The sequence below is a fragment of the Pseudoliparis swirei genome, chromosome 19 (assembly GCF_029220125.1).
Source record: "Pseudoliparis swirei isolate HS2019 ecotype Mariana Trench chromosome 19, NWPU_hadal_v1, whole genome shotgun sequence".
Lineage (NCBI taxonomy): Eukaryota > Metazoa > Chordata > Actinopteri > Perciformes > Liparidae > Pseudoliparis > Pseudoliparis swirei.
Window position 1 is genome coordinate 23,190,486 of NC_079406.1, and position 128,314 is coordinate 23,318,799.

The 128,314-nt window shown below is 41.4% G+C and overlaps 3 protein-coding genes and 1 long non-coding RNA gene across 6 annotated transcripts; all 4 read right to left on the bottom strand.

Moving 5' to 3' along the window:
• Positions 1 to 12,642: 12,642 nt before the first annotated feature.
• On the bottom strand, positions 12,643 to 18,612 carry LOC130209855 (eukaryotic translation initiation factor 4E-1A). 2 transcript variants are annotated; one of them, XM_056439748.1, is made up of 7 exons: positions 18,557 to 18,612; positions 16,504 to 16,607; positions 16,225 to 16,320; positions 15,643 to 15,706; positions 14,200 to 14,313; positions 13,763 to 13,902; positions 12,643 to 13,439 (listed from the first exon to the last, which is right to left on the bottom strand). In XM_056439748.1, exons 3-7 carry the CDS (start codon positions 16,260 to 16,262, stop codon positions 13,325 to 13,327), a joined length of 471 nt encoding a protein of 156 aa, XP_056295723.1. In that variant the 5' UTR covers positions 16,263 to 16,320; positions 16,504 to 16,607; positions 18,557 to 18,612; the 3' UTR covers positions 12,643 to 13,324. The 2 variants fall into 2 exon arrangements, with proteins under 2 accessions (XP_056295723.1, XP_056295722.1); XM_056439747.1 differs by lacking the exon at positions 18,557 to 18,612 and adding an exon at positions 17,617 to 17,705.
• Positions 18,613 to 19,259: 647 nt separating this feature from the next.
• On the bottom strand, positions 19,260 to 23,588 carry LOC130209851 (alcohol dehydrogenase class-3). The gene is made up of 9 exons (XM_056439739.1): positions 23,520 to 23,588; positions 22,884 to 22,985; positions 22,534 to 22,675; positions 22,344 to 22,431; positions 21,843 to 22,062; positions 20,812 to 21,072; positions 20,559 to 20,694; positions 19,895 to 20,033; positions 19,260 to 19,490 (listed from the first exon to the last, which is right to left on the bottom strand). The coding sequence occupies exons 1-9, from the start codon at positions 23,535 to 23,537 to the stop codon at positions 19,466 to 19,468; spliced, it is 1,131 nt and encodes a 376-aa protein (XP_056295714.1). The 5' UTR covers positions 23,538 to 23,588; the 3' UTR covers positions 19,260 to 19,465.
• A 542-nt stretch (positions 23,589 to 24,130) lies between these two features.
• Positions 24,131 to 26,713, bottom strand: gar1 (GAR1 homolog, ribonucleoprotein). 2 transcript variants are annotated; one of them, XM_056439746.1, is made up of 7 exons: positions 26,652 to 26,713; positions 26,190 to 26,405; positions 25,434 to 25,588; positions 25,246 to 25,305; positions 25,038 to 25,137; positions 24,713 to 24,859; positions 24,131 to 24,631 (listed from the first exon to the last, which is right to left on the bottom strand). In XM_056439746.1, exons 2-7 carry the CDS (start codon positions 26,389 to 26,391, stop codon positions 24,621 to 24,623), a joined length of 675 nt encoding a protein of 224 aa, XP_056295721.1. In that variant the 5' UTR covers positions 26,392 to 26,405; positions 26,652 to 26,713; the 3' UTR covers positions 24,131 to 24,620. The 2 variants fall into 2 exon arrangements, with proteins under 2 accessions (XP_056295721.1, XP_056295720.1); XM_056439745.1 differs by having other exon boundaries at positions 26,190 to 26,682.
• Positions 26,714 to 67,037: 40,324 nt separating this feature from the next.
• LOC130209858 (uncharacterized) lies at positions 67,038 to 70,873 on the bottom strand. The gene is made up of 2 exons (XR_008834719.1): positions 70,627 to 70,873; positions 67,038 to 67,472 (listed from the first exon to the last, which is right to left on the bottom strand). It is a non-coding gene; the product is annotated as an uncharacterized LOC130209858 (long non-coding RNA).
• Positions 70,874 to 128,314: the final 57,441 nt, after the last annotated feature.

Genomic DNA, 128,314 nt, shown 5'->3' on the forward strand with positions numbered 1-128,314 from the left:
TCCACCAAACATGATATATTTGGTTGTTAAATTAATCCTTTAGCTAAAGATAAAGAAGGGCCATGTACATGTTTCCCTATGTCACTGAAAAGCCCACGTGTCTTATCAACACGTAATGTTGTAATATAAAACATTTCTGTTCAACTGCTGGTTGTCAAATCTTCCAGAGGTTGAAGATACTTTAATCAGATTGTTTCTTCGTACAGGTGCCTTTTCCATTGCTTGCATTGCACAACAGATGAAGAAAATGTCGTCAATTCCAAGAGGTAAGCTGAATTTTCTGTTTTTGCACTGTGTTGATATATTGACGAATATTTAAATTGTTATTGTAGTTTAATATAAAACTAAGCCGATGTCGAAACAAACTTATGTTTTTCAGGTATGCAGTTGCCTGCAGAAATTAAGAAAGCCGGTTATAAAGTTGAATCCAAAGACACAGCAGCTGTATCTGCAACAGCACATGCTGGACAGAAGTCAGATGGTATCCTCAAACCTCAAAAGAAAACGTGCCCAAGTAAAACATGTTTTACATCACCTTTTCAGGCAGGCCTATGCCTGACCTGTTCCCCTCTTGGTTGCTCTGCTGCAGACTGTTCTGCTTTTTAACTGTTCTGCTTTTTAATTGTGTCCATTTTTAAATATGTTGTCGTCGACCTTGAGTGCCTTGAAAGGCGCCTTATAAAATGAATGTATTATTATTATTATGTGCAAATCAACACTACACTGTGGTTGCTTCACAGCGATTCAATTAATTAATTTTGTATTTCTTTTGTTTTGCAGGAAAGCTGTTGCTCCCAAAGTACACAAAGGGTAAGTCTTGCCTCATGTTGCATATCCTGAACATGCAGTGAGCACCGGCATAATTATTTACAATGTTATATTGCACCTGTTAGGATCTCCACCAGGTATGGGCAACAGGCAGATCTTAAGGGGCAAAATCAGCATCTGATGGCTACCAATGAGAGCTGCAGAAAAACCTCAGGCAGGTGCAAGAAACGGTTTAATTAAGTACTTGGATGATTAAAACAAAACTAAATGTATGTATTTTATACATTTCATTTTGCTGCAATTGACCAGCATTTGTTTTCTTGTTACTTTGCAGCAAAGAGTAGCTACGTTGGAGCTGCAGGTCAGTGAACTTAAAACGGTTCAGAAAAACCTGAAGTACTGTCACATACTCTGAGTCGCAGCTAATATAGACCCAGGTAAATATGCATTATTTTAAAAATGTGTTTTCTTTGCTTAATTGCTGTCGCTGCTTGATAGAAAACAATGTAATATCTATTCCTAGTTCTAGGAGAACGAGTTGGAGAAGCTGCACAACAAAAGAAGATAAATGGAAAGGGGTTATGGTGTGTATATTTTATTTCAGTTAACTGGATGTTATAAGTACAGTCATGTTTTGTTTTATAACACTCACACAGAACTACAAACATGCACTTGACTTGTATAGCACACAATTAAAGTGAGAAATTATATAACCCGATTAAAAAGAAATAATTCACATTTCTACGATTCTTGTATCCTACACATAAGGGGTAACAGCCTTTTGGCTATCATAGGCAACGCCATCTATTAAATACAACTTTCATTGTCTCTATTTCAGAGTGTCTCCACAGACCTGCTGAATGAATTAAAAATGTGTTTGGAGACACTGCATCACAGCAACATGTCCGGTTAGAGGTGAGTTAAACTCACACTTTGCCCTTTGTTGTAAACTATTTAAATGATGATCGCAGTGTTTTTAAATTATCCTCAGTTTACACTTTCATAGGAAATCAAACAACGATGACAGGATTCTCAAAAGCGAGGAACATATGATGCAAGAAAGAGAGAACTTCTCCTGCAGGTGGCTGAAATGGAAAATGCTCTCAAGGAAGCAGAAGCTCTCTTGCTGTAAAAGTTCTAATGTCCCAATTACAAATTAGTTAAGTAGTTAAAGTATTGATCCATATTGTATGTTTTAATGTTTGTGTGACTGAAACTTAATAAAATATTCTTTATCTAATTCTTATCAAATTTTCATATTTAAAATGGTCAAATGATGCTTCAGAAACATTATTTGTACTTTTCTGTGAATAAATAAAGACATTTGATCAGTTGCGGTTTAGTCTTGAACATGTCATTTTAATAATCATGTTTTTCTATTGTAAATCTGTCTACTCGTTTTATAATTAACGACATGAAACATACAGCCTTTTCAGATCCTCAATGAATGAACATTTGAAAACCAAAGTCTGCGCCTAAGAAAAGAAACAATGTAATATTAAAGTAACTTCCCGATGCACTAGTGTATGTCAGAACTGACTGACTTATTATTTAACCAGTACACTTCTTAATACTACTCGCTGACTGCAAGCTGATCAGCGCCCCACTTTAATCCCACGTATGTCTTGTCGGGGTTTGAAGTTGACGTAGGGCTTCTCACTGCTTTGAACGGTGCCGATGCTGGCTGCGCTTCCATTACCACTGGTTGGCTCTCTCGAGTGACTGGTTTTACAGTAGTAGATTAACAGGAAGAAACCTGCCAGGCAAAGAAAAAGATGCTCACTAATATGGACAAGTTGAGCCTTATGGAACGTATTTTTAGTTTAATTTACGCTCATTGCTCATGTAGGTGGGTTTTTACCTTCGGTCATCCAATCTTAAACAGATTTACTTTTCTTATAATACAACAATGTTGTAATAACCACTTAAACACAGTAACTGCGGTTAGCTTTCAAAAAGCAATGAAATAGTTTTTGTGTGTGCATTGAACAACTATTGTGGAGCAACATTATCATTCATGCGTCTGCTTCTGGAATTGATGCTAATGAGAGCTGGAAGAGACCAACACGGTTACGTTGCAGGCTATAAAGTCGTGCTTTGAGAACTGCAGATGCGGTGGATGATTGACAATACAAGCAACACATTCCCATGCATTCATTTTATTCGTTCCTCGACTAAAGCCATATATATATAAATATAAATTACAGCAGTTTTATCTAGCGAGTTAAGTAATACAAAAACACCTACAGTGCATCCAGAAAGTATTCACAGCGCTTCTTTTTCCACATTTTGTTACGTTAGCCTTAATCCAAAATGGATTAAATTCATTATTTTCCTCAACATTCTACACACAACAACCCATAATGACAAAGTGAAAACTGTTTTTTGCAAATTTTTGCAAATCTGTTAAAAATAAAGAACGAAAACATAACATGTACATAAATATTCACAGCCTTTGCCATGACACTCAGAATTGACTTTGCAACCTTAAGAGAAGGCGGGCGCACGTTCGCGTCGCCTCTGTCGACTCCAGGCGTCAGCTGCGGTTCACGCTTCCATCCGTCACGACATCACGGTCATCAAATCCCAGGCACGTGCACAGATAGAGACCGAGTGGTGCTCAAGCACCAGCCCTTTGCCCTGGATGAAAAAAGTGCCCTTTTGACAGGATTCAGATACGGTGGGTGTTCGTTCTTATGTGAAATGTGAATACAGACTCATATCAAAAATCAATGTTAATGCATTTGTAGTCTGTTGCTTTGAGATTCAGGCACAAAGCACACATATGTGCTTTCTTCTCACAATAGAAATGTTTACTCACTCATTCTTGGCAGGATCCAGAGGCTCCATCAACTGTGAACAAATGACAACTTGAGCTTGATACAGCAAACCAGATTATGCAGTACATGATTACATTATATTATAATGACTTTAAAAAAAGGTCTAGCTTAGGTCTAGTTAGTTTAGGTGCTCGTTAAAAGTTCGACACAACTTAAACATACTAACATGTAAGACACAACATCAACGCCGACCGTTAAGGATGCATTAGGTTTCTGGCTTGTCAACAGTCATTTTAACAAAACGAGCCTCAAGAATTAAAAAACGTCGCGCCCTCTGCGGTCATATCCGGTTTTATTCCGTTATTTCCGGTGTGGCAAAAACGACTTTTCTTTATTATCTGTCGTTGGAGGATTTTTATTTCTAGATTAATTATAGCTAAGCGTTATGTTTATCATTATGTTATTGTTGTTTAATTAACATTTCTGCACTAACCGAAATAAGCAGCGAAAGACAAAAAAATAAAACATAAAATAGTCCACTGCGCATGCGTGGAGGCGGCTACATTCAAAACTGAAGACGTTAGCATCGTGGCTCGTTGACGTTAGCTTCATTTCACAGATTTGCACATCGACCCAGCTACAAATAACCGTTTTCACGTTAAGAAGTAATAACACAACACTATCCGTCGTAAAGCCGAGGAAATAGCTCTAAACAACTACAACTAAAGTTGTTTTAGTTTGTGTCGTGAGGAAATTCATGTCCACCTGACGTCACGCATTTGCTATTACGCGGAATTTCAATCACAATAAACTTAACAGAATATTGTTGGATTTAAAAGGGAGAATTCACTTCCTGCTAGCGTTGCACATCACGTATTACTGTAACGTTAGTTCTTCGGATAATTAATCAATTATTTTGCAAATAAATAAAGCATTTAACGTTAACTGCTGTTGAATAACGTGTGTATTTAATGTTATGCCGTAACGTCAATTGTTCACCCACCTCTTAGCTAGTAAATCTTTACTTCTTCAACCAGACACAACGCACCAGGTATAGGGGGGAGAGCGGGGTAATGTGAGACACCCCCTGTATCTAGGCAAAGGAACCCATTTGTGGTAATGTGAGATTTATGTTTTCAAGCCCCTCCCATTCCCCCCTTGCCATGAAAAAGAAGTGGTGCTGGTGCTGTGTTAAGTATGTTTTTTCACAAAAATCAGTTTTTTGCATGTAAAAGTAAATTTTCCTGCTGTGAACTAAATCAACTTTTGTGTCAAAACAAATTGATTTCGGTAGAAAACCATATATCATCCATGTCGATGAACTTCTAACATATACAACCATGTGATTGATGCGAGCTGAAGATTAGCCTGAATGGCTAAGATATGTTGTTTTTTCTAAAATAGTGGCTGTGGGGTAAAGTGAGACAAATGTTATGGGGTAAAGTGAGACAGTTTACCCCAAGTTAAGTTTAGTCTTAAACATATTTGAGTGAAATATGACATGAATTATGTTGTATTTGTAATATCATAAACATTGTAGAAAAGCCATCATGCCAAGAAACTACACCAGGAAGACAACATGGGGCCAACCACCCCTTGCAGAGATGGAGAGTGCAGCCGCTGAGGTCATGCAAGGATATACACTACCGTTCAAAAGTTTGGGGTCACTTAGAAATGTCTTTATTTTTCAAAGAAAAGCACTGTTATTTCAATAAAGATAACATTAATCAAAAATACACACTATACATTGTTAATGTGGTAAATGACTATTCTAGGTGGAACGTCTGGTTTCTAATGAAATATCTCCAGGTGTATAGAGGCCCATTTCCATCAACTATCACTCCAGTGTTCTGATGGTACATTGTGTTATCGCCTTAGAAGACTAATGTCTGATTAGAAAACCCTTGTGCAATTATGTTAGCACAGCTGAAAACAGTTATGCTGGTGATATAAGCTATACAACTGGCCTTCCTTTGAGCTTGAAGTTTGAAGAACAAAATTAATACTTCAAATATGAATCATTATTTCTAACCTTGTCAATGTCTTGACTATATGTTCTATGAAATGTTCAATTCATTTATAAATAAAAGTGAGTTTTCATGGAAGACACGAAATTGTCTGGATGACCCCAAACTTTTGAACGGTAGTGTAAGTCCTTAAGAAAAGCTGGAAGGGATAGAAATATTGACAAGACAACCCTCAAAAGATTCATAAAGAAAAATAGAAAGGGGAAGTAAAATCAGTATCCTGGGGTGCAGTAGCTGAGGCAAAGAGAATATTTACAGATGAGATGGAGGAGGAGCAAACACTTGAAACAACTAGCTGACCAGTTCCATGGCCTTGCTCCAGTTGATTGCCGTGAACTGGCATATGAGTTCTAATCTAACTGGTTCTATCTGTCATTTGATTGTTAATTAAAACATTTTGCATTATATTTTGTTGTAGCTATAGGATTTTGTTCGGAGTTACTTTCAAGTGTTTAAATAAATGTGCTTAATTGATCTTAAGCTCCATGATTCTATTACTAGTCTGATATTAGTTTTGGAATGTGTAGTTGTCAATCTAGCTGTCAGGATTGTAACTATTACAACATGTGTTGTGATGGTAGTTTTAAAATGGAAAAAGTAAGTGGATCACTTTACCCCCTTGACTTCTCAGGTCTGTCTCACTTTACCCCTAAGCTGGGGTAAAGTGAGACACAAGACCACTTTTTTTGAAACAATCATATTTTCACTGCCCTTTGTCCAAAAGACATTCTGATAACGTACATTGCTAGGTAACATCCTGAATTAATGGGAAATGTGTACGTTTTACTGATATATAATTAAAGCTCGCCTAGAGGGGAGCAAATGTAAAAAGTGTATCACATTACCCCGCTCTCCCTACTTATCCACCAAACATGATATATTTGGTTGTTAAATTAATCCTTTAGCTAAAGATAAAGAAGGGCCATGTACATGTTTCCCTATGTCACTGAAAAGCCCACGTGTCTTATCAACACGTAATGTTGTAATATAAAACATTTCTGTTCAACTGCTGGTTGTCAAATCTTCCAGAGGTTGAAGATACTTTAATCAGATTGTTTCTTCGTACAGGTGCCTTTTCCATTGCTTGCATTGCACAACAGATGAAGAAAATGTCGTCAATTCCAAGAGGTAAGCTGAATTTTCTGTTTTTGCACTGTGTTGATATATTGACGAATATTTAAATTGTTATTGTAGTTTAATATAAAACTAAGCCGATGTCGAAACAAACTTATGTTTTTCAGGTATGCAGTTGCCTGCAGAAATTAAGAAAGCCGGTTATAAAGTTGAATCCAAAGACACAGCAGCTGTATCTGCAACAGCACATGCTGGACAGAAGTCAGATGGTATCCTCAAACCTCAAAAAGAAAACGTGCCCAAGTAAAACATGTTTTACATCACCTTTTCAGGCAGGCCTATGCCTGACCTGTTCCCCTCTTGGTTGCTCTGCTGCAGACTGTTCTGCTTTTTAACTGTTCTGCTTTTTAATTGTGTCCATTTTTAAATATGTTGTACGTCGACCTTGAGTGCCTTGAAAGGCGCCTTATAAAATGAATGTATTATTATTATTATGTGCAAATCAACACTACACTGTGGTTGCTTCACAGCGATTCAATTCATTAATTTTGTATTTCTTTTGTTTTGCAGGAAAGCTGTTGCTCCCAAAGTACACAAAGGGTAAGTCTTGCCTCATGTTGCATATCCTGAACATGCAGTGAGCACCGGCATAATTATTTACAATGTTATATTGCACCTGTTAGGATCTCCACCAGGTATGGGCAACAGGCAGATCTTAAGGGGCAAAATCAGCATCTGATGGCTACCAATGAGGAGCTGCAGAAAAACCTCAGACGCAGGTGCAAGAAACGGTTTTAATTAAGTACTTGGATGATTAAAACAAAACTAAATGTATGTATTTTATACATTTCATTTTGCTGCAATTGACCAGCATTTGTTTTCTTGTTACTTTGCAGCAAAGAGTAGCTACGTTGGAGCTGCAGGTCAGTGAACTTAAAACGGTTCAGAAAAACCTGAAGTACTGTCACATACTCTGAGTCGCAGCTAATATAGACCCAGGTAAATATGCATTATTTTAAAAATGTGTTTTTCTTTGCTTAATTGCTGTCGCTGCTTGATAGAAAACAATGTAATATCTATTCCTAGTTCTAGGAGAACGAGTTGGAGAAGCTGCACAACAAAAAGAAGATAAATGGAAAGGGGTTATGGTGTGTATATTTTATTTCAGTTAACTGGATGTTATAAGTACAGTCATGTTTTGTTTTATAACACTCACACAGAACTACAAACATGCACTTGACTTGTATAGCACACAATTAAAGTGAGAAATTATATAACCCGATTAAAAAGAAATAATTCACATTTCTACGATTCTTGTATCCTACACATAAGGGGTAACAGCCTTTTGGCTATCATAGGCAACGCCATCTATTAAATACAACTTTCATTGTCTCTATTTCAGAGTGTCTCCACAGACCTGCTGAATGAATTAAAAATGTGTTTGGAGACACTGCATCACAGCAACATGTCCGGTTAGAGGTGAGTTAAACTCACACTTTGCCCTTTGTTGTAAACTATTTAAATGATGATCGCAGTGTTTTTTAAATTATCCTCAGTTTACACTTTCATAGGAAATCCAAACAACGATGACAGGATTCTCAAAAGCGAGGGAACATATGATGCAAGAAAGAGAGAACTTCTCCCTGCAGGTGGCTGAAATGGAAAATGCTCTCAAGGAAGCAGAAGCTCTCTTGCTGTAAAAGTTCTAATGTCCCAATTACAAATTAGTTAAGTAGTTAAAGTATTGATCCATATTGTATGTTTTAATGTTTGTGTGACTGAAACTTAATAAAATATTCTTTATCTAATTCTTATCAAATTTTCATATTTAAAATGGTCAAATGATGCTTCAGAAACATTATTTGTACTTTTCTGTGAATAAATAAAGACATTTGATCAGTTGCGGTTTAGTCTTGAACATGTCATTTTAATAATCATGTTTTTCTATTGTAAATCTGTCTACTCGTTTTATAATTAACGACATGAAACATACAGCCTTTTCAGATCCTCAATGAATGAACATTTGAAAACCAAAGTCTGCGCCTAAGAAAAGAAACAATGTAATATTAAAGTAACTTCCCGATGCACTAGTGTATGTCAGAACTGACTGACTTATTATTTAACCAGTACACTTCTTAATACTACTCGCTGACTGCAAGCTGATCAGCGCCCCACTTTAATCCCACGTATGTCTTGTCGGGGTTTGAAGTTGACGTAGGGGTTCTCACTGCTTTGAACGGTGCCGATGCTGGCTGCGCTTCCATTACCACTGGTTGGCTCTCTCGAGTTACTGGTTTTACAGTAGTAGATGAACAGGAAGAAACCTGCCAGGCAAAGAAAAAGATGCTCACTAATATGGACAAGTTGAGCCTTATGGAATGTATTTTTAGTTTAATTTACACTCATTGCTCATGTAGGTGGGTTTTTACCTTCGGTCATCCAATCTTAAACAGATTTACTTTTCTTATAATACAACAATGTTGTAATAACCACTTAAACACAGTAACTGCGGTTAGCTTTCAAAAAGCAATGAAATAGTTTTTGTGTGTGCATTGAACAACTATTGTGGAGCAACATTATCATTCATGCGTCTGCTTCTGGAATTGATGCTAATGAGAGCTGGAAGAGACCAACACGGTTACGTTGCAGGCTATAAAGTCGTGCTTTGAGAACTGCAGATGCGGTGGATGATTGACAATACAAGCAACACATTCCCATGCATTCATTTTGTTACGTTCCTCGACTAAAGCCATATATATATAAATATAAATTACAGCAGTTTTATCTAGCGAGTTAAGTAATACAAAAACACCTACAGTGCATCCAGAAAGTATTCACAGCGCTTCACTTTTTCCACATTTTGTTACGTTACAGCCTTAATCCAAAATGGATTAAATTCATTATTTTCCTCAACATCCTACACACAACAACCCATAATGACAAAGTGAAAACTGTTTTTTGCAAATTTTTGCAAATCTGTTAAAAATAAAGAACGAAAACATAACATGTACATAAATATTCACAGCCTTTGCCATGACACTCAGAATTGACTTTTGCAACCTTAAGAGAAGGCGGGCGCACGTTCGCGTCGCCTCTGTCGACTCCAGGCGTCAGCTGCGGTTCACGCTTCCATCCGTCACGACATCACGGTCATCAAATCCCAGGCACGTGCACAGATAGAGACCGAGTGGTGCTCAAGCACCAGCCCCTTTGCCCTGGATGAAAAAAGTGCCCTTTTTGATCGAGACACATTTTTTAAATGCATCCGTATTTAAGAATAAAAGTTACTCTCTCTGTCATAAACTCACCCCAAATGTGATTTGCTATCCGACGGGGCATTTATTTGAGTTCTTGTGAGAATTTAACCCCGACATGCTCCGCGGCACTCACGAGCCCCCCCCCCCCTCCCGCCGCCGCGCCCCTCCCTCCTCCTCCTCCACTTCCTTGCTGCTTATGCTTCAACTCTGTCAGAATTATTTTTTTGGCAATGGGTGCCCTTTTTTTAGGTTTGAGCACCTGCCCCCCAAAATGTCTGTGCACGTGCCTGTCAAATCCACAAAACCTCGGCTGTCAGCTGTTCGCACTAAAAGGTGCCAATCAGTGGAAGAAGGGAACAGGGAAGGAGGGTAAAGACGTTTGCATAAATCAATACGTAATGGCGCCGCCAACAGGTGATCGTGATCGGTCTGCATCATCGTCTTCTTCAGGGCTTTCAAGTGGCAGGCACGTGGCGAAGAAAAGACAGGCTGGTGGAATAAGAACCGGATAATGAAATAATAGTAATCAGATGTGCGTCTGTTTTTACAACTCCTTGGTGCACTCACTGAGATTATGTGCTTGCACGAGGAAGAAAAAAAGAGGATTAAATTATCCGTTAGAAGACGTTATTACATTATCAGTTAATTACATTAACATATTTGATCACATTTTGTTCTTGTCCACGGACTATAAAACGGACAGATAATTGCTTTATGCAACACACACACACACACACACTTTCATTCAATAAATGGACAAATAATCTCAGTGACGTGTGCCAGGAGGGCCTCTGACAACATCTGAGGCCTGAAGGATTGGCCGTAAATTCATTTACTTCATCTTTTGTGTTCTGTGCTGCGCGGAGGGGAATAAAACAGACGAGTGGAAATAAATCCACGTCATGTTTTAGTGCTCCTTAAACAGCCTCACGACTGTTGGCCTGGTCTCACAGTTGGTTTGCTAACAAATATGTGAACAAATGACCAAACACATTTTTTTCTAACAAATGTTCAATACTAATTAGTGTTTATACACACAGAACTAATTATGAAAACAAGATTAGACATGAAGAGTTGGTTCGTGCGGACTTCGAGGAAACAAGTGGCATTGTGTGCACATACAAAATGTGTTTGTACAACGTTTATTGCTGAAGAAACGAAAGGAAATACAAAGTTTGGCAACGATGAGAAGCTTTTTCTCCAAAGTTCAAGCTGAGATGAGTCAGACTTTATGCTGTTGATCCAATACTGTAGCTATTTCATTAATATTAAGCCTGAAACATGAACATGTATTTGCCTCTGGCACATATCAGCCATCTGGGGGGAGAGTGAAAACAGCAGTGGAAGCATCTCGGGAGTGTAGACTTTAGATAAAAATAGCATCTAGCATTTTATTATCTTTGATGTTTCCATCTACAAAATGTCCAACGGCAAGAAAGAGTTGCGCCACGCGAGGTAAAACCCCCTTAACCTTCCAGCCGCTCGCCGTCTCTAGTGTGAAAATGTGCCTCGATTGATCGAGTCAATTACAACGAGGCTGGTTTCACAGGGTTGTGTTGCTTCTGCTCTCAAGTAAGCAGTCGATGGATTTCACAGATTACTTCAGGCCCAGATTAGTTCAACTGCAATTTGGAAGGCCTAATAAAGGGGAAGAGCATCTTAGACATCACTGTAGGTACACACATCCTTTCATCCGCCTCCAGGAAAACTACAAACACACACACACACACACAGTGTGGGGGCAACAAGGAGACAGTAGAACGTGTGCGATGATCGCAGTTTTAAAAACAGATAATTAATGGTATATGTATATATATTAGGGCTGTCAGCATTAACGCGTTAATCTATGCGATTAATTTGGCCGCGATTAACTCACTAAAATATTTTAACGCAATTAACGCAACTTTGTTTACTTCCGGTGTGCGTTGAAGTTGTTGCATTCCTCTGAGTGTCAAACCACGGCAGTGCGGTTTGACACTGTTTCCGTTTTTAAAACAATTATTTCTCCGCGAAAATACGGAGCAGAAATAAATTTAAACTCCTGGATTAATAAATCGCGATTAATGAATATCAAAACGTGCGATTAATTAGTTCATTTTTTAAAATCGATGGACAGCCCTAATATATACTTACATACACACGAGCAGCCATTAGCATCCGCTCACCGCCTCCGTGAAGCTGCGAGGTGAGGTCAAAGGTTACACGTCTCACGTATTCAGCCATCAATGAGATTCTTCTCTGCTCGTAATACCCTGAAGCGTTCTTTTAAATACGTATCCCAGTGATTTATTAGATCAACTTGCGATTCTTTTCATCAGTCTAATTCTACGTATAAAGAAAATGAAATATATTTTCAGATTAGTCGCAAATTTGCTTCTCAGGATTTTTGCTTCTAAAATGCCAGATGGATTCTTCCCAAGCAGACAATGGGCATGGCACTACGAGTTATTAATCAAACGGAATCAAAACACTGTGTTGAGAACCCACTCAACATCTTATTTACATCACTCCCACGCACATTTACTGCAGAGAAATGTGGCTTGACGTTGCCTTAAATGCCTCGAAATAATTACACGAAATAAACTCAGTCTTACAACAGTAAATCAACAGAACGCGTACTCAAAATACAAGTAAATTTAACTAAAATGTTGTAAACTAATATGGCTTTTGCATTTAGATGAAAGAGGAAATGGACAAACAATGTTTTTGGGAATATTCTCATTGAAGACACTGGAATACAAAATGTGTAATTTTTAATAACGATCATCGTTTTTCGGGCACGTGAACCCACAATTCCAGAGAAAATCGTAACTTCAAAATATTTAGACCCTTTAAAAATAAATTCTCTGCTTTTTGTAAACATCGTTTTTTTACTCCTCACGTACCACAATCTGCTTAACGAGAAAATAACCACTTCAAACAAAGTCCTATCAATTTTTCAAAATTAAAAACGGCACTAAGATGTTTAAGCTTTAGAGTCTGCTGGAAACAAACATATTCCTTCAATTTGTGACAACGCCGTTTATTTCAGGAACAGAGGGTTAAAGTATCGTTAAAAGTCCCACAAGGCATACATTCAGTGTCACTGAGCAGCAAAACACAACAAAGAGCTTCAGGTTATACCAACTTACAAAATGGTTTACTTGGTTTTTTTGCCTTTAATGTTAAGAAAAGTATTGACAGAGGATAAATCAAATAAATTATTCACTAATGTGCAGCTGCATTTGAAAATTAAATCTGGGCAACGAAACGTCCTCTACGGCCCACCGCCACAAAAAGAAGAGTAAAGTCCTCAGAGGATGGAGAGTGCTCCAGTTGAACTGCACTCCAAACAAAAGCTGAGCCAGCAGAAGGTTGTCGCCTCGCCCTCCAGTGGAGGAGCGGTCGGCGTCGGGGCCGACGACTCGGCCCGCGGTCCTCAGGTCACAAACTTGTTCTTGGTGTTGGAGCCGCTCTTCGTGGCCGTGTCTGCGTGCGACTGGTACCCGATGATCACTTTTGGCGGAACGCCTAATCTCTCTTTATATATGCTCCTGAAGAAGAACAAAAAAAAGGCAAAAAGAAACACATTACATTTCGGCAAATACTTACAGAAAAACATTTGCCTCTTTAACGTGCATATCCGTCGCTAAGGTTATCGGCATCACGGCGTCCTGCTGATGCAAAGTTAGCTGGAGGCCGTACCACACATCATGATACAGGTAGGTACTCCGTCCAGGTGACGAGGGACAGAAAGAGGGCTAACATACAATTGGGCCAGACTTGTGGATATTTTCGTTACTATGACTAAATGCGTTGTTGTTCTTTTTGACATCCTAAAGATTTGTCATAAACGAGTGGTGCATCTTCAGGTCACCCGATGTGCGTTATGGCGTCCTTGTTTTCGTAGTCCGTGGTCCACACGGCTATTTTGTCTCCTTTGGCTCGGACGTTGATGACGGCGCCGCACACGTCGTCGCCGTGGCTGTCAAACGCCTCGCCCACGAGACACATGAGCTGGAGGGACACACAGACGCCTGGTTATCGGGCAGCAGTCACAAACCGACGGGCCGTTCCACCGCCGACATTTAGACTCTTCACAGAAGGAGAAGCGCAGGTGTGAGCAACAACAACGGCTCTGGTCACGTGTCCACGATGTGCACAATGACCTGCAACCAGAGCCGCAAAATGGAATTAATATCGTTTACACCTGTGCTTTTCCTGCTGTGATGCGACTAAATGTCTCCCCTGAAAAAGGCCAAAAGAAATGACATAATATAGTTGTCCCGGTTACATTAACCGGACGGAGCGTACCGTCTCCAGCCAGAAGCGATCCAGGTCTGCCCGACGCTGCTGCTTCGACAGAGTGATGAGCCAGCGGCCACCGCGGCGGTTGCGTCCATCCTCCCACATGGGCTCAATCCCATCCTTCAGCCACAGGAAAGGTCAAAGCTCGCAACACTAGGCACCCCCACGTATCCATAACGAACAACGGCTTTGATCCACCACGGTTCCCTTCAGGTCAGGGTCAGTACACATCGCGTCTCCACGAAGCAGACCGTTAAGGGTCATTGTTGTTGCTCTCTGGATTATTTACTAAACTTCAATTTCATGCACGCTGACCCAAAGGAGGAACATTAAAATATGCTTTGCTTATTTATCTAAAAGCAAGAAGTGAAAAAAAATTCCAATTATTGTCCGTTTGGAGAAATGATTTCCACAAAAGAACAAACATGCATTAATAAAAAAACTGTTCATTATGGAGAAAAAAAATGCACCCGATAAAGTTATTCACTTACAGCGTTTGTTAATTTGAGTGGACACACTTTTACCAGACAAGCAGCAACCTTTCAATCCGCCGTTTGTAACCGTCTATCATTTATGACCGATGAGATCGGGTTTCAGTCTTGACCGACGCGAATAACTCTTTCCTCATGAGCTCTTTTGTGGTCATCAGAGAAGATGAAGTGCAGTCCGACTTGCTGCCATTAACTGGGATAAACGGTGTTGTGATGCCCAATGGGCAGATGCATCACTCGTGATGGAGGGCCAAAGTCAGCACGACTCTCATAAATGAATCGCTCATCAGGTCACGTGACTTCATGTTCGATACGCTTGGTTCCTTTGTGATGGATAGCGTGTGCTCCGACCACAACAACATTACGTTTTCATTTCTGCTCTTACCTTCAGACAGTCTAAAGTCATTATCCTTTATTTTGTTTTCGTCATCTAAAGTGGCTATTGACCACAATTCAAATATATGATTGTATTTATACTTCAATATAGAAACATAATGGCATTAGGAGTTCTAATGATGCATTTATAAGCTGCTCAGATGGCGTTGTCATTGACGTTGACCCAATACTCCGAGTAGTGCTTGAACGCCTCACAATGCAACCTCTGCCGACGCGACCAGCGCTCCGCTCCGGAGAGGCCACGCGCTGCCGGCAGCAGGCCAGTCACCGGTGACTCAGAGCAGCATGCGAATGAATAACATAAGAAGCGTGTGATTAAGTTAGCTGGTCCAAATGTTTTGAGGTTGTTCGACGCCTTATTTTGGACACATTACAAGCTTTGGGTCTTCTTTGCCCGTGCAGAAGAACTTCCACATCAACCACATGTGCAGCTTTAAAACTTTCGATCAGCTGCCGGTCATTCGACGACAGAAACATGGATATCTATCGACAGCGGAAGGGTTGATGGACCGATTTGAATGGATAGGTCAAATATCAAAAAGGATGCAATAAGCTTGCTTACCTTAAACAGCGAATAGTCGCAGCCAGACATCAAGTTACTCGATAGCTGAATGTGATTGTATAATCTGGAAAGGAGGAGGAGGGGAGGGGGGTTAAGTTCAACAGTAAACTTTTGGCAACCTGGCTGAAAAACTTTGTGAAATATTAATTCAGTTCACGCGATACGAACAACCGATCATTGATCCCGTTTTACACGAGATGGACCGGCAGGAACTAAATGAGTTGTATGCCTCCGCCAACCAGTCAAGTTGAAGTTTGCATCCACGTCTTTCCAAAATGTCATCACTTCATTAGATGTTGAATTTTAATATGAATTTGAGAGTTAAGGCCAAAAAACATGTTTTATGATTTCACAGTAACCTCGATCTTTCGCTCCCATCAAATTTGAATTAATTCCCTCCAGGCGTTCATGAGATATCCCGTTCAAGAGAAAAAATATATGACATTGTGCCTCCATCCAGAAGGTGAAGCCCTCACATTAAAATGTCCCCAAACCCAATTTTCCCCAAAGTGGTGAAACCAATTTTATTATGAATGGGTCTGACGGCTTTAGTGCAGTCACACACAGCAACGGTTGACTTACGCCCAGAAGTCTTCCACAGTGTCAAACTTTGAGATCATGCGGAGGTTGGCCTGCCATGTTTTGCTTTTGTCGTTCTTGAAAAACCAAAGAGCCCACCTGCAAATTAAAGAGTTAGCACGAATCAGCTGAATGGGTTGCCCTCAATAGCAGCGTTGCTCATTGACGACTCGTTTCACTGGAGGAAATTCACACATTTCCTGATTAAACTGTTGCACTTAACATGAGATACTTGTGAGTCTGTGAAAATAAAGGAAAAGAGGAGAAAAGAGGTCGTCTTACTTGTTTTGTAGTGGGTGCTTGATGTGAGATTCAGGACTCAAAACCTTTGGAATTATTGTTTCACAGTTTTCCTTTTCAGGATTAGCAGGAACTGAAGTTGACAACTAAGAAAAGAAGAAAAAGTACAAAGATGCAGAAGAAAGTAAAAACAACAGTACGACAAAGGAGACGTTAGCAGATAGGGAGAACACTCGGGACACAACACCTGTGTCCTGAGTGTCCATGCAATATTTTGTATTTCCTCCCTTTTTCATAGCTCATCTTTTACCTCTTGACTTCTGTAATGCTTCCGTGTATTTTTATTTGGCACGACTAAATTCTTCTTTAGAAAATAAAAATGTGACGTTTTAAACGCTGTCCATGAGAAGAATGATAAAGCCTCATGCATGATGTTGGTTTTGGCCACAAATTAAGCGTATACATTTACAATTGTAGTTACCCACTACACCAAATACAATCAAGCAGCTATGCTCAGTCCTAGGTTCACTATATCCGGGTACACTACCTCAAAATTGACTTCTACTTTTTGAGTGGAAGACATCTTTACACAAAGAAGCAATCATTGCAAGTTCAGTTTCAAGTTGTATGCAATACTTTCCAGTAAAATGCCAAATTTATAGCCGTAATTCGGCAAAACGTAATTCTTGGTCGGGTATTACTTTGCCCTTAATGCCACGTGGCTGGTTGTCGAAGTTCCCATCAAACAGTTCGCCGACAGACGTTACCGTTCGCAGCGCGTGCGTCCACTCATTCATTCATCAGAGCTCGCGCCCAGGGTACCGACCGAGTTAACCGTCGACACGGTGTTTCAACCGGGCGCCGTTCCCCCTCGTTGACGCTAAAGCGAGCAGCTGTCGTATCATTAACGTTAACGTCGCGAATCGAGCAACTGGCGTAATTTAATCTGCTGCCTAGTTTAACGGTGTTTGGCTCGCGAGTTGCGTTAGCGTTACCTGTCAAAGGTAACCGGAAGTTTTAAAGAATTTAACGTTACCGCGTGACGTTCTCAGCCCCCTCGTTTTAACAGTAATAGTGCAGAAAAAGCTCAGCTTCTGGAATTGAAGCCCGAAATGAGTGAAGTAAACCAGAGCTACAAGTGTGTGGCGCACTCACCACCAGAGCGCTCGCCATCTTCTGGAAGTCTCATAAAAATATTTTGGCGTGTGTTAAAATACCTGATTGGACCATCTGGTACTCTGAATGACGCATGCGCAATAAGAAGGCACACAGGGGTCCAATCCCAATGTCCCCCCAAGACCTTCAAACCCTGAACCCTGAGGGATAAACTGACGTCACCTGGTAAATGATTGAGCGTGAGGCTGTAAGAGCCTGAACTTGTGTAAATATGAATGAGACAGCACTTAACCATGACTACAAAGACAAATAATGTGTACAATTGTGGGTATTTATTTTATACTCTTTATATTCCCTGATTTGAACGACTTCCAGCTCTTTCAAGTCATTTCAAATAATCTATTTACTCGTTTGTCAAAACAGCTTCAATGAAATGTTCGATGAATAATCTGGATACAAATATATATAATTTCTTGCATTCCTCTGTTTTTATGTTCCATCTTAAATCCTTAATGTTGTGTAAATGTAATTTATCGGGCTGAACACCCACGTGTTGTCCTCTTTGTTTACCTTTTTTTGTATGTCTCATTCTTCCATTGGTATATGCGTGTTTAATTTAACATTGCTATGCATTGTGGGTAATTCCCTTTGGCGAAGTGAAGTTATATGGATAGATCCAATTAAAAAAATTATTATAATGAAAATGTGTACAAGTGATGAACTCCAAGCAATATTGTAGATACATGTGGTCTCACAGCCACATTCCTGATGGTGACGTCAATGCGCTGCTTGTTGTCCGTGTAACCCAGAGAAAAGTCTGAAAGATCTGCTAAGTACACACAAACAACCCCTCACACAGCAAAAGTCTCTTCTATATGGTAAAACTACAAGGCACATGAAATTACATAGTGAAAAGTGATATATTTTGGCAAAAAGTATTCATATTTCTGTAACTGCGTGTCTCGAATTGCACATATACCGTGGTCTGTACGTTGGAGGCCAGCTAGGAGTGCAGGCAGCAGAAAGTAATATTTGTATACGAAAGCTGGATGATTACTATGCTGCATTTTGGTGTTGTATTGCAAAATACATCAAATAAATCCAAAGTCCATTTTAAGTCTGTATACCACCCGTGCTTATAGGCGGAGTATATTATTGTGTCCATAAAAAGTAAACATATATTCAACAATGTGCAGGCTTAGTGGACATGTGGACTGATAAACCACCTGATGGTGATTCACATTCATGAGGTGCGCACATGAGGCAACAACAAGCTTTTACTCAGGATGAAGCGTGTGATCCCATCAGGCCGTGGTATGCTTTCTCAGACTATGATGTACATTAAAGTACGATTTAGTCCTTTTTTAAGGGATTTATTCTAAACAGCTTCACTGGAATATTTGGTTTTCTTTTATATTGCATTTTGTAGAACATATTCATACTGATCATCATATTGTATACTATTTTAATGTGATAGTGTCTGGCAAGAGTTTTTTGGCTAAACTCTCTTATTTAAGGGAATAAGGCACAAATGTGGTACCGGACACTTTAATTAAATGCTGTTTTCATGCTATGAAGTGAGGAACGTGGGCTGAAAGAGACTCATTGTCGACTGAGAGGAGCAACCACATGCCTTTATGTATAAATGTTAAATTCTCTTATAAAACATCACACCAGTCAGCTAATGAGCCACAAAAGGAAAAGCAGTTTAATTCAAATTTCAATTGTTTTTTAAGTGACACTTTTTTTCATTCTGCTGTTAATGAAAACGATGTTCTAATACTGAAAGTGATGTCATCAAAACAAGTGCAGAGAAATATATCAAGTGCTTCAACTATGAAAGGAGATTGTGAAAAGGCCGGATGTGAAGGTCGAGGTGTTGGGCACTTCAGAAGGTCAGAACGGTGCGGATACTGCAATGAGACAACAAAAACAACACAATTTACAAAACAGAAGAAAACTAGAACGGGCACTCAGTAGAGCGCATACCTTCGCATATCACAAGATTGGGCATTGAATTATGAACATTTTGGCTTTACTTTGCATGCCAATTGGATAAAAATGTACCTTTTAAAATGTTGACCTTTTTATGACCTTGACCTTTGACCCGATCGATCCCAAAATCTAATCAAATGGTCCCCGGATAATAACCAATCATCCCACCAAATTTCATGCGATTCGGTTTAATACTTTCTGACTTATGCGAATAACACGCACGCACGCATACAAATACACGGCCAAAACATTACCTTTTGCATTTTCAATGCGACGGTAACTAGATAATTATTCACTGACGACATAAATGAATCATTCTCACCTTTTTCCAGCATGCATGAGGTCAAATCCCTCATTGATCTGGTCAAAGGGCAGGGTGTGGGTCACAAACTCATCCACCTTCAGCTTCTTGTTCATGTAGTCCTCCACCAGTTTGGGAACGCTCTCCACACTCTTCCACCCTGGGGGTGAATATCACAATCGGTTAAATTACTCACATTTTTCATAAAGAGGAACATGAACTAAATTGAACTCATGTTTTGCCAAAAGGCCTTGGGCAAGGCACTTATTCCCCAAAGTGAAAACGATAGAAACAGCTGCTTAAACTTAACTTGGTAGAACAAACAAACAGAAATATCAGAGATGAGAACTTCAATTATATTACACGATGAAGGTTAAATAACAATACATGCCTTTTGCAGCTGTTCCATAACCACCTCAAGGCTAATTAAATACCACTAAAAACACAAAATGTTTTCATTAGAAAGCAATTCACCATTTTCTGGTCCAATTCTCAAATGGTAGGTTAAGCTCAAGTTCAAACCCTGCTTAAAAACTTGTCATAACCTTTTGCCTAATAAAGTGGATGCTGAAGAATGTCTTATAGTAGAGACTTGCATCAGGCTTTGACCTTACAGAAAGCTGGAACTGCAGCCAGAGCACATTACGCCCATTATAACGAGTCATTATGCAACGCAGTCAGTCACCTCCGAAGGCTGTGCCCTTCCACACTCGGCCCGTCACCAGCTGGAAAGGTCTCGTGGAGATCTCCTGTCCGGCTCCGGCTACGCCGATGATGATGCTTTCGCCCCATCCTTTATGGCAAGACTCCAGAGCAGCTCTCTGAAATAATTGCCAAATTAGGAAAACTGTTTCACGTGTTGCGAGCGAGATGACGGGTTTACAAAGTGGATTCAAATTATTCTTCTTCGTCACATGCGTGTGTATGAAGTGTCTCACCATGATTTGCACATTTCCGATGCACTCAAACGAATAGTCCACGCCCCCGTCTGTCATCTCCACCAGAACCTCCTGGATGGGCTTGCTGTGGTCCTTTGGGTTCACGAACTCAGTGGCTCCAAACTCCTTCGCTTTCTCAAACTTCTCGGCGTTGATGTCCACGCCAATGATCCTGGTTGCCCCGGCAACCTTGCAGCCCATGATGACAGCCAAGCCGACAGCTCCGAGGCCAAATATCGCGCATGTGGAACCGGGCTCAACCTGAGTGTGCATGAGCGAGAACACAATGTGAGAAAGTACCGCTGAATAATTTTGCATATCACAAATGTATGATGAGGGAACTTTAAAAGCCGTTTCAGGCGCCGTGGTCGTGTTAAATTTAATTATACAGATATCAGAGATGCATTTTATGGTGCACTACAATGGAATGTCTCCCTTTAAAAAAAAGATCTGATTCAAGTATCATATCACATCACATCATATATGTAAAGATAGCAATACATGTTTTGTTTAATTTATAATCATTTGTATATATTTTTTTAAAGAAAAGACATTTTCGGGGTGAAACTAATGTCACAGCGAAAAAGATGAATAAAAACTAAAAAACACCCGTGGCAACAATTCCTTTTCACATCAGATCTGCATGATTAATAAGGGTGACCCATTTCAGATTGAAGCTGACAAACAATGACAAAGTAGTCATCTCGCTTCGTTGTGTCCTTTGGGGCGACACTTGGTGACAAACTCATTCAGCTTAACGAGCTTTAAATCATCTCACTTTAGAATCAAACTGCTCTTAAGAGTGAGCGGGATAGGGTTACATCACAGACTGTGTTATTGGTTTCTGTTATTGTTGTAGTTCTATGCATGGATGCCATCTTTTTTTATTTCCGCTTCTGCACTTTGTGATTTGTAAAAATGAATATATTTCTATTTCAAAAGTGAGACCATTAACAGCGCTCATGGTTTTAAAATCAGGCGGAGTTGAATTTGTAATCGACCAGCTCTGGGCTGCAGCCGGTGACACCCACCTTGGCGGTGTTCAGAGCAGCACCGTAGCCTGTGGAAATGCCGCATCCGAGCAGGCACACTCTATCCAGCGGAGCCTTCTCGTTCACCTTGGCCAGAGAGATGTCGGCCACCACGGTGTACTCCGAGAAGGTGCTGGTCCCCATGAAGTGAAACACTTGCTTCCCCTTGCAAGTGAAGCGTGAGGTGTTGTCAGGGAGCAGGCCTCGGCCCTGTGTTACTCTGCGAGGGTGAAAAACACAGGGGAGAATATTTATTTTCATGCATGTACGATGAAACTCAATAGCTCTGTACTTCAAATGCAGGGCAGGTGGAGGCTCAAACTAATGATGACCGAGCTTTGATTTGGTTGCCCTGGGGTGGGGCACCTGGGGCTGTGAGTTAAACCATTGAGGTTGAAATTTCTACCTAAGAAATATATATATATATATATTTATAGTCGTTTTACCCATTCAGTTTGATCATTAAAGCCGGATAGTCTTTTCCAGGTCTGACAGCATTACCTAATTTTCTGGCACAGGTTGGTCTTGGGATTCTTGCAGAATTTGCATTCACCACACTGTGGCACATACAGCGGGACGACGGTGTCACCTAGGTCAAAGAGAAGTGGGACTAATTATGACGTACCGAAACATCAAATAAAAAGCTACTTATTCACAACTAATTTAAACATCATGTTTGGCAGCTCCATACCGGTCTTGAATTTGGTGACGCCCTCACCAACGCTCTCAACGGTTCCAGCGCCCTCGTGGCCCAAGATGACAGGGAAAAGTCCCTCGGGGTCACTCCCACTCAGGGTGTAGGCGTCCGTGTGACACACCCCCGTGGCGAAGAGCTGAGAGGAAGGGTGTCATTTAATCATCTTAATTACCGTACGTCATTCCTCAAATATCAAATCCAAACATGTCTATCTCAAAACGTAGGCGGGGCCATGCGTGATTCTTCCAGTGTTATTCCTGCCTCTTAGAATTTAATAAAAATAACACAGAAGACCGACACAATCTCAATAGCATTCATGACAGATATACAATGGTTTGGTTTACCTTGATGCGAACTTCATGGGCTTTGGGTGGAGCTACCTCCACCTCCTCAATGGAAAGAGGCTTCCCAGCCTCCCAGGCAACAGCTGCCTTGCACTTAATGACCTGAATGCAAAAAAACAGTATGTTGTTTCTAAATAAAAAAAATAAAAAAAACAAGAATTCCAAAAAGTAATGAAAACTGCATTTGTGGGTTGACAGAGTGATTGAGTGAGTGTGTGTGTGTGTGTGACTAACTGGTGAGGTTCAGCTGCACAATGCACTTTGCCTCTAAAGGGGGGGGGGGGGGGGGCGTTCTGCTGTAACACCATGAACCCAATAAAGCTTTTTTTCAGTTACTTCAGATTTTTGATATGTTTAATAAAGAGAGAGAGAGGTGGCCACGATTTGCAAACAATAAGTTTCCTGGTTTCCTCAACTCGTCCGATTTGAACGTCGCTCTCAGGACTGCAGCAAGTTGCAGCACGCCAATTGCGAATGGCCAAAAGAGCCTCGTTTAGTCGTGAAAGAGGGATTCTTTGCACTTGTTCATTCCCCGCGCGCTGATTGAGAGAACGTTGCTTCTGTGTTCATGCGTCGTTTTAAGTTGAAATGTTAGTAAGTTAAAATGTGCAATGCGCAAGTGGGAAATGTACTTACTTTTCCAGCTGTCTCCATGTTTCCTTCTTCTGCGCGAGGAAGGGCGGTGCGCTGCCGTAAAGGAGTTCACTTCCGGACCAATGAGCAACGAGGACATGTGGTGGCGGCACGACGCATGCGCGGAACAGAGAACACGTTTCACACAGGGTTTGAAAATATGACATGATCTGCCTCTCAGAGCCTTATCCGTTCACATCTGAAAGTTATGTATGAGGCTAAGTTTATAAATAAGAGTTAAACTGAACTCCAAACTCAGGTAAACAAAACGTCACCTACCTCAATTAAATTTATGAACATGCTAATCCTTTATTGAATCTCATGTTATATTAGGCACAATATGTCACATAATTCATTGAACATATATACACACACACCTTTGCATGTTGAACCATGATTAACTTTAACCCTTCAAGTGACGTATGCAAGACCATAAGTGTCAGTGTGTTATTGTTTACAGAATAGATAAACTTCAAATGAATCACAAAACACATTTGAGCGGACAAGGACTTTAGAATATTCCAACTGCACTGTTTTACTTCTCTCCCTTTTCCTCACCCTGGGATGCCACTCGTCTACAACAAAGACCTGATAATATTAAACAAAGACACAGGTACAAAGCACCTTTTAATCAAGGCCAAAAAAGTGTGACAACGTTTTGCTGAGGACTTTACAAACATGGCGTATTAAATTGTTTACAATCAACAGGAGACAATGAACTCCTACATCGGAGGAAATGAATCGATGGAATTTTGTGAATGTAACTATTTGTCAAAGTACAAACTGTCAGGGCCAAACATTTGAATAAAATCAGGATATTGATATGCCTGTTCACAAAGGAACCCGATGACTCTCCCAGGCTGAAAGGTCCCCGTTATGTTACACACAAGCATACGCATGGACCTTTTAAATAAGAATCACCCATCACATAGTCAGACGTGGTACAAAAATAAAAAACGAGGGAAAATCCAGTCACGTTCTTCAATTAGAGGCAATGTCTATAATCCGAGTCCAACAGGCCAGGCACCATCACAGAGCGCAGTCGCTCTGCTTGTGTGGCACAAGATGAGGATGAGACCGTCACAGCAGACCACCACCATCACATTATCTCGAGCCTACAAGTAAAGAAAAAAAGAAAGAACAAAGTACTTCTACAATAACATGTATATTTGAAGAACATTGCAAAAAGGACAAACCTCTGAATCCACGTCCTCCTCCATCTCCCCTCCCTCCTCTGAAGCCCCCACCCCGGCTGCCGCCTCTAAATCCTCCACCTCGCCCACCACCAAATCCTCCACCCCGTCCACCCCCGAATCCTCCACCACGGCCACCTCGAAAACCACCTATGAAAAAAAGACAGAATTAATCAAACCACTCGTATGAGCTGTGCATTTAGGCACAAACACTTTAAATTCTTAAAACTGACTGAAAATGTTAGCACAAGTGGCCGAGATGGAATTTATTTATCGTAGGCTACACATTTATCAACAGGATTAATGAGACAGGGTCTGGTTCACCCACCGCCTCTTCCTCCTCGGCCTCCTCTTGGTGGACCCTTCTCTCCCGGCGGCCTGGGGAGGAATCTGTGCAGCGGGAGGAGCTTCATTGGATCGATATAAAACTAAAAAGGACAAGTTGTAAATCACATGGAATGTAATACACGGGGGCATCAAGCTTATCCAAAGCATGAAAACACACTTCAAAATGTAAAAAAACAACATTTTTATACCTTCTGCATTTTCTTAAATGAAGACGCCTTCATGTTATCAGAAAGTTTGATTGAAAAATACTGCAAAGATGGGTTAAGGAATCAACGGGACTTTGAGCAACAACGACATTCGTTCCACAGAGGTTGAAGTTTACTTTGTACACCACGGGTTTTTCCACAGACTGAAATAACGACAGAGGAAAGGATACAAATTCCCGGATCTGGCCGAAGATCTCGTCCACCTTCCCGATTTGCTCCTTGTTTTCCAAGTACACGGGGGCGTTGAAGTAGGGGACTTTGTTTTCCTCCGTCGTACACTTGACCACGATGTCATCTTCACACGGATGCACAAACTCTCCCAGTCCTGAGTGGAAACGACAGCGGACGGTGAGTTGGGCGTACGATGTTCAAATGCGCTCCGCTTGCAACTTGGCACATAAAGCACAGTTCGTGAATGCTGCTGGGACATTAAAAACAGATGCAATGAATTATTGAAGAAAGAAATGGCAACAAATCATGAAAGGAGTTAGGAAAATATCTTTTCCCAGACAGGTTTCAAACCATGTAACCCGTGAGGCCATTTGTCTGTATTATAGACTACCAAATAAGGTTTAAAAAAAACCAAAAGTGCAGCGTGAGCTTATTTCTAGGCCCTACCAACATTTGATAAATTAACAGTGTTCAGAAAAACTTAGGCCTAGTCATGCATAGTGTTTGGACGTTGGCATGAAGAGTTTGAAAAGGTTCTCAGTGTTTCCCCTTCCATTATAACAGGGCTGCGGCCCGCCACCCTGTACACCTCGGGGAAACACTGGTTCTCAAATTGGTACTTTTCTGTTTTTATCAGCACTCGTCGCACAGGGGACGTTCCAGTCCTCCATGGCTCAGTGCGCAGTGCTGCGGGTTGATCCTGGAACTGGGCCCCAAAACACGACGTACAAGCAGCGCTGGTTTGACCATCTTACCCACGACATGTTCTGGAGGACCGTAGTCTTGCTGCCGGTTGAATCCACCTCCTCTGCCGCCTCCGAATCCTCCACCTCCTCGGCCTCCTCCGTATCCTCCACCGCCTCCTCTGCCTCCTCCATACCCGCCTCCTCCACCTCGGCTAAATCCTCCACCGCCTCCTCCTCTGCCTCCTCGTCCACCTCCACCTCTGAAAGACATTCTTCTGCGAAAACCTGTGCGAGAAAGAGAAGTCAAAAACAAAGCAAAGAAGGCAGACAAACACGTGAACTCGTGGTTGTTTGAACGGAGCAATGGGCGACACATCGCTTAGCTAACATGCTAGCTTAATGTATTCATTAAAACTACACAATCCTGCCGCATTCCCATCCACAAACCAACCCGTTATGTATTTACTTCCAAAATATAAACGTAGAAAAGTCTATAACTTAATTTACACGCAGATAAAGCCTATTGCTCACAAAGTCGATCGGCAAGCTGCAGCTATTCCCGAGGACAGACTTCCATGCGATGACAACACGTGTGACCAAGCGCTGCCGTAAAGGCGTTCACCAGTATCGGAAAGTGTCGTAAAGTCCAGCCCCTTGCGGCTGTTCGCGTCATATTTAAAGGAGCAGACGCTCATCCGGTCACGACGTTATTTTGTGAGACACGGTAATGCGTGCATGTGTAAACACTTCAATGATGTTATTGTTTGTGTGTAATTGCAGGAAAATTAATGAGTACACATCACTCAACGATACCACGGATCAAGTAAGGAACTTTATATATATATATATATATATATATATATATATATGATATGATATGATATATACCTTCATTCGTCCCACAGTGGGGAAATTTCAAAAATCACAGCAGCGGTGCACATCAGAGCATCAATACAAATAATTATAAAACACAAAACTAAATACTAAAAACTAAAAACTAAATACTAATACTAATACTAAATATACAGGGGGAAAACAAAGTAAAGTGCTGAGTAGAGTAAAGTAAAGTGCTGAATAAAGTGCTGAGTTTGCCAGGATCTCCAGCGATCTACTGCAGTTTGTTGTGCAGCCTGACAGCATATATATATATATATATATATATATATATATATATATACAGGACTGTCTCAGAAAATTAGAATATTGTGATGAAGTTCTTTATTTTCTGTAATGCAATTAAAAAAACAAAAATGTCATGCATTCTGGATTCATTACAAATCAACTGAAATATTGCAAGCCTTTTATTCTTTTAATATTGCTGATTATGGCTTACAGTTTAAGAAAACTCAAATATCCTATCTCTAAATATTAGAATATCATGAAAAAGTATACTAGTAGGGTATTAAACAAATCACTTGAATTGTCTAATTAACTCGAAACACCTGCAAGGGTTTCCTGAGCCTTGACAAACACTCAGCTGTTATAAATCTTTTTTTTTACTTGGTCTGAGGAAATATTAAAATTTTATGAGATAGGATTTTAGAGTTTTCTTAAGCTGTAAACCATAATCAGCAATATTAAAAGAATAAAAGGCTTGCAATATTTCAGTTTATTTGTAATGAATCCAGAATGCATGACATTTTTGTTTTTTTAATTGCATTACAGAAAATAAAGAACTTTATCACAATATTCTAATTTTCTGAGACAGTCCTGTATATATACCTTTTTTTAGAGGTAAAATATAATACGATTGTTGATGTTGATGTTGTTGTTGCTGCTTGAGGTCTTGTGTATTCCGAAAACTAGTTTGATGTTTAACCCATTCTGTACCTCTAAACACACACACACACACACACACACACACACACACACACACACACACACACACACACACACACACACACACACTCAGTGTCACCTACAACCTGCCCACAACCAAGCAAGTTCACATGACGAGTTTATTATATTCTCCCTCAGGTGATCAAATGCAAGACAGCCGTTGCATGGGAGCCGAAGAAGCGTCTGTCCGTTGAGGATGTGGAAGTGGCCCGACTGAAGGCCCATGAAGTCCCCATCAAGGTCAGCTGATCGTCCCGAGTTTGTCTGGAATTCAAGAAAATACGAATATACTATTGGTTGTAAACCGACGTACACCCCAAACATTCCAGTGGTTACAGTCGTTTATTTTTCAGTGGCAATCACTTGAAGTTGATGGTGTTAAACTGTATGACCAGAACTAATGGGAACAATGTTCCCACATACACAAATTAACCAAGATTAATACTTGTATCACTCACATGGATGTGACTTGCATGTCTGAACTCTAAAACAAATCAGTGCAGGAAGAACTGGTGATCATTACACGGTTCACACATGGTTCAACACTATTGCGTTTTCATGCTGTTTAACTGCTCAGTGTTTCCAATTCCGTCCCAATCTGTGGCTTCCAGGGCGATTACACAAGTGGGTGTCATGGCTGATGGCACGAGCTGGTTATCTTACAAGGGCCAGCAGGTGTACCAGTGCCTTGGCGTCGGTTCTTTCTCCCGGTACACGGTACTTTCCGATATCTCGCTTGTGTGTCTACTCGGCTGTGGCGTCTCCACCGGTTACGGTGCTGCTGTTAACGCATGCAAAGTAAGAGGATAAAGATCTGCCAGATACTTGATACTCAAATTCATAACTCTGATGTGGAAGCTGCTGTTCATTGGAACAAGAGGTACGCAACACATTCATAAATATGTATTTACACAACAGCTTTTTTTTATTTTTTATTGTTGAACCCATTATAAACACACTTTTTTACTATCTGAAGGAAACCATCGTGGTTGTTGGAGGACATTTTTAACAAATGGGAAACATGAGTGTATTTCGTGAGTTAGAAAAAAATAATTATATATTCTACTCATTCAGTTTTTTCTCGATACATATTTTTTCGCCTATTGATTTAGACAAATACACATTTTGTGGAAGAGACTCAATGTGTAGAAATGATGTGTAAAACAGAACATCTGGGAAGGGAGCGAACCTTTTTGGAATATTTTAAGATTGCTTAATATCAACGAATGTGTGAACTCTTAACTGAGAACAAAATAAAAGTGGGCACACAATTAAAATAATGACAGAGCGTTTTTGTGTTCCGGATGCAAATTAATTAATTTCAAATACTCCAGCTAATTTTTCAAAATGTAAGCAAGGTTAGTGCAAAGTGAAGTTCAGATTTCTTTCCCAAATCAGGCGTGAAATAATCAAGCCAATGATGCTTAACAATCTTATAAAAATCTGAATAAAATGGGCCACAACGAGGTAAAATTGGAGAAAAATAGTTTGTATAATTATGTCGAGAACAATAAAGGCAAAATATAAACCATATAAAAGTTATCTTTGAATGTGAAGAAGTGATCTCATCAGACATCGAACAGCTTTTGGTTTGTCCGACTCCCAACATCCAGTTTGAAAAAAGGTTCCTCGTGTGCCGTGTTTGCGCTGGGAGCTGTCGAGCTGGCCTCCGTCACGGGCCGCCGGGCTGCTGAGGCCGAAAGGATCATCGCGGTCGATGTCAACCCCCGACAAGTTTGAGAAAAAGCCCAAATGTTCCAAGCCACTGGCTGTGTCAACCCCCAAAGATCAGAGCAGGCCCATCCAGGAGGTTCTGCTGGAGGTGACGGACGGCGGGCTGGACTACGCTCTGGAGTGTGTCGGGAGTCCGGATGTTATGGAGGGTGTTCTGTTCAGAAACGCTGAGCGCTCGAGTCGGTCCAGTAGGAATCCTCTGGTCTGTGCGGTGTCATTGTGAAGCAGTCGGAGCACACTGGCATCATAAGAGGTCATGCACAGACTAAATATGGCACAATTGCACTTTTTTTTAACACAATTTGCAATTGTGCAAATGTCAAATTGGATTTAGAAAATGTAGTAAATACATTTTTAAAAGGAGTATGAATTATGACCACCCACGTGTTGTCTTGGCCTGCTGCGCTGGAGTCCACAACCGAGGGCTGGGGCACTTCCGGTTGTCATTGGTGCGTGGACGGAGACGATGAAATGATCCCGATGGGACGCAGCTTGAAGCCGGGGACATATTTTGGAGGTGAACTTATAAAGACTAAATTTTTATTGTAAATAGTGTGTACTTGTTGCCCTTGCACATTCCTGCTGAGCATGCCACTTTCATTTCACTGCACACCCTGTGTGTGTATGTGACAAATAAAACATCTTGAATCTTGAATCTTGTTAGTTCATGCAACAACAAAAAAGAAGAGATGTGTGCTCATTATTGCTAAGAATATTGATGGTTAAAAGACGGCCAAAGAGCTTAAAGTGACCAGATAAAAAGGTTAATGTTGTCCGCTTTTGCTCGGTGAATGACTCCAGAATGAATCGGTCATCTTAATTTTTTCGACATTGTTTGCAGCTGGAGTTTGGATGAAAGTCTCACACAATCAAAAAGGTGATGGTGTCTTTCTTGAGTCACGAACAACAGGCACACAACGACCAATCACTGAGAAGTAGCATGTTGCGTGGCTGCATTGCATCCCGTTAGCTAACGGGATGAAATGCAGCCACGCAACATGCTGCATTCTAAGTAAGGCAAGAGGCCTCGGTTTATAATATTCATATCTCGCACTTTGCAATGCCCAGCATGGAAACCATACGCTCACATCGGATCAAAAGTAACACGTCTGCACCCGTTATCTTGACATAGGAAACACAGGAAATCACAAAGTGAAAATGAGGCACACTTCTGATAGGCAGCGAACATCTAACATATCTAACACCATTGGAGTATTCTAATGATGTTTTTCTAATGAAGAATCGTGAACAAATTATGAGGAAAATCCTGTCTTCTGGGCTCATTAATGTGTGCTATATTGAGGTCCATAAAGACTTTGTTTTGTTATCGTTTGTGCCGAAATTGGTGGACGACTACATGAACAACTAGAATGGGCACTCGGTAGAGCGCATACCTTCGCATATCACAAGATTGGGCATTGAATTATGAACATGTTGGCATTAGTTGCATGCCAATTGGATAAAAATTGACTGTGCGATGGTAAAAATAAGATTTTGACCTTTTCATGACCTTGACCTTGACCTTTGCCCCGATTGATCCCAAAATCTAATCAAATGGTCCCCGGATAATAACCAATGATCCCACCAAATTTCATGCGATTCGGTTTAATACTTTTTGTGTTATGCGAGTAACACACATACAAATAAATAAATAAATAAATACACGGCGATCAAAACATAACCTTCCGCATTTTCAATGCGAAGGTAACGAGCTGAAGCTGGATGAGTTCATCACCCACAACCTCCCGCTGGACCACATCAACAGGGCCTTTTGAGTACATGAAAAGTGGGCAACGATTCACACACAGCATTTAGTATCTGAGAAAGAAATAACTTTATTGTGGTTTTTTAAAACGGGAACATCTTGGAAATGTAATAATTTGTTTGCAACTGCAAATTAGTCAGCAATGCATGTGTGATTATTCTTGATGATTATGTTGTCTCTGTCGGCTGCAACTAGCTGTTGCTTTCATTATTAATGAATCAGATTGATTTTCGTGATTAAACGATTATTTGCTTATCCATTAAAATGGAAAATTAAAAGGTCTTCAAATATCTTGTTTTACCCAAAACTGAAAGATAAAAAAGAAAAGAAAATGCAAATATTCACATTGGAGTAGCTGAGATTGTTGTTGCTTTTTACTGACTCAAAATAATCAATCAATCAATATATACCGAGTGGAAGTTACCCGTACAATATGTTATTATACATACATTTTTTTTCTATCCGTACTATCATCAGTCTGTGGAAAGAGGAGGCTACACCTGCAGTGACTATCATTTAAATACAATTTTTTTTACATTGCATACATTGTGGGAAATTCTCTACGGTATTTTTCTTAAAAGATGTTGACGCTTGAGTTATTTTTCTTGCTCGACTTTGTAGCATAACGCTCCTTGGCCACTAGATGGCGCACTCATATCATGTAAAAGCTCCTGTGTAGGCATCCAGGATCACGTCTAACTTTATAAAGGCATTGCTTTTCTATCTGCAAATGATTTTGTGTTTTTATTCAGATTTAAATTAAGTGTGGTCACACACTTGAATCAAGGGGAGAAACACACCAGTGTAGTCAGTGAAGTTATGTAAAATACTGATGAATGTAATGCATAGATCTATACAGCATATGCAGTAACACAGAGATAATTTATCTCTACAACTGTCACATTTGGCAGCTCCGTCGAGATTCTGGTCCAGATATCAATGTGAGGCGATAGTTGGAATTACATACCCTTGTATAGAAGATGGGGTAAAAGACACAGGAAACAAATGGCGGAATCTGTCGTCAGCCACGGAGAAGTATCTGCTTCATGTGGCCAGGCTTACCAAATTTCGTCCTTGGTAATATTATATATTGATTTAATGGGGAGAGGGGCTGGAATAACAGTTGTCGGCTGTCAGGACCGAAGACAAAAGGTTGTTTGGGGAATGCCTCTCAGTGAAGAACTGAAATAGCTGTCGGAGGAATTTGTTTTATTGAAGTTACGTTCGGATCAAATGAAAACCTTTGGCAGTTCCCTCTGCTTTTCCATCTTTATTTTAAATGGAAAATAAATTGGTGCTTGTCCTCTTATGCTGGTCTCTTATGCCTGTGGGCCATCAATCACAGATTACACAGTTTAGACACCCCTCCTCCTTCCCCCATCCTCCTCCCAAAAGAAAATCTCAAAGTAAAGACAGTTTTCAAGAATATAGAAAGCGGAATAATGCAGAGGACGGGGGCAGCAGAGGGGGATAAGAGAGCGAGATCAAAAGACAGAGGAAGACACGTTTTGACAGGTGGTTATGTGACGGGGCATCCTCGCGTTGGACATGCTCGCAGATTTATACGGCTGTCTTGGGGACATGTGTCTGAATGGCTGCCTCTTAGATGGGAAAACTATTCAAAGAGACGGCCATAAGTCTCCCACCTTCCTTCCTCTCCGTGTCTGAACTCCGCAACCTCTGGAATTGTCACAGATTTGTGCAACTAATACAGCGAGGGGGGCGGGGGAGGGGGTCGTTGAATTACAACCACAGCATTGTCCACATTTTTGGAAGTCTTACATGTCCATCTCGTCACGTTTCATAGACTCTGTGTCACTTGTGTGGATAGCAAAACGCTGGCGTGGAGTTGCATTAGAAAATGGGAGACGGCTAAAGTGCAAGTGAAAAAACATATTTACATTTGTATTTCTTTGTCCGTTTGCTTTCCCCTCCCTGTCATCGCATGCGTTAACTCCTTCCCGGCCCGAGTCTTCATGGAGATTATTGACAAAAGACAGAAATGCCAGATGAGGTAAATGCCATCACACAAATAAAGGCATGTCTGGGAAAAGAAATGTCAAAAGGTGCCGCCTCGCCTTCAAGAGATTTCCTCTTATTTACCGAGCTTTATTCCTGTGTGACAGATGGCACATTAAATATGACGAGGACATACAAAATGGGTGGGAAAGAACCTATTTGAACAAAGAAGGTATGTTCGTCTTGAAAACAATACAAAATATAATGCAACCAAATCCATCCACACACATTGTAAATCGGGGAAATAGTGTCTGGTAATTCATGTCATGGCAAATACATACAGCATATCCAGAAATTACAAATAATACTATTTGGTATCGGCTTATTCATGTTTTTACGTGTCTTATATTCGCTAATTTAGTACATACAGAAAAAAAACTGCCTCTTTTCAATTAAGACGTCACAAAAGGAATGATGGCTGATTCCTATTTTGTGTCCTTTGATTGGCGGTCCTGATATGACACATGCTGGCACGCTTTCACACTGTCATGGTTTACAGGGACATTGAATAATGTAACATGTATCGACAAGTCAAATAGTCTCTTGTGCACAAATCCTGTGGAATAAATAGACGCAGGAACTACATTTCGGTGGCGACGCGGTCGCTTGTTTCAAGTAGGATATCTATTTATCCTTTTTTCATTCTGTAAATGTGTCCAATGACATTGCTTGTACGCCTCTAAACGGCTGCTTAAATCACATTAATAGGTCAAACGTGTGCGTCCGCTGAGAAATAAGCTAGAGGGGAAAGCATGTCGGAAAGAGACGTAGGGATGGAGGGATGGATATACTGTACAGCCCCAACGGCTACGGGAGAGCGGCCCACTTAAGTCACTAAAGACTGCCAACGCGAGGCCCCCGCTTTATCAGCAAATCCTGGCCATTATCCGACTAATGCCGGGCATCGCCTGTGACATCCCCGGTGTTTTTCCGTCGCGGTTAGCTTGAGCTTCTGTGTCAGTGGAGTCTTCACCGGAGGACGGCACAACACAGTGCTCAGTAATTTGGAGAGGCGGCTGGTTTTTGCTGTATAAGTGCCGGAGCACATCTGACACGGTGGGTTATTATCCAGTGGAAGCCTGTTTTATCCCCAACATATCACCGTTTTGAACATTACTGTGTGATGTACAGCTCAGGGCTTTATGAGCACAAGTGGGCGTTTCAATTATCCTGGAAACAGGAGTTCATGTGTCAGAAGATGTGGCCGAAATTCCAGATGAATGTATAGCTACAAATATTAGTCACCGCAATTAACTTGGGTCTTCTTGTAAATATATAATGGCAAATATACATTGACTTTAGGCATGTCGATTTCTGACCCACCTGCTCAACTGAGTAAGTGAAAAAGAAAAAGTTGAACCCTTCAGACACTGTTTCAAATACAGTGGGGCGATTTATTTTGAAAATCTTACACTAGAAACAAATATTTAAATATATTCTGGGGTCTGGATGTAACACAAAACCCCGACAACAACTGCATCATGCTGTTCTCATCGGGCCACGCAACACCATGCGTTTACTTACCTGTCAATCATATTGCAACAGAAATAGACAACAAAGAACCGGATTACACCGACCGCATGTGGCTATTACCAAAGAGACGCACACACGCGCACGCACACACACACACACACTAAGTGCTGTGTATCGTGACGGCTCTAAGCTTTTGTTGTGCTTTGTCTGACAGCGGCGGTAGAGTATAGTTATTGAGAGATTAGCTCTAAGGTGCGATCGTGCCACTCCTTTGTTTAGTGTCTCTCTCATTGGTCACAGAGAACAGTCCTGGCATGCGTGGGAAAGAGTCATCCGCTGCGATGGATAATGCAGTTTGCCTTATTTTAGCTCCTTTTAAAATTATGACTGACCCTTTCCCAAAAATGGCATCCATAACCGAGACAATGTGCAGTATAGTATTTAAAATCGCAGCTTAGATATCGTACCCTGATTGACTTGCAGAATCAGAGTGTACGGATGTGTCTTTGGTCCTTATTGTCATAAAAGTTACAGATGGAACAAAGTTTGGTTTGAAAACTTAACAGGAATACAACATTTGACCTGGTGGGATTTTACAGACTTGGGCCCAGCCCCTATACCCGCTCTGCCACGGTGCCAACAGAGTCGTTTCATGTGGTTGTGGGCTGAAGGTTTGGGGGGGGGGGGGGGATATATCTCTCAGCCCCTGTGTGTTTACCCCCATAATCCCTGAGAAGAAGTTCACAAGCACGAGGAAAGTACTGGGAGCTTTAGCTATACCTCCCAAACCTCCTCAGTTTACCGCTCCCCGGGTTTTCCACATCCACATGGGGGCTCGGGGTAATTCCTGGGAATGTTTGCGAAGGTTTTTGCGTGCGTGCGTGTGTGTGTGCGTGCGGTTGTAAGAACATAATTGGTACAAAATGACTGGTTGTTGTTCTGATATGGAACAATCTACACTAGTCTATATAATAAGAGCGCGGGGCTGTCAATAAAGAATTGCCTCCACTGCTGTCTCCACTGGTCTAATAACACAGCGCCGTTTAAAAGAGAATACATTCGCAGCAGTTTCAGTGTTCATTCTACTGCAACACACGCACTAACGGTGGCAACTTTCAAATTTCAAGTTTTTATTTGTTCCAGAGGGACAATGTACATTCAATTAAAATGTAAATGCATCCAATTACAGCCATGGCTGATTTCCATCATCTGTCCCCCTGCAAGAATGTACAGGCTGAGTGTCCTAGAGTGAAAGGTCACGCCAAAGTACAGTAGTAATAAACTACAATCAATTATAGTGTATAGCTGACAAAACACAACAGTTCTGTAATAAAAAGTTAACAATGGAAAAAAAGAATTGCATATATATTTATATATATATAAATATATATGCAATTCTTTTTTTTCCATTGTTAACTTTATATATATATATATATATAAACAGTATATATATATATATGAATATACATATATATATACAGTATATATATATGAATATATATCTAGATATTTAAAAGAATCAAGAGAAAAATATCACAGTGTAAGTAAGACATTTCACATTCATCATATTGCACACAGATATAATGCACATAAGGGCATCAATTAATTAGAACTTTTAAGGTTTCATTCATATAACATTAATACATCACATATCCATGACAGTACTAATACAGCTAACCCAGGTTAAGCTATCTATGTGCACATGTGTGGGTGGACACCAGCCATCCCTTCATGTGCTTTTTAAAAGTAGTGAATGTTGTGGACTCCCTAATTGGCTATTAAATGAAGACAAACACCTTTTCTAGGTCAGCGTCAGACCTTCTATTTTACTACAAGTACCTCTAGTAATGATGCTATTTTAGCGTGGTTGCAGCAGTCTGAATGTGGAATCTATTCTGCTGCTTTTCCTATTTTTAAATTGCTTTGGATGAGAGTGACACCAAAACGGCTGAAGCTTAAACGCAACCTCAAGATGTTTCTAGTCAAAAGTTGTTGCACTTGTTGCGCTTGGCCCCTGAAAAAAAGATCGCGTCTCGGATGACTTGCGGAGTTGTTCCGTCTGGTTTTGTTACGTTTGTGCTTCGCTGGATGTGTGTCTCCCAGCGTCGCTTCAAAGGTCGTGGTCGGACGAGGGAACAATCTGAATGAGTGCGGCGGATCATATTCGCCTCGTTATACGGCCACAGAGAAGTACATCGTTCTGTTTTTCCTCTTCTCCCCCCCCCCCCCGACAACTCACTGCTATCCAAAGACGAGGCTCTCTCGGATCACTGCTGCTGGGCCCGCTGCCAGGCCACAGAAGGATTGGCCAAATCCCCCCCCCAAAAAATACACTGGGACCAGTTGAAACACTTCTCTGGCTGGTGATCGTGGTCAAAGGAAAAGAAACGTGAAATGATCCATCGTAGGTGGCTGGGCCCGTTACTCATTCTCAAGCATCACATGGGTAAAATAATCTATTAGAGGGCAGCATTGGCGTGAGTTGTGCTGAATTTACATGTTTGGATATTGAAAGTAGATATAGCTGGAGCTCTTAACTCTAGCTAAAACATGATGAATAATAAAGACGTATTCATACACACATATTCATGCATTGAAGTGCCTATGAGCCTGAACTAAAGTACATTTTAAGCTATTGACAACACGCTATACATATTCATACAGGTGAATTAATACAAAATTAAACATGCATTTAAACAGCAGCAGTTCTTCAAATTAACCTACAGAAACAGGATGTGTGTATTGTGCAATTGGCTGAGCAAATACATATTGTCTGTGCAGGCATATTAAATATGGTGCAATTCACAGGACTTTTTTTCTTTCTGTTTCTGATGAGGTAGAATTGCGGCTTTGAAGTTGGGATATCTGGTTATGTGAAAAACATAATATGTGTAGTTACAATGTAGGTATGATAGTAATTACAAGAAGTACAAAATAAACAGTGGTATGATATTATTGTATAATTGGTCTAAAATACACACACAATATACGTATCGATGCATTTTCTATTCATAACCACCTATTGTCAGGTCTAAACAATTAAGACAGAAGACAGAGCACCTATTTCATGGAGTGCCTTTCAATATGTATTTTGTAGCATCATTTAAATGTTTACAATTTTCAGAACAAGTGACTTATAAATTAAACCAGTAACCATACGCCGCCTTTCAGTTATTGAATTAACACAATTAGGCCTCTCATTAAAATATAAAAAATAACTGTCAGTTAGTTCAAAATTGAGCATTGTTATGTTTTCGTACCACCTGTAGTTATTTGTCATGTTCATTTCCAAGAAATATGACCCCCCCCTGTCACTAATATTGACTTGTCTTGGCCGAGCAGCAGACATCTTGAATGCCTTCGGGAAGTTGGTGGTTCACATTGTCAGGTCAACTTGGCAAACTCAGCAAAACACACAGATTTAAACCGTAGGAGCGGATTTAACATCAAATATGTAATGGCACGGACAATATTCTCACAACCTCACACTGAGAAAGCCAATAGTTGCTTCACCGGAACTCTCTCCGCCGCCCCTCTTCTTAGCTGGAGTCTCTGTGCTTTGTGTTTGCCCATACTTCCCAAATCCCTCAGAGCAAACAGGAGCATGGCAGATTAGCTGAATATCATCCCGGGCACAAAGTACACAGAAATGAAATGTCATCGGCCTCCCAGGGTATCGTCAAGAGAAGAAAAGTCAAACTAGGGCTGCCCTGCTCGATAGAGATCTCTCTCTCTCTCTCTCTCTCTCTCTCTATATATATATATATATATACATCCATCCATTTATATATCCATCCAATCATCCATCTATCTATCCATTTATCTATCTCTCGATCTATTCATCCATCCATGTATTTATATATCTATCTATACATCCATCCATCCATTTATATATCCACCCATCCATCTATCTATCCATTTATCCATCCATCCATCCATCTATCAATCTATCTATCTATCTATCTATCCATCCATCCATCTATCTATCTATCTATCTATCTATCCATCCATCCAGCCATCATCCATCTATCTCTCCATCTATCCATCTATCCATCTATCCATCCATCCATCCATCTATCTATCTATCTATCTATCTATCCATCTATCCATCCATCCATCCATCCATCCATCCAACTGTCTATCTATCTATCTATCTATCCATCCATCCATCCATCCATCATCCATCTATCTCTCCATCTCTCCATCTATCCATCCATCCATCTATCTATCTATCTATCTATCTATCCATCCATCCATCCATCATCCATCATCCATCTATCTCTCCATCTATCCATCTATCCATCCATCCATCCATCTATCTATCTATCTATCCATCCATCCATCCATCCATCCAACCGTCTATCTATCCATCTATCTTTCTATCTATCCATCCATCCATCTAACTACTTTCTCCACTCCTGCAGATGCGTGTGGGGCCACAATAAGATTAAAAACCAGTCCAACTGGGTTTTAATCAATAACGTGGCGACTTCTAGCAGAACAATAGGCAAATGACTTGGAATGAGAGCTAAAGCTAATAAGCAGTCCATCGCTAATCTCTTAAACAAACCTCCTCTCTCCCTATGTGGCCTTCTTTCTTGCATTATAAATAATGTATATTTTGCCAGCCACACACACGTACAAACACACACACACACACACACACGCACACAACACTCCCCCTCAGTGTCTCTTTTGACTTCTGAGTTCTGAGTTGGAGTTCAATCTGGTCCCTCCCCCAACCTTATTGGTTTACTTTAATTAGTGATATTGAAGGCATGGGCAAATGAGGAGGGGTGGCTGTGATGTGAGGGGGGGGGGGGGGGAGTTGGGGTGGCGTAAATACTGAAAACAAACAAGAAGGAGCTGAATGGGCGGATGGCGGCGGTGTGCAGTCCCGATGCCGCTGTGCAGACGGAAGGGGACACATGGTGTAAGCAAACAGTCGTAATTGCATTAGATTCCCCTGGCACACGGGTAATCTAGGCTTCCTCTGTCCCAGAACACAACAGGGCACATCTCCCCCCTCCCCCCCCCCCCCCTCTGTCACTCTCTCTCTCTCTCTCCTTTGCAAATTATTAATGCAAAACCTACAGTGCTGCCATTGATCATTCAGCAGGCATGACAGAGGGCTAATTATCATTGAAGGGGGGGGGGGGGGGGACCGAGGTGTGGAGTGTCAGGGAGTGTGTGTTCACAGATTCACTAGGCTTGTGTTGGAGAAAAGCAGTGTGTGTGTGTGTGTGTGTATCTGTGTGTGTGTGTGTGTGTCGTGCGTCGCATTAAACAGTTGTCCTGTTTGATATTTCATTCCTCAGCCCACATGTCTTGAGAGGATGAGCAAACACATTTGCTCGAATGGGATGTTCCCTGAGCAAACGGGGGAAATCTGGCCCTGATATGAATATCAGTGACAGTCGATGATAATTGGGATGGGATGTTTTTGCTCCTTCATTGAGATGTCCGGCGTACAGACACCTTATGCAGTGACATACGTGGTCTGCTTTCATATATTTCTCGTGTTATTTGGTCTCCCCGTGTCTTTCCAGGAGGCGTGTTTACTGCACTTTACTGTAATCAGGCGTCTGCTGTGGCTGTAAAAACCACATGATCCACTAGGTGGTGATGTGATATCCAAGATCCCCACGTCCACATTATAAATACTAGTTAACACTATCAAATCTTTTTAAAACATTTGTACGCGACTGCAAATACGCAGACATTTTCAGCACAGTGAAAAAGTCCAGATTTTCCATGTTTGCTTGAATTTAGCTTGTTAATCTATCTATAAAACTATACTTTGTCTATTATTCAAGCGCTTATGTACTCTGTATTTTTGACAGAACTCTGGCTTTACATTGACATTTTCCCACATATTCCTTCTTGTATCTTTCAGCTTTAAATTGCCGCTCTAAAACCAGACTGGTTTGAGCGAGAGCAAAACAAGCAACAAATCCTGAATCACAAACATTAAAGCGCCAGAGCGCAAGCGTGAGAGCCACAGCGTCTCGACAATAAGGGGATGAAGAAGTCCTGTGCGGCGTAAACACCATCATTTTTTGTTACTCGCTGTTAGTGAATGAAAGCGGTGGCGGGGCGGGGGAGGCCCAGAGTCAGGTCACCGACACAAACATTCAAGAAAGGGACGGTCGAGGAAAAGTCTGAGATCTCTGATGGTATTTAGCGGATATGTGAGGCTTTGAGGGAAAGCCACAGCGCCAGAGGCTTTACATTTGTGTGGCCCCAGGGCCAGTGTAACAGAAAATAAACAATGCTTTCCAATGATTTTGACTTTATTAAGGCACACAAAGTCCCCGGCCTAGATAGGCTTTATGTTTAAGGAGTCACAATGCCCGTTGAGTACTTTTCATCACCCGCACTGGTCAAAAATGATCACATTGATCCCTGAAAAACAACCTTCTTCTTTTATCCTCTACCATGCCATTTAAAAAAAAAATCTTATTAAAAAGAAATTAGCCAAGAAAGCGCTGCAACACAATACAAGATGACTTCATCGTCTAAAGCCCACTGATTAAGGTTGTTATTAACTCCACAGTGCACACAATTAGCCTCCATTGACCGCCCCCTATAATCACTAGCACTCGGATTAAGAAGTACTACCCACACAAAATGCCTGATCTCTAATGACTGACAAACAAACAACCAAGAGAAGACAGGGAGAGAGCACCGGGAACACCCACCGAGTTGCTTTTAAGGTAATATCCTTAAGCCCTGGACACCCCAACAAAGTCTGTCATGTCTAACCTGGCTCCTCACCTGCTTGGAGGCAGCTAAATAGCCCCGAGGGTAATCCCTCATCCCCGGGGCACTGGAGGCAGATTTACCCACCTCAGAGCTCTGACCTGCCCTGACAAGTTGGTCTACCGCAGGGGGAACACCCACAGCCACCACTCTATGTTCAGTTTGGGGGCATTTAACCCGGAGTTACTTCAAAAAGTTTTAAATAAAAGGAGAATACACTTGAATGGCAGCGTGTTACAAATGATAACCGGCAATGTGTGAGTTGGGTACAAAGCAGAAGGTAAGATAAGAGATCCAGATCCTTCGTTTTAGCCAAATAACAAAGCAATACGAGAAAAAAAAATACTTCATTATGTTAAGTCTTAATTACAATTAAATTCAAAAAAAATATACAGAATTATTTCCAAAGAAATATACATTTAGTATGAAAAGTACTATGCCAAATAACCCCAGTCAGTGTTATATAATTACATATTTTCATCATTATTTTCATCATATAGCTGGAACTCATTGTTTTTTTCTTTTTACACTTTTAGGTAGTTTAATATATATGACGCCTCATACAAAATGATTATGTATTGTGTCCATAAAATCTTAATCTGAAAAGTACTTCATAATTATAGATGGGAAGTGTGATAAAGAGTCCCTCTGAAATGTAGTGTAATTGAATATAAAGTATTATTAAGATAGTAAGTAAAGTTTAAGTACCTCAAAATTACACCTCTGTACACTACTAGCATGTACTTAGTTACTGCACTGGAAAGCAGTCGGCTATAAATTAGGAATCCCAGAATATAGATGTCTATGAGTGAAACCCTATCCACCGTTCTCATGTAGCAACACATCTATTTATTGAGCAGATGTTGCATTAATTTGAGGGTGGCACGCGAAATGATGACTGATCGGAGGGATGCTGACACAATTGATTTCATTGCCTCTGTGTGCTCGTGTCCCAGCCGGTTCACAGGGCAAGGCCTCACCTCTCAAGGCCTCACCTCTCAAGGCCTCACCTCTCGGCTCATTGGGAAATCGGCTTTAACCGCCGCAGAGCCCGGTGGCAGAGGGATCAGCTCGCTAACCGCTAATTGGGCTGTTTCAAGGAGAGCTTGAACTAGAAAATATTGCTTAATGATCAGTTGCAGCATCGCTCTTTGTCTGGAGACATGAGGGGAGAGATTTGTCTGATCTGGCTGTGTTTGTTGAAATATAAAGCTCTGCACTTTCTCAAAGCATCATAAAGTGTTTGTGTTCTACAAATCCAACATAAGGAACACTGGGAAACAGCTTGTTACAATTGTGCAACATGTACCCTTACAATTTATCTTGTGGTGACTTGTGTGACCGTTTTCTTGTAGATGCAGTGGAGGCGTTTGTCCACTAGGGGGAGGAGTGTTGCAGAAAATCATGTGTTACTGCATGAGTCTCACAGACAAAGAATCTGGGGCAGATGAAAAGCACATCCACTAATTTAGAAAGGTAAACAAAAAAAAGAATAATTTTAAGTACTATTCAGCATATTAGAATTTATGCAATTCCTGCTATATTTTAATTTTTGTGACTATTATTTCAACATTTACTAACAATTATTTTGTCACATTTGCCACTCGATAAAAAGATCAGGTTTATGGTAGATTAATGATAATCACACATAAGTATATTATTTTTTGTTTTAAATAGTTATTTAAACAAACAAACCCTTTCAAATGAAAAGCGCCATTAATAAAAGTTAAAAGCACTATCTGGCGATAATTTGTTTTGGCAAAAAATAAATATAAATATATAATTCCACAATTGTTGCTCTATCATCAGCATTGTCTTCAACAATCATCATAATGTTAAAAGATATATTTTACGTCATAATTGTGGGAATATTAAAGGCAATCTCACAACATGTCTTTGCCTCTTTTATTGTCTACACACATTTCTTGTCATTATTATTGGCTCATTGTCATGCATCAAATTGATCATATTTCACTTGCAGAGATTAAAAGTGTTTGTTCATTACTTAAATGAAAATGTGAATCGGGAAATTAAGTTTTAGTTTGTTTAAGTCGACTATTCAAATAAAAGAAATAAAAACAAGGTTTTCTTTCTTCACTCTTACATCGTAATCACAGTAAATGTATGTTTTTGTATTTAAATTTGTGTACTTTTCTTCTGACAATCAGTTTGACATTTTTTTATATTCATAAATTAAATTAAATATTTAAAAAATGTATCCAGAGAGCAGGTTGGAAATCCACAGGGTGAACACCGCCTCTCGGAGCCATTAGTCCTCTTATCTTCCAACTGTAACCACAATTCATCATGTGGCTACATTCAAGCTTTTAAATATTATCCGAACCTTCATGTTCACAATTTGTTTGAATCGCGCGTCTCAGATAAGAAATAAAAATTAGAGCGGCATTAAATGGAGCCGCTTAAATTTGCAACAGCAGAAGCAATTTGTCTTGATTAGCGAGAGATTGTGGGCTTCGTCGTGATGTTCTATCTTCGACATGTGTGTGTGGTGTGTGTGTGTGTGTGAATCCTTCAGAGAGTCTTCCCCTTGCTCTTTCGTTCTCTGAAATCTCCTTTCTCTCTCTGCTTAGACTAAAACAACGTATTAATTTAAGAACAATACTTTCCCACGAGCATCCCGTCACAGATGCTTTTTTGCCAAGATATTTTCTCTCTTCCACAATATTTCTTTGAGCCTCAATTAACAGAATGAGGATTTAGTGTCCTCCAATCGTATCACTTGAGGGGACAAGCATGAACCCTCTCAGCTCTCTGGATCCAAAATGAAAATGAGTAAAGTTTAAAGTGGGAGCCAAAACATATAAGCGCAATTAAAACAATCCTCACTGCCAAAACTCTTCATGGTGTAACATTTTTTGGGAGAATTGATTCCGGCAAGCGCGCGTGTGTTTGCATCAGAGGTGTGTGTGGGTGTGTGTTCGGACCATGTATGGTAAAGGGTATCATGCCATGTTATATCAGTGCAGATTACTATATTAGTTTTATGAAATAGGATTTGTTTGAGACTCCTATTTTTTTTATTGAAGCTGGTTTTAATAGGACTTTAGTATCTTATTAAATCGAACCGTGCTGTTTACTTTAGAATTGATTTTTTTTGTGAAAGCACATCTGAAGCAGCATGTAGACCCCAACACATAGCTATAAAACTCTTCATGTAAGCCATCTGAATTACTTTCTGGTCCTCATCTATTTTGGGGTCATGACCTCAGTTGTTTAATGGTGCTCAATATGGAACTCAGAGCATATCTATTGCCTCCACGTGGCAACAAAAAAAAAAGAAATGGCGACAGTGCAAACATACCACAACAGGGCTGACGGTGTCTGTCTGAGGGCGGGGCGCGACGCTTTCAGTGACAGCGTGGATCGGGACGGCGTTAGAAACGATAACTTCTCTTAAAACCAGCTTCAATACAAAAACAGGAGCTTCAAATCAAATCCCACGAGCGCAGTGCGGAGCGGCGGCCATGAGCCGGCGAGGAGGCCCGACAGAGAGAGGCTTGTGTGGTAGAGAAGGAACATGCCACCGGTCAAGCTGTGTGAATGAAGCACAGAGAATTCAGATTACAAGTGTGTGACTTCTTTCTCTGTTTAGGAAGACTTTATTTCAGCTGTTTGATTAAATGTGAATGCTACGATAAATAAATATCCTCATTTAGCACTTTTAATGGAAAATATGGGGTAGTCTGCCTTATTCTGCTTACTTAAAAATAAAAAACAAATCATAATTTTGTACAAATGTACATTTGTAAAGTCATGGATGGGCTAAAGTTGAACGGGAATGATGGCAAAACACGCAGAATTAGCAAAATAATTGCAATATTCATCTTTATTTTCAACTCCAACTTCAAACAAAAGGGATTTAGACAACATGTGTTAATTAAAAAAATATGTTTTCCAACAATGAACTATTATTATGAAAAAAGTCACAGTAAAAAAAAAAAAGAAAGACCAGATTGTTTGAAAACTGAAAACATTCCTTCTTACATTGAGTAAATCAATGAACTCAAGATTCCATTGCAGGTTTCTCAGACTTGCACCGACGTGGCTGCGATCTCACGTTCAACGATAGTTGCGCTGCCCCGTTGACACAGTGGAATCATTCTGTGCCTAAAAATACTCGACTGAAACAGAAGCCAAACAAAACACAGAGGACCGGCTCTTGTACATGTGCTTTAGTTCTAAATCCGAAGCAGGTTCATACCGGGCTTAGGAGACCCGTCTGGACTAAATTACGACCGCGAGTGAATTATGTCTCCGCTGTCAGGTAAAGATGTGCTTAAAAAGTAGTCGGTGGAAAACGCATCATAAAATTTTACGACATCAAGTCATAGGTGCAAGGAGAGCCCAGTAAATCTCTGATGTCCTTCGTTCGCTCGCCATATGAGTCTTCCGTCAGGTGGAAGAAGTCTCAATAGAGTCATCCGACCTCGCAGCAGGTGTGTGGATACACACCATAAAAAAATAATAATTAAAAAAACGTGTAAACTCTCGAATGAAACAATGAAGTTTTAAGGAGCGCCGTAAACATTTTACGAAGGGTGTGATTGAGGACACTTCAAAGGGGTTGAAATCCAGAGGAATAAAAAAAAATATATATTTCACAGCGGTAGTGAAGCAGCACAGGGATTTAAGAGAGTGTGTTTCCACTGTATTCCAGGTAAACCCGGGGAGATTACCTTATTGTCTTTCTCATTTAGAGGAAAGGCCTAACAAAATTGCCGTCAAAATCACATAAGCACTGAGCTGAAAATTGCCGAGCTCTCGGCAAGCAACAACAAGCCGACAGGCGACAAATCTGAATAGATCTCGGGATAAAAACGAGATAAGCACAAATCTTTATTTGGTTTGCTTTAAAAAAAAGAAAATTATGCTTATTGTAGAGTGCACAAAATGCACAAAACATCAAGAATACTCAGAATCCGGGTGTAGACGGACATCCGATGGGTGTGGTTAATAAACAGAGGAACTCACAAGGTTGGACACGTGGCCTTTGGAGGATCCTGAAAAATGCAGCGCTCATTTTTGTGTTGGGAGCCCACGTAGCGCCCCGGTTGTGTACACGTTGACACTCGCCCTGGGGTTTTCCAATGAGCTCTTCATGGTGCGTGTGGTTACACGAAGAGGTAAGAGAGCATTACCCTTCAAAGGACTGCGCCCGTTATTATGTGTAATTAGGAATGATCTGAGGGGGTTGCAGCGCAATCTGAGCCCTCTCAGTGCTCTTGTTGTCACATGGCGGTGGCGTCTGAGTCAACAAACAACAATTTAGTCGATTCAATTTCCAGTTGAGCTAAAGCTGCTCCGATAAAACAAAGCAATTTAAAGATTTGAGATTTTTTTTATTTTTTAAATAGGCTTTGAATGTCGGCATGTTTCAGGTAATTTATTGGCTACAAAGCAGAGTAAAGCATTCGGCCTCTTTTATTTGCACTAAGTGGTACTTTGATGAATCCAAAGATGACTGAAATCTCGACATCGTCTGGTAAAACATGAATGCACTTTTACGGGTGTGAAAGAAAGCTAAATGCCCGGCTTAACAAAGACCGCTTTTAGCTTTTTTTGATGACATAATGCACTGTCTGTCAGACATATCGGGCGCCTTCAGCTCTTGGGCAACAGTTTGTGTTGCCGTACAACTTGGCTGAATCGACATCATTCGCTAATGTGATTTCAGTTTTCAGATGCTTGTCAATAATTTCAAATTCTTTTACTTTGAAAACATCTTGTGTGCACACAGCAAGGCCTACTGTGGCAATGATTACAGCGAGCTGCAGGCTGCAGGCAGCTAGCTAACAAAGCCCCAAAAAAAGTTTGTTGCAATTGAGCTGATTGTTCTCAAGACACAGTTCATGATTTTTTGGATCTGGCAGTTACCATCAATATTACTCAGTTCATCTAACCCAGGGGTCGGGAACCTATGGCTCGCGAGCCATATATGGCTCTTCCGGTCACGGCATATGGCTCCCAGACAATTTTGAGTTGAAAAAAATATATATATATCCGCCCGCCCCCCTGTAATTTTCTCTATTCATCAAGATTACAGCAGAAGTAATGTCAGGTCCTTTTCTTAAAGACGTCTTTGTTCTTTTATTAAACTAAACGTCTGTTGTTGGTCGTCTCTTCACACCAGCATATCACTTCCGTCTCTACGTGTCGCGTTAACACTTCTCGGCTCGCTGTCTCGCCTGTCGCAGAGCCCCCCCCCCCCCCCCCCCAGTAGCATCATGCAGCACCAGAAGTCTCATTAAAAGCAAGACATACACTACCGTTAAAAAGTTTGGGATCACCCAGACAATTTCTGTCTCTTGAAAAAAAATCACACTTTATTTATATCAATATAAAATATATATAGTCAAGACACAAAGGAGGTTAATATGATAAATTAATATTTTAATAATTTTGTTTGTTCTGTTCTAAGCACTTCAAGCTCAAAGGGTATATCACCAGCATATATGTAACTGTTTTTTCTAATGTGCTATAATAATTGCAGGTTTCTTTCTAATCATCTATTAGGGCAGGCGATTAAAAACACAACTGTACCATCAGAACACTGGAGTAGTACATGATGGAATGGGCCCTCTATACCAACACTTCCACCTAGAATAGTCATTTACCACATTAACAATGTAGAGTATGTATTTCTGATTTAATAATTTAATTGAAAAAAAAAAACATTGAAAAAACAAAAAAATTCTAAGTGATCCCAAACTTTTGAACGGTAGTGTATTTAACTTATCATACGTTAAAAATACTATATGGCTCTCAATGAAATATATTTAGAAATATTTCGCTTTTATGGCTCTCCCAGTCAAAAAGGTTCCTGACCCCTGCTCTAGTCAATAGATCCATAGTGATCTCGAAGCAGCCTGGGGATTTGGGACATTTGTGCTGTCACACTCCTGCTTGCCATTTTCTACGCTTGAAGGCCTCACCCCTGACTAAACATGGTACCGTGACCAATTCAACACTCACTCACTCACCTACTCACAAAGTCACTGGCTGCTAATGTAGCGTGTAAGAGTATACAACTGTCATGGCTACGGCCAGATAACCCGGGCACTCAGCTGTCGATTGAGGGATCGCGAGTGGAATGGGATGTTGCCAACTCCAAAAGGTGCAGAGATGGAGATAAATAGCCGCGAGGCTCCTCGGCATCGCAGAGGAATGTCCCCCAGCGTGGAGCCCCGTCTGACACGAGCCGCCAAAGCAGCGACCGTGTCCTCCGTCGCAGCAGGAGAGGAAAGAGGAAGAAGGATCGCGTCCGCTTCTCGACGACAGGTAAAACGTGCAGCTGACACAAACTGTCACCCAACTCCCAGAGCGCACTGGGGCTGGAGATGTTTACGTCTGAATTATTGGCACAGGCTGTGAGGTTCAGTTGTCGAAGAGAGGCTTTTACCAAAACTCCAGCAATGGCTGAGAAGGGGAATATATGTCAAAGTATGAATGGCTATTGATATTACACAGTAAGTAATGTGAGTATGCTGGTTGGGTGCCGTGCCAAAAGAAGCCTAAAAATGCAGTCAGTTCAGGGTTCTTCATATTTAAGGTAAGTCTGTGAATCAAATGATTCTTAAATATGAAGAACCCATCTTACCATACAGCTGAGACTGTTATTTGAAACTTAACACTTTAATTTCATTCTCGACTTTTTTCGCCACTTTTTATTTGGTAAAAAACTTTTTTTATTATAAAACAAAAGACAATACATAGACATAACACCTAGAGGACGACTAAACAGTGGCCAAAACATCATAAAGTCAGAGTACTGAGAAAAAGAAGAAGAACAAAATGAGCGTGCATGTGTACACGTGTACATGTGCACATGTGTGCATGTGTGTGTGAGCTTTTTTTATTTGTTTATTTATTTAAAGAAACAAAAAACATAGACAGATAAAAAATAAATGAATGAAGATTAATTAACTCATCAATCACCACCATTTTTGACAAAATATGCTTATGATGTATTTAATGACTTTAACGCTCAGTTTCATCTCAGCAAATTGCGGAAAAAGATGAAAGCTGATAATTCCAAGAGGCGTCTGACCCGGAGAAACAGAGGAGGCAACTCTAGTGGACACATTTAAAAATGCCTCCTGTTTATTATTTTAAATTGTTAATGTGATGCTCTGCATAGTGGATAATGAGCTCTGGCACTTGAAGGACCGTTGTTGCTCTGGACATTTTAGTATTTGTTCAGCAACTGCGCCGCTCTCTCAACAGGGCACTTAATCAAGATCCCTCTGAGGGACAATAGCATTGTTCAGCCGGCTCTCTATAGCTCACAGGGACCAAAGTCAACATTTGTTTTGTACAGCTTACAGCACACTTACAAAGATAATATTTCACCATGGATATTGCAGGTATGTAGTCTTCAAATGATGGACATTTTTGAAGGCCAATATCAGAATACTGACTAATTTTCCTAAAAAAATAAAAAAAATGTAGGCAGTATTTTGTTCTTACTTTTACACAATTCTTCCATTTTTACACAATTTTAAAGTGGTAATAGCTTCTCTCTCCAACAGGATGAGCTACTCGATACATATTCTCTAGGATAGCCTTCCCTGAGCCCCTTTGCTCTTGTTGTTAGCCGCTGCTGGAGCTAGCATGGAGCCCACACTGTCACTAAGTGCACTCCCTGAAGAAGTTTGATCTATTTATCTTTTTGTAAAAAACAAAAAAGCAATTTTTGATAGAAGCAGACAGGTCTATAATATAAGTTTGAAGGATACATCCAGGATGTCAAACTGACTCAGCCGATAAAGATAGAAGCTATAGAACTACAGACCACAGGAAAAGTGAACCACCACATCACCTAGCAATCAAGATAAAAAACAATACACATCACTGTGAAGCTGGGTATTCGTCTTTATTCACTGTTTCAATCTCTAAAAAGTAAAAGCAGCATGTGTATTCAATCAGTATACCTTTAGTCACTAGCTTTACTATGGTTAGCTCCACAGATTTTTTTACATGAAACACAATGTTTTAGAGATATATATCTCTTTCCAACCTCTCTGGGTGCCGAGTATCATTATTACACAACGTTTTACAATAACTAGTTCCAAATCCGCAAAGCCTGTCATGATTGCATGAGTCTGTGGAACAGAGCCATGTTGTCTGACCCTGGACACAGCTACGCTATGATTTGACATTCTGTGTTCAGGACTTAGCGAAGGGTGAATAATAAGGATGAGATAATCATCAAAAAGCAACTTGGACAAGTTTGAGCTCCTGTTTAAATATAATGGCATGAGCAATTTAACTTCTGTTGCCATTTTCCTCCCAATCAAGTCAACAGGAAATGTGAACTAGTCTAATTAGGCAATGTCTCAATGCCATATTATGTACTACAGATACTGTGCACCATTATTCATGCCAGTTGGTGTGTGTATACCAATTATTTTCTGTTGTAGATTGTATCGTAGGACAATTGTCAGTGTAAATTGCAGTGTGGTATAGATAGACATTATGTTATGTATACATTTAATTATTTTTTAGTGTGAACATACTGGCCTTTTCTCAAGAGTAATTATTAGGGCTGTCAGCGTTAACGCGTTAATCTATGCGATTAATTTGGCCGCGTTAACGCACTAAAATATTTTAACGCAATGAACGCAACTTTGTTTACTTCCGGTGTTCGTTGAAGTTTTTACACTCAAACCGAGTGTCAAACCGCGGCAGTACGGTTTAACACTGTTTCCGTTTTTAAAACAATTATTTCTCCGCAAAAATAAGGAGCAGAAATCAGTTTAAACTCGTGGATGAATCAGTCGGGTTTTCTCCTGCTCCTCCTTCCTCCCGTCTCCCCCTCTGATACACAGAGGAACGGAGGGGCGACGTGTCGGGGGTGCGGAAAGAACTCGTCACACGAAACCTTCACCGTGATTGGTCAATCCGTTTGTCTGTCAACATTTTGGGGAAAAAACAACCAATGAACACTCAGTAAATCACAAAGGACCTCCCACCTCACAGGTGGGGCTCATTAGCAGCCTGTCAGTCAGAGAGCAGAGAACACGGCGCGAGGACAATGAGCCTCATTGAATAGAGCTGAGATTGTGCTGGAATGTTTGATTTAGAACACATGGGTATGTGTCATATGCAAACGCCTTTAAAAGGTGAATTTTTTGTTTTGTTGTAAAATGTATAAAATGAGCCCAGCCTCCAGAGGGTGAACAGGACATATGTGAATGTCAGTCAGTTACCAAGGCCACTGGTTCTGCTGTTGTTCAGTGTTAAAGATGACAGGACCAATGGGGTCTCAAATATATATATATTTTTTACTAATCTGATGTTTCACTGAAGAAACAATTTATCATCCACAATATTAAATACCTCGCTGGCACTTTATAGGTAGGAGCCTCTTTGAAAACACAGCTCTGTGTGAAGTTTGGTCTTTAAAAAGAATGAACTTTTAACTGCGATTAATCGCAATTAATGAATTTCATAATGTGCGATTAATTAGTTAATTTTTTTTAATCGATTGACAACCCTAGTAATTATGCATTTGAGAAAATGCCACAGAGAGATCAAAGGCGAAGGTCGGCTAAGTTCAAATATAGTCTCAACTAAATCCTAAAGATACACTGTACCTGGATCCCATTGGAATAACAGCTTATATTTGCGGTTGGTCTGTCAGATTAAAATGTTGTTTTCCAGTATCCAAAGTTTATCTTTAATACGTTACAGAGAAATGTGCTCTGGCGTACCACATTCACAGTCAAAATGCAAGGAGTAAAGTTTTTTCCAGAGCGGCTGGATACATTTGCAGATGGATTCCATGAAAGTCTGCTGTCTACAAACTCAGAGAATGACTAAGAAGAAACGGCCCACCTATGTGTGTAAGTGCATGTGCACTTGTCTGCATGTGGAGGCACACATATGTACATTTGTTATGTCCTGCCTAACAGTAATGCCTGTGATTCACAGGACAGGAACACTTTGGTTTATAATATTTAACGTTTATATAACAGCACTGATAGCATAAATATTCTTATCGTATTATGGCCGGGACACATCATCATTCAAAGTGTCCACTTATTTGATATATTCGGCAAAGATGCGAACGCCTTGTTTGGATGAGGGAATGTGGGATTGACGTAAGTCTGTGTCTATAACTCTGTCCTCAAGTGTCAATCCAGAGTAAACATCTTGGGCAGGTGTACCAAGAGCCAGAAATCCATCGTCAGCTCAGCGGAGCTCCAGAGTGTTGAGTCTGGAGGAGCAGAATCAGTGCAATAAATGGCCAGAAAATGAAACAGCAAAAAAATACATGTTGCACAAATTGTGTGTGTATATATATATATATATATATATATATATATATATATATATATATATATTCACATCAGCAAGAAATCACATCCCATTTTACAATTTTTTAAATATGTTGTGTATATAATCTATATATATACATACATATATGATATATATATATATTGTATATCCACAACAAAAAAACACATCCCATTTTACAATAAAATAAAAAAAAGTTGTGTTTAGAATATATACAGTATATATATATAATATATATATGTATATATATATATTATATACAACATATTTAAAAAAGCATTGCTGACTTGCTAAAATATTTAATTGTATAACTTAAAATACTTGATTTTATTGACTTGAAATATTTGCTGAATAATAAATCACAATCAATTTCATGCACATATGTTATATAGTAAGATTGATTGTGTTACTAAGAACTGACAAACATATATTTGCATAAATCTGACGTAATGAACAGTAAAAGTCATTTATTGCTAAGTGATCAAGTATTCCTCATGGCTGAGTGCAGACAGGCTGGGGTCACACGCTGGCTCCGCCCACAACAACCTCCCTGTGATCTCTGGCGAGCCGACAGCCGACGTATCGAGATATAAAAACAGAAAGGAATCAAGTGCAGCATTTTTTACTTAAATCAATTATCAGCGCCCTTTTAAACACATCTGTGTGTACTTTGAAGAACACACACGCGCCGTTATTTTACCTGAACATTTGACCATCATAATGTTTCAAGGCGTACGCTGTTTTTAATACATTGTGTTGAAAAGTAACAGAAATATAGACTCTGCACTATAACTGCACATTCACAGCCGTGATGTTCGTCGATATTTTTGTCCGACGTCTGTGGAGTCCCGAAATAGCCCCCGGGGGATGATCCAGTCATATTGCACGGTATTTAAAGTCTGACTGTTTTCACGGCCTTTGTTAAAAGATGAAATGAGGGTCGGAATCAAGCGTGTTTAAAATAATAAATAGTGAAGTTTGACACGTATTTGTAGGCTTAAATGAATAAATCGCATTGCCGTTGCCAGACATACAACTATGGAAATGTTTGGCTCCTGCTTTGTAAAACAAAATGGCTTCTCCTTTTACTCGCAGTAAATACAGAAAAGAAACCTCAAAACAAAACAGTCGAGAGGATAACCATTGATCCTCATCTAAGCCACGCTCAATCATACTTAAACGGGGCGGCTCTTCCTACCAGAGGAACCAGCACAAACCTTTAAGTCGACAGCTAATGCCCGGTTTAGTCCTCTCTCTCTCTCTCTCTCTCTCTCTCTCTCTCTCTCTTTCTTTCTTTCCCTACTCCAAAACTGCCATGCTACAACTTAATACCAGACGAGCTCACGCTGGGCGGCTGCGAGTAGCTATCAAGGCCTGACTCCGCACACTCAGCCTTTTTTCCCTTTGCTCTCCATTTTGTTCTCGCCATTCTTCCCTCTCACCCCCTCCAATTTCTTTTTTCTCGCGGGTCACCGAACCCCGGGACAAAGTCCGCCCCCCCACACACACACACACACACACACACCTCCTGATCCTCGGGTACGCCGACGCCGAGAACCGCAACGCCACACACAACGCCGGGAGGTGACATCTCCTCACCCTTGAGCCCGCCCCTCCCTTTCCTCGCCTCCCCCTAATCCAATCAGCAAGGCCTGAGTTTTTCTAATATACTGGTGGTCTCATGCTCTGACTTTATCCCCGCAGCTGTGCCGGACCGCTCATTGGCAAGATTAGGGCCTCCTCAGTTCCTCTGATCATGTATTTCAATATGAATGGGACCAATAAGGGGCTGGATTATGGCTTAGTTACTTTGGAAATCCAAGGCCCCCCTTTGATGCCCCCGGGTTTGAACGGCAACGGCAGAACTCTGCCCGGCCGGCGTGGCGTGGCGGCAAACGCCACCTGGCAGTCGAATGTTTGCTCATATGCGCTCATTAAACAACACCACACTGGCACTGTGGGTACTGACGGCGGGCCCGATGGCGAGCCGTGGCCCGCGACCAGATGGCGCCGTCAACCAGTATGCCAGGTGGGGTTCGTGGTTGCCACTCGCGAGATGCCTCATGGACGAAAAAAGGAGAAGGGGGGGGGGGTGGAGCCAACTAGGGAGAGAATAAACAAACACACATTCCGGTTACCTTCACTCATTTTCGATCGCTCTATTCCTTTCACACACACACACACACGCTGGGCACTTCGTAGGCGTTAAAACGCCTCTAATGTCAACCCTACATTTACCGTAATACATCATCTCCAAAATAAAAGTGCACCTGAATGTCCCTCCGAACACTCGACACACACATTGCCACACCGAGGTGCCCTGAGAGCGTCGGCCCCTCGGCGGCACGGCCCCCTGCAGGTTTTCTTTTTTTTCATTAGCGGTTGAGGACCGTGTCGTCTTCTCCGCAGAGGCCCTCCTGCCTCTTGCATTTGGGGCCCTTTATGTGTGAAGTGCTGGAGGTGATTAATTTGTGTTTTCCCTCCTCTGTGGGAGAGGGAGACCCAGCTGATCCACCGCGACCCCTCCTGAATCCCCAGCGGGTCGGGCCGGTCTCTCTCTCTCTCCGGTCGCTTCCCACTTCTTTTGGGGTATTTCACGTGTCGGACCTGGAGGTCACATGAGACCCGGTGCTTTTTAATGCTCACGATGAAGTCGAGAGCTGATGAGTATGATATGATCTATACCAGCGGCAGCGAATTCATATTTGCCGTATCCCTCCTCCGGGAAATGACACTTTTAAACATTGGTGACAGGTGATGTTGAGTTGGACATTTACTCGGAAAAACTTCAACAACAACAACAAAAAATCGGACTGGGACAGTTTTGCATCAACCTGCAGGTCTCTTGTGAAACAGCTCCATGGAGCAGGATGTTTATCTTGAGAGGTTATTATCCAAATAGTGCCACTAAAATGTCCGCGATGGGTAACACGCAGCTCCCCAGGTAGTTTAGACAGTGTGGACAGGTGAAGGAAGTATCCATCTTCCAGAAAACAGGAGGATATCCTGACTCCATTGGGCTGAGGTGGCCAGGTTGAGGGGTTTTGGGGCTTTGTTTGAGGCCAGTGGAGGGGGTGTCTTGAAGGATTCAGTGGCTCGCGGTTTCCATTGAGCACTTGATCCTGTTGACAGATATACTGCTCCCTTTGTGACCACATGGCTGTGATGGAAATGGCAGGTGCAGTATGGGTAGCCGATGAAAAAAAAAAAAACGGGGAAAAACCCCCCTTTCTAGCGTTGTGTTTCAGTGGTTGTAAAAACACAGCTGTTTTCAGCTTTCTGAACCGGCTGCGCACTCGGTTTCCAATTCTCTCCAGCTCCTTGTTGCCTTGTTGGCGTAGTTACTAAACTCGCAAACACAGTCTTATGGTCTTAGCTCTTTATCAGAGCTTTAGTTGGAAAAAATGTACAGATCAGTATTAGCGATCAACACTGTTGGATGAAAGCTCTTAGCAAGTCGCTCAAAACCCGCCTCGGAGTCACTGATGAAGGGGAAGCTGCTCGGTTGTTTAACACACACAATGAGAGAGAACAGTTCCATCAAAGATGAGCCCAGAGAAGAATTTTATTTAAATATACAAATTATAATTCATCATGCAAATGACAAAACAACTTTAAAACACGGACACATGGAGGAAAAAAAGAATACATTGACAATTTTAGTGAGCATAAATATGGAAAACGCATAGCTATTTGTTTTATTCTTGCTTGTAACACTTTGTCAACGTCCTATTATGTAAGTATTGTAGATATGTAAACCCTGAACATTTTACATTGAATTACCATTCTAGACTTACAAGACAAGATGAAATAAGTGCAGCAGCAAAGAAGAATATTTACAAGGCAAAGTGTGCAAGCCTTGGAACATAAATGTAATTTAGGGCACTGTGACTCTAAATTGTAGAATTAATATATGATAGAGCCGTTAAAGAAAAGAAAACAAAAAAAAGTTAAAAGGTTAGTTATTCTGATTTATTCTTATTTAATGTATTTGTTATGTATATTAATTATTACATTGACCATTGAAACATATATTGCTTTAAAAACATGAAATTGTGAAAGTAAAGATAACTTTCATTGATATTTTTATTAGCTCATTTATGAATGGAACGGATAAAAATCAAGTTATTAGAAATCAATGTATAAGTCAAATTCGAACAAATAAATGCATCATCTGAATTGTCATTAGAATAATAATAATAATTGTAAATAACAGGTAATAGTAGTCGTATTCAGACATTTTACAGTATATTTCTAAAGGTAATAAAATTATAATTCATATAATTACTCTTGTCGAACATTACTGACACTGCCAACTACTGCAGCGCAACGTAAAAGAATAAACTAAACTGGCATTTGAGAACTAAAAGATTGAAAAAACAATGAAGTTTGCCTGAAGTTCATTTGATGTGTGTGTGTGTGTGTGTGTGTTATTAAGCTTAAAGATTTTTTTCTTGCTCCTTTAAAATCCAATTAAAATCCAATACTATAGTGCTAAAAAATATATATTTTGTCTCACTTTGTGCTCAATACCAACATATTATTTTCAATATTTGACAAACTTTCCCTCGTAAATTCCTGGTTTTCATTGGGCAGCTCTGAGCCTGACATGGTGCAGTCATCTCTGTGTGGGAGTGTGTTCAGTGGGTGAAGCAAAGCTTTTAGCTCTCGATGAAGTTGTCCAATGAGCGGCGCCGAGTGTCACAACTCCTCCACAAATTACTTTTCTCCGCTGCCAGTCCTCACTCCCCAACTTCTGTGCCCCCCTTTTGTTCACGTCAACACCTTCACTCACTGACACGCTATCAAACTGCACTTTGTCATTTCGCAGCATTTGGTAGACACCAAGTAAACGTTGATTTTGGTCCAAACAAAAACACATTAAACAAAATAATAAGCTGAGCCGTGAAGATCGAAAAATATTACGTAATTTGCCTGTAAAAAACTTGTAAATGTTCTTTTTTTACAGATAAAATAGATGAAATCTATAAATAAAAAAGGGCCTTCTTCAAAATATTTGAACCGCTCTCTCGTCTCGGGAGAGTTATGACAAATGCTACAGTAGAATAAGCTTAAAATCCTCAATGACCAACACACCAGGAGGACTAAATGGAGGTATCGATATCTGCCAATGATACACATAAAAACACCATTCTGCGTGGATTCAGCACTCTGAAAATTGACGCCCGATCGTCAAAAAAAACCCTCTGAGCCTTGATCCACGCCACCAGAGTGCGTTGCTGTCGCTTTTCCCCGTCTCCAGAAATGAAGCCATCACACTTTGCTCTGGGGGTTTGGCTGATGAATGACAACGCAGTGCGCTGTGCCTCACTGCGGGGCCATTTGTGGAGAGATAAGAGAGACTTCCTGGATTAAGGAGGTAGTTGAGGTACATCTCCGGAGAGCCTGTTTGTTTGGGTAAGACAGCCCCTTCATTACTGCAAAACTGTGGGAGGCTGGGAAGCCAACCTGTCTTCGAGATAGCACGGGACTGCTGCCAAAATGTACTTAACCAGGCTGAAAATGCAACCCACTTACCCTTGATGCCTCTAATATATGATCATGAATAGTGCATTAGGCCAAATTCACGCTTTGAGGCATTAATATGAAGCAGATCCAGGCGTACTGACTTTAAAATATCACATGTCCCACCTCACATGGTGTGAAACTGCACACTCTTGATGTTGGGCTTTTTTGTTCTTATGAGTCGTCGTGCTCCGTGGGTGGCCCAGCATGACCTGGCTGGTGAGCCTCGGCATTAAATCGAATGAGCTCCCGATGCCAGTGTCACTTTGAAAAAACACAAGCTGACCATCGTGTTGTTATCCAAGCATACAGGATTACACTCAGGGCAGTCACGCGAAGGCTTACACGCTCATCTCGGACAGAAGAAGGAGAGAATATAGAAGACGAGATAGAGGCCAAAAACATTGAACAGCACATTCTCAGCCAGTCGGATGCTTCAGCCAAAATTAGTCATTTATTTGATCGCTTATTTTTATCTTTTCCTACGTGTCATATCCCGCTCTCTCTTCATGTGTCTTTATTTCTACTGTCCAATATAGTCACAATTGAAAGACACCAACTATACAGTACATCACCCCTCGACCATCCCAAGTAACATATTTAAGTTGGGATAGCTTTCAGTTTTAACAGTTTCAAAACCAAAATACAATATCCACTGAAATTTTAAAAAGTGGGAAATCAGCAAATCCTTTTCACAGTAAATTTATGATTTACACTCTCATGGTGTTATATTAATCTTCAATTTGTTGGCTATTGATGAACTCCACTGGAGCAATTTGAAGTATGTATGAAGTTCCAATGAAAAATCTTGGAATCCAAAATGTTTTCTCCAAAACTGCTGTCACAAAGTAAAGTACATTGTCATTGGTAAAACAAAGACAGTTGTTGCAATAGGTAATAATTAATTAGCGTACCTGCCAAGTCACAAGATGGTAAAACTGAATGTATACTTTATGAACTCTTGCCACACAATATATAATAATTAAAACAAAAGCACATCAAAACATATTTTATGGTCATGTTTAGACCAGGTGGCAACTCCAGGGTCGCGAAGGGGAAGTGAAGGAGGGGATTCTCCAATACAGCCTGCGGTTTATTTAATACATTATGGTCCGAATTTAGAGTAAAATAGACCTTAAAGTTGAGTATGCTTTAGGGCATGGCTGCCATGTGACTGACAGCTTGCGACCACAGCGTCGTCTGGTCAGGGGGTTGTGCGTTTTTTCATCTTCAAACTCTAAAAAACCTTTTCACAGTGTGTTTTTAGTTTATAAAAGTTAATTGTAACCTTTTGGCCATCAAGAAAAGGGCTGCGGCTCCACCCTCTCGTTTTACTTTAAAGTGCCAAACCAATGGGGGACCTCGCTGTGACTGTACATAACATTTTTACATACAGTCTATGGTTTACCTTTATGTTTTTTTTATATTAACATACTTCCAACCTGCTGCCTCCTATGGAGGACTCAAAATGACTTAAGTATAAATAAATAAATGCATGAATAAATATGGGAATAAATAAATAAATGCTTAAATAAATGTATAAATAAATAAATAAATAAATAAATGTATAAATAAATAAATACAGGAATGAATAAATATAAGTTATAAATCAACAGGACATCATAAAATAAATATATTTCTACATTTCTGTATTTCTTCATTTATTTATTTATCTATTTATGTGTCCACACGGATTTCTTCATTTATTTATGTGTGACATTTACTTGTCCGTATATTCAAATGAGCTGGGGCGGTCCGGTATTTATTTATACATTTATTTAAGCATTTATTGATCTATTCCTATATTTATTCATGCATTTATTTATTATTTATTTATACTTAAGTCATTTTGAGTCCTCCATAGCCTCCAGACGCGCTAAAGCAAAACACATGAGCAGTAAATAAACATAAATGGAATTAGCGCAATGGAGCGACTCGATGAGCACCCTTTGACGTCTGACTCGACAGGTGAATTTCTACCTCATGAAAAGAAGAATATTTTCCTCGTGATCTGCTCAGTGTCGGTGAGCTGGAGTGCTGCAGCGTGGCGCCTCTTGCTGCCCCAGTGGCGGTGAAGGGGGGAATTAGATGTAGTGTTGTCTGAGTCCCAGTTAATCCCTCAGCTGATTAGTGGAATTCTCATCAGGGCTCCTTCATAGAAAGTGAGGGAGCGAAAGAGTGTGGAAGAGAGAGAGAGAGAGAGAGAGAGAGAGAGAGAAAGCGGGAGATGGAGACGAAGAAACAAGAAAGAAAGGAAAATGGGAGAAGTAACTAGAAAGCAGAGTTGTGGAGTCCCCCCCCCCTCCTCCTCCTCGCCTTCCTAGTTTCCTCTCCTCAGTCACCCGCCGCCAAGGACCACAGGCCTGCATGTACTCCGGCCAATCAGATCTCAGGCCCACGGGTCACCTGGCTCAGCACACTAATCCCGAATCTGCCTTGTAGATTAGCACTTTCCCACTCGCAGCCACTCTAGCCCAAGCCCCGGCAAATCCCGAGGTAAATGTCGGAGCTTCCGGTAAGTGGGTGAGCTCGGCGTTGTGCAGTGGATTAGGGAGAATAGGATAATATTTACAAGCCCATCGCCAGTCGCGATAAGGCCGAGGATAAACAGTCATGGTCTGCCTTTAGCCTTTTTTCTCTCCTCTCTCTCGACGAGGCAAATGGTTAAATCTCTGAATCCCTGTGTGTAGTCTCTGACATTGATGAGCTAAATTACTCCCCTGTGAATTAGTTAATGTCACTCACCTGGCCTAATTCCTGCTTAAATGGATAAACAATTATTCAGGATTTAGACGAGTCGGTTCTAATCAGAATCATGCTGATAAATTGAGGTGAGATTGGATTTCTGTGTATATATTTTGTGTCACGTTGCAACACTTAACGTCCATTAAAGACTTTCGGAGCACACGCAGAGTTTGGGAGTCAGCGGGATGCTCAACAATTACACTGACATTCGATTTGATCTCACAGTAAGAAAAGGGCATATTCACCAGACATCTCACATGCTTTCCATCAAGGACGTGTATGTGGATTGAGATATTCAATACGTATTTTATGTCTTTAACAATAAAGAAAATATATATATTAAGCGCCTTTGAGTGTCTCGAAAAGCGCTATATAAATTAAAAGTTATATTATTTTATGATTATAATTTGTATTTTTATTATTATTATTATTATTGTTATTATACACTATAGATTAGCTTGCTTGAGGATGTAAACTGTAACTCATTTGCAGCAGTTGGACACTAACTGTTAATTTAAATCGACCAGTAATTGAAAACATTGTATTTTGATCAAGCCATGTTGTCAATGATCACATTTAAAAACAGGAAGACAAAATATCATCTTTGATTTTCCTGGTAACTCTATTTTTTTGTTTGTGGTTTTGCCAAAAATGTGCTTTCAAGTAAAATGGGACTATTTTTCTTAGCATGTTTCATGCAGTGTTTCATTCAAAATTTGACAACAATAATGATGATAATGGTATATATATATATATATATATATATAATAAAATGGACAGCTATGACATGGATATATATATATATATATATATATATATCCATGTCATATATTTATAAATGTCATCATATATATATATATCCATGTCATAGCTGTCCATTTTATTATATATATATAAATATATATATATTTATATATATATATATATATATATATATAATAAAATGGACAGCTATGACATGGATATATATATATATATATATATATATATATATCCATGTCATATATATATAAATGTCATCATATATATATATATATATATATATATATATACTGTATATCATCATCATGTCATAGCTGTCCATTTTATTTTTTCCCGACAGTTTTACAAAAACATGAATCTGAATGAATGTGTGTTGTCCTGGTACCCTCGTATATTTTCCATGAAGACGCCCACTTTTGCTCCACCCAACCCTTTGAAGCCAAAGGTATAAACCCAGCACAAGATGGCTGGTACCTTAGATATGTGTGTGAACCTCACATATCATCAATACCATCACAGCACATGATGGACTAGTTTCCTCTCTACTGTAGATGGCACTGTTAACCTTGACTTGCACTTGGTTGGGACTGCAGCATCGAGGAAGTCGAGCGGGTTTAGAAACAGTCCACGTCTGCTCCTTATTACCGCGTTGAGCCCCGGGGAGAAATAAATTAAAGCAGGGAATAATAATAATAATAATCTAGATTATCTTTGTCATCGCAGTTATGCTAACACAGTAAATGGACTTTCGAGGCGGGGCCCATCGGCCGAAAGAAATACCCTCCGGCTTTTATCTTTAGAGAAAAACCCGCGTAGGCTTTTGGGCTGCTCCTCTTTCCTCCGCGTTTTCTTCAGAGAGCTGGAGTGTTGTTGGTGGGTGGGTGTGGGTTTGGACGGGGGAGTTTCGGGGTTAGGGCCGGAGTGAAAGGCAAGTGTGTTATTGTAACAGAGCTTATGAGGGAGTCAAGAGGAGGGCAGTGTGTCGATCGCACGCTAGGCTGCATGATTCACAGAAGAGGCCCCAACGTGAAGCCTCAGGACGCCCCTCTCTCTCCCCTCCCCCCCACCGCCCCCCGCCCTGCTTCTGAAATCCCCGCCGTCAGCTTGCATTATGAGACTAATACCAAAGTGGTGGCGAATCACCTCACGTCACCTCTCGTGCGGGCGACTCCATCCATCTGGGGTTAATTGGTGCTCTAACCTGTGGTAAAAAAAAAAGGTCAAAACAAACCAAAAATATCTCAACGCTCCTCTAAAAGTCAGACGAAACAACGCTGTCGCTTCTAAACGTCTCTTGTGAAAGAAAGACAAAAAAAGATGTTCTCACCTTGCAGTGACATTTTAAAACATTTTGATGTATAAAAAAAAAAAAAAAAATCAATACGAGTCTCAGATCACGAGGTCATCTGTCGGCTGAGAAGCATTCTTATCGTCTCATGAAACCCGTTCGTGACCTCTTTGACAATTTAAAAAATGCACGATGGACAATTATAAATCAAGCTATTAATTCCTGAAAAGCTGACCTTGGGGAAATGTGAGATACCGCATGACAGCGGTGATATACCGCTCGCCCCTGGAAGCAGCGCGTGTCTTTCAAATGTCACCGAATGCGTGCAATATCGTCTCATCGCGTCAGTATGCTGGACGTGTCCTGCAGCAGCCGCTCACACGATCTGAACTGATGAACCCTCCTCCCCGAGACAAAGAGGACCCGGCCCCCGTCTCGTGACCGCCGCTCGAACCTCTTTTCATGTTGCCTGTGAAAAGGGGGGGGGGGTCGACTGACCTCATCGGGATATTACTTTACGTCCTCGTCAGGCGGCGCCCTTCGTGATGCCTGTGGAGCACGTCGCTGCGCCGCTTCCCGCGCGTGCCACAATAGCGAGTCATCGAAAAGCCTAAGAAAGACAGGTGTGGAGACGGGGAAGAGAGAGAGAGAGAGAGACTGAGAAATGAAAGATGGCGAAAAAAGATGGACGAAAAATCCGAAAAGACGAAAAGCTTGGTCTAATATCCAAAATCTGAATAATCCATTGAGCGTTAAGGGGTTGAGGAACATTGAGACGATATTGGTTTCTCCTGCTCATCAATAGTTAATTCAATGAAATTGTAATGCAAGCGAGCAAATTTGCCCAAGATGTGAATTCCTGATAATTGTGAAAAGATAAATGTTCTTTGTCCTCTTCATTTCTCCACCATCCAATTAGGATTTGACGGCGAGGCAATCCGAGGACTGTGTGCTCTGGAGCGAGATTACGTTAGTTTAGCCGCTCATTAGCCATTTCCTTGAGCCCTCTTGTAATATTGTCTTACCAAAGTTAGCTTTGGTCTGAATGCACTAATCAAGAGCACACATCCGGTGTTTGATGACGTTTTTTTTACCTATTCCCGAAGCATTTCCTCTTCCTGCAGCAAAAATTCATTAGTTTCAGCAAGAGAAAAGGGAAACGGGGGAGTCGTGCACATATTGAGCTGAGCAACTTTGTCTAATTTTTTTCTTCCTATTCCTTCACGCTGATAACATCATCCGTTCCCTCCCCAGCCCACCCATAAAAAGTTTATTGTCCTCGCGGTCCCCCCCCCCCCCATTCGCTCACATCTCTGTTTCTTTCCCAGAGAAACATCGCTGAAGCTCAGGGTGTCGGGGTCTACGTCGAAGACAAATCACAATGTTGTCTGTTCTCTGGACGCCCTTCTCTGTTATGACTGGAAGTGGACCCACACGTGGGAATAAGGTGGGAAGAACAAGACACCCACTGCAAAAAATATCCACATTTACAAGCACTAGTTTGAAGTTTAAACTAATACTTACAATAACAATATGTGTATTGTATACCGTCTTCGAGATAGGATAAAAACTGTTTCGGATATATCCATGAAAACAGCATCGACGGTGACATTTGAGGGGCCACCGTTGCCATGGAGACACATTGTCAATTTCCATGGTGCCTGCAGCAAGTCTGAGCCCCGTCTTTCTTTTGAATGTCGGAAGATGATGTTTTAACCCCGTTTCAACCAGCCCGCATAGTAACTGTTATGTACAATTTTAATATATATATATATATATATACACTACCATTCAAAAGTTTGGGGTCACTTAGAAATGTCTTTATTTTTCAAAGAAAAGCACTGTTTTTTCAATAAAGATAACATTAATCAAAAATACACACTATACATTGTTAATGTGGTAAATGACTATTCTAGGTCGAAACGTCTGGTTTCTAATGAAATATCTCCATAGGTGTATAGAGGCCCATTTCCATCAACTATCACTCCAGTGTTCTAATGGTATATTGTGTTTGCTAATCGCCTTAGAAGACTAATATCTGATTAGAAAACCCGTGCAATTATGCTAGCACAGCTGAAAACAGTTATGCTGGTGATATAAGCTATACAACTGGCCTTCCTTTGAGCTTGAAGTTTGTAGAACAAAATTAATACTTCAAATATTAATCATTATTTCTAACCTTGTCAATGTCTTGACTATATTTTCTATTCAATTTTCAATTCATTTGATAAATAAAAGTGAGTTTTCATGGAAGACACGAAATTGTCTGGATGACCCCAAACTTTTGAACGGTAGTATATATATATATATATATATATATATATATATATATATATATCACTTTACAACACAACATTTGAAAGGGCCCATCGTGCTGTTAAAGTTGATGATCCTCTCAGACAGTAGAAGTTAGCTTAGCTTGCTAACATCGGCATTAGCACTTAAGACGTACGTTTTTTGCTTATTTTAAAACCTGTTTGGAGGGTTCTTGTTACGGTTATCTGTCTCTCAATAGCTCTTTACCTAAGCACCTCAAATCATGACAGGGAGTAGGCCCTAAGGTGTAAGGTATGAAGAGCTCAAATGAAGGAAAACGTTGTTTTCTATTTGGATTTGATTTTTTTGTTTTATGAATACGACTCAGTTTCCTTCTGCCTCGGATGTCCGCCAAAGCAAGATCTCGTTCAGCGTGAATAGTTTAAAAAGAGGAAATACGAACACTTCTAATACCATTTGCACATTTCCTTGGCATGCTTTGAAGTCCTGATACATCATGATATGAAAGAGTCCTTCCGTATGACATTTCTTGCAGTGTGGAAACCAGAGAGCCGACCCGGTATGTACATAGCAATTACATCCCGGCACCCTGTGCACAGTGCACAGCTGAACCACGCTCTGAAGGGTCACTGCCCAGGGGATCCAGGTTTGCCCATTAAAGCATCATCAGACAGTGCAGTTTATTTAAAGAGACATGCGCCTCACTGCTTCTGTTTACCCTCCTTCCGCTGGAGACTTGTGGAAATCAAAGACAATATGGAAACAGTCATTTCCAGCGGATGAAGTCACCACGGGTCAAAAGTGGCGTGTACGGACGTGTAGCTCAGTTATTTATCCACCACGGGGGGACTGAGAGAGGATTGCGAGGAAATATCCAACTTTTGGTTTCCTTCCAAAAATGCTTTACGTCCGCACAGGAAACTATTTTTTCGGGGGGTTTCTGGAGTTCATCTCTCTTAACCCTTGTGTTGCCTTAGGGTCATTTTGACCCGAATCAATATTACACCCTCCCCCCGCCTTTGGGTCATTTTGACCCGATTCAATGTTTCACCCTCCTGTTACCTTTATATTTACTAACATATTTTACCCTTTGGGTTCAATTTGACGCCAGCAATTAAAACCTCCAGAAAATTATTAGAATTAATATTGTTTTCCAAGTTTAAGTGTGAGGCACTTTATGTTTGTTTGTTGACTACCGAAAGAACACCGACATTAAACATTGAATGGGTTCAAATTAATCCTAAGGCGGGGGGAGGGTGTAATATTGATTCGGGTCAAAATGACCCTAAGGCAACACAAGGGTTAAAAAAAAACGCGGACGGGTTGAACCAAAGGACTGTTGCTATTTCTGGAGCAGTCGTTACAATCCTATAGAGATATCTCCCTTTGGAATGAACCCATTTGCTGATTATCGCTTCATGTGCTTGTCATTTATTGGTTATTAATGAGCTGCGACAACACCAATAAGACACCAGAGTAATAGTAAGAAGTGAGACGCGTCTACGTGTCTCACCCTCACCCAGATAAGCCAATCGACATGAGCGCCCCTGGAGGGTCCGTCACCCCGCTGCATGCCCACCCTATCTGGAGTATTTGGCTCAGATAGAAGACTTTGCTCCCTCTAATTGGTCTCGTCGGTGAAGAGGGAGCCTCCCTCCTCCTTTTCCTTCGGCTGTTCCAAAGTGTCACGGCGCGCCGCCGGCCTGCCCGATGCTGCGCAGATAGCGCCTTTGTTCTCGAGGAGCGGCGGCTGCCGTCGCCCGGGCGCCTCGTGTGTGTCGAACGAAGAGAAGGCCTTCGGCTGGAGAGTACAGCGAGAGCGCAGGCAGGCGGTAAAGGAGAGCTGAGGGAAAAGAGGAGAAGAAATGCACCGTGAGTGGATCCATTCAACGCTTCCTTCTTAGAATTAGGCCGTGGTCCAGTTTCCACGTGTGGGTCCCGATGTCTCATTGACACGAGAGCTTGTTCAACACATCACACTGTTGAATACGCTGTTCCTTATTGTTGATTAAACATAAAGCCATCATGTTACTTATCATACAATCCACAATGAATATATTAACCATATCTATAAGCAGCATCTGGGTATATGTTACGTCCGTCTCATTTCAGAGGCAGTGAGCAATAGATCTCAAATTAGTAATTTGTTTGGGTTGAGCACCCCTCTTTTGATGATTTGATGTAGCTTAGGTTGTTTTTGAGTTTAAATGCACTTATTGCAAATCGCTTACGACAAAATAGTCCATGTAATGTTATAAATGTCTCAATTTCTTGCCTGGAAACATGCATTTTCAATTATAAAAGTCAGCTAAATTTCAGTGTGTAGCTTTCTCTGTAGGCATTGGTCAGAAGCACACACCACAGTGCACACACACACACACACACAAACACATGCACACACACACACTATACAAAGTCTGGCCTTTAGACGTATATATTTTCGTCTTTTATTTGCTGTAAAGCACATTTCTTTTTACAGAAATGCCTCATCTCCAGGCGTATATCTTGACCTGACCCCTAGACACACTCCCCCTCCCCCACTCGGCATCAATCAGGTGTGTGAGAGGCATCGTGGTAATTTGTTAACCTTTATCCAGTGACCTCTGCTGACCTCAGGATCACCCTGCCAGTGTGACTGGGAACACTGGACTGGGTTTGACCAGGGAAACAGACAGAAATATATCTCAGGCAAATGTATTTGCTCACCAACTATTAATTTAGTATTATTTGTACATATATATTGCATTTATTTACTGATGCATGACAAGATACAGTGCCACAATCACAGATCACACACAACTAAATGAATCCAAACATGCAACATTGGAAAAAATGTGATCACATAAGCAAATATCACAGGGTGTAAAATTCGACGTTGCCTCAATCGGAGCACAACTTGATATTACGAATCCGTTTCGTGATGAAATAAAAAATGTAAAAATGTGATCTTATTATCTTTTTTCAATTACGAGGCGATAGGCAAAGAAAATGCTGTAGATTTCTCCGATGGATTATTATTCAAGGCACAGCGCCGGCTCACTGCTAACTCTGAGAGCAAATGCTCTCTGCCGATGCATATTCATATGTTTAACATACAGACATGCATTCCTAATGATGTAGGAGAGGATAGAATGCAATAAAGCTCATGAATACGTTTTACCATGCCAGTCAGTCCTCGGCGTGACAAAGCTGCGTCAAATGGAGCTAATTCAATTCTCCGAGACTCAGATGTGAGATGAAAGCGGAGAGAGGTGAAATGTGTGTTTACTCTTTCGGTGCACATTTTTTGCTATTTTATTATTATATCCATCCCTACCTTCAATTTCTACCCTCTGCTCTTCACAATCACCCATTTCCACTGGATCTGATCTTTTTCCGATCGAGTCACGGAGAACAATCCTCTTCATTTTTAAATCTCCCATTTTTACTTCAAATCATGTTCTGAAAAAGACACGTAATTCAAGGTTGAATCCTTAGAGAAAGAAATAGGGAATTCAGTGAAATATTGGCATTATCTTCATAGTATTTAGTATCATCGTTGATCTCATCTGGAATGAAAATAATAATGTTGGATGTGTTGTTGTTGTATTTTTGCACATGGCACTGGATGCATATAACACAAATACCCAAAGGTACACGTGTCCACCAAAATGCACATGAACGTAATATAAGTCAGAAAACTGTCAAATGGGACAGAAGCTATCTGAGCTGCCCAGAAACTGAGATACTTTTACTTTTTACAATGAAAGCACCCCGATGGGAACACTGTGCTTTTATTTGCTACTCCCCCTTCATGAAAGCTACCTAACCAATTCCCAAGTGCTTTCACAAAAAACCTCATTCTCACTTGGCAGGTGCCAAAATGTATTCATGACTGTGAGTTTATGAATACCAACATTGAAGTTCAAAATCATCCACAGGTAGATCAAGACCTTCCTGTCTGCTCCTCACTCACTGCCTTATCACAAATAGGATTGGGAGACTTCAAATCACAGGAGTGGCCGCCATACGTTTTTTTTTTTTACGAGCCCTTCCCTGTAAAACCTTCTCTTATCTCTGTACACTGTCACTTTTGGTTTTAAGATGTGACACGAACCAGCCCCTGATGTTAGGGGTTAGACAACCAGACATCTTGTCCAGGCAGAGTGAGCAGACGTCAGTAATGGCCGAGGACTTTGTTTATAAATTATTAATGATTTTCTCCCCTCCCTGTCATTTTGGACAGGCTGCGAGACGAGCCGATGCCTCTCCTGTTTGCGTGGCAGCGCGCTCCTCAAACAGATTGCAATTTATTCCTCTGCAGTTTGTCCGTCAAGGCTAACTCTGACAACATAATCCCAAACTAATCCGCCATGTTCAGTTTTTCTTGTTGGCTCTCATGCAAACTGCTCTGCCAAATCCCCGCTACCTGTCAGCCTGGCCTTGCGATGGGGAGCCCAGACGAGCTGCCAGACCTGCTGCAGTGGCTCCCGTGGGGGGTGAGGAGAGAGAGAGAGAGAGAGCGAGAGAGAAGGAGGGAGGCATGGTGCCTGGGTAGACTTAACCCCTGCCTCCCTCCCTGTAATCCACTGTAAACAGCCAGAGCCTTAGAAGGGCTAACTGCACTAATCAAGCCCCAAGCTCGCCCAGTCACTATCATACACAGTGCCCTAAGAACTAGAGATTTGAGCAGCTACTGCAGTGTGTGTGCAGGGTATGAGTGTGTGTGTGTGTGTGTGTGGACCAGAGGGGCCTATTGAGATATCATAATCGCAGAGGAGGGAAAAAGGTGCCAACATGAGGCAAAGATGGGTGTCCTTGAAAATGGCCAACGAGAGATGGAAGAGTGTTCCAACACTTAAAACACTGGCAGTTCGGACAACTACACCGTTACACCTCATGACCCTTGATATGTCCATATTTTTAAGGAGAAATATACCATCAGACAAATCAAACCCACTAGTAAGTCCTTAAAGTAAACTATAGACCTAACGTGCATATAGAAAATAGATACTTACATGTTTTCCGGAGTGATAGGTTGAAACTCCTGTAATTAGGGCAGAAATTCGGTTTTTCCCCAAAAAGAAAACCGGCTACTCAATATTCTCTCCCAGCCTTTGGAGAGGCACATTTAAATTTCCCTCACACCCTCACTCGGTCTCTCTGACAGTGACCCAGAATCCACAGGCAGAACATAAAAGGTCTGACAGTAGTGAAAGGCAAAGGGAGGCGAACTAAGCCAACTCCCCCATCAACAAAAAACAAAGTTTCAAGAACTGACTGGACACGACGACCCAGGCTACAAAAGTTTAGCCGCTTGGGGGATTTTTTTGATTCATCCTTCTCTTTCATTGTTCCACGTAATGAGCATATCCAGCGGGGTGTCTGTGGTGGGTGGGGGTCTGGGAGTCAAAAGCCCACTTTGTCAGTGTCCCTCAAGCATAATCAATAGATTTATTGGTGATACAGATCAAATGTGTTGTTTTGTGTGTAACAAAGAAATCATTTGTTTCATTAAATTGTTTTACAAAATGCTATGTATGAATTGCAAACAAATTCAAGGTGTCTTAATGTTAAAAAAAAGTAGAGGAAATTTGACATATATAAGAACATATACATATATATTTAGAAGTTCTTGCAATGGCAACTATACAACATTATAATTAATATAAAAACAACTAAAAGTTGATTCGCGTTTCTACTCTATATCTTTTATGTTTCTAAATGAATTATTATTATTATCTTTATTTAAAAGGGACCAGTTAAAACATAAATGTCACGTGATGCCCTGTACCAGATTGTAGCTAGAGCTTATTTGCATCTGTAGTCCCTTGAATGACAAGAAATGGAAAATCTAAAAGGTATAGACTCTACATATATTCTGAAAACGTATCTAATGCGAAATAGTCTGGAGAATTGCGACGTATACTCAATGCGCTAAAACAGGCAAACCTATCTACATGGTCCTCTGAAGACCTTGGGGTATCAACACTGAGGGGCCCGTGGACACCCCGGGCCCCTCGTGGACACACCGACTCCTGCTCCGCGTTACGATGCGTTTGCTTCGTCTACTTTCCGACTCCTGAGACTGTGGGAAAGGTCCGGACAAATATGTTTGTCTCCTCAGCGCTTCAGATAAAAGTGTCCGTCAAGGGTGGGGCTTAGGAGAGTGTTGAGATGACGGCGAGGGGAGTCGGATGAACGGCGGGGAAAATGCGAACATGACATGCAGCTGATAAGAGTCCTCCAGCGGGTTAACACCAGACCTTGTAACTGGGATTGCCCCGAGAAGCCCTCTTAGGAAGGCCTGGCATCTGCCCGATAGCACAAGCCCCCCCCCGGTCCCCTCACACGAGTGCTGCACACAGCAAGGCTCGGAAGGGCGGGTTTGGACTGGAAGCACGCAGCACCCTTCTGAAGACCTTCTGGGGTAGAAAGACCAGATGTTGCATCGGCTCTGATGAGTGCAACACAACGCAGAGCACCTGCCTCCTTTCTGTCTGGACTGTCATGACACGTTTCCATACATTACTAAGGGGCCACTGCGGGTCAGTTAGCAGGTCCGTCTTCCAATAAGGGGATTGGCGGTTCAATCCCTGCCCTAGTCGATGTGTGATTGAGCAAGACACTGAATTGCTCCCCATAGCTGTGTCTACGGGGTAAAGTGTCTTTAACCCTCCTGTTGCCTTCGGGTCAATTTGACCCGATTCAATGTTTAACCCTCCTGTTACCTTTATATTTACTGACATATTTTACCCTTGGGGTCAATATGACCCCAGCTATTAAAATCTCCAGAAAATTATTAGAATTAATATTGTTTTCCAAGTTTAAGTGTGAGGTACTTTATGTTTGTTTGTTGACTACCGAAAGAACACCGACATTAAATCGGGTCAAATTGACCCGAAGGCGGCAGGAGTGTTAAATATTGAATCGGGTCAAATTAACCCGAAGGCAACAGGAGGGTTAAGTACCTTAAAAAGCAATATATTTTGATTGGATTATTATTACATGCTGCAAGAACTCATCAACGAGAGATAATCAGGGTCAACGTACTTTTCTTTAAAGCTATTTAAATCAAAATTAAACGAATTCTACCGAAATCTGTTGTTACGAAACAGTCCGTCATTTGTTTCTCGCGTATGCGACGAACTTCGTCCCCGTCCGGTTTATCATAATTTGCTAAAATGTGAAACTCACAATTGCTATTGGTAAAAAGGTATGCGGACAAGTCAGCGGGTGACAATGGCAAGATTAGAGGGCGACGATGTCACTCAGGTGACAGGCAGCGTTACAGTGAGAGAGCAACGGGTTGGTTAAAAAACAGCAAAATATTCACTGTGCAGGAGTTATTTCTATTGTCACAGATGCAGGACGTGCCAACTTGGATACAAGGCGAGAAAGCACTGAAAAACATTTGACGATGCGGATCGCTGTCACAAACAGAAACACAGATACTACTTCTACATTTTTCCATGTGGCTCATCTATAAATGGAGAGTATGTGAAGTGAAAATGTGACGAAACATTACGCTGACCTCGTTTTCATTTGTGCTCCAGTTCCGAGACTTTCGTTCTCGGCTATCGGCAAACACCACGAGTTCAATCGACGTGCACGCGCCTTCTACATGTAGACGTTCTGCAGCGTCGCACCACATCGTATTATCCTTTCCCCAATACAGCACAAAACAAATGCCACAAGACCAGAAAGGACAAGAAGAAAAGCAATAAAAAGTGAGTGATGGGCCATTGATATTTCAGGCAGAAGAAATCCAGCGTCAGGAGACTTTGCTTGGCTTTACATAAACAGGGTAATAAATTGATCGATCACACATAGCAAGGGAGATTCATGTCACATTAAGTGACGGGACGTTGAACATAGGCCCAGCTATGTCTCATTACTCAGAGGACGCTTCCCTTGGGGAGGTGTGTAGGTAGGTGTGTGTGTGTGTGTGGTAAAAGCAGTTTGCATGTATAAAGACAGGCACAGTAGAGAGTCCAGTTGCTGCAGACACTGGAAACCACATCGACAATGGAATACAGACAGAGTGCAGCGGCATTGACAGGCCTCTGGCACAGCGTACGGTGGTGCGTCATGGACACAACTAACAGTGTCCTTTGTATCTCATAATGTCACAGATTTCGATGACAATTTAAGCAGGGCTCCGACAGATATGCCTCGTGATGAGGTAATGCGAATAATCTCATACTGTAATACGGTATCCCGTATTGCCGTCTGATCTTTTCACGGTAATGTTTTGAAATTCTGTTCACGCAACGTCAATGTGTTTTAAAGTTGCTGAACATTTCTGAAAGATGAAACGGACCATTTTGTGTTTTATTAGTGTACAAATAATACTTATCTCATATGTTACGCTAATTCAGGGACACACGGCTCAATGCTCACTCTACTGTACATTACATGTTTACGGTAGTCACGGGTACAAATTGACGGGAAAAAAAGTTACATTTCTGCCATTTCTTTGCGGCGTTGGTGACAGTTAATTTGAAAGATAAAGTAGACTAGAGATACATTAGCCTGTGGTAAGGCAAAGCAGAGTAAAAAAAAAAAGGCAGCAACTCCAGACACAAAAATGCCTTGAAGTCAGTAGAGACAGTGTATCCATCAGCATAAACTTCACAAATAACCAAAGACCAGGGACGCCTTGCTGTCTCTGCACATAGAAATTAGAGATGCAAGAGATAGAAGATTTTTCTTCTTTGAGAAAGCAGTTTGAGTATCTCTGCATTTGCCAATGTACAATTTACAAATGTGAATCTCTCTATGAATGTAAAATGGCTTAAACCTCTACATAATTTGCAAATGATACCAATGAGCTTTTATTTTATCGTAGTATAGACCTGTTATCTCTCAGATTCTTCTTGAATTATGGACTCTGAAATTGCTGAACCTGCGCATTTAGTGTTTTTAGAGGCGACACCAGAAGCAGGATTTCTGAAATACTTGGGTTGATTCTTGGTCAAACCCAGAATTAATTTACAGAGCTGATTGGCTCTCAATTATTTAAACTCTGTCAACAAGGCTTCTGATGCCGAAAGGGGGGGCGTAGGGCCCGGCTTCCTCTTTGCTCGCTCACCGTGTCACGAAATTCCGAAACGTGGTTTGCCAAGTGCAGCTTGTGCCCTTTTCCGGTCTTAAATGGACCTCCGTTGGTGTATTGCTTCCCCACATGTCGCTGCCCAGCGCTGTAAGGCGGAGCGCCGCTGCTTTAGATAGCGGTTTGATTTACAGCGGAGTGGAGGAAGGCCGGTATCGCAAGTGGGATTCTGCCGTAAGCCATCAATGGAAGTGGCAGAGCCATGTAAGATAGAGTTTACAGTTCTGAGAAGGGCGTAAAAGGTTGTGTACGAAGGTGACATTTTTTGATCCGGGTTTCATTTGGTCTCGGTCCGCTGGCCTCTTGTGAATGGCGATGGCAATACAAGCATCCGAGTGGGCATTAGCAGGTTGTAAATCTCGGCTCCTCCTGCCTCGTAAATCAAAATCTCCACTGACGTAAGAGGTGCTGCCTCGTCTTGCAGGAGATCTTTAACAACGCAGCCATGCAGAGGATTAACTTGAGGCTCTCGGAGACAGGGTTAAGGACGTTTAATTTTGGGTGTAGTCTGATATGACCCTATCACAAAGCCAGCTGATGTCATGTGGTTTTTTCCCCCCCCTCCATTCACATTAAATCAAAACCTTCAACATGTGTGGTTATATCAAGAAGCAAATGCAAACGTTTTAAAATAAATGGGTAATGATGTAATACCGTTTTTTAAGACAAGTGAAAAATGAAAGTGACCACACAGCACATTTGGGTGGGGGGGGGGGCTTTCGCATCCACTTTTAGACCCTCGGTGACTTCTCACTAACAGCTGCTGTAAAACAGAAATGCATCAGATAATCCCTCCAAAGCCCCACGGTCAAGCCGAGGCATTCTGGGTCTCGAGCGCTCTCATAAATGAAATACCACCTGGACGAGCAATTTCAAACGTGCAACGGAGTAAAGTTATATTTCGGTAAGAACATGAAGGACCTTGATCCCTTAACAAAATAAAAGCTTGACAGCTAATCTCTTCAACAGAAGTCAATATTGTTGAAGTCTGATGATGTACAACAGGGGTGCTGTGAGGACCGCGGCTCAGGCGAAGCAACTGTCCAGCCTGGTCTCTCTCACAGGGCGTCACAGACCGATGCCTATGGGCAGCAACCCCCGGTGTCTCGATACCGGCGCACGAGGCACCGATTTAGCGTCCGGAGGAGACGCACCGGGCTTTCAACTAACCCTGATGTAAATTCCGTCATTAATAGACGCTAAGAGCAGGAGAAAATAAATATTAGGAGCTAGATGTCCTTGAATGGTGGGAAGTAGGGGGTGTCGGGTAGGACCGTCAAACAAAAGAAACTGTGGTTCAGTGGTTAGCAGGTCTGTCTTTTGGCATCCACCACCTAGGCATTTGGTTCTCGCCTTAAACACCATCTCACTTCACTTTAAATGTTATTATTATTGATATACAGCCTGGCGGCACAGTACACTAGAGGAAAGATATTTAAATTAAATTATAAATACATACATTGATATTCGTGATATTATTTTTTCGAAGTTATCAGTACTTCAAATTTGCCTTTATTATTATTTTTACTATGTTTCTGCTCTTTGTTTTCTTTTTCTTTTTCTTTTCTTCTTCCTGTTCTGGGGTTTTGTTGTTGTTTGTACGACATTTTATGTTTTGATCCATATGTGTGTGTACTGTTTGTGTGCCTGTAGTAGTTGGGAGGGGCGGGGCTAAAGGGTTTTTTGTCAATGCCTGTCACTATGTACACGTTATATATGTACCTATGGAAATAAATTACTTACTTACTTACTTCTTTCAATCAGGAGGTTGGCGGCTCAATCCCCGCACTAGTCGATGTGTCTTTGAGCAAGGCACTTAACCCTGAATTGCTCCCTGAAGCTGTGTCTACGGTGTATGCACGTAACGTGATTACAAGTCGCTTTGGATAAAAGCGTTAGCTCAATGACATGTAAAGTAACAACACAGGACTTTCACTCACTTTTCACGTTATAATTGTAAAAACTGTCATTTTTGTTTAGAACCCTAACCAAGTAGTTTTGTTGCCTAAACCTGACGCCCACCATTGCACGACGTTAACTACGTGTTTAGCGCACCGGTTTCACGAGGTCAACCAAACCTTCCGCGTCAGGATCTCCAGAACCGGGCCGAAAGCAATAAAATACGACGAGAACTGCCAGTCGTGTTATAGACCAGACAGTCGACAACCCCAGAAGGATCAGTCCATCCTTCTGGCGTTGCGACTTTGACAGAGCGCCAATACCCCCCTGCCATACCACTTGTCCGTCTGCTTTGATGGAAATGACGTTATTCAGCTATTTTAGAACCCCCCTTAAACCCGAGCTTAAGCTACCGCGCTTACATTCTCTGCTTGTATTCCACATGTGAATTATGACACGGGAGTTAACCCTTTTTATTGACTGAAGGTTGCATCAATTCCTCAAGCGTGCAGTGGTCGTGTGCTTGTTTAACACTTCTGTGGCCTTGAGAACAATCCAATTGACTCAAGTGAGATGTCCCTCACTGGAATATTGTAATGCGCGAGTATTACCAGGGGCTCTCCCGGCATGTTACAAGTGAGCCTCCGGGACACACACTGCATCTTCTCGATTCTCATCCAGAGATTACGGTCAAGTACAGTCGACGTGCTTAGCACTTCATCTTCCCTCGTCCGTGCGCAGCTCCCTGCCTTCCGAGCAGCATGCACGCATGTGCTAAATGCGCGAGCATAAAAGTGTCGGTACGATTCACACCGCGCCACCTCCTCCTCCTCCTCCTCCGAAGAGGAGTAGGGAGGAGTAGAACTGCTAGCACTCACTCCCTCGAGCTCTGCATATCCTCAAAATGTGACCTCCGCCAGACGTTGAACGGATTCCTCTGTACTTTAAACAAGAGTCCCATTACAGCGCCTCGTGAGTACAGTAACAGGTTTCCATAGTTTGACTGGGGCAGTTGCGTGGCGGGAACATGTCTTCACGTGCACGTCGGTGGAAGTGAGGGCCGAGTGCATGTACGGCCGTGCCCCTGTGTATAAATCACTTGACCTAGACTTACTGTTGACCATGGATTTATGCCAGCGTGAGAGGCTCCCGATGACAATGTATCTGCCTCAGACATAACGGATGGTACACAGAGCGCGCTGTCTGGCAAATATGTTCCCCCGAATGGATCTCAAGTGGGGCGGCGCTCGGCAGAGGGGCGAATGGGGGGGGGGGGAGAGATGGATGGTGCTCAGCGCGGGGTGGAGCCATCAGCCACAGAGTCTCACCACCCCCACACACAGCTTTTTTTGGTGGAAAAACTCAGAAATATTGCTTGAATTAGAACACCCATCAGCACCGCATTTGTGGGGAGATGGACAGACTCGATGCCCGCCGTGCGCGAAAACTCAGGGGGCAGCTTTGTAAAAAAATAAAAAGGGAAATCCGACGCCCCGTGTCATTACCTTCGCATTGAAAATGCGGAAGGTTATGTTTTGATCGCCGTGTATTTATTTATTTATTTATTTATTTGTATGCGTGTTATTCGCAAAACTCAAAAAGTATTGAACCGAATCGCATGAAATTTGGTGGGATGATTGGTTATTATCCGGGGACCATTTGATTAGATTTTGGGATTGATTGAGTCAAAGTTCAAGGTCAAAGGTCATGAACAGGTCAAAATCTTCTTGAATCGCATGACATTTGGTGGGATGATTGGTTATTATCCGGGGACCATTTGATTAGATTTTGGGATCAATCGGGTCAAAGGTCAAGGTCAAGGTCATGGAACGGTCAACATCTTTTTTTACCATAGCACGATACATTTTTGTCCAATAGGCATGCAACTAATGCCAATATGTTCATAATTCAATGCCCAATCTTGTGATATGCGAAGGTATGCGCTCTACCGAGTGCCCATTCTAGTTATTACATGTGAAAATGATGTAGGCCCTCACATGTGGCGAGGACCAACGGATGCCAGCGAGGAGCCGGAATGTGATGCGGGCATAGACCGTGCACATTGAAGCCACAGCCGCGCGCTTGGTTGGAAGTCAACCACTTGTGTCATCTGTTGTTACTTTGATAATGCGTAGAATAATAGCATTAGGACTGTATGACACTGATCAAGAGAAATGAAAGCAGTTTTGCGAGAGGATCGAATTGGAACCACATGCAGCTGGAACCTGATACACTGTACATGTCCCGTACGCGATTCTGCCAGACGATCCCAAAGCATAACCTCTTCCAGACAAACTGCAGCTATCAGTGAGGAGAGCTGAGAACCTTCCACAAACCACCGTGATGAAGTGTCCTATCGCTCGGTTGTCTCCGAAAATCTCGGGCCCCTGCGCCACTTATAGACAGCCGTGAAACACAGACGAGGCATCTTATCTGTACAGTGTGTGTGTGTGTGTGTGTGTGTGTGTTGGTGATGTGTGGAAGTGTTTCTCACATTATTGCATGTCAGTCTCTTCACATTTAGATAGTGTTTCAGTCAAACAATGACACAGTCTGAATCGGTTTGAGATGAACACATCCATCAAGTGTCATTTTAATGTGAGAAAGACTGAATGTAACTCTCCGAGCAACCAGAGACCACGTTTGGTGACTCAAGAGTTAAGTTGAAGGTGGATGTGTCCATAGGCATGCCCTTTCACAACAAAAGGGCATATTCAAGTTTTAAAATGTAAGATTTAAAATCTGTTATATAACCAATTCACACGCAGAACAGCAACATGCTTTGTATGCTCGAACATATAATGCACATTTCTGGTAGCATCTATTGACAGCTAATATATATATATATATTTATATCCTAGGTAACTGGTAATAATACAATTAAATAGTATTGCCTCACTGCAAAGAATAATGATTTCTGAACTGAACTGAAACTGAAAATAAAACTACATTTATGAGAGAGTTGACAGTAGAGAGGCTACTGGAAATGTTGGGAGAGAACAGGTGAAAGGTTTCTGGTTGGACTCAAACACGCCTTAAATCATGACGCCACCAAGGGAATTGAACAGATATAGAAATGCACATTTTACAGTTTCATAATTGTGTCAGTTAAATGAAATAATATAAAAAGAAAAACAATTTCCCCTATGACTGCAGGAACCTCTGGGTCTGGTGAAGGAAGCGAATATGGAAATACCCTCAACTTGCATTCTTTCTAATAGCCAGCAGGGGGCGAAACCTCTGGTTTAAAAAAAAAAAAAGTCTGTACCTATAGAGGTCTATGAGGAAAAGCCCCAACTTCTCACTTGATTTATCAGTCGAAAATTTAGAGTTATTAACATTTTGGTCGACTAAAATCATGAACTCCTCCCTCTCTGGTTCCAACAAAACAAGATGGCCACGGCAAAAATGACGAACGCGTGGCAGTCCATATTAATAAATTACGCATCAGTTGACAGTCAGTGCTGTGTGTGCGTTGTTTATGACTTCTGTCAGCTGAAAAGTTTGTGGTATTGTTGACAGCTCAGTGCACTTTAACCTTTTCGAGCTCTTGGTCGTCACTGTAATTATTCTAGACTGGACATATTCATCACGGGGAGGAAATGTAGTTTACGTACGCCTCGATAAACTGTATATGACTGTAAAAAAAATAAAAATAAATGATAGATTGACGGATGAAGGCGTCTGAGGACTAATAATGCACACGCTTGTCTCGGGTCCAGCTGCTCGGAGCTGGTTTACAGAGAGCAACTGGCCCGACGGTGTGTGAAGTGAACACACACTCACTGTAAAGGACCCTCATCATGCTGTCACAATGTGTTGCTTGCAAAGTAGGCGAGGATCCCACTAGCAAATCCACACAAACACACATACGTAAGCACGCATGCTCGCACACACTCTGTAATCCTCTCATCCACCCTTGTCTTTTACACTCCCCCCCCCCGCCTTTTTCGCTGCTGGCGACATCGCTTGTGAGGCACGGACGCTCGTAAATTCCCTGCCTTGATTTTATTAACCTTTACGGTGACCCGGCACTTCTCCGCTCGGCGTTCTCGCACCCACTCAGTCACAGACGAGGCCCAGCTTGCCTCGGCACAAAGAAGAGGAGCCGCGGCGCTCCCGCAGCTCATCGCTCAGGCTTCTGGCTCGGCCGGGGGGGACGCCGCGGCCCCGCGGTGCCAACACACCTCCGTATTACGGAGGCCGCTTTTGGACGAAATAATAGGTGTTTAAATTGTGACTTTATGTACGTCATAACACTTAAAAGTCTGCGTAACGCTTTCATTCCCCCCCCCCCCATCAGGAGTCCAGAAAATAACTCCCTGGAAAGGAAAAAAAACAGCAGTTCAGGATTCAATCTTTCGAAAGTATAAAAGGATTCAGTCTGTTGAAGTGCCAGCCGAGAACTTCACTTTTTTGTGCTACTATTAATCATTTTAAAAGCGAAGGTACTTACTTTGCTTTCCCAAGTGTTTTATTCTGTATCATGGAAAAAAGTTCTGTCTATTTGCAATGATTATATACACTCATGGATATGGATTACTGAATCCGTATGGTGTCGAGGAAAGTATGTAAACACTGATATACAGTATGTGTGTTAGCTCTATGAGACAAAAGTAGCCTACAATGAATACAGTAAAGAAAAAAATTAAAAACAGTAACAGTCTAAGTTTATTGTCATATTACAAGCCAATAGTTCATTTTCTTCCAATCATTGCAACATATACATTTGTTGTTGTTCTCTCACTCTTCCAATAAGCATGGAGAACTGTGTGTCGCATGCCACCTTTAGAGCGTAAAACTGTCTATTTTCACGTTGATCACGCACAAGTGAAGCATGGATATTAGCACTCTAATTTATCTCTGCCACGGTCATTAGACTGAAGGCAAATGTGTGTCTGTGTGTGTAACGTACACATCTCTCCATGTGTTTAGATCATCTGTCTCCGGAGGTCAGCTAGGTGGCAATTTGTTTAGCGTGACGCTGATAGGTATGTTGTCTGGTGTCGTCTGTTGTCTGTGTCTCGAGAATGTGATGTGCAACGTATACACACGTGGAAAAAATAAATAAATCGTATGGGTATAATTGAAACCTTATGAATATGATTGAAGAAAAGCCCGGGGGTCAGACAACCCAAAACACAAAGTAAAATTTGAATTCAAGTGAGGATAATAAAGCAAATTATTATATATTTTTTTCCTCTGGAGCTACTGGTTATTGATTGAAAGCCATAGCAAAGAAGGAACTGTATGAATGTGACTGGTGGCTTTGTTTCCTGGCAGAAAATCTGAGGAGAAACTCAGCATTATATTACATTACATGTCATTTAGAAGACACTTTTATCCAAAGCGACTTACAATAAGTGCATTCAACCTAGAGTACAAACTAAGAACAACAAGAATACAGAAAGTAACATTTCCTCAACATAGTCAAACTACAAAAGTACATAATAAGAGCTATTTAAGTACCACTGAAGTGCTAATCTGTGTTTTAATCCAGATATAGTCGGAAAAGATGGGTTTGTAGTTTCCGGCGGAAACATCGAGTCTACTCCTCAAAAAGAACTCCCGAACCAAATGCTAGAGATAAATCCTTCCAACGTCTTTTTTCTTTCTTTCTTTCATTCTGGAAAATATTGATCTTACTTTCAAATGATGGTGACTGTCATGGCCTATAATACCTCAATCTACATTCGACCTTTTTAAATATGTCTGTTAATATATAGAAGTTATTATAGCTGTTTACTGTGTTACATCATTTGGTTTAGATTCTTCTCGTTGGAGAAAAAAAAACTCAGCTCTTTGATTTCAGTAAAGAAGAAAGACCACAGTGGGTTCCACCTGCGCTCCCAGTCCACCCACTGCTCCCGTTACTGGCCTGAGACCAGCGGAGCCAGTGTTTGGTTTGTCCCTTCTGAGCTCCTGTAGAAACACAGAGGTGCATCACAGCGGACTCTGAAAAGGACTCGCTCCTTATTTAGATATGAACTGCTATTCTTTTGCGACAACACAATGATTCTTAGTATTAGGTTTTAATCCCTAAATGAAAACATAGTTGTGAATACTATACTCAATTTATACATACAGTATATATCACCTGAAATGCTACACGCTAGATATTGGACTAAAAGTATTACCATCACAATAGCACCCCAAACATAAAAAATTTATGCATTATGAATGATAATATACTGTATTATTGTAATTATTGCTGTAAGCATCACTTTAATGCTGCAGCTTGTAATGGTGGGGCTAATTCTCGCTACTGGATACTGTTGCGTAGATTAACAGATAAATCAGACTTTTATTTTGAAAGGTTAAAAGGAAGCGCCCATTTGTTTTATGTTAAAATGCGAACTTTATGGACAGATTAATAATAACATAAAATAATAATTTGTCGCCAAAAAATTGCATTTATAATCTGAGTATGAAAATATTTAAAAAACCGAATCATGAAAGTAAAGCACTTTAACAATGCAGTGAGGTAACAGACTTAAGTAACAGTCGGGTTGCATTCAGACTGATACGTGACCTGCCGTGTGATACTGAGGCCCGCTTGTTCCTCTTTCACATCGCATTAGTGCGCCTCTCACACCACATCCGCTCCCTCGCCGTGGGACTTCCAATCCAATTAAAACCCGCCGTAGGTAGGCATCCGGAAACGGATGACCTCTTTTTGTGTGCGACACAATCGAAGGCCCCACCTGCCCCCCGATCCTCTCACAGATCCGCATCAGGTCTCGCGTGGGTGCAGCGGGTCCCGGTGCCATGAAGAGAAAACCCGTTTGTTTGTTGTAGACTTCCCCGCCTTGACTTTAAAGAAGAGACCAGATTGAGTCGTTATATGAGTCTGCGCTCTGTGAGCTGGAGGATTTACTTTTGGGGTTTTGTTAACTTCTCGGCGCCATGGCGACGGGGTCATGACCACCCCGACGGCGTCGCCGCGCCAGTCTTTGTTCAGCTCGGCTCCCAATGGCCTGTTTTTTTCATGAGGTTCACATGGAGGTGTTCCCCCCCCCCACCGCCACTCTTGTGGGGTGAGAGCCCCCAAGCCGTGTTGGCCCTTGTGCCTGTTTGCTGCAGGCGCTAATCCACCAGCGCTCGCTTCCCGCTGAGCAACAAGTCAGAGATTTAGTGACTCGGCTGTTTGTAGGAAGGGTTTCGGGTCCTCACCGCGGTAATTGGTTCATCCTGCCTCCCATCACTCACCCAGTTAAAGTCTTTCATTGGCCAGGCTTGCCAAGCAGGAGACAGAGCAAGGGATTATGGGGGATGAGAAAGGCAGTCTGAGTACAGCTGATAGAATACAAGAAGAAGAAGAAAAAAAAGGACAACTTTGCCTTTGTAGCCGCGAGCCGAGAGTCAACTGCGTCGACCTCCTTCCAAGTTTCGGAACACTTCTGGCTGAAGTCTGCTGTCGTAAAGATCGCACACATTTTCACATTTATTATCAGATTCTAACAAAGTCAGACTCGTCTCACTTTGTTTTTTTCTAAATCATGCATAACATTGGATATTAGCCCGGCTGCAACTCATGCTTATTTACATTACTGATTCATCTGCAGATTATTTTCTCAGTTATTCAATTAATCAGTTAATTCCTCACGACTGAAGCCCAAGGCGGCGTCACCAGATTGCTTATCCGATCCAAAAACCTAAATTTAGCATGTTTCCTGTCAGCTGTGGACATTAGTCATCACAGTGTTCATTTAAATGGCTTCTATTGTTGTTCTTATTTGCATTATCAGCTGTTACTGAGATGTGCAGTTCATAGGTTTAAGAAAACAGCAAAGTTAGAAGGGGTTTAATGTATACTACAAAAATGTCTCCAATCTGAAAAACTGTGAACCAATTTCTCACTTAAAAACTGCGACTTTAGAATTGACATTAAAATGTGCTTAAATCTTCTCATATTCAACAATTTCATCGGGTAAAAAAAAAATTTGATTGAGGGGAAAAAAAAGAGATGCTTGTTTACATTTGTGATGTGAACATGCATTGATGATAATACAAAAATATTGTATTTTTTTGACATATACCTGTAGTAAAAAAGAAAGAAAAAAGAATAGCAGGATGGGGCTTTAAGCTTCTGTAGCTACCGTCTTGGTCGACAAATTGATCAACACATTAATAGAAAGGAAGGTGCAGGGATGAGGAAAAAAAAGTAAACGTGTCATAAATCACAGGCCTCCATGACAGTTGGAGTCACTGGGTATCTGCACCGCGGCTTTAAATCTGCCAGCCTGGAGCCTGGAGGAGAAACACCCCTGCAGGAACCCGTCTGCGTCTTCCTACGGACACGTTTGCTTTTCTTTCCGCGTCTCGAGCTCCTTTACAACTGATAAGACGGCCGCATTCCTGGTGGGCCCGCGGCTCGGCCCCCGCGGACGACCCCACTTGACAGTGTCCAGTCGCGAGAGGCTCCAATGCCCCGACACAACCCCCCCAAACACTCACCCCTCACTGAAGAGTGCAGAGATAAAGAACAGAGGGCAGGGTGTTCTCTGACTGTACTCCACACTGGGGGCCTCTGATAACTGCATTTTTTGTTTGTTTGTTGAAAGGTACCTTTGAGTAATGTGTGACACTTTGCGTGGATTAGGTTTCGTGTGCGTACGTAAAGAGCTGCGCAAATGACATCTGAAATGATTCTCTGTGCTTTGTTCCTGGAAAAAAAAGCTTGATAACGCAAAAGTGTGTTTTTTTGTGTGTGGAGTCTGTCAAAAACACGGATGGATCTTCTCCGGATTCGTCGAGAGCAAACGGCGTGCGTTGGAAGTTTTGAATTCTGTTTCCGGAACACGGCCACGTGACACGTGACACGTGTCGTGACTTTTGGCCGTTTACCCACAGATCGAGAAAACCGAGAACAAGATAAGTCGATTGTTCAAGGGATTTTCAGTCTTTTCAGATTGTGAGGAGCGTTGTCGTTAAAGACCAAGCCACGATGTCATATGGCACCGGACATGCACATCCAGTTATGTAGACACGAAATCTCACGAACTATTCCCATTGCTCCGGTAGATGTGTTTCCCGTGTGTTCGCCTGCTGGAGACGAGTCCTGTCAAACGTCACAGTGTGAAGACAGCTGCTGATAATCCTCCCACTGTGGCCCGAATCGGAGGATTCCTGGTGACAGGTTTTCATCAACCTCAAACTCCCCGTCGAGGCTGACAAAGTATTACACACACCAGGTTTTACCGCAAACTCACATTACAAGGTTCAAGGTTCAAGGTTTTTTATTTGCAATTCGTGCAGTCCAGACACATTGGAATTGTTTTGCAGGGCTCTCCGAGGCAACAGAGGTACAAACACACGATAATAATAATAAGAAAATATATAAAAACACACTGTACATAAGGTGGTAGAATATACAGTATTAAGTACAGTTTAAAAAAACAGGTAATCAATATGAAAAAGGAGAGGGCAGAGGTTAATAAATATATAAATAGGCTAGTGCTGAGTGCTGTTCGTAGCTTGTGAAAAGAAAGAGGGGGAAGGGGACAGTTATATGGGGTTATTGCACATTTTGAGAGGTGGGGGAAGGTTATGTGGGGATATTGCACGGATTGGAATATTGCACATTTTCACAGATACGACACATTACAGTTAAACTTCTGTAGATGCCTCGATTGTTTTTGAGTCTCTAAATCTTTTACAAAAATCCATTGCGAAGAGTGACGAACAAATACAGACTATAACCGCAGATGTGGGAGTTTTTCCCAGTCAAAATACATGAACTCTGGTCAAACCATAAGGAAGCAATGAATACAAACGGGTCTTTTTAAAGGCTTTTAATGCTCCTTTCAGGACTTTATGAAGCTGTTTTTGAACGTTTTTATTGGAAACTGCAGCACTGTTTCGAAAAAGGTTGTTCATGGTCGGCACGACGGGTTAAATATTTTCTCAATTGGGAAAAAGAAAGTCACTGGTGAGACTTTAACCTCACTCCATGGTGCATATCCATAAGATCACAGCAATGTTAAGCGAGGAAAATATGTTTATCTTTATATATTTGTAGATTTTAGTGAGAGCAGGAAAATTAATTGGAGCGAAGGGAACTGCTGGGACGAGTGTGTGTGTGTGTGTGTGTGTGTGTGTGTGTGTGTGTGCCTTATCCTTCCTTTTGGGCAACAACACAGCAGAACTTGAGATGAAAACAAGAGCATCTTTGGAACAGTAACAACAGAAACCCTCCAGCCGAGAGTCCAGTTGGCCATCGCATCATTTTCAGGTTAACAGAGAAGAGAAATCAAGTGACTTAGTCCCGTTGTAAACCCCAGATTAACATGGTCTTATTCAGCATGAATTGGCTTACACCAGCTGAGGCGGCGGAGCTGAGAGTGACTTAGTGAGGCTTACACTAGCTCGTTCAGTGTCTGGGACGGGATGGAAAGACTCCGGTGGGAAGAGAGGGAACAGCAGAACAATGTTTAAGCCGGCCATTTCAGGAAGCCGTGGGATCAAAGAAATTAAGAGTCTCAATTCCTTCATTTATACAATCTGAGGAACACGTTCGTACCTCCCCCTTGAAAAGATGTTGACGTCCAATGTGAAAACCAATGAAGATACTGTATGTTTTTTTTTTTTTGAGGACAGGAAAATAGGCACATTTGAGTACATTTTTGTTCCTGTTTTTGTTTAGATGGAAGAAGAACACGTATTGTGATTATCAACTCCAGGAGAGTCAAATAACTTTGATTTGGTGTGTTACCCTGAAGGGTTTTCACTCAGCTGACCTCTGCCTGACCCTCACTTACTGTAGACTGTGCATTGAGGTCCTCAGATTCTTCTTTGGGAACATGGTGAAGCTCCAGAATAAAGAATGCGACCACATTTACAACAACAACAACAACAAAAATACAACAACTAAAGGGCTGTAGGACTTTAAAATAACTTTATACAGAGAGAAACATTTATGGAAATGTCCTGTATTAAAATGGACCCATTAAGCTTATCGGTTGCCAATTCAACGACCCACTCATTGCATCACGGTTCTCTAATTTCTATTTTACAACAGCTCTAAATCGACTGTCATATATATAATTATTTATTACCTTCGCATTGAAAATGCGGAAGGTTATGTTTTGATCGCAGTGTATTAATTCATTTATTTATTTATTCATTAATTCATTCATTTATTTATTTATTTATTTGTATGTGTGTTACTCGCATAACTAAAAATGTATTAAACCGAATCGCATGAAATTTGGTGGGATGATTGGTTATTATCCGGGGACCATTTGATTCGATTTTGTGATCGACCGGGTCAAAGGTCAAGGTCAAGGTCATGAAAAGGTCAAAATCTTCTTTTTACCAATTTTACCGCGGTTAATTTGTATCCAATTGGCATGCAACTAATGCCAAAATGTTCATAATTCAATGCCCAATCTTGTGATATGCAAAGGTATGCGCTCTACCGAGTGCCCGTTCTTGTTTAATTGTGTTTCGGTGCCTTTAATAAAAAACAGGAACACTTCACAGCCCGTCAGCTGTGTTTCAGAACTTGCATCTTTCTTCGTGGGCTCCTCTGAGAGTTGCACTGCAGAGGCTGGGAAACATTTCTAAATCTGTTATTTCTGTTAATGTCTTCATGCAGCCAAATTCAACTGAAGCCAAGGGACCGTCACTTATTCCTTCCCTTGATAAGCGAGGGGTGGTGTTTTTGGGTGCGTACCTGACAGCAGACGGACAGCTCCGGTGGTGGTATCGCACTCTCTTGTCTCTCTTCGGCGCGGATGTCATATTTTTCATCGGCGGATGTCATATTTTTCCTTGCATCGGGCCAGCTTTTTTTTATTTCGGGTCTCTCACCTTTTATGGACAGTGATACATTGTGGAAATGTCGGCTCGATAAGGCTGGCTTGTGGCGTAGTGTGTCAAACGGACTGTCAGTGACCCCGTGTGACCTCCGGCTGAACAATGAAGGGTAGATAAGATGGAGAGGGGCCCGCTCTGAACTTCAGCACCACTGAAAAAATCATGTTTAGGTATTTATTATTAGAACAAAGGACTGAATTCAAAGTGAACATTTGGAGTTTTAAGCTTGTGGATGAACCAAACAGGTTCCAGTTTTTCAGACTGACACCGTCTGTCGGTTATAGTTGAGGTTCGTCCCTGTAGCTGCAAATGAATAGCGTGTGCGATGAAAGTAGCACTTTTATTCAGGGAGGGTTAAAGTGGCCTATGGATCCAACTGTTGTTTCAGCATTTTTGGAAAAGATCTAATTTAGTTTTGCTACTTTGTAAACCCGCCATTCAGAGATATGTGTCATAATCTGTTAGCCATCTCAATCCAAAAATATCAATTGGCTTCAACAGCTGCAGCAGTTGAGTGCAGACATCACCTCCCTCACAACTCGGTGATTGGCAACACTGTGCTGACAGATTTTGCACCAAAAAAAAGTATTAGGTTACATAAACAACCAACCAACATCTCCTGATATATTGATGGCAATCCTTTGCGATCCAACATTGTACACAACATATTCCTGCTTACTTACGGTTTGGGGTACAGCCAAATACTGTATATATATATATTAATTTTTTAAAACATTTTTTAAATTATTTTTTATTATGTATACAGGTATATAGATATTTGGAGATATATGTATATATGTATATATATATATATATTTATATGTATATATATATATTTGGAGATATACATATATATATATATATGTATATACATATATATATATATACATATACTGTATTTGGCTGTACCGTATACCGAAACACTCCAACATTGTAAACAACACATATAAATGTATGTATATATGTATATATTTATGCATAAATATGTGATGTCAGATTTGATCCCTACAACATGTGAACACAAGTTACCAAACTCCAGCATGTCATGCGGTAGCCATCAGCTGATGCCATTGAATTATTAAATAAAGGTTTGAGTTTTTTCTTTTTTGGGGGGGGGTTAAAAAGGTTTCTTTTGTGGAAGCAGTTCAGTCTCTAGTGGCCTAGCTGACACATCACAGCTGACCACACGGTCTTACTCCTCTTCAAATCGTTGGTCTTATTCATACTCGCCTTATTATTGATGACCTAAAGGTCTTTCATGTCTTACCAATAAAGGACGTGAACCAATCTGATCTCCACAGATCTAATGACACAAGTCAATATTTGCAGTTAGAATTATTCAGTCTGCCTTTCTTCCCATCCATCAATAAGACTCAGTCTTGCACATATTTCTCTCGTCTCAGCATTCCGTGTTATTACAGAGTGCAAAACTATGAAGGTGTTTGTTTGTTTGTTGTCTTTGTTTGTTTTTAGGCTCACATGAATTAAAAACACGGCAGCGTTTCAGAATTCAACCTCGGCCTCGAGGAACAGAAACAATTCTTCGCATGTATTCAATGCACATCTCGCATAATACCATAACTGCTAAATAAGAACAAACATAATGATTTATTGCAATGTTTTGTGGACATTTTAAAACAACCGACGCTGAGCATGTGGCGCTTTTCAGGGCTGTGGTCTCCCTCTGCTGGTCACATGTGGTAACTACGAAGAAGAAAAGTACCGTCTCGTGCTGTCCGCCATACGTCACATGGGAACCTGATGCCCCCCCCTCATGTACCTCTGAACAGAGGTCATGACCTTAAGGGGCAGAGGCCTGTGCGGCCTGCAGGTGCTCCAGTCGGTCTCCCAAATCCAACATCTGGTTCCATGCCGTGGTTTCAGTCCGAGCTCCTCTCCCGCCGCTGCTGCTGCTTTTTTTCTTCTTTTCTCCACCGCTCCTATACACCCAATGTGGCAAGCAGCCATTTTGTACATTGGAGATTTGCCTTTTGTTCTTTGCTTCCACTGACTTCAATGTTTTTTTTTCCGAGGTGGGTGAGGCCACCGGTGAAGCCTGTGAACATAGCGCTTCACAACAACTTGTTGAAGGATGGGATTTCTCCTCCTGACTCAGCGAGACACAGTCCGGCGCCACTTTCGAAGCTTGTCAGAGCACGGGGCCCAGAGGCAAAGCTTATTGTCCACAAATTGATCCCACCCCCTTGGTTTTGTTTATTTAAATGAGACTCTTAGACCCCGGGGGTGTTTGTTGAGGAGAAGTCAGAAATGCCAAATATCTCCTTTTTTCAGTCTTCTTCCTCTTTCGTCTTTCCTTTCTTCTTTTCTTTCGTAGCCCTCCAGCTTCTTGAGCCAAAAATCCTTGGTAAACATCCCGGCTCCGCAGCTTTACTTTTCTCTTCAGCGCCGTCCCCCCCCACACACAATCCCCTTTTGCACTGGGATCTCTGGTTTCCAGCACAGTATCATTGAACTGCCACTTTCCTCTTATACATTTATATTTCTGGCCTTTTTTATTTTTTCCCCCTAGATATTCAAATAGTTAAAATCATCACACTTAAATTGTTTTTACAAAAAATACATATACATTGTTGCTCATTTTGCTGTAGTTATGAAGCGAGGCTGTGAGCCGCAAGACCACAGGTTTTTTCTGTCTAGGTTTGAAAATTCACGATTTTCATGCATTCATGTCAGATGCGGCCATATGGGTATCACATGGACCAGCGGAAAAATAAATGTTCTACCCGCTATGTCATCAGTGTAATCCTAGATTGGCAAACGTAAATCTTAATGGCCAAATATTTACATTTTAAAGGGTCTTTGTCATCATGTCACCTTTTTTCTTTTCTTTTATTTATTTATAAATTCGTATAAGGTGTGGAGTAAGTTTAGAAAATGGCAAAAAGCAGTATTTATCTATACAACTTAACCTGTCAGAGTTGTATTATGATACGGCAGTTGTGATGTTTCATTGTTAAAAAAAATATTTTAGACATTGAAATATAAAAAGAAGCAAAAAAAAGAGTGGAGGGGAAAAAAAATCCATAAATATGTATATATATATATAAAAAAAGTAACAATTGGTCATTAAAGGTGAAAACTACCCCGATCAAGGCTGTGAAGTCAAGACACATGAGCTGTGGAGGTTTTGAATCGTTCATAATAAAAATCAAGCGTCCATTCCCCCCCCCCCCAAAGCATTTCCTCTTGCTGGAATCAGGACACATCTTTGGACGATTCATCAAAAGGGAGCTAACGTCGTACAGAGGACTGCAGAAGTCGGTATGCAGACTTCAAACTTCAACTCATAGTAGCTACAAGTCAAGTAAATCATTGGCCCTCGAGTCTGTGTGGGCGGGGCATCTCCCAACAGGGAACACAGAGTTCAGCCATAAATTACACCGGTCAAGTTCTTGACGCTTTAATGTATTTCCGCGCCATGGGAACCGGCCTCGTGGTGCTCGTGCACCGCGAACCTATCGGCCGCAACCCCCGTCCGGAGTGAACGAGGGGTCCCGACTGTCACACTCCGTCACAGGTGCTTTAGTGCCGTTAAGCCCGGAGTGAATCGACACATGGAGGAAGAGTCGGTTCCTCCTTCGTGCCAAAAAAAATCCAATCCAGCCAAAGGTCACGTCCTCTTCCCTCTGCTCTTTACACAATGAAATACACAAGGAGGTAGCATAATAAAGAAACCTCAGGCCCCCTCTGTTATATCAATTCCACCTTCCCTCTCACTCTATTTACACAAGAGGTGTCAACTAATATAATTAGTGTACAATGTCGTTCCTGTGAGACTGCAGCAGGAAATGTGTCGCCGGCTCATCTGTCCCGCTTCAATAACCCTCATCAGCGCGAGTCCTCGCACTTTCATCCCCTCGCACTCCAGAACAGTCGTTCTGCGTATTAATTGGAAGGTATAAATTACAAGTAATCACTAGCAAGGTTTTCACTGCCTAGACAATCGGCATCTACTCATCCGGCTTCCTGTTTAAACTATCTGCTGGAGAATCGCAAAGCCCCCGCTGCTTATTTTCCAACGATTAGCTGTACATCAGCATTACCACCTCAAATCCAGGAGTTTCACATCCAGCATTAAATAGGATGAATATTGATCTGCTAAAGAGGATTTATTTATTTCATGCTCTATCCAAAGATCAACTGCTACCAGCTTTGGACGGATCTGCGAAGGTCTTACCGAATAAAGCTACTGCATACATGACTTTGGACTTGACATTTTAGGCCTGGAAGAAGACCAAACAGTAAATTCACTGCAATAATCCCAGATAAATGGGATGATCACTACGAAAGCTTAGATAGTTAAGTGGCCTACACTTAAGTCCAGAAACGATAAAAAACACGCCTCGTAGGAGATCCTCCATGTTGGGGGGGCGTGGTCTGTGCGGTCCTGCGGAAGGAGGACGCCCACCGACGTCGCTCCTCCTCGCGAGAGTCATTTTACCTTTGAAAGTAATCTGCAAAGCTTCCGCATACCTGTTTGATTTTATTTCTAATATCGACGTCCAAATCGCTTGCCTAAAACACTTGATGCCATCCACATATATGTATATATAAATATATATATATATACATATATATAGGCATATATAGGTGTATATAATGTATGTATATACATTAATATATATAAATATATATATTACATATATATATATATTTATATATATATATATATATATATATATATATACACTTGATGCCATGACACACACACATGTATATATATATATACGTATATATAGGCATATATAGGTGTATATACTGTATGTATATACATTAATATATATAAATATATATATATTACATATATATGTATATATATATATATATATATATATATATATAATATACACACTTGATGCGATGACACACATGTATATATATATATATATATATATATTATAACTGTGTGTATTGGCATCAAGCGATTCGGACATCGATTTTAGAAGTCAGTTTGGGTTTTGAACCCTATTGTAATGTCCTCTTGAGGATAAGAAGACTTTACCTTAGGAAGACAATGTCCCAGCACTCAATCCTCAATGACAAACGATGAATTCTAAATGAATTCGGCAGAATACAACAGCCTTCAGCAGTTTTAAATGCAAGATTACATAGGAATAGTACATCTGCCTCCCGTGACCCTCACGTGAAAACACATCCAAACTCACATCCTTAAACACTCAAACACATCATTGAATCCCTCGGCCCACCGAACGGCACACGCCTGCATCCGGGCCCGGTCTCGTCATTTTTCTTTGGTGCTGGTTAGCAGCAGCAGCAGCGGGGCTCAGCGAGCTGTCAGAAGAAATAGCTCCTGTGGTGCTCGAGGGGGGGAGTGGGGGGGGGCTCAGCTGCGAGAGAGGGAGAGACAGGCATGAAGAGAGACAGACAGGGAGACGGAAAAGTGGCCATCTGGATAGACAGGCCGCAGGGTGGCAGGTCACACTGGAGGAGTCACAGACGGGATGGAGCTCAGCTGCTCCGTGCTTTCAGCCTTAAAATCTTATAAGACTCCAGTGAAACGGCTGGGGATGGGAACTGATTGAGTTCTTAGAATCAGAATTAAACTGGAAACTGTATAATTTTTGTTTGACTTTGGCTTGTTTGAGCAAACTTACTTTTTCTTGGTGAGGTCATTTTTTGGGGTTTTCGGCTTTTCAGAATATACCATGTTCAAATTGATTTTTTATTAATCTAATGGGACCTAATGTAATTTTAAAATAAATTAACGACGACTATATCATGTTTTCGTTTCAAATTGCACTAGTATATACATGATTTGCTACCCACAACATAATATAATACATTTATAAATACATGAAATAATTGTTTTAATCCATTATAGACTCTCCATTTGCTTTTATAATAAAGGGAAATAAAAATAGTTCCATCTGTTGGTCTTTTTATTCTAAAATAGCCTTGATTTATTGTGCACTCCATAAATTTAAGTAGTAGGCCTTCAATATGTTTTAATAACACATTAAAATTCACCGTGTATTTACAAATGGAGACCTCTCTGAGAATGTGTGTGTATAGTGTTGCAGCAGCTTGAAGCGTGAAGCGGCTTCAGCGGCCAGTAGATGGCATCTGACACCTGCTCGAGATGTGAGGACCGGCCCACTCTCCTCCTGCCTTTTCCCTACATATCTACAGTTGGATTCCTAATAACAAACACATTCCTATAAAAGACCAATATAAAAAAATATAAAAAAACACACACTATTGGATCGGTAAGATGACATAAGCCTGTCATATCCACACCAAAATATAATATAATGAAACTTAAAAACACATGTCAAGAATAAAGATGTGGGAGATTTATCGGTGCCGGTTTCGGGTTCACTTCTTTCATGGTGGATGTTAGTTTTGTTTTCATGTGTAAAACCGTTAATTCAAAAGATTTTAAATGCTTCCACGGACCTTTCGCTCTGGTTGAACGTAGCTTTGCAATTTAAACGTGTCTTGCGCTCAATAAAACGAGTGATTTTTATTCACATTTTGTGGACTTTCTCAATATCTGGACACGTTTTAAAGAATCCGGGCTACGTTGAAAGTTCTCCAAAGGAGAAATAAGTCCACGACGTGTTTCAATGTCTGTCTTGAGCCCATCAAATGGAAGCAGGAGAAAAGACGCTCTAATTGAGATGTATTCGATTGCAGCTTTCAGAATGGAACCCATCTCCCCCTCCTGAACATATGAGGGGCCTGCGTTAGCCGTCCACACCATACCACCTCCTCGACACTGCAGGACATTGTCTTTTTGTCATGCCCCCTGTGATCCATCCTTCATACACACCAGGAGAGTGTCAGGGCCGTGTGTGTGTGTGTGTGTGTGTGTGTGGGAGGGAGGAAAACGCACCGTGGCAGTGAGCGTTCGGCTGGCAGAGTGCGAGGATCCACAGCCAGCGGTCGGCAGATCAGTCACACGTCGAAAGAAGCTGAAAAGAAAAGCTCATTCTACTACTTAGGTACGGCGCAATCGGCCATCGAGGAGGTTTGAGTCCATACAGTTCCTGATTAGGTTGGAGTCTGCACTATTTAAAGGGATTGTTTCACACTTTGACACGATTTGTTTTCGGTGTTCACATTTTTTCTCTAAACATGATTTATGAATGTCAAACTTTGCGAGATGACAGATGTAAAAAATAAAAATAAAACACTAGACACACATACGTCGTGAGGTATTTTGTCACAATACGCTTGGGGTTCGCCAAATCTATTGCGCAACACCTCTGTCCTCTCTGCCCTGTATAGGATGGAAGCGTGTGAATATCAGTGTTCACAAATGAACACGTTTGAAGAATCGGACTGAAAATGAAGACCACACAAGGAGACAGATGCAATCAGTTTAACAACAGGACAACAAAAGAGCAGCCACGCCTTAAGATAAAGGTGCTTAACCTCCGAGCGGGCTAAGTGCCCCTCGCTCCATTACCACTTAATAGGCCTAATCAGTTTGGGCCCAGATTAGATTTTAAATCTATTGCCACCAAAGCACAGCGGCATATTAAATTAGTGACTTCATTAGACGGAGCATGGGTCATGTTGTTTCGTTGGTGTTCCTTGGAATAATAGGTATTATCAGCAGTGGCGTATATATATAAGCACTTAAGCTACATCACAAGGATGCAACTGTAAGGGAGGATTACGGGTGTGGATGGCAGTAGAGCTCTGGTAAATTGTTCTGTTTTGGGTTCATACGGCACAGCTTTCTCCAGTATTGCAGAGAAATGAAATAGTCATAAAAAAAAGAAAACAATATTCTATATTTCCTAATTCATGATGGTACATTTCTGTTATTGCAGAGCATGTTAAAGACATTTAAGGATGCGTTGCAAGCATATTTTCTTAGCATATAAATAACAATTTAAAGAGCAACATGCCTGTTGAATCATTTCTGTGACATAATATAATGTGTGTGTGTGTGTGTGTGTGTGTTAATTGCTGTTGAGAATTGTACATTTGCACTTGTGTGTTCTTCTTATTTATATCAGTATTTTTCTTGACTGTTTATCCAAGCACAAGATCAAATGTGGTGTCGCCGTATTCAGCTCCAGACTCGCAGTCAAACCCACTTCAGACCTGACAGATCAAGGCCCAAAACTTCCGACATAATCTGAGCTCAAAATAAATTAAAGTCGGTCGAAGAGGCGCTGCAGAGGCAGCTCAACCGACCGGCTGACTGACTTCCAAACGCTGCAGCGGTTCAGCTTTTGGATGGTTATGTTGCTGCGATCGAGTCATACTTTCCAGTGAAAAACGAAATGCAGCGGCATCCACCACGCCACACGCAGCATTCGCCCCATCAGATATGCTCGTGTGTCAATGCAGACATTGTAGCACATTTTGGATGATGAGTTGTTTTAAATGTGTGTTAATATGTTATTCAAACAGCTCACATGGAAAGGATTCAGTTTCGTTCAAAGGTTTGAATCATTTCAAATTTGTTTTATTCATTTAATTTATTTGACCAATTAGTGCATTGAAATCGCTGACATTCAGAAGATACATCAGCATCTTCACATTTAAGAATAAAAAACACATTTAAAGGTGTTGCTGGAGTGAAACGTCTCATTTTAACCTAATAAGCAGAAGGTTGCTACACTATACACAGTAGCCATCACATATTAAGCTATATATATATATATATATATATATATATATATATATATAGCCATCACATCTAAAGCTATATATATATAGCCATCATATATATATATATAGCCATCACATATAAAGCTATATATATGTATGTATATATACATACATATATTTATATATATATATATATATATAGCCATCACATATAAAGCTATATATATATATATACATACATATATAAATATATATATATATATATAGCCATCAGATATATATATATATATATATAGCCATCACATATAAAGCTATATATATGTATATATATACATACACATATATATAGCCATCACATATAAAGCGATATATATATATATATATAGCCATCACATATAAAGCTATATATATATATAGCCATCAGATATAAAGCGATATATATATACATATATATAGCCATCACATATAAAGAGAGATATATATATATATAGCCATCAGATATAAAGCGATATATATATATATATAGCCATCACATATAAAGATATATATATATATATATGTATATATATATACATACATATATATATAGCCATCAGATATAAAGCGATATATATATATATATAGCCATCACATATAAAGAGAGATATCTATATATATATATATATATATATATATATATATATGTTTAACAGTAAGGCAGGCCTAAATAGTTAATTTGCGGAAACCTCCAACAACCATCTGAGAGGCTTCAGAGAGAGGAACACAAAGGAGCAGGCGGATAATCAGACAGACGGGCTTCTACTGACACGGCTGAGCGGTGCATGAATGTTTTCTTGACAAATAAAAACACTGGCGCCGGACCAATTTCAGGCCTCCTGCACCAGTTAGAGGAATCAATACCCGGCAATGGAGCAGGTTGGGGCTGGGATCGATATCTGATGATACAATCATATCTTACTTCTTGACACTGTCTTAGAGGCACACCACACTGGGGAGGACGAGCTGTGGGCGGCTTGACGATAGCAGGCAAGAAAATAAAAGGTTTGATCGTTTGAAGAGACGCTTTATGTCAAAACTAAAAATGCAACAAAAGTAACTGAAGAACCTCATTTCTGGAGGATTTGGTCTGCAGATTCTTATTGTCATGTTTTTTTTTCCGACTTTTACCCTTCGTAGACCAGCATGAACAGCAATAGTTTTGCAATTCAATTCAAAGGGAGAATATTTCATTTCAATCAAAACAAAGAGACAAAGGAACGAGAGAAAACTGCGGTTAACGTCGTCTGGATGTGAAATCTGAGTCAGATCTAGTTTCCATTCTAAAATCTATCGTCATGGGAGCTTGTTGCTAATTGCAGTGGCTTTAAAAAAAAGAAAGAAAACGCATTCGGCTAAAATCAACTTTTCTCTTTTCAAAAAGCCCGTCAGGATGTCCTTTCCCCTAAATGTTCACATCTCCTATTTATTTCTTGTCATCGTATTCTCAGCTGGACTGAAACACAGCGTCGCCTTTTGCGGACAAGCCTGAAGCCGCGGCCCGATGACGGATGAATGAAAGAGGGGGTTCAATCTCCGGCCCGCTGGATGCTTCTGCACATGCAGCGAAAAAAGCACTCTCGGTGATGTCAGGGTGGTTTCAAAAACGAGCCCGCGGTCACACGGACGCACGCTCAATCACATATGGGGAGGGGGAGGGACGTAGCGTAATATGATATCAGATAATAACTGTGGAGCGACGTTGAACTGCACACGCCGGAGACACGGACCCCGTTGCACTCACACCTGCCCTGCCGCTTGCTGATTGCTCATACTCTTATAATGAGCGTACATCGGGGGTTGGCTTCAATGGCATTTTGAGGGTTAACGGCGCTTATGTGTGAAGCCTTGAAAACAATAAGCCTCCCATGTGATTTAACAGTATATCCTAGGATTTAAAACTTGGGCTCTTTAAAGTTGTATGTAGAAGCCCTTAAACCTCACCACACCCCAGAGAGGGAAGCTGCTTTCTTTATAGTCTTGCATCGACTTCCATGGACTCCCCGATCATGAGTCACTCTATGTGCGTTGCCATCACCCTCAACCCCCCCCCCCCCATCCCGTCCATCCCCCCAACCCACCAAAAACAGAGTGCCTTATAGCTTTCAATGGGCCAACGGGGCTTGGCTTACGACAGTGGCACAGCGTAGCCAACGCAAACCAAATTATTGCTGGAAGAAACACAGCAGAAGGCAATTAAATCCCAGTTAGGCTGATCATTCCAGTCTTGATTAAGAGGGTCAACGGGGGCAGCCTCCTTCTTTTCATGTCCACACTGTTAATTTATCCTTTTTTAAAATTACAATGATGAAAAGCGCACAGGTTACATTCTCTTATCATTAGTCGGCAGGCTGCTTAACTGGAGAACAACTAATGAGCTCTGTGTGTGCATGTGTGTGTGTGTCGGTGTGTAGGTGTGTGTGTGTGTGGGCAGGTAGGAGAGAGTGCGCATATGATGACATCACCGGCCAATTCTTACGCTGGCTCCGATAACATCGACAATTAAAATGGCTGCCTGAAAGTTGACTGTGAAAGACAGTCGAGTGAGTTTTGGTCGGAGCGATGTCGCTCTCGAGGTATGAATCAAAATTTGAATCCAGAAATAATCCCATTTGTTCTGGCGGTGTCGGATGTTCTGGTCCGCAGACTGCGTAGCTAACGCGCGCCGCACGCCGCGGTTCCATTGCGCTCACGCTGCCATTTCCCCCGGCCAAGAAGACCCCGCATGGTTTCGATTACCGCGCGTCTTTCAAACTCGGCCTCCTTCTCTCCCGACGTTTGCCAAAATGCTTTCGACTCCCCCGCACCGTCTGCGGAGAAGTAAAATCCTCCCGCCGCAGCGTGTTTTTTTTTTTTCCGATGGGCGAAAACCCTGAAAAAAACATTTTCTCCAACGCCGCCTCGTGGGACGGGACGAAGGCCCCGAGGCGACGTCGAGCCGCGTGATCGACGGCGCTGATCACTATCATGAGACAAAACGTGAATCGTCACATTGTGAATGTGTTACCAACATGCACCTCAGCATTTGCCTCTTACCCCCCCCCCCTCGGCGCTCTTGAACTGTTGACAGTCATACTGGAACACACACACCGGCACAAACACACACATCAACAGAGGGCGGCTGAGCGGTGATCCGCTGTTTGCTGACCAAATGACTGTCGCCGTGTGTCGGCTGAAGAAGAGGAGGAGGAGGAGGAGGAGGGAAGGAGCGTGGTGCGAGTGCATTTCCCGCCGTTATTTGTCACTATACAGTTGTCACTCAAGGCACGAGTTAGTGTCTGAGGCTAATCGCGGCTAACTCCTCAGAACCTCACCGCAAGCCCCGTACCACCCCTGCGTCTCATTCCCACATTCCTACCACCCATCTTCCCGCATCCAGCCCCCCCGCCCCCCATCCGAGCCCACCCTCGCCTCCTCAATCCACTCTTGGATCATTTCAATTTGCATCCCAACTGGCCCCGGGATTCCCCGGCCCTGTTAAAAGGCAGGCTATTTGTTGTGCTCCGCGGTTAATGCCGCGCAGAGCTTTAAATACCCATATCAAATCTTGGAGGCTCAACAGATTCAGTTTTGCAAACCTGTATCGAACAGGGGTTCAATCCGTCAGCTTAGAAGTGTACACTCCTTAAGTTGTGTGATAAGGTAAAACCAATCACTGGATTAGGCTCTCTCTGTCAGCGGCGGTGTGTTTTCCGTGCACGGCGTTGCATCGCTGGAACGGGACAAGCTGATGGAGTAACATTACGGTGCTTGAGATTTCTTTTTCGATAGGAATATGCTATTAATGGATCCCCGACGCCGGCGCACGATGCTGCTCTTGCAACTGTGGATAATGCGTTAGCTGTGAAGAGCAGTCGGTGCGGGGGAAACCATGAGCAGTCGTCCGTCAAAAACCAGCACATCTGATTGTTTTTATCATGCAAATTCAGCCGATTGAGGTCTTAAAGGAGGATTGCGGTGTTTATTCTCATTGAGATTCTCACACGCAGACCTCTGTGGATTCACAGGGCGTCGATTTCGCACAGCTTTATGGGCGAATTGATAAACTGAAGGAAGGGAGAGAATGTGGAGAGAGTCTGCTGCGCCTCGCGGTCACTCTGCCTTGTTCCATCTGGTTTCGGTGGAGATGTGGGAGGTTTTGGTACACGCCGAGCTCGAGTGAAAATTTATGGCAGGTACATAAATAATCACTCGGCTCGATATAAATACAGGCTACGACTACTGCTTTTGGTCAGGGTGTTGCGAGACGGTCCTGGATGACATTTGAGAGGAACGCCGAGCCATCCGCAAAAACTGCAAAAGCACAACCCAAACGTCCTCTCCCTTTCCTCTCGCGTATAAAGCTGGGTTTCCACGTTGTCTTGCCAACAAGTGTTCCCTGCAAGCTCCCAAGTCTGACATTTTACGCTCGGTCGAATTCACACTTTCGAGCCTCGAGGCATCGTTTTTTGCGGACAGCTATCCGATCCAACTGTCATTTTCCTTTCTCTTTTTTTCCCCAGTTGGTTTTTGCGCGAATGCAAAGAGATCTGTGCGGTGATTGGTGTTGAAAACCCTGCGAGAGCTTTTGACGACTCAAGTGAGAAAACTCAAGGCCGCTTATGTGAGTTCTCCTCGCCAGATCACAGCAGAGTTTGACCACGAATTTGCATGCAGTTGTCTTCAAACGTCAGCGTGTAATGCACACTTACTGGACTCACGGGAATACACTTTTCTTTCTTTCTTTTTTCCGATCGGGAAAGACAGACACATAGTTGACTGTTTGAAGTGGGAGTTTAGATCATTTTTATCGCAAATGAGACTTTCTTATCTCTGTGACTGACAGTACAAGGTACTTGTGCCAAATTAGTATGTGTGTGTGTGTGTGTGCATGAGAGAGAGAGAGACCCTGTCAAAGCACTATTTATCTAGACCATGTGTTTCTTATAAAATCCATTCAGTTTGTTCAAGAAATGACGTAATAAAATGTAAAAACTGTTGGGCAAACCGTGCTGTAAATATAGCAACACTGCAACGATTATTGGAAGTAGTCATCTAGTCAGGACAAATTCCAATATATTTGATTAATTAACGTTTTGGGAAGTTTGAGGAGCCCAATCTTAATAGGTAATAGACTGTTGACATAAAATGTCATAAGGATGTGTTTCCAATTAATCAAAAAGAAAGCTTGTAACACTTTGCACACATAAACCTCTTATTTAATTATAGTTTTTGCACAATGTTAAAAGAGAAAAACCCACATCATGCAATGAAAAACTGTTAATACATTATAAATGATCCCAAGGCCGTGAAAAGAAATAAACATTATAATTGAAGGCCTATTTGTTGGATTTGTTTTTTGTCTCAGCACAACACATAATTTCAGTTTTAAACAGAATAATAGCTTCAGTTGCAGCACATTCCTCAACTGTACAACATAATGGGATAAAAGTGTGTTCAATTGTTAAATCCTGACATATCTAAGGATGACATGAGGATATAAGGACGAGTCCCAGCTGGAAGTTGCTGCCCATCTCCTCCTCTAAAGTCTCCATGTAGCAGCTGGTGGTCTAAGTCATCCCTGCCTCCAACTGGTCCACCCAGCATGCTGCCTCAGGTTAAATGGACACAGAAACTGAAAGAAGAGTGTCCATTCCTGGCCATTAGCTGGTTGCTATGCTAATCCGGGGATTACATGAAATACATTTACCCCACTTAAGGTTTCCCAGAATTCACAGATTAGTAACACGCTCCCAGAGAATCTATATCCCACAGGTATGCATTAATCTTTCATGAAGGGGTCTGATGTCCAGTCATCACATCGTATTTTGGATTACATTCACTAACAACAAGATGCATGTATGTGTGTCTGTCTGCAATAACTACAGCATGGTTTGCGAAAGACTGTGGCTGCCATGAATAAACGTTGGTTAAATTATATTTAAGGTTACCCACCATGAAAAACTATCTGGTGCACTCAAAGTGATGCATAGATAGATATATAGATATGTACTTTATTAATCCCCAAGGGGAAATTTGTCGTAACAGTCGCAGCACCAATAAACTAAACACACAAGAATAAAAAATAAAATATAAAAAATAGGGATGAAAGATAAAGATGTATACAAGAAGTATACAAAGTAAAATATAAAATAAAATATATATGTATCTATACAACATATATGCATACACAATACACAATACAATACTAATGACAAATTAAATTAAATATAAAAATATTAAATATAGACAGTGTGCAAAATGCAAAGTGTGTGTATGTGTGTAGTGTAAATGAAAATGAAATGGGTGTGTATGTGTGTAGTGTAAGTAAATGAAATGTGTGAAGTGCAGATCAACATAGTGTGGATATCACTGTAATTAATAAAAAAGATGTTTACGACGAGCAGAGTTCTGTAAATTAACGACAAAAAATAAGCCAAAAGAAAAAGGAAAGAAACTAGATACAGGCGATAACACATTAGTCACAGTTCAATGATTCAACTGCCAAAACCCCAAAAACATGAAGGCGTTTCATGAAGCCCACGGTGGTAAAATGCTGCACGATGAACACACTGCATCTAATTAATGTCATACAGCAATACTTAAGTATCAGTTTAGTTTAGGATTTTTTACCCAGAGGTGCATGCAAAAAAAATCATCAACAAACACAACAAAGGGTTGAGTCACCACAATGCCATTGCTCCCTCCTAAGGCCTGTTATCATGTGCTTGCAAAGCGATGTTTTGACCTAGAATACAACAATGGAACAGCCCGTCCCACGGAGAGACGCCGCACCCTTGAGCCACTCAAACACCTGGTGATGTTCCTCAAACAGTAGGGGAAGGCAGGTTGATACTAAACCCAACAAGTGTGGCTCCAGGCTCAGGATGAGCCGCTGTGCAGAGATAAGATGTCTGCTTCAGCGATTGCTCCGGGGCACATTTTCTCAATTATTGCCAGCCAGTGTCATTTTAGGGCAAAGACCTGAACAAATGAGACCACAAGTTCTGTTGAAACAAAAACCACTGCCATAAAATATGAATATCTTTTGGAGAAAGTCATGATTTTGATAGAAAACATGGTGGTCATAGACCCAAGTGGGGAGATGGTCTTATATTGATCTGCTGACCCCACCACCGTTCAGTCCAGCTAAGAGCTAATGTTGACCCAGGACTAAAGATCAATATGGACAGTGCTTCGGTCAGTGTAGCATAAAGGATGGGTAAGCAAAATCCAAACATTTGCTTTTGGGTTTCACGCGCAAAGAATAACTCTAAACTTGCCAATAGATGGTAAGCGCAATGTGCGATGTTTACTGTCTACCTAAGGCGCGGTCGGTGTTTTTAGAATCACAATCTCCAAATAAACACGCGGCGCAGAAGCCACAGTAACAAACACACCGAAGAACAATTATGTCATGCAATCCCGGCAGCGATAGTCGGGTTCAATAGAGGCTTTGAAGTTATAATCACGCGGGTCGTGTGAAGTGTTTTCTGTGCAGAAAAAGTCCCGAGGTTCATGTGGAGTGTATACTATTTAATCTTTCACAACTCTAGAACAAGTTTCAGCTTGAAAGGTTTTATTGGAAGCCTACTATTGATATATAGTCAGATATTTTGCTAGCAGGCAAGAATGATCAGCCAGGTTCATTGTTAACATTTGACTAATTATGCACATAGCCTCCAGAATGCATCGTAGCATGATTTATGAATTGAGCTAAGACGCCGACATTATCCAAACTTCTGAAGCAGGATCCAGACCCTCGAGCTGATACATGTATCCCCTGGAAGACAAACTATTATTCTAATATCGTTAACGATGGAAGGCTTAGTTAAAACATGATACAAATAACATAAAACATAAAAACATAAAACATCTTTTATGAAAACTAAACATACAACACACTCCCATGGTGCACAGCTTGTCTACTCAGCTTCTTGATCCACCCTGAGACATGTGTTATATACTCCCTGGTCTGTAAAATTCTGAGTTTGACATGAAAAAAAATTCAGCATAATATTCCCGTAATTAGATTCTGAGAATTTGCATTTGTAAATACCACCATTGATAGCAGCAACACATTAGCAGCAGTGACATGAACGACAAATATCCTGGTTGCAAATAGATTCTTGACTTTGTGTGGAAATGTTAGATTTCAGGAGATATTATACAACCAAGCTCAATATTCAAATCTATCCTATGCACTTTTCTTAGCAAAAAAAGTATATCTAATTTAGATCGAGGCGGCGACCTCCGGCTCTGAAAAGTGAAGCCTATGTGGAAGTGTCTTAAAACGTGCATTCTTTCTAATGGCCAGCAGGGGGCGACTCCTCAAGTTGCAAAAAGAAGTCAGATGTAGAGAAGAAGCCTTTGACAAATTGAAATACTTCTTATTTGATCGATTACCTCAGTTAACATTACCAACATGAGTTTATGGTTCAAACCAGATCATAATTTACAAAATTAACATTTTTGACCAAACTGCAAAACACAAGATGACAATGACCAAAATGCAGAGGATTCAAAATGGCTTCCCACAAACCAATGTGTGACTTTGTGTTGACGGCATACTTTGTTGGTATACAGTCTATGCGTTGATCCAATTTATGTTAATTATGAGAAGATAGTTCCAATAAGAGCTTTGCCTCATAACACAGAGAGTACAGGAAGACGATTACTCGAGTATCTTAAAACATCTGAATACAATTCGATGAATGACAGCACATCTGGACGAGAAGTATAAAACCTCGTCCAACTGGCGCTCCAACCAGGTTGACATGAATTCAAAAATAGAGATATGTCTGTGCGAATGTGGATCAAATACCGCAGTCAGTACGGGCCCAGGTGAGCCAACTGTCAGCATGATGAGGTCACTGTGCTCCCTTCTTGTGCTGTGTTATACTTAAGTGTCAACACAGTTCAATCAAAAACAGCTCTGTGGGACTGTCATTGGCATTCTCGACGGCTAAAAGCACGCGGGGAATATATTGTGTGCGTGCGGTCGTGTGCACATACCCGCGCACGCACACGGCTGCCACCGATTATGCACATACATGATCCCCCTGGAAGAAGACAATAATATTGGCATTAAACACCTCAAGATTCTGCCGGTTTTTAATATATCTTAAATTATGTCGGGAAAAACACTGGCACATCACATCAAAGCCACAGTCAGTGTATACTGCTTTCTCATAAAGCTACAGATCTCTCGAACAACATTGACATAGGGAGCAGGCAAACAAATGTCAGTCCCTATAACATATGAAATGCTTAACGTAACCAATTTTCTCCTGTCAATCAACCTGGAAATAATGACAGTGGGCTGAGAATCAATACGCCGCAATTGAATTTTTTCGACACCCAAACGTGTCCCATTCGGCACCCTGAAAGACTCTCAATTGTCATGTGTTGCCGGTGGAGTTTAAAGATTTATTTTATTTCCACCACGGCAGTCTATTAGCAACAACGTCCCTTTTACCAGCAGAAGGGTGTGTGTGTTTGTGTGTGTGTGTGTGTGTGTGTGTGTGGGGGGGGGGTCCAGCCTCTTGTGCTTGTTTTGCCAGTGAGGGCCCACGGACAATGCAAGATAAGCATGTGCACTAACTGCGCCTAGCTCATTAATATGCACACATTGCAACTCACAGCAGCCTATGACGCACATGTGAAGGCTGACGGGAGATTTACAATGTCTTTCATGAAACTCAGCCGGCTTTATTATTTGGTATTATGCTTGTCATAAAAAAAAAAAATTTGATTATTGTATTTTAGGACAAACATGTATGGAACATTTTTGTCCTAAAATACAATAATCACGTTTTTTTTTCGTGAAAAAGACAAATGTTGGGAGCACTTTTTCTGGCACATAACATGTTGCTCTATTTCTAGTTATTTCTTGAATGTTCCCATGACCTCTTCCTGGAATGACACACCAAGATTGTCTTTACTGTTAACCGCCACTGTAGCGGAAAATAACAGAGGGTGAAGCTACTGAGCACTGCGGTCTTTGACTATCACCTCATTTACAATACGGTGACCTCTGCCTCACATAATCAATTAAAAGACGGCGGGGCTGAAGAGGCACCCTACCAGTCACAGAAGTTTACATCAAAAGGAAGAGATGCTTTTGAAGACTGGCCTCATCCTTGAGAGTCTTCTCCGAGAATGCAAGGACAGATTTAGTCACTGATAGATGTGGTTCTGGCCTACTTCAAGGTCTCGCCTAAAACATATCAGATTGCAGTGCTGCATTGTAGTACAGTATTTTACTGCTGGGCTTTCTGTGAAGAAGAAAAAAACACTGACCAGCAAAAGCCTTCCCTTCATGGTACACTGCAGTTATTTGGCATCATTTTGAATTATTTTAGTTAGTATTTTTTTATGACATAAAATGTGCCACAAAACGACCTCCTGACACGTTTTTTTCCCCCTGTTAAACTAACACTATAACCTTGTTGCCTGCTCATACAACAAAGCTCATTGACAGGAGGTTCAATAAAAACAGGATTACACCGAGGAAGATAATGGAAATTGTAACTCTGTCTTCATCCCATCGGACAGCCAATTGGCCCATTCGCTGTCATCTTTAGCCACGTCTAGGTGAGCCAGCTAAACATCCCACAACAGACTGAAGCCGTCTGACAGAGAGGAAGGGGCTGCCTCAAAACATAAGGGTCGTTTAATGGTCTAACAGCTGTGCCGGTAGTATTGATTACCAGGCACCGTGAATGGGCCGAACAATTTTTTATGAAGTGAGGAATTCTGGGTCTGTATGGCTGGCGCCAAATGGGAACGACCACAGGCCAATCTATGTGGCTCACTGGCAGTTGAGGAGATTTCGATGCGCCCTGTTCACATCCATGTGCCAACAGACGCCATTATTTGATACGCACTCGGCAATAAAATAGTCCGATCTTACTGCAACCAGATATATTGTTAATGGCCAGCGCTTTAAATGTCATCTCTCTGTGTGCTGGGAGTTGTCAAAGGACTTTGTTGGAGCAGAGAAATTGATAACTCAATAAAATGTAAGGGAATTGAGACATTAATGTTGTAAATCATACATCTGGGCAGCTGCAAGAGTGAAACTAAATGAAATGATGATTCATGAGTGAACACACTGCAAAAAGATTAGTCCATATTTTCCAGCAGTCCTGGGATCGGACATATATGCATGGCAGAGTTCATATTCTCCAATTCATCACACCTTTATTTGGCGTTACGATCTCGAAGTTCTCCGGCTTTTTGGATCTCACTGCACAGAGATCCAAACAATCTTGTGAATTCCTGGGAAAGTCTTACAGTAAAATTAAGGTTCGGGAAACCAGATTTCCCCGAGAGAGGCTATTTGAAAGGTAATTTTCACATGACAGGCCTCGATGGCGGACCATACTGCAGATGGATATTTTTTGCAGTGTACGCAATGGACGGTCTTGGTTCCCAGAGAACCTTGCGGTCATCAGAACAGGTGGCTAGAAGCAGATTTTTGGCGAGAAGACAGAGCAAATTTAGAGCTTGGGAGCACAGGTGTAAGAGTAATCCAATCCATTTAGAACAGAAGATAATCATCCTTTTATAGGAGCCTACTCGAGGGCAAACGTGTCCAGCATTCATTTCTAATGTATGAGAAAGTCTGAGCGATAATAATTCAACCCCATCCCTTTTGACTGACTCAATGTGTGTGTGTACGTGTGTGTGTGCGAGTTGGTGGGCGGATATGTTTACCAGTGTCTCAGGGTGTGTGTGTCCTTTCGTGTTGATGACACAATAGCGTGGCTGGCGTCTGTCTCAAGCCGAGTTATGCCGAAGTTGTTGGTTGTTTTGCTGATCCCTCTCTGACAGTGTCACAAGAAGCGCCATCAATCATGAGAGACTCGGGGGGACCAGACCACCCTCCACTTCCTCTGTGTTGGCTCAAACACGCCCAGTTCATCAGTATGGGAGCATTACAGTACACATGATTTCAGTCCTAAAGGAAAACGCAAACCAGACCATAGAGGATGCCTCGTAATAGATCATGGTCACTTGAGGCTGTCAATACCAGACACGGAGAATTAAAAGTGTGATCTTAGTTATGTGTTTTTTTTGGTATGCGACAGTGACATGGACACATGTCTGTAATCCTAGTCTGAGTTTATTTCTTTCTTTTTCGTAAATGACATTAGAAGAGGACTGATTTAGCATTGCACTGTTTCATGACCGGCAAACATGTTGTCACTTCTTGTTGCAGAAAGAAATCCATGTAAAAAAGATTGCGACGGTTAATAACCAAAATGGCGACGACCTAAATGCCAAACACAAGGCTTTAAAACTGAACTGTATGCTACCGTGAGTTAACCGTGAGCTTACCGTGAGCTAACCGTGCGCTTACTGTGAGCTAACCGTGAGCTTACAGTGAGCTAACCATGTGCTAACCGTGAGCTAACCATGAGCTAGCAGCGAGCTAACCATGAGCCTCAAGCAGAGAAGACAGTGTTCTACAAAGTTCACTTCTTTCTTTCTTTTTAGTTTTTTGTGGGAAAAACCTGAGCACATGAATAAATGCTGTTTGGTGAATGAACAATGCTTGTTTCACACGCCGTCATTCACACACGGATGGAGACGCGACCATCAGTGTAGCACCTATCGGGACTACTTTCATCCTCAGTAGGCACAACTATGGGGGCTAAATCGACATCGACATTGGCCGCGGAGTCGCCCATCGGAGATAGGGTGGGAGATACGGGAGATGGAGGATGGAGACGTCCTCCAGGATCTTGCTTTGGTCTGTGAGCTGCTGGACCTCTGACTCGTGGCTCTGTTGTGACGGAGCCAGGACCTGCTTCTCCAGCTCCAACCGTTCTGTCTCGGCGAGCTGCTCCTCCAACCTCTCCTCCACAGCTCTGTGTTCTGAGAGACAATCCTTGATGCTTGTCTCCCAGAGATTTGCTTTCAGGACGCTCTTCTGCTTAAGAGCGTCATATTTGTCCTGCTAGGCCAGGTTGCTTTGGCTGAGCAGCTGGCTTTGGGACTCAAGTTTCTCAGTGAGACTGTGGATCTTCTCCTCCAGTTGAGGCTCAACTTTCAGTGTCTCTTTTTTTTCCAGGTCTTTGCTTGTCTTCTGCTCAGGAGCCTCGTTACTCTGGCTTTGGGACTCAAGTTTCTCAGAGAGATGGTCATACTCTTCCTTGAGATCAAGAAATGTCTTGTCCATTGGCTGGAGCTGCTGCTTGAGATTCTGGATCTCATTGTCAGAACAAGTCCTAAGTTTGACCTTGAGGATGGCCTTGAGGACTGTAGTCACCTTGTAGACAACCTTGTAGACGGCCCTGAAGACGTTCTTGAGGACATTCCTGTGGACGGCCTTGTGGATGGACCTAAGGACGGCCTTGTGGACGGCCCTGAGGAGGTTCCTGTGGACGGCCCTAAAGGACGGCCTTGTGGACGGCCCTGTGGACGTTCCTGTGGATGGCCTTGAGGACATTATTGAGGACGTTCCTGAGGACCTTCTTGTGGATGTTCTTGTGGACCTTCCTGTGGATGGCCCTGAAAACGTTCTTGAGGACGTTCCTGTGGACGACCTTGTGGATGGCCCTCAGGACGTTCCACAGGACGTTCCTGAGGGCGGCCAGCTCCATATCTTTGGGTATATCCTCGATCCATGTAGCAGATATATATATATATATATATATATGTCTCTTGAAAATCTTTGTGGTGCGTCTTTAAAAAGACGTCTGTGGTCTATTAATGACTTGTACATAGTTTTGTTTATTAAGTCAAGGTTACTCTTAATTATTTTGTAGATATTAATAAACCTGAATCACACTTTTTGCAGCGTAGCCAAATAAAAGAGTTAGAAAAAAGTTTGGGGTTTCGAACATCACAAAATGCATTTACATATAAATCAATACTCACACACTTTTCAATTGATTTATACTTCTACAAAAACCCGATCAGAAAAGAGTTGGGAAAGTCAAACGGTTCACATGACCTGGGCCAGTTACCCCGTCTGTCCCACACCAGGTGTACTGTCAGCTCTTGCGACTGACATTTGTTATCTGTTAAAAAACATCTGGTTTCAGTATCTACTCTCAGAAGAAGAGATTGAGACCAAGTGATAGTTGGGGGGTATCGAGAGGTCGAGGGGCAGAGTTTGGTTTACCCAACTGAAACTTTAACCAATTAAGATTTTTCTTTCTTTTTTCTTTTTTGGAGGGGCTTATGTCATGTTTTCGTCTTCACCGCAAACCTCTGCCTCCCGATAAACCATTTTTCATAGCCCGTGTCTACGGAGAAACCACACCAGCGCATTGCTGTGAAATGAGTCGTCATATCGGCCCTGCTTGACGGGGGAAGCTGTCCTCCCCTCGGCACACGAGGAGCAGCGCTCCCTCTCTCTGGTCTCTGCCACTGTAGTGGAGGCTGTTGACAGAAGTAGAGAGAGGCAAACATATGTTCCCTCCAAAACACAAGAGGGGAGGAGGGCCTTCTTGTTTTCAAAGAGGTCATTATCGCCTCAATGTATCGCCACCCCCTCGCTGTTGTTTGAGGAGGGGTTGTCTCACGGCCTCATCCTGGTCCCAGCTGAAACTGTCACAGTCAAGCGATTGAAACCATCTTTCTCCGGTGTGCACACACACACACACACACACACACACACACTTGGACTCCCATGCACAGGACACACAAACAGATGTTAAGATCATCCTGTACACAGAATTTAAAAGCAGCAGATTGCACGTCACAGATTTAAAGTAGAAGTGGTTTGGTAAATGAAAACCACGTTTTTGTGAGTATTGAAATGGAATAAAATATATAATCTAAATTTGATTACAGTAGTTTGATTACACTTAATGAAATGTGCATTGGAATGAAGACTGTAGATTTGGGATTGCTCAACTTTTCAAAGCTAAAGTGAATGATAAAATGCATTAACCACTGAACTATTCGGTATCAAAGATTACCATAGAAAACAGGTTATATTCTAAAATAATATGCAATAAGTAAAAGTATTCCCCAGATGTTCACCCATCCCTCCAAAGCTGCTGCACACATGCACCGAACTCTGATGTCACACACACACACACACACACACACACACACACACACACACACACACACACACACACACACACACACACACACACACACACACACACACACACACACACACACACACACACACACACACACAGGGGTTTGTTACCACATAATATCTGGGGATGGTCATACGGCTAGGCCTCATTACCATAGTCTGAAGCACAACTGTAGTTTCAAAGACTCCAAATCCCATCTCAGTTGATCTGCCAATATGCGGAGTCTTTCCTCGAACTGCCACAGCCATGCCAAAGCAATTTGTTTTGTATATTGCTTTTGGAAGCCAATATGTTTTAATTAAGAGAATACATAAGCGAAAACAACACCATAAATAATCTTTATCCCCACCAATGACAGGGGAATCTTTTTATTCTCAGTCACGGCATACATATTGATGGACTACACTGAGGAAAGCATGGTTTCTCACACCCACAGATAGTTATGTGACCTTAAATTTAGTCTTAAAGTCACCTTTTGTTGTTTGTTGGGTCCTTTATCTGTAAAAATATATATATTTTTTAATCTACAATTTTTTAAATTTTTATAGCCGTTCAAATCATGATGTTTAATTTGAAAGGTCTCGTTTAATAAAGGGAATCAGTTCTAGTGATTTGGGGACTTTCAACTCATTGTTTTGGTTTTACAGCTCGCAACTTTAATGTTTAAAACCCAAAAAAGCTCAGATAAACTGAACCCAGAGAAAAACACAATTTGCGACTTTTGTCTGAAATAGTTTTCCTGGACTAATTTCCCTCTCGGGAAGCTCTTTCTCTTTTTTTTACATGTGACGCGATTTTCTGGGAAAGTTTGAGTGAGTTGAATTGAATCATCGATCATCCAATCATGGACGTCCTGTTCTAACTCCTGAGCCACAGAGGCAAACTTCCAACTGGGGAAGCCGCAAAGTACTTTCCTGGGATGGCTTTGAGTCCAATTAACACAACGTCGTCTTTTTGTGTCACGGTGTTATCCTGTGCTTGGGTTCTTTAAAATGCTTATCTTATATTGTATGCTTCTCTTATTTTCTTTACGGAGACGTATTTATTTATTTACCTGGCACCAAGGTGTAATATATTCTAACTAACAATTGTTTTCCTTTTTCATTTTTATTACATCATATCATTATTTGTACAAGATTAAACTACACAAACGTGACTCTATTTCAGGTCTTTAAGGGGGGGGGGGGACTACTTTTGCATATGTCTTTCAGATATTTCTTTTTTTTGCTCAGTTCACCACCAAACTCAAACAAGTCATGAGCCCCGCAGAGTTGTGACATGTGTCGTTTCCCTTCTAAATGTCGGGGCCTCCACGTTTCCATACACGCAACACCGTTTCATCGTGGACTCATTTAAAAAAACTAAAACAAGCTTCTTCTTTTTTTCCTTTCTTTTTCCCCCCCTCTGGTGCTACTTTATTCAGCTAAATGGATTTTCCATCTTACTCTTCATACGCAGGGAGTATCTTTCCTCCACTCCCTGTGATGTCAAAGTACAGTCAGTCATACGGAGTGAGAGCTCTGCTGGCACCCATCACATAGAGACGGTGTCGCCCAAAACCCAAAGGGATTACATGTGTGTGTCCTCTTTGTTCAGAGACATCCACAGCGGCATCTGGCAACAGTCTGTCCCCCTCGTGCTACTTTATGGAGACAAGTGTGTAGCGTGATCAAGTTTCTCGAGCTTTATTTATTAAATTATGTAATGCATCACTGTGATTTGTCTTTGTCTTTTTGTTTTTACTTGGTGGTGGTGGTGGTGGTGTGTGTGTGTGTGTGTGGGGGGGGGGGGGGCAACGTACAAGGCCTTTCATACATTCAGACAGTGGAAATGGCAGGGAAAATATAAAAGAGAAGAGAGAGAGAGAGCATGGGAGAGAGTTTTTGAAAGTGATAGAGGGAGATGGAAAGACAGGAAAAGGGAGGGGAATGGCAGCCCGCCTGCATCTCTTCTCCTCCCACAGTATCACCTCAGAGGGAGAAAACAACCTTCTGCCAGGTCGTTTCTCATCATTTGTTCGATTTGTGCTGATCCTACTTTATTTTCATTAAAAAATAACTCGGAGGAAGTGCTTTAAGTTTTACACCACCTGCCCTCCCCTCCCCGATGAATTTCCATTTGCAGGCTAAGTTAAGCCCGCTTGCATATTGAAGTTTGTCTCATTCTATATCAAAGAACCTCGCAAACAAATACAACATGTGACTGAACCAATGGCCACGCGCTAATATGCCAAGTTTGAAACAGAGACGCGGTTTAACCTCAAAAGATATTTAATAAGTTCCCAGCGAACCCTCATTAAGGCTGATTGACTACGATGTTGCTGTATTACATGTGTCGTCTGGAAAAGGAAATATTATCGATGTAAATCCCCAAAAGATATAAATCCAGTGCGTAGCAGACGCTCCCAGACTCACCAGAGATGAACACGCTACTCCGCTCTTCTGACACGTCCGGCAATATGAACTATTGACATTAATCTAGAAGGGCAGAGCAGAAAAAAAAGTGACGTTAACTCATACTTGCAAATTAAATATGACTTGTTAACCACATGTCAGGCATTGAACTCGTGTACTCGCTAAACGTAGAGTTACTTTTACAAATTTGAGAACCAGGCAGAAACCAATTTGACAAATTTTAATGATATTTGCCGATATGGAAATGCAAAGCAGCTCCGCTCAGTGGAGCCGGAGCACTGCTGAGGATATTGAAACTACATTAATCATGAAGTGTTCCGGTGCCACGCGTGTGTGATTGCTATGTTTTCTTAATTACATTACACGCTTTTTGTTTGTTGTCGCCATTCCTAACGTTATATCCGTCATATTTCATGCATCCAAATGGAGAATGATTTGATTGATTTAACCCACGGTGCAGTCTGCCCGCTGCGTAGCCGCCGGAGCATCATCCCATTAGTTTGACTTTATTCTTATTCCCATCAGGTCTTTTGACTGCAAATGAGTGTGAGAGGGAGGTCAAGAGGTCACTGGTGACTAATTTTCTGAGCACTCACAGATTGTGTAAGTAATGGAGCACTTATTGCATTCGCTCCCCCATCTCTGCAAACAAGCCCCACAAAAATCCATACAAATTCCCACACGCGAGATAGCGCCTGGGGAAGGGAGAAGTGGGCCATCTTTAAGATATAGCGAGCAGAATAGAATAGGCCTAATGTGCAATTTAAAATCGATATCTTTAAAAAAATAAAATAAAAATGGCTATCTTACCCGACGACAGCATCATCTAAATATCAATCGGGCCTCTCGGTGCTTCAGACGGAGCTCGGTGCGAGGAGACACAGATCCGAGGTGCTTTGACCAAGGATTTCACACCGCCTATCCCGAGGAATCAGGGTTTCCAGCCGCCTCTCTTTCAATTTTAATACAGTGCTGTACTTGCCGCATGAGGTTTAATAAAGTAGCGCAGTGTCTGTCAAGCCAGGTGTAGCTTCAATCCTTTCATATTCTAAGTAAATCCCAAAGAAAGGTGTTGGGGATACCAGCGGAAGAAGACAGGCATGGAAAAGAGGGAACCGGAGGAGGAGGGTGGGGGGGGGGGGGGGGCTTGTTTTTTTCTCCCCATCTCATCTGCCCAGGGTACTATATTTGTTCCCCCGTTTGTAATACTGTGGATTTTAAAGTGGTGTTATTTACAACAATGTTGCTTCTGTGCATTTCATGCCGGAATTTACTGGATTTTCTCCAAGATGACCTGGGACTCCGATTCTCCTCCAAACCCGTGTTTCAACAAGGAAACGCACCATATCATCACTCAAAGAATCAATTGGCAATGTGTCTGACTAGAGTCAGATGGTAACAAAAGGAACAAATAAATCATAAAATTCAAACCAAACAACAACAAGATGGGTTTTTTTCTTCACGTCAACACAAATCCTTTTTTTTTCTCCCTTTCATTCATTTATTTAAGTCTCAAACATTTGGGAAAAGAATATTAATCACAAAATTCAGAATTCAGAATAGCAACCTTTTCTCCCTTTTACGTTATTATTATAGCTGGCCTAAAAGTAAATGGGATGTGATGGGTGGATTTTTTTCTTCTTTTTCTTTTCAATTCAAATTCATCCAGTCAGGCTTTGGAAAATGTGATATTTCATAAAGGTAATTAATGACTTAGTCTTAGCCATGTCTGGTGTTTGCTCATCTGGATTCCATGGACAGGATGAGGCCGTCAGTAGAGGGGGGAGAGAGAGAGAGAGAGAGAGAGAGAGAGAGAGAGAGAGAGAGGAAGGAGCACACTGAGGCATGATGGGAAGAAATGAAGGAAACTGGCACAGACTTAATTTCATCAATAATGATGTTTACACAAAGTATATATACATATATCTGCATTTATGATGTCTGGTATGAATATATACAAATGCATTGCATTAATATGTACCAGTCACATTGTCATTGCTGGTCTGGGCTCTTCTAACCCAGTTTTGGCTTTTACAATGTGAAGATTTCCTGCTTTTCTTTGTCTCATGGGACTAAAATAAATAATTTATAACTCAATACGTTTTGGCTTAGAACTGTTTGTTGGACATAACAAGACATTATTATCATTATGGTTTTTCTGATGTTTTATGGACTAAACGATGATTCAATTAATTTTAAACGATCTGCAGTTTAAAGTTCTAAATTTCATGAGATTTTTTTTTCTTTTTATACTTCTTCAAGTGATTTCATGAAACACAACAGTGTGTATAACCCATACTTAAATCCTTCAAAGACCTGCACAATACCTGCTCAACGCTCTACGATATGCTGTTGTATCAAACACACAGCTGGCTTAATAATAGACTATCTTCAGCCAAGGTCAGGGGGGCTGTAATGGTGACCCCTGGGTGACCCCGGCTGCTCTGACCTGCTGCTATACCACGGCTGCAAAAATCGATTGGTGCTCTGGTTTGAACAAGACATTTAAGTGTACTATTAACATCAGATATCATGTCTCTAAAGGTAAAAAAAAATATTTGATTGTTTTTGAAAATAGAGTCCTGCTTTATTCTCATTAAATGTACGTACAAATAACGAGAACAGGGTGCCTGAAAAATGCGTGAAATTATAATTTTGACACCTCATAATACACATAACCCTCACCCTAACCCTAACCTGTAATATTTCTCACATTATCTGCCATTTAAATCCTGTTAGAATGATAACATAATAAACGGTGTGTTGTGCTCCCGTTAGCGTGACAATAGTTGGCCGCCGGCCAGCGACATGTTTTATTTAATAATGTGGGAATTTTCTACTGTTTTGCTTTCTTTACCGTCTAGGAGGCTAAAGCTGAAAACAGAAACAGAAAGCCGGTTGCTTTAAAGCCCCAAAACTTTACGGCCCAACGACTGTCAGATGCAATATGAGCATCTGGATTCAAAGAGGGAATTTTTTTCCTTCTTTTTTTAACAGGATGTCTGTCTTAATGCGGGCGATATTCTTTTTTTGTGTTATCTTGCCTCTCTCAAAATTCTCTCTTTCTTGTATTATGCCATGTTGGAAGTCTACAACTTTACCAGTGACCACCCAATGCAAACCCGGGACCAATGCTAGCTCGGGGGGGGGGTCCAGAGATTTAGGCTGCAAAGGAACTAAAGCCAAAAGCCGCAGGGGAGTATTTTTCCGCGGCCGGGATGAAAAAGTACGACTCACAATCGGGAGTCACGGGGACATGTGTGTGTGTGGGGGGGAGAGAAGAGGGAGGGACGGGTAAAGAGGGGAAATTTATTTCTGTCTTCTTGCTCCTGGGCCAGTCCGCAGGCCCATGTATCAAAAAAGACCACCGCATCCGAGATGAGCCCTCGTAGGCGGATTCGTGGCAGACGGCCCAACACAGGAGACCCGGGTAATCTCCGGCAGATTTGGTGGAATGGCAAATTTAAAGAGTGCTTTTTTAACCGAGATACATATTTGTCCTTACAAAGTGACTCTGTGTGTGCAGCTGAAACACTTTGAATTGTTCCCTGAACAGCTGAAACACTGGATTTGATCATTTTGGGGGCAACTACGTATCTGTCATGAACTTTAGAATACAACCACCCTCCAGTCATTTTAACAGATTTTGTTTTTTTTATACTCTTCGTTTGGGTGTAGCTGTAATACTGTAATGCAGGGGGAGGTGCTGCTGACATGCGGTAGCTTAACCAAGAGAATTTTTTTATTTTTTATGTTGAAGTGTCCTCAATTCCTCGTGCCAAATAACGTCTCTCACAGCCGTGGGCAGCGGCTCCGCCTGGTTACAGTAGTTTGGTTGATTTTTTTTTCTCCACACCTGCATTTCAAGAACACCCGCCCACTTGTCCTTGCCTTTTTTTGAAGATGTTGTTGAGTTTATTGAATAGAACAAGATTGGTGGTCGAGTAAATGACTTCCACTCAGATATGACTGTTTTCATAAGGGTGGCAGCCTTCTTAGTGCTCTAATACAGTATATGAGTATTTTAAATAATGTTAAAATGTTGATATGGCACACTGATTAATAGGAACATTTTTAGATGGCTCTTCATATAAAGATGGTGTCAGATCCCCTGCTTTATTGATGTTTAGTTAGATTCTGAAAGAGTTTTTTCCCTAAAATATCTCAATGAAGAGTATTCTTCAGAAAAATAATTTGAAAAAATGCACAAGCCATAAAATCCAAGATTTTGGCTTATTTGCATAAACACAAACTGATGTTGCAAAGCCGTCGTCCTGCTTGTCAAATCTTCCATGAGAGTATGTGAAAAGGGGCGAGCAGCAAAGCAATGCTCTGCGGAGACAGCCCCTACACGTGGTGCATTCTGGGAGGAGCCCGTGCCCGAGCCGTACGTTTTTTTTATTTTTTTGAACTCCAATGACGAAAGATCAACATTTGTCTCACGGTAGCGGATCACTGAGAAATTGAGTGGATTTCATCTGGGAGTCAGATTTCGTCTTTCTTCTCCCTCGCTCAGAGGCTGCGGGTTCCCGAAGCAGATGTGCCTCCGAGGCACGGGCCGTCGGGTTGCAGGGTGCAGGCCGTGCTGAGAGTTGGTGTTAGGGTTAAATTTAGAGGTTGGAGGTCAGATGAGGTTCAGGGTTATGGTCGGGTTGGGGGTCGCGGTGAGGTCAAAGTATCCAACCCCTTTAGGGCAGCATTTAAGTGGTCACTGTTTACCCCTGTGTCCAGTTAGAGAGATGTCATGATCGTGTTGCACTGCGAGCACGAAACATGGAGAATATGTGTCAGTGTATGTTTAGTTGAGACAATTAACCGTTTATTCACTGGATGGAAAACATTTTGGCAACTGTTTTAATAATGGATTAATCATCGCAATATTTTTTTCCGAACAAAGACGCAAAAAACATCTGCTGGTTTCAGGTCGTCAGATATCATCTTAATTTTATATAACACTAAACTCTGGGTATAAAACAAGCAATATAAAGATAGGGTTATGGATATGCAAATGTGCAAGATCAAATAATAATAAGTAATGGCGGCCCTATCTAGATTATGTTGATTATTGTGTTATTCTAAGTATTATTATTATCACTATTATTATCATGACATAGCTGCAGGTGTTACGATTGTGTATTTTCTCACAATAAGATATATATATATACAGGACTGTCTCAGAAAATTAGAATATTGTGATGAAGTTCTTTATTTTCTGTAATGCAATTAAAAAAACAAAAATGTCATGCATTCTGGATTCATTACAAATCAACTGAAATATTGCAAGCCTTTTATCCTGATTTATTGCTGATTATGGTTTACAGCTTAAGAAAACTCAAATATCCTATCTCTAAATATTAGAATATCATGAAAAAGTATACTAGTAGGGTATTAAACAAATCACTTGAATTGTCTAATTAACTCGAAACACCTGCAAGGGTTTCCTGAGCCTTGACAAACACTCAGCTGTTATAAATCTTTTTTTACTTGGTCTGAGGAAATATTAAAATTTTATGAGATAGGATTTTAGAGTTTTCTTAAGCTGTAAACCATAATCAGCAATATTAAAAGAATAAAAGGCTTGCAATATTTCAGTTGATTTGTAATGAATCCAGAATGCATGACATTTTTGTTTTTTTAATTGCATTACAGAAAATAAAGAACTTTATCACAATATTCTAATTTTCTGAGACAGTCCTGTATATGTATATATATGTAAATATATATATATGTATATATATAATATATATGTAAATATATATATATATAAATATATTTATAATATATATATATATATATATATATATATATATATAATATATATATATAATATATATATATACATATATTAAATATACATATATAATATATATTTAAATATATATATATTAAAATATTATTTGTGGTTTAAAGCTTAAGAATGACTTATTTACCCCCCCCCCCCGATATGATTTACTTGAAATGCCACGAGAAATATAATTAATGTTTCTCTGGTATCTTGCGCCAGTTGTTGCTGAGGTCACCCGTGGCTTTCGCCACCATGTCTGGTTCTCCCCTGTTCTCAGAGGCTGCGGCATGCTGGGAAACCTTACACCGTCCAGCGGGAGAGCCGTGGGATGAGCCCGCGCACATGTTTCACGCTGTGGGGCAAGGACGGCGTGCCATATCAGGCAGCTTCCCTGCCATGTCTCCCCCACCACAAGGCAGCAGCGGCTCCCAAAACCAAAATGATACTTCCCGAAAGATGAGGCATAGACATCTAAACTAGTGCAGTCAGACTGACAAATGGGCCAAAAAACACTGCGAGGCATGTGAGAACGGTTCAACACTGTGACAGCGAGCGGCGTTCACGGTGTTTCGCATGTGTCCGTGCCAGACCAATCCACTTAGTGCGTCCCTGAGCGGAGAATCCAACAACATTAAGTGACAGATGTATACAAAAAAAAGTTTAAAAAAAAGAGATATCATACAAAAGAATTCACTGATATGATGAGGGGTAACAATAGAGTGAAGCAGCTGTTTATATAATGTAAACTGTCCTGTAAAAGGTTAAGGAACAGCCTCAGGCAGCCGCCTTCAAGGTTGCAAAGAAACAGGATGGAAATATTTTCCAATTCATTATCTCCTTTTCATACCATCTCTCTATTGTGTTAGGAAATCCAACCAGGGGCGTTGTCAGGCTTTGGCAGGCTTAAGATCTCATGAAATCAACTGTCACCTGCTTAGTTATTGGGTGCTTACAAATAACCAAGATGCATAACTTGAGAAAGTACCAGTCCCCTAAACCCTTTCCAGCAGGAAGAAAATAAGGTCCTTTCAATGCATTATTAATATTTTGCTTAAACTCAGTCTGGACCAGAACAGCGAACTGGATTAGCCTAAGGAATTTAATATGAAATTTATGCCTCGTTTCTTTTCTCTCTCTCTCTCTCTCTCTCTCTCGCAGATATATTCAGTCTGTTGTTAGTTAGAGAGCCGCGGCATTCCTCCGCGTCCTGACCGACTCAACATACGACAGCGAGGGTGGGAGCAGAAAGTGCGTGGCCCCGCTGACTGCCATGTGTTGTCATTTAAAATGATATTTTCCAAAGTTAATGACTTACACAGGCTTAAAGGTATACATGGACAGTCTCTGGTGTTAATTTCATTGGCTGAGTGGGCCCCATAAAAAGGTCATTATGCCTGGTTTGTGTTTAAGTCCTGTTTAATTCCAGGAAGCAAAAGGAGAGAAGCTGTATTGATTAAATGACAGCTTAAAGACCAGTTGTTTAATAAATAGGCCCTGGCTATTGGACTAGAGAGGAACAAGGTGCCCAGAGGAAAAAAAAGATGGCTTGAAATAAGTGTCTGAGCTGACAATGTGTGCCAGGTGAAGAAGTGGATGGGGGACAACATGGAGGCTGGGACACTGATGTGAACAAGCAAATTAGCCACAGCGGGCCAATCAATAGCCACAATAAAAAAGTTGGTGCTGACCACGTAGTGTCTGCAATGTAAACTGCCCGGCCCTCGGGTCCCCAAGGCCAGGCCAACAATAACCTACAACTGAGCGAGACACAAAAGGTATCGACACGGAGAGCGCTTCAATTTCCCCAGACGGCGGGGCCCCGTCACATCAAACTGGCTATTAGTCACAAATTCTGCCTGCCACCGATCCCCCCCCCCCCCCCCCGCCCCCCCTTCCTCTAGGGGGGACCTTGTCAACTTGAAAGTTGTGCCGGCGGCGGCAAAAGGACATCTGGTTCCACTGTAGTGTGCGTTGAATACAAGAGGCCGGGAGCTGCCCGCCCGATAAAGGAGAACAAACAGGGCCACTTTAGACTTGTCAAGCCTTGTTAGGGGGAGCACATGACAAAAGAAGGGAACACATTGAGAACAAGAGGCTGTTTTTATGGCTCTCTGGTATAAAAAAAGAAAGAGAAGAAAACAGCACACGAGCGTCTGCGTGTAATCGCGAGGATACCGAGCTACTGTACGTGGAAAAACACGCCGACGTCGGCGCATCTTTAAAACGGCTCGCGTGCCATTCGCCTGAACATTTATCGCATAGAAAGTCTGCTAATCCTAATTATGTAAATATATTTAAAGTATCCGTTTTAGCCAGGAAAACAGGATATTTCAACAAACACCCCAAAAGTCGTGATACATTTTTTTTTGTGCGTGTGTTAAATACCACATGTAATCAAAGTCTGCTCTGCTAATAAGTTATTTCTACCCTTCTCTGATACCCAACAGCCCCCCCCCCACACGTGCTTTCCTTGTTCCACGTCTAGCCCTCCTCAAAGCGTCCAATCCGACATGGCTGTCAGTGGCGTGCGTGTAGCCTTGTAAATTTCAATCAGCGTCTCACAGCGGGGTGCCGAGGTTTTTTTTTTTTTCCCCGACTTCATTTCCCTCAACGCCGAAAGACAGGTGGTCGCAGACCGTCCGTCACTCAGCGGCCCGCCTGTGAGCGATCCGTTCGTCCCCGGCCATGACCGCTCTATTAATCGCCACTCGGTGTTCACGACGAGATGCTCAGGCGCCCGACGGTTAATGTTTAATGTGGCGACGCCTCAAATCAATGCGCGTTTAAAAGGAAGACCCGACATGCCTCCTCGTGCCATTGGATAGTTTGGATGTGAAGGAAGTGTCACATATCTGTCGCTGTGGAGTGGCAAATGGAGAAGGCGGGATATATTATGTGGTTAATTGACTCAGACGGGGGGAGTACATTTGAGTCCTTTCTCCTGAGCTGCTTAAACTATCATTAATGTTAATTGCAGGAAGAAGGAGGGCAGATGGTTCGTCTTTGCTTGACCCCTCGGAAATCCCTTGAAGACTGTAAAGAGACCCGAAAACAAATAAAATGTGTTTACACTGTCGAGCGTTGTCGTCGCATTTTTTTTTTCACCCCTGAAACCTGCCGTTTTAAAAAAAATAAAAAAATATATATAACAAATCTGACTTTACAAACACTGTGAACAAAAAAGGCTTATTTAATTAGATCCCATCATCCCGCAGAACATGCACATGTCCTAAAGTGGGATATTTTAAAGGAGATTTATGATACTATTGCATTTGCCTCTTGATCGAGGGGGTATCATCTGGGAATGGATCTGGAATACAGATGAGATCGGGGCGATGGCTCGGGAAAAAATAAAAAAAAAGGGGGTGGGGGAGATCAATTTTAGAGGCAAGGGTTTGGCACATTTAATGAATTCATGCTCCTTCTCCCTCTCCCTTTCTTTCCCTCGCCCCTTTCTCCGTAAGGAAGAAAAAGATGAAAAGAGAAACCCTCACACAGTGACCGTTAGGGAGGCTCTCTGCGGGCAATCAATCACCAATCAGTCATTGAAAGTCCTTGTCCTGCTGTTGGAGGATGTTCTTCATTACTTACAGACTTTCAATGTGGGAATGGATGTGAGGGAGAAGGTGTGTGTGTGTGTGTGTGTGTGTGTTTGTCGGGGTAATTATTCATGGCCTTTTACTTTAACCGCTCCTGAAGGAACACGTTTAAACCTGCAGCGACGTGGTTGCTGGCATTCAAAGGTGATCACAATATCATCAAACCTCTCTTTCTGCCCCTTCCATGCACACGCACACATACCGTCCTCATGAATCTGGAGTCCTTCTGCGGATCCAGTGGGCTTTGGAGGATCCCCGAGGTTGATATTAGCTCCCATGATAGGCATCAGAGAATAACCCAGTTTAGAAATGTGTTTATATTCGCCAACCGTAACTTCTTTAAAAGCCACAATATGCACACTGGACGTGGATTTTTTTATTGATTTTATATTTTTAAATATGTTTTCTGTGTGTGATATTGCTTCAGAAACACACCTATATATATTTAGGCGAGCACACCAATTGAAAAAATTATAAATACTGACATTTTTGAAAAATAACCGTGTAATGGAAAATCTCTTTCCAATTGCCACAAGCAGTTGAGGATGTATTAATTAAAAAAATAAGTAAATAAAAACAAACAAAAAATGGGTGTTTCATACAAAGTAACAAGCATGACAAATTCCCACTGCAGCGACAGCTGATAGAGAAGAGAAATATTCAGCCTCATCCCACAGCAGATATCCCACAACTTATTAGATGCGTTGCTGGAATACCCTATTAGGAATGAAGAAGGGAGGTAGAAGGGAAAGGGGCTTTACTTTAAATTGAGGAAGTGCCAACGCACATTTATTGGCTCTAATGTGGTACAGGCGACCCCCGTCACAATATCGGATCTCCGTGGGCCGGTGCTGCCACAGTGAAGGAACATAATAACCTTTTTTTGAGGGTGCGGCGTGCTGCCGACTCACAGAATAAAGACTTCACAGTCAGCGCCTGGCGAGAAAACGGAGGGCCTCGCCCCAGATGAACATAATCTTTTGTTATTATGCTGTTAATACGTTTTCTTTCCACGCGCTGATCTCAAACAAACCCACCCCCAGCGCCCCGCAACCATGCGCCTGAAAAAAAATAGGGATTTATTTCTATGTTCATCTAACCTTGTGAACAGAGGGTAAAAAAAAAGAAAGTCTGAGTATATTGAGGTGAGCAATGTTATTTGTTCTTGATACAGTATTTATAAATGATGTATAGATATCAAAAGGAAGGATATTATTCATTGTGTGTGTCTTGGCTGAGGGAAAAATAAAATCAGACACGCATTCTAATCTACTACGTCTACATACTACAACCGGAAATCACTGGCATCTCCCACAATCCCTTTCACCCAGGGTGCTGACACCAAGTGGTTTCGTGTCGCCGCTCTGCGTGGCAGCCGATCGACCAGGCCATTGATTAACAGATTGGAATTATTAACTGGGGGATCATCCATCCCACGCCGCCCGTGTCATTTCCATTACGCCTCATTTCAGAGGACGAGGAGATGGGCCGGACAGAAAAACCTCCTCCTCATTAGCATTCTAATTAAGAGGCCATCAGATAATGATCAATCAGATGCAACCGGCAGGCAGACAAGCAGCCCGCATGCAGATAGAGAGAAGAGGCACCTCTGGACGCGCACGCACACAAACACACACCGTTAGATACACACACACACACTGTTAAATACACACAAACACATTGTTGGCCTTCTTTTTCTAGTGATTGTAGAGGGAAGTAAAACACCTGGTGCAATGCACTTTTTGTAATTCTATCTTAAATGTGACTGCTTAACCCTCCTGTTACCTTCACATTTACTAACATATTTTACCCTCAGGGTCAATTTGACCCCAGCAATTAAAACCTCCAGAAAATTATTAGAATTAATATTGTTTTCCAAGTTTAAGTGTGAGGTACTTTGTGTTTGTTTGTTGACTACCTAAATAGCCCTTTAAATATATAAAAAAGTTGATATTTCTTATATGTTTGACACAGTGAAAAACAGCCTGGGGTCAAATTGACCCCAAAGAACACCGACATTAAACATTGAATGGGGTCAAATTGACCCTAAAGGTAACAGGAGGGTTAAGAAATGACATGATTAGGTGATTTTAAAAATGGGTGTCGTATGCATCTGAACATACACAAAGACGTCTGTCTCATACAGTAAGTATGAAAAGTATTGAGCCTCCTCGGAAGTTGTCGTGTTTATCGTCTTAAAATTTTTAAGTTTTCTTTTACATTAACCAGAATGACAGAAGGGAAAACAGGTGTCTATAGGTGATCTAAATGAATCCCAAATGAAAAATGAAATCATTGTAATAGAGACAAAGGAACGCTCCATAAAAACCAATATTCATTATACGTTGTGAAGCATTGTCAGTTGCATACTTGTGTATCTGTATAAAAAATGACGATACATCTCTAAAAGAATATAACAAATTCACTTAACAGACACATCTGCACTGCTTTACCACTTTATCTCTGCACTAACATCCCCACTTCACTATCATCATTGTTGTTGTTTTTATATTGTACATGCATGTTGGTAATCTGTTGTCTTCAATGTCTTTTTTATTTTCATCCTGCTATTTTTAAATGACATGTATGCACGACAAGAGCGTACATGTAACCAGAGTTAAATTCCATATATGGGCACACATACATGGCCAATAAAGCTGATTCTGATTCTGATTGTGATGTTTAAAGTAATAAAAAAAAATAAAAAAAATGCATGTGTGTGTTTGAAGGACTTTGTATTTCTTTGTCTCTACAAATCTGCTGTAAAGCTTTACAATTCATTTCAGGCCAAAACAAATCTTTGTTTGTTTGTTGGAGAAGCGTCCACCAGCAGCGGTGTGATGGACCACCACTTCCACGCAGGCATGCAGCAGTTATAAATAAACATGGACCCTGTTTGCCAATATGTCAACGCCGCAGTGTTTTATGAAGCAGTGTTTTATACCGCCATTCACATAAAGCCGCTCGGCCACCGCTTGCGACCCCGACGCTGGGCCGCCGCCGCCGCACAATTATGCAGAATCCCATTGGCTTTGATTTAGGAACTATCGGAGGGCCGAGCTGCTGGGCTGAGTGTCGACGTGTGGAAAGGAGGCGTCATTGATTGAATTTCATGCCGTTTGTTGGTGGAAGATCTTAACATGCCAGAATTTATAACCCGGAGAATAATAATGTCATATAAAAACTGACAGAGCCAAATAGAGGCCCCCGCACTTCATCTCTGCCTCGGCCCACAACCAGCGGGGCGGCCCTGTCACGGCCACTCTCCATTTCAAATGCATTCTCTCCCTCCCTCCCTCTCTCTCTCTCTCTCTTCTTTTCTGAACATGAAACATTTGTGTTTGACATTGGAGAAAAATAAAATCAATATTAATTTATAAACCATACATAGTATACACTTCATTATTCTGTGACAAATGTATATGTCGGCTTTCTTGGTATAAGGGAAGCCGACGTATCAATTATATTTATATTACTTTAGGGGGGGGGGGGGGGGTGATGGAATATTGAGGACTCAACATACAGCAGTTCCCCATTAAAATGAATGCTAATTACTTACAGATTTATGTATTTATCATTTAAATATAGTATTTAAAGCATACTGAGCACAATGTCTAGAAACAGGGTGAATATCTATGTATTTTATTATTATACTGTTGATATACTAGCAATATGGTCAAATAATCTTTCCAGTTAAACCACATATTACACATTTATAAACAGTTATTTAGAGTGAGCAGACAATTTGAATACATGTAATGTGTGTTCTGTATTCAGGTTAAGTTATATTTGTATGACGACATCTCTAGTTAAATATAAACTGAAATATGAAGTAGGAACTGAAATATAGAACAACAACCAATTCAGTTATCTATTCAACCGTGACTACGTTTACATTGTCACAGTTTATTTCCTTGTGCGGGGAATGACATCAGCTGACAGGAGGTAACACAATAAAAGTCCAACATCCAATGCCATTCCATTGAAACAATATAAATGAGTGGCCAATCTTCTAAAATATCATGTTTAAAGAGTGTTTTAAATCATTCATCTAATAGTCCTTAACCCACTTCCTGTCACTTTATTTTAACATGAGCGGTGCTGTGTTTGTATCAGGTTGAAGAGGCCGTGGTATCAGATGGATGGGTGCATCACGGTGGCATGCCCCCACCCCCTCCCAACAGGTGCCTCAAGGTATCACTGGGTCACCTTTACACCACCAACACACCAATACACAGCCCTGTCCAGACGTCATGTTAGTGCACTGTAATTACACTCCTCGTTGCCCCCCAAAAAAAACAAAAAAACGACATGACGCTGGCTGAGCCGAATTATTGAATTTTCATCGGCTGCCTTAGGCCATGTCGGGACTGTT

Coding starts and splice junctions, on each gene's coding strand:
- LOC130209855 (XM_056439747.1), bottom strand. Junction 14,314..15,642: donor GCGACTATTCGCTGTTTAAG/GTAAGCAAGCTT, acceptor CTGTGGCTGAAG/GATGGGATTGAGCCCATGTG. Junction 13,440..13,762: donor GACGCCATAACGCACATCGG/GTGACCTGAAGA, acceptor GTTCTTCTTCAG/GAGCATATATAAAGAGAGAT.
- LOC130209851 (XM_056439739.1), bottom strand. Junction 22,676..22,883: donor CCCATGAAGTTCGCATCAAG/GTAAACCAAACC, acceptor CCTTCCTCTCAG/CTCTTCGCCACGGGGGTGTG. Junction 20,695..20,811: donor TCGGAAATGTGCAAATCATG/GTGAGACACTTC, acceptor CAATTATTTCAG/AGAGCTGCTCTGGAGTCTTG.
- gar1 (XM_056439745.1), bottom strand. CDS start 26,496: ATGTGTCGCCCATTGCTCCGTTCAAACAACCACGAGTTCACGTGTTTG. Junction 25,589..26,189: donor TCCTCCAGAACATGTCGTGG/GTAAGATGGTCA, acceptor GTTTCCACTCAG/GACTGGGAGAGTTTGTGCAT. Junction 25,138..25,245: donor CATTTAAGAAAATGCAGAAG/GTATAAAAATGT, acceptor TGTCCTTTTTAG/TTTTATATCGATCCAATGAA.